The 136,403-nt window shown below is 39.2% G+C and overlaps 12 protein-coding genes and 2 long non-coding RNA genes across 18 annotated transcripts in view; 6 read left to right on the top strand and 8 right to left on the bottom strand.

Moving 5' to 3' along the window:
• The window catches only part of ampd2b (adenosine monophosphate deaminase 2b), a 61,570-nt gene extending 59,575 nt beyond the window's left edge, over positions 1-1,995 (top strand). The window contains exons 23-24 of the mRNA XM_042491248.1: positions 1,269-1,379; positions 1,567-1,995. Of these exons, the coding sequence (XP_042347182.1) occupies positions 1,269-1,379; positions 1,567-1,662 (207 nt within the window). The 3' untranslated portion in view covers positions 1,663-1,995. The remainder of the gene's footprint in view (positions 1-1,268; positions 1,380-1,566) is intronic.
• An 82-nt stretch (positions 1,996-2,077) lies between these two features.
• Positions 2,078-17,781, bottom strand: eps8l3b (EPS8-like 3b). The gene is made up of 19 exons (XM_042491251.1): positions 17,712-17,781; positions 16,909-17,012; positions 16,449-16,564; positions 16,303-16,367; positions 16,060-16,218; positions 14,808-14,957; positions 14,585-14,648; positions 14,449-14,470; positions 14,212-14,345; positions 13,247-13,365; positions 12,971-13,109; positions 12,764-12,840; positions 12,560-12,634; positions 12,271-12,416; positions 9,687-9,927; positions 9,460-9,573; positions 9,292-9,380; positions 5,972-6,104; positions 2,078-2,496 (listed from the first exon to the last, which is right to left on the bottom strand). The coding sequence occupies exons 2-19, from the start codon at positions 16,944-16,946 to the stop codon at positions 2,455-2,457; spliced, it is 1,923 nt and encodes a 640-aa protein (XP_042347185.1). The 5' UTR covers positions 16,947-17,012; positions 17,712-17,781; the 3' UTR covers positions 2,078-2,454.
• Positions 17,782-18,198: 417 nt separating this feature from the next.
• atp5pb (ATP synthase peripheral stalk-membrane subunit b) lies at positions 18,199-24,065 on the bottom strand. The gene is made up of 7 exons (XM_042491474.1): positions 23,981-24,065; positions 23,135-23,171; positions 22,291-22,436; positions 21,381-21,544; positions 21,074-21,199; positions 19,981-20,160; positions 18,199-18,451 (listed from the first exon to the last, which is right to left on the bottom strand). Exons 1-7 carry the CDS (start codon positions 24,006-24,008, stop codon positions 18,374-18,376), a joined length of 759 nt encoding a protein of 252 aa, XP_042347408.1. The 5' UTR covers positions 24,009-24,065; the 3' UTR covers positions 18,199-18,373.
• A 1,731-nt stretch (positions 24,066-25,796) lies between these two features.
• On the top strand, positions 25,797-33,579 carry LOC121946743 (TRAF3-interacting JNK-activating modulator). 2 transcript variants are annotated; one of them, XM_042491469.1, is made up of 14 exons: positions 25,797-25,993; positions 27,062-27,517; positions 27,613-27,757; positions 27,862-27,979; positions 28,062-28,089; positions 28,204-28,233; positions 29,918-30,013; positions 30,715-30,786; positions 31,029-31,169; positions 31,351-31,491; positions 31,572-31,707; positions 31,816-31,961; positions 32,513-32,629; positions 32,892-33,579. In XM_042491469.1, the coding sequence occupies exons 2-14, from the start codon at positions 27,095-27,097 to the stop codon at positions 33,090-33,092; spliced, it is 1,794 nt and encodes a 597-aa protein (XP_042347403.1). In that variant the 5' UTR covers positions 25,797-25,993; positions 27,062-27,094; the 3' UTR covers positions 33,093-33,579. The 2 variants fall into 2 exon arrangements, with proteins under 2 accessions (XP_042347403.1, XP_042347404.1); XM_042491470.1 differs by having other exon boundaries at positions 25,798-25,993; positions 31,354-31,491.
• Positions 28,242-31,343, bottom strand: LOC121946747. Its single transcript, XR_006106040.1, has 3 exons — positions 31,256-31,343; positions 30,982-31,112; positions 28,242-29,238 (listed from the first exon to the last, which is right to left on the bottom strand). It is a non-coding gene; the product is annotated as an uncharacterized LOC121946747 (long non-coding RNA).
• On the bottom strand, positions 32,922-39,934 carry LOC121946748. The gene is made up of 4 exons (XR_006106041.1): positions 39,855-39,934; positions 35,169-35,278; positions 34,979-35,076; positions 32,922-33,005 (listed from the first exon to the last, which is right to left on the bottom strand). It is a non-coding gene; the product is annotated as an uncharacterized LOC121946748 (long non-coding RNA).
• dnase1l1l (deoxyribonuclease I-like 1-like) lies at positions 35,178-50,021 on the top strand. The gene is made up of 15 exons (XM_042491471.1): positions 35,178-35,330; positions 35,425-35,513; positions 35,611-35,697; positions 35,784-35,905; positions 36,934-37,046; positions 37,237-37,394; positions 37,485-37,581; positions 37,666-37,709; positions 44,135-44,286; positions 44,480-44,578; positions 46,301-46,332; positions 47,479-47,504; positions 47,633-47,686; positions 47,775-47,837; positions 47,959-50,021. The coding sequence occupies exons 1-15, from the start codon at positions 35,190-35,192 to the stop codon at positions 48,167-48,169; spliced, it is 1,488 nt and encodes a 495-aa protein (XP_042347405.1). The 5' UTR covers positions 35,178-35,189; the 3' UTR covers positions 48,170-50,021.
• Positions 39,152-42,415, top strand: LOC121946742 (dentin matrix acidic phosphoprotein 1-like). Of its 2 annotated transcripts, none has more exons than XM_042491468.1 (7): positions 39,152-39,297; positions 39,481-39,666; positions 39,759-41,468; positions 41,552-41,618; positions 41,728-41,794; positions 41,891-42,010; positions 42,110-42,415. In XM_042491468.1, exons 2-7 carry the CDS (start codon positions 39,624-39,626, stop codon positions 42,224-42,226), a joined length of 2,124 nt encoding a protein of 707 aa, XP_042347402.1. In that variant the 5' UTR covers positions 39,152-39,297; positions 39,481-39,623; the 3' UTR covers positions 42,227-42,415. The 2 variants fall into 2 exon arrangements, with proteins under 2 accessions (XP_042347402.1, XP_042347401.1); XM_042491467.1 differs by having other exon boundaries at positions 41,725-41,794.
• A 178-nt stretch (positions 50,022-50,199) lies between the features above and the next one.
• si:ch211-150o23.3 lies at positions 50,200-56,703 on the bottom strand. Its single transcript, XM_042491472.1, has 8 exons — positions 56,273-56,703; positions 54,885-54,923; positions 54,490-54,798; positions 53,039-53,347; positions 52,069-52,383; positions 51,814-51,963; positions 51,654-51,726; positions 50,200-50,813 (listed from the first exon to the last, which is right to left on the bottom strand). The coding sequence occupies exons 1-7, from the start codon at positions 56,304-56,306 to the stop codon at positions 51,683-51,685; spliced, it is 1,200 nt and encodes a 399-aa protein (XP_042347406.1). The 5' UTR covers positions 56,307-56,703; the 3' UTR covers positions 50,200-50,813; positions 51,654-51,682.
• A 5,011-nt stretch (positions 56,704-61,714) lies between these two features.
• slc25a33 (solute carrier family 25 member 33) lies at positions 61,715-70,538 on the bottom strand. The gene is made up of 7 exons (XM_042491750.1): positions 70,338-70,538; positions 67,549-67,722; positions 66,072-66,149; positions 64,981-65,081; positions 64,538-64,604; positions 63,162-63,442; positions 61,715-63,043 (listed from the first exon to the last, which is right to left on the bottom strand). The coding sequence occupies exons 1-7, from the start codon at positions 70,376-70,378 to the stop codon at positions 62,844-62,846; spliced, it is 942 nt and encodes a 313-aa protein (XP_042347684.1). The 5' UTR covers positions 70,379-70,538; the 3' UTR covers positions 61,715-62,843.
• An 8,731-nt stretch (positions 70,539-79,269) lies between these two features.
• Positions 79,270-90,218, bottom strand: spsb1 (splA/ryanodine receptor domain and SOCS box containing 1). Of its 2 annotated transcripts, none has more exons than XM_042492196.1 (3): positions 90,034-90,218; positions 84,276-85,174; positions 79,270-80,835 (listed from the first exon to the last, which is right to left on the bottom strand). In XM_042492196.1, exons 2-3 carry the CDS (start codon positions 84,967-84,969, stop codon positions 80,708-80,710), a joined length of 822 nt encoding a protein of 273 aa, XP_042348130.1. In that variant the 5' UTR covers positions 84,970-85,174; positions 90,034-90,218; the 3' UTR covers positions 79,270-80,707. The 2 variants fall into 2 exon arrangements, with proteins under 2 accessions (XP_042348130.1, XP_042348131.1); XM_042492197.1 differs by having other exon boundaries at positions 84,276-85,170.
• Positions 90,219-96,257: 6,039 nt separating this feature from the next.
• LOC121947170 (glycine N-acyltransferase-like protein 2) lies at positions 96,258-109,559 on the bottom strand. Of its 2 annotated transcripts, none has more exons than XM_042492104.1 (5): positions 109,481-109,559; positions 100,289-100,396; positions 100,080-100,212; positions 96,849-96,972; positions 96,258-96,713 (listed from the first exon to the last, which is right to left on the bottom strand). In XM_042492104.1, exons 2-5 carry the CDS (start codon positions 100,343-100,345, stop codon positions 96,299-96,301), a joined length of 729 nt encoding a protein of 242 aa, XP_042348038.1. In that variant the 5' UTR covers positions 100,346-100,396; positions 109,481-109,559; the 3' UTR covers positions 96,258-96,298. The 2 variants fall into 2 exon arrangements, with proteins under 2 accessions (XP_042348038.1, XP_042348039.1); XM_042492105.1 differs by lacking the exon at positions 109,481-109,559 and adding an exon at positions 108,249-108,300.
• A 7,918-nt stretch (positions 109,560-117,477) lies between these two features.
• On the top strand, positions 117,478-125,344 carry gpr157 (G protein-coupled receptor 157). The gene is made up of 4 exons (XM_042491018.1): positions 117,478-118,084; positions 121,206-121,419; positions 122,469-122,663; positions 123,320-125,344. The coding sequence occupies exons 1-4, from the start codon at positions 117,708-117,710 to the stop codon at positions 123,536-123,538; spliced, it is 1,005 nt and encodes a 334-aa protein (XP_042346952.1). The 5' UTR covers positions 117,478-117,707; the 3' UTR covers positions 123,539-125,344.
• A 3,673-nt stretch (positions 125,345-129,017) lies between these two features.
• Positions 129,018-136,097, top strand: slc2a1a (solute carrier family 2 member 1a). Its single transcript, XM_042492352.1, has 11 exons — positions 129,018-129,078; positions 129,230-129,328; positions 129,432-129,592; positions 129,680-129,804; positions 130,865-131,017; positions 131,113-131,426; positions 131,592-131,702; positions 131,784-131,885; positions 133,433-133,508; positions 133,712-133,839; positions 135,557-136,097. The coding sequence occupies exons 1-11, from the start codon at positions 129,034-129,036 to the stop codon at positions 135,779-135,781; spliced, it is 1,539 nt and encodes a 512-aa protein (XP_042348286.1). The 5' UTR covers positions 129,018-129,033; the 3' UTR covers positions 135,782-136,097.
• Positions 136,098-136,403: the final 306 nt, after the last annotated feature.

Raw genomic sequence — 136,403 nt, 5'->3', positions numbered from 1 at the left:
ATAAAATAGCGTGCCAAGACATGCCATAGTATAGAATATTGCAAAAAGGGCCAAAAACACCATAATAATGCATGTTGAAAAAATGACCCCTAAAAGCAAGGCTATAGTATGGCAAAAATGTCAAAATATGACATGTCCCAAATACAGCTGAAAACACCTCCTAGCAGCATAAAATATCGTGCCAAGACATGCCATTGCATAGAATGTCCCTAAAACAACTCAAAACACCTTTATAACACACCAAATAAAACACAGAATGAAGGGCAAAGAAGGTAAGGGTATAGTATGGCAAAAAAGTTGTCAAAATAGGACATGTCTCTAAAACTGTTGAAAACACTTCAAAACAGCATAAAATAGTGTGCCAAGACAAGCCAAAGCATAGAATGTTGCATACAAAGTGGAAATAAAGACCAAAAAGTGGCAAAAACAATCTAATTTAGCATGTTCAAAAAATGGCCAAAAACACCATAGTAAATATGTCGAAACAATGTCAAATTTGTCAAGAAATTTAACCGGCACAGCACATAACACAACAGAAGAAAAGAATGTAAAAATGATGACATTGCAAACAATATCAATAAATAATGATCTGTCTGTGAAGTAACCAAAGCAGGAGCACTGGACAATAAGTATATTATCTAGCGTTCACCTAAAATGATTTACAGACACGTACCTATTTAATTTTAGTACCTCGTGTAACTTGTTCCATTTAAATAGTGCAAAAAACTAAAAGCTAGTTTACCAAGCTCAGTACTGATCTGAGGGATTGATTGATTCCAAGGGATAAAAATTCCTGTGAGCGTGTGTGATGAGATTAAGATGAAATTTTAAAAGAGAGGTTAGGTAAGGGGGTATAAAAAGGAGGCCAGAGCTCATTGCATTTAAACAAACTCAGTAGTATAGTATGTGGTCCAAAATAGCATAAAAAAGACATCGTAAAATATGTCGTCCAAAATGGTAAACACAGGTCATACTATAGTATGTCATTCAAAATGCCATAAAAAGTCCTACTAAAGTATGTCATTAAAAATAGCATTAAAACATCATAGTATACTATGTCGTCCAAAATTACATTTTAAAAAAGTCTCACAGAAGAAAAGGGAGACAAGCAGATTTCAGCGATGCTTTCATTTTGAAAAAGAGTTGCCAGAAGTGATCAAGTCATTTGACTGACTGCTTGGATAAAACAATCGATTAGCGCACCTTCAAGGTCTCGTTTCAGCATTATTTTCCTTTCAACTATATATTGTAACTTTTCTTTACAATAGATCACTTTTGTGGACTTCCTCATGTATGAACTGTTGGATCAACACAGAATGTTTCATCCAACGTGCCTGGATGACTTCAAGAACCTCAAAGATCTTCTAGACCGTTTTGAGGTAAGAACACTCAACTGTTTTTCAAATACAAACCGCAACACTTCATTTACCTCTGAAAGTTACATTCAGGTGTCATAAAGTCCTGCACTCCAGCACCCTTTTATCTTCTCTGTGGTGCTGTAACAGGCGAAAGGTACTGCTGGTCTGGCAGAGTTGTATTTACTGACTTGGTATGATATCATCCTAGGCTCTGCAGAATATTGCTGCCTACATGAAGTCAGACAGATTCATGAAGACTCCCGTCAACAACAAGATGGCCAAGTGGGGACACAAGAAAGAGTAAAAAAAAACGGTGCACTTACACGTAAAAAAAAATGAAAATAACAAAATAAATAATGTTCACAAGTGCAACTGACTCGACAATTTGTAATTCAGGACTAGAAAAAAGCGTAGTATATCATTTTTATAAGCATTTTACCAAGTTTTTGTAGGTTTCATATTCTTAAATCATGCTTCACTTTTGCAAGTTTGAAACGCATTTTGAATTTTGCGTAAAATGAAATCCAACTTTGTAAAGATTATATGAAGACAAATATGGACTTTAATTTCAGTTAAAGCACTTAATTATAACATTTGATGGACTTTTTTGGACAGACTAAAGTACATTTTGCTCTGACTTTGTTTCTGTCTGTCAATACATTACATCCAAGCATTGACTAGAAGACAGTGTAAGTTTTTAAGGTAATGCAGCAGAGAACAATACACTCAGTTTTCAGAGTATACATCTAACAATGACACAAAACTTGGTTAACTGTAATTATCAAGAGGGAATGATGCTAGATTGAACAGAAATCTACATACTTTGAGTTAATCACAGTTGGGAAAAACTATTACACAATGTACTTGAAATAACTAGTGGTACATTATGATTAGAGAAGATGCAATAGGACTGAGTAACATAACCATTACAGCCAGCGATGAATTATACAGAAAAGTTTCATTCAATAGAAGAGTTTCCCTTAAATAACAGAAATTCTGAAAGCAAAGATTTTCTGACAAAAAGATCAAGACATAAAGATTTCAGATGTTGATCTGTGGATGAAAATTCAGGAGACAAACGAAGTGACTCCGGTCCTTAGTAGCGGCCGCTGTACATGCCTGATGGTTCACTGGCCAGCTGTAGGGAAAAGGTTAATACATTACTGATGTGCGGCAGGTGAATGTCATGGGATTGTTTGGATCTTTTTAAGTTGTTTTTTATGAGGTCAAAAGCCATAGTCAGTGCATTTCATACATTATATAGCATGTCTAAAAGTGTAAAGAATCCTAGCGTGAAGAAAAAATGCCATACAATAATGGGTTGAAAAGAAAGTTGTAGTGTAGCATGTAAAAAAAAAATCATGTCAAATAAAGTGATAGTATTTCTTTAAGAAAAAAAGTCAAAGAATTCATAGTATACCATAGCATAGTTGTTCTCAAACTTTTTTCATTAATGTATCCCCTTTGAAATATTTTTTCAGCCAAGTACCCCCTGACCAGCGCAAAACGTTTTTGGCAGAAAAAAAAGAGGTACAACAGAGCGGTGTGCCATCAGTGTCTGATTTGTTAAAAAACACTGTAAATGGAAAACACTTTCAAATTTGGGGTTTGCGATTCATGGACATAAATTAAAACGTCATTTTCTGCCATTTTTGTGACATGGTAAATTATGACATTTTTGGCCTTTGTATCTACTTTGTATAATATGATGCGTCTCTACAAGCTCTGATATGTTGTTTTCAGCCATTTTTATGACATACTGTACTATACTATGACGTTTTTGGCCATTTTTTTGACATGCTAAATTATAACTTTTTTGGGTGTTGTTTCCACTTTGTATACTATGACACATCTCTACAAGCTATAATATGTTGTTTTCATCCATTTTTTTGACATGTCAAAATTTGACGTTTTTCGACATACTATACTATGACGTTTTCAGCCATTTTTTCGACATGCTAAATTACAACATTTTCTGCCTTTTTGGAGGTTTGTTTCCTCTTTGCATACTATGACGTGTTTCAATAAGCTATAATATGTGGTTATCAGCCATTTTTATGACGTCAAAATTTGGTATTTTTCCTCATACTATACTATTACGTTTTTTTGGCCATTTTTTCGTCATGCTAAATTATGACGTTTTTGGCTTTTTTTGGCCTTTGTTTCCCCTTTGTATACTATGAACCGTCTCTACAAGCTAATGTCATTTTTTGGCTTTTTTTTGACATGTCAGATTTGAGACTTTTTGACATACTATGACGTTTTCAGCCATGTTTTCGACATGCTAAATTATAACTTTTTTGGGCATTGTTTTAACTTTGTATACTATGTCGTGTCTCAACAAGCTAGAATATATCATTTTCTGCCATTTTTTTGACATGTCAAATATGACACCTTTTGACATAGTATATTATGACGATTTTGGCCATTCTTTTGACATGCTAAATTATGACGTTTTTTAAATTATGACGGCTTTTTTTGGCTTTTGTTTCCCCTTTGTATACTATGAGCCTTCTCTACAAGCAATAATATGTCATTTTTGGGTTTTTTTTTGACATGTCAAATTTGACACTTTTTGACATACTATACTATGATGTTTTTGGGCTTTTTTCGACATGCTATACTATGAAGTGTGTCTACAAGGTATAATATGCAGTTTTCAGCTATTTTTTCAACATGTCAAAATTTGCGATTTTTTGACATACTATATTTTTATATATAAATACTTGGCGTTTGTGGACATTTTTTCGACACGCTAGATTATAATGTTTTGGCTTTTTTTTTGACATTGTATACTATGATGTGTCTCTACTAGCTATGTTGTTTTCAGCATACATACTATACTATGCCATTTTCTGCCATTTTTTCGACATGCTACATTTTGACATTTTGGCCTTTTTTTCAACATGCTATATTTTGTCTTTTTGGGCCCTAACATGGTATATTCTGAAGTGTCTCGACAAGCTATAATATTTCGTTTTCGTTTTCCATTTTTTTACATGTCAAAATTTGAGATTTTTCCACATGGTATACTGTGTGTGTCTGCATATTGTCGATTTTTCGACGGTTCTGGTTTTATGTTCTTTGTCACTTGTCTCTCCATGTTTTCAGCAGCATTGCTACTACACGAAAAAATCATACTATAGTATGTCGTCCAAAATGGCATAAAAAAATAATTCTCTAGTAAGTCGTCCACATTACCACATAAAAAAGTCACACTACAATATGTCGTCCAAAATTCCATGAAAAGGTCATAGTATAGTATGTCTTCAAAAATAGCTTTAAAAAGGCATACTGTAGTGTGTCTTCCAAAATAGCGTCAAAAAGTCATAGTATTGTATGTTCATCGGTTCTGGTTTTGCATTTTTTGCACTTGTCTCACTGTGTTTTTAGCAGCATTGCTGCTACATGAAAAAGTCATACTATAGTATGTTGTCCAAAGTTGCATAAAAAAGTCATACTATAATATGTCTTCCAAAAACCTAAAAAACTCATAGTAAAGTGTCGTTCAAAATGCCATAAAATACTGTACTAGTTGCCCAAAATGCCAAGAAAGACCCATACTATGATATTTCGTCCAAAATGGCATTTAAAAGTCATTATGTAGTATGTCTTCCAAAATAGCAGAAGAAAAAATGTCATATTATAGTATGTCATCTATAATGAGATTAAAAAAGACATACTATATAAAATTGTCCAAAATGGCATAACAAGTCATAATACAGTATGTCCTCCAACATAGCATAAAAAAGTCATACTATACTATCTCATCCAAGATACCATTAAAAAGTCATACATTAGGACTTCATCCAAAATGCCATATAAAAGTCATAGTATAGTATGTCGTCATAAATAGCACAAAAATGTTACACGTTAGTATTTTGTTGAAAATACCATATAAAAGTCACGCTTGGGTAAATTATCCAAAATGGCATAAAAAAGCCATACTTTACTATGGCTTCCAAAATATCAAAAAAGTCATACTAAAGTATGTTATCCAAAATGCCATAAAAGAGTCATACTATAGTATGTTTATGTGTCAATGTATGTATGAACCAAATCAATAGTATGTCAAAAAAAACTTCTTGGCTTAGTATGGTGATAAAAACAGAAAAAAAACAAAAACAGTCAAACTGTAATATGAGTCAGAGTATAGCATGTAGCCAAAACTGTAAGTCACAGTATAAGATGCCAAAAAAGTCACAGGATAGCATGTCAAAAAAATCATAGTATAGCATGTCAAAAAAACAGGAAATTAAAAAAAAAAAAAAAGCCTTAGTATAATACATCTTTGAATGCATTTAATGACATCACAGACTAATGCCATCCAAAAGACTGTCTCAGTTAATAGGTACGTTATTACAGCCTCCACGGCCGCCTCTATTGTTGTCAGAGACATTTGACTACACCCTCTAGTGTCATGTATTTGCTGTATCTATGCCGTCATAAAGGAATGCTTGGAAGACTGAGGCATGAACAACATCTGAAATGGCCAAATATATTTTCATCCATAAAGGGAGTACAAATTAGCCCCAAGTACATCATAAAACCCCACTTAAAAAGGTCCAAACTCTCCCTCAAAGAGTGTGTGTATCAAATGACTCATTACTTACTGCAATTGCTGACTTAATGGCCTGCAGCTGGAAGAAGACCCTGCCTCCCTCCTCTGGACACACAGTCCTAATCTCATCCTTGGTCATCCCCAGAAGCAGTTTACCAGTCAGCACCCCAAGGCTGGCCACAGTGCTGAAACATAAAACAAAGAACATCTGACTTCATCATGCTTTACAACTCTTATTCATAGTAGAAACATTGGGCCAAATGCAGCAACATTTTCTTAATTTTTCTCACGTTTTCTCTTGGTTTTCTGGTGAGAGAAAAAATAAGAGAATTGAACTCCAGATGCACCAAATGTTTTTAAACATCCAAATCTGCTCTTACCCAAATGTGCTGAATGTTCAATCCCAGTTTATCATAAGTGACTTAATAGCACAGGTAATACATAAGGGCATGTTTTGTGCCATGTGCAAAGACTCAGGCACAAGACTGAAGACATGACGCCAGAAAAGGTTGTAAGAAGGAGGTCTTCTGCAGTAGTGAAATTGATGTAGGCCTGCTGTTTCATAAACTTAAACAAAGTAAATGGAGTCGAGTCGCGGGGCAGCAGCCTAAGCAGGGAAGCCCAGACTTCCCCCTCCTGGCCACTTCGTCCAGCTCTCCCCGGGGGATCTCGAGGCATTCCCAGGCCAGCTGGGAGACATAGTCTCTCCAGCATGTCCTGGGTCTTCCCCGGGGTCTCCTACTGGTGGGACGTGCCCTGAACACCTCACCAGGGAGGCGTCCGGGAGGCATCCTACTTAAATGCCCAAGCTTCCTCATCTGGCTCTTCTCAACGTGGAGGAGCAGCAGCTCTACTCTGAGCTCCTCCCGGATGACCGAGCTTCTCACCCTATCTCTAAGGGAGAGCCCAGCCACCCTACGGAGGAAGCTCATTTCGACCACTTGTACCCGCGATCTTGTTCTTTCGGTCACTACCAAAAGCTCTTGACCATAGCTGAGGGTAGGAACGAAGATCGACCGGTAAATCAAGAGCTTTGCCTTTCGGCTCAGCTCCCTCTTCACCACGACAGATCGGTGCAGAGTCCGGATTACTGCAGACACTACACCGATCTGCCTGTCGATCTCCCGCTCCATCCTTCCCTCACTCATGAACAAGACCCCAAGGTACTTAAACTCCTCCACTTGGGGCAGGATCTCTTCCCCGATGTGGAGAGGGCACTCCAACCTTTTCCGGCTGAGAACCATGGCCTCAGATTCGGAGGTGCTGATTCTCATCCTGGCCGCTTCACACTCAGCTGTGAACCGATCCAGTGAGAGCTGAAGGTCACGGCCTGATGAAGCCAACAAGACTACATCAGCTGCAAAAAGCAGCCACCCAATCCTGAGGTCACCAAACCAGATCCCCTCAACGCCCTGGCTGCACCTAGAAATTCTGTCCATAAAAATTATGAATAGAATCAGTGACAAAGGGCAGCCCTGGCAGAGTCCAACCCTCACTGGAAACAAGTCCGACTTCCTGTGCGACCGGTGCCAGCAATGTGGACCAAGCTCCGGCACCGGTCGCACAGGGAACGGATGGCCTGTATCAGGGGGTCCGATACTCCATACTCCCGGAGAACCCCCCACAGGACTCCCCAAGGGACACGGTCGAATGTCTTCTCCAAGTCCACAAAGCACATGTGGACTGGTTGGGCAAACTCCCATGCACCCTCAAAGATCCTGCCAAGGGTCCAGAGCTGGTCCACAGTTCCATGACCAGGACGAAAACTGCAGTGCTCCTCCTGGATCTGAGGTTCAACTATCCAGCGGACCCTCCACTCCAGTACCCATGAATAGACCTTACCAGGGAGGCTGAGGAGTGTGATCCCCCTATAATTGGAAACACACCCTCCGGTACCCCTTCTTAAAAAAAGGCACCACCACCCCAGTCTGCCAGTCCAGAGGCACTGCCCCCGATGTCCACGCAATGTTGCAGAGTCGTGTCAACAATGACAGCCCCACAACACCCAGGGCCTTAAGGTACTTTGGGCAGATCTCATCCACCCCTGGGGCCCTGCCACCGAAGAGCTTTTTGATCACCACTGCAACCTCAGCCCCAGAGATGGGAGAGCCCACCCCCGAGTCCCCAGGCCCTGCTTCCTCACCAGAAGGCGTGTCGGTGGGATTGAGGAGGTCTTCAAAGTATTCCATCCACCAATACACAACGTCCTGAGTCGAGGTCACCAGCACACCGTCCCCACCATACACAGTGTTGACAGAGCACTGCTTCCCCCTCCTGAAATGCTGGATGGTGGTCCAGAACCTCTTTGAAGCCATCTGGAAGTTGTTCTTCATGGCCTCACCGAACTCCTCCCACACCTGGGTTTTGCCTCGGCGACCGCCGTAGCTGCACTCCGCTTGCCTGCCGGTACCTGTCTGCTGCCTCTGGAGTCCCACAGGCCAAGAAGGCCCAATTGGACTCCTTCTTCAGCTTGATGGCATCCCTCACCGCCAGCATCCACCAACGAGTTCGGGTGTTGCCGCCACGACAGGCACCAACCACCTTACGGCCACAGCACTGATCAGCCGCCTCAACAATGGAGGCCCTGAACATGGCCCACTTGGACTCAATGTCCCCCGCCTCCCCCGGGACATGGTCGAAGCTCCCCCAGAGGTGGGAGTTGAAGCTCCTTCTGACTGGAGACTCTGCTAGACATTCCCAGCAGACCCTCACAATGCGTTTGGGTCTGCCAGGTCTGACCGGCGTCCTCCCCCACCATGGGAACCAACTCACCACCAGGTGGTGATCGGTTGACAGCTCCGCCCCTCTCTTCACCCAAGTGTCCAAGACATGCAGCCGCAAGTCCGACGACACAACTACAAAGTCAATCATTTAACTGCGGCCTAGGGTGTCCTGATGCCAAGTGGACACCTTTATGCCTGAACATGGTGTTTATTATAGACAATCTGTGGCAAGCACAGAAGTCCAATAACAAAACAATACTCAGGTTCAGATCGGGGGGGCCATTCCTCAGGATCATGCCCCTCAAGGTCTCACTGTCGCTGCCAACGTGAGCATTGAATGTGTATAATTTGATATTTGTTATAAATTTGATAAATGCATTTTGAAAATTATTTTTCCTTGTGTTGGAACAATTTGTGGACTGTGAAAGTGAGACGTTTTTCTCTTATCTTGGTAAAAATTTTCTCCCATCTATGAGAAAAGCAACAATAAGAAAACATTGGTGAATCCCAAAAATCAATGGGTACTAACAAAATACAAACAAATTGTGGATACAAGCAAAAATTAGAGACAACTTGTTAGTATATAGTTTCTTGCATGAGGCCCAATGTTTAGCTCCATCCCAGTCCCTCTGTGCATCATTTCACTCACATTTTGGAGAAACCTTTAAACTCCAGCCAGGCTTTGACCTCTGCAGGTGAGGAGTTCATGTCCACAGTCACAGGAGCATGAGAGTCCAACTGTAAGAAAGAGTGAATAAAATGTCTCATGAAATATTCTGAGTGGTTATTCAGCAGAGCTTCGTGTCACTCAGCTCACCTGATCTTCCATCGGGCCGCCGCTCTTCATCGGCTCCAGAACATTCTGAGGAACATTGCCTTCCTCATTGCGGGTGTTACGAACGAGCCACCACTGCTTTGATTTCTGAACCACCTGTGAAAACAGCAAAGAACCGGAACTCAAACACATGGATGTTGTGATGTGATGCTGGCAGTAAGAGACTGTGGTAATTACGCAAACACTTAAATGTTAAAAATTAATCTCACCTGAACAACATCACCCTTCATAATGCTCAGCTCTCGGTTGTTCCTGGCCATGAAGTCATACATGACCCGCATATACAGGGGTGGCTCACGGGGGCCAGGTGGGAGGCGCTGGCTGTTGCTCCTGCTCATTGGACCGTTCTGGTGAGGCAGCGAGGGAGGCATGCGAGGTGGGGGCGGCGGCTGCCAGCCATCGTAGAATTCTGGGATGTAAAGTGGGACCTCATCGTCCGGCCATCTGGACCTACAAGGTCACAAGAGTCAATTTAAAAACAAAAAGGAAAGGCCTGATGCTGAAGTGACCTCTTAACTTGACTTTAAAGAGCGTTCAGACACATCTGTGAGTGATCATTTGAACCACACACAAAACACAACAAAGGAAACACTCAGAAGTCAGGTTATGGCAGCTGTGATCATAAAATGTTATGAAACCACTCTCTAATAAGGCACCCTTCTTAAAGAGTTGAAAGCTCTTGACCATAGTGAAGGCAATGGTGAATTTTAGGGAATACACTTTTTTGCTATCATGCAGAGTCAGGTGAGCTCAATACCACACGTCTGCATGCTAAATATAAGGTGGATGGTTATCTTAGCTTAACATAAAGACAAGAAATGGGGAAAAGAGCTGGCTTGCACAAAGGTGAATAAAAATTATATTCACGTGTTTATCCTCTCCATTATGTAGCAAAAATGTTGATAAGATTAAGGTGGTCAAACAGTTAATGAGAGCATTGTTGTTGATAAGCAACTGATATTAAAAGCCAAAGTAAGTGTCCTGCTGGAGGAAGGTAAAGCTATATTTCACCCACAAAAAGATAATTTTTCAGGCTTTTGCCTTTATTTGTCAGGCCTGTGTAAGTGTGAAAGGGGGAGAGAGACAGGAGGACATGCAGCAAAGGGCCAAGGCTGGAATCGAACCTGCAGCCACTGCAGCAAGGACATAGCCTCTGTGCATGGAGCACCCACTCTACCAACTGAGCTACTGGGCAACCTAAAAAATCTGAGAAAATTCTTGATGATTTGGATAAAAGGGGGGGGGTAGCATCATTAATATCTAGTTGTCTCCTCAATATTTTCCAAACACATGCATTTTCACTAAAACCTTGGTTTAAAACGCATCCACATAAAAGTAGCACATGCATTTGAATTCTGCTCAAGGAAATGTATGAACAGTGTGTCAATGCACATGCTTGCCCTGGTGCTGTATACATCCGTGCATGATACTGACTTCAAGAGGTAGGGTTTTAGCAAAAATGCACATGCTTGGAAAGCACTGATACCACTTGATAAGTAGGACTTGGATTTTACTATTTTACTTTATATTGTGTGAAAATTTGTAAATTAATGTTTTGATAGAGGGGCGGCACGGTGGCGTCATGGTTAGCACTGTTTCCTCACAGCAAGAGGGTCCCTGGTTCAATCCTGGGTTGGAACGGGGCTCAATCCAGGGCAGAGTTTGCATGTTCTCCCTGTGCCCGCGTGGGTTCTCTCCGGGGTCTCCAGCTTCCTCCCACATTCCAGGTTGATTGGTGACTCTAAATTGCCCTTAGGTGTGACTGTGAACGTGAAAGGTTGTCTGTCTACATGTGTCTGCCCTGCGATAGTCTGGTGACCTGTCCAGGGTGTACCCCGCCCTTCCCCTGATGACAGCTGGGATTGGCTTCAGCCCCCCTGCAACCCTTACAAGGACAAGCAGTTACAGACAATGAATGAATTAATGAATGTTTTGATAGAGTTTCGCTGTTGTTTATCACAACCCCTTTTACTTACATCAAGATGTCATGTGTTTGGGATTTACTGAGTGTAGGACTTGATAAATGAGACTTGTATTGTGTAAATGGGTGTTTTGATATAGCTTGCTGTTGTTAAACGTAGCCATCTTTTAGTCTAATTCATCAAGAATTTTCTCTGTTTTTCTCTGTTGTCTTCATTTACTGAGAAGGCATGCGAGGAAAATAACGTTTTCCATAGAGCATGGTAAAGTAATACATTTAATATGTCCTTCACTGTATTTTCCTTGCTCATTGCCAAACTTAAGGTCTAAAGTAGAATTTACCATGTTAAACCTTAAATTAGCAGTAGTTTCCCATTAAAACACTCCTGTTGATCATCTTTTCTATAGTAGTGGTTCTAAACCTTTTTCATGTCAAGGACCCCTAAATCGATAAACATCAGGCCACAGACCCACAGCTGACCTCCACCTGAAAACATTTGGTTGTTAGTTATGATTAAGAGCAGAATTCTATAGTTGTCAACAACAGTTGAGGAGATAACAGCGGAGGAAGTGAAACGTATCACAATGGTCGCTCTAATGACTCTTACTGACATCGGGGTCACTTCTATACTGAATTGAATAGTGACAATAAACTATTCCCCATTTTCTGGGACCTCTGGTTGAGAACCACTGTTCAGCAGGACATGAATGCAGCATGAACTCTGACCTATATATTTACATATCAGCAAACATACACACTACGCCCCTGGTAAAGGTGTGTCAGGGCCGGTATAGGTGCTTACAATCAGAGGGCTGTATATGAGAAATAAAAAGACTTGTGTAAGTTTGTGAGGGTTATAAAGGCCGTCCTACCTGGGGATGTTCCAGCAGTCTCCCAGAGACCTCCACAGGAAGTCTTCTTCCGGGTCAACGACCTGACTGAGCAGTTGCAGGGCCGCCTCTGTCAGCAGGGGTGAGAGTACAGTGGGAGGCAGGTCTGCAGGATACTGAGGCAGTAACTGTGGACATATGGAGAAAGTATTAACTGACGGGGTGATGAAAAATATAAACACATATATTATAGCGGAGTGACAATCACTTTGAATAATTGGTGCCCTGGATGTGATTTTATCGAGTGAAAAACAAGTACACAAGAGCTCACCATGCCTAAAGTAGTGAAGAAGATGTGGACAAAGTCAGCAGCAGTGGGGCTGGTCAGAGTCCCGTCCAGCTGGCCCTGAAATACAAAGAGCTTTTCAGTTACACTCCACTGCTTCCTGCTGCAATCGCACACTCCAGTCATCAACACATCAGAGCGTTCATGCAAAATCTTTCGGTCAATTTATAAACTAAAGATCTGAATTACCAGCAGATTGAATCCATATTTGATTTTCTGAAGACATGAGATGTATTCCTGCCACGGTGGCAGACTGACAGCCGAAGCTGCAGGAGAGAAAAACATATCATACACAAACATCTGCACTACCAGCATGTTTGCACATACAGGAGGTCACTTCTACAGTAATCACTTCCTTAATTATTGTATGTGCCCTGCGAGGAAAAAGGATATTACCAGCTTTCTTTGATTTTTTCTTCCTCAGCCCACTTTTCTTCTTACTCTTGTTGTCTTGTGGTAAAGAAGCTGCATTTGCTGCAGCGGACACTTTGCCCGTGAAGATCTCCAAATCATTTAAAACATGGTTTAAGATGTCCTGTGAAAAGGATCACAAGCAAAACATAAACTGAGCATAAAGGAGCATGTTTTTCCTCGAGATAAGACAGACTATAAGACAACGTCTCAGATCCACAGCCTATGACGCAGATAAACAGTTGAACTGGCAATGCTGACCGTGTTTCTCTCTGTGTCCGTTTGCTGGGCGACCTCTGGGCCGCTCTGTAACTCGTGCACATCAGGATGGTGCATCATTGGTTCTTGTGGGGTGTAGACCAGCGGAGGCGGCATATTTCCTAGAAGGCAACAAAGTAATTGGTTGGAGACAAATATCAGTGTGACAGTGTATAAAACATACTGGAAATAGTTTATTGCTGATCTTGTTTGTACAGAACACATCATTAAACCTTTGAGATTTTTGAGGAAATTAAAAATGTCAGTTGTAGATTAACAGGAGTTTCTCTTCCGTTATAATTTTCTGAGACCCGGCAATTCATATTTTTCCCCTGTGTGGGACATGACTCTAAGGCCTTTATTTCAAACATCATTCATGCAATCTGTTTGTGTCTTAATATAAAGAACATCCTGGGCTTTTAGGTGATGTAACACATGTAACACAGGGGATGTCACCAACAGAACACAACTTTTGTCTTTTAAAAAGAGGGAATTAAAGCAAATGTGTTTAATGGCAGTAAGGGAGAAACAGAGTTCCCAATCATTTTTACTTATTAATTTTAAAAAATCTTCATATAACTTTTCCATAATATTTCCTCCACTTCCATGACTTTAAATAGTGAGGGACAGTGGGAATTGTTTTTTTTTTTTTTTGTTTTTTTTTTTTTTTTAACATTTTCAAAACTTCAGGAAACAAAGCACTGAGTAACACAGAAAAGATTTAGTTAAAACTTATTCAGGAGGAGTCAGGCAGATTATTTATCTTTTACACTCACAAGTTAAAACCATGCACAGTACCTTTAAAACTACATTTCTTATTACATTTAATCACATAATGTTACTGTACTGTAATGTAAATTTTGTGGAAAAGACCGAGCTGATGTTTTAATGTTTTAAAAAATCTTACTAATAAAACACTTTTTCTGGGTCTCAAGCAAAAGTTTTCGGTGGATTCAATCAAGCCATACCAGTTTCTCTGTTCCTCCACTGTGGGGGCTGGTGGTCTGGTGGTGGTGGGGGTGTCTCTTGCTGCATAGGACGAGGCCCAGCCTGCCGAAAACTTCCCGGAACATGTTGACCGAGGATATTTTCAAGATTACTCCTGAGAACATTTACGACAGACAGCAGTTAATGCATTTTACCGCTCAGTTTTCCCCTCATTAATGTGATTTTTGCTTTCATATACAAATAATGTGACACTATACCTGATGTCAGACTGCTCTCGCTCTCGCTCTCGCTCTCGCTCTCGCTCTCGCTCTCGCTCTCGCTCTCGTTCTCGTTCTCGCTCTCGTTCTCGTTCTCGTTCTCGCTCTCGTTCTCGTTCTCTGTCTCTGTCTCTGCGTGGTTCCACAACATCACCTCCTGTTTGGACTGCCTTATCCAGATCACTCTTGACAAGCCCCGCCTGGTAAAACAGACCTGCTATGAGTCATACTCTAACATGACACCAGAAAAGGGATGGTTTCAGAGAGCAGCCTTCATTTTATAGACTGCACATCGCAGCATAACATCCTCCCCTCTTAAAGTTAAGGTCACTCAGGTGCTCTGGTTAAATGTGACTCACCCCGGTCTCCTCGCATTGGAAGATAAAGACCTGGGGGATGCGTTTGTTGCGTTCCTGCACAGTGACTGTCAGCAGAGAGTTGTAGGCACAACTATCCAGCACAGCTTTGGTCTGCAGGATGCAGTTCAAAGGCAGCGACTCCAGCTCTGACTTTAGAATACAATTAACCAGGAGAAACATTATGACCACAGGTTTAGAAATACACAGTAAATATTAATACAACCAATGTTAGTATTAGAGATAGATTATTAATCATTAACCTAACCCTACAACATCATCGGTATCATATTTAATACAAATTTTTTTAGGCCTCATCTTCAACAAGATCAATAACTGACAAACTCATTGTTTGCACAATCTGACATGTTAACCACCTTGCAGTGGATTATTATCAGTTATATTCAGGAAGTAAAGGTCTTTTATTTACCAAATTCAAGACAACTGCCTCCGTGTTGGGGTTGTAGCTCACATGATTTGCAAAAAACAAATTTGTATTACTAATGTAACATGAATCACAATCAGAAATACAGTCAGGAGTAGAATTTCTTCTTACTTCTTCAAAATGAAAATAAAAGCAAAAATATTTGTACACACAAAAATAATAAAAATGAAAACTATCATGACCTGCTTTTGTCATACTTTATCAGTAAAAATGAGCAGGTGAAATTATTTTATGCCTTCTGACAAGCTTTTAATAAATATTTGGAGAAAACAACAGTGTTATGCCATTTGATGATTTTGCTATCAACTGAATATAGGATCCTTTGATTTGGTATTGGGTGTCTAGGTTGGGTGGGTTATGCGTTTTGGTTTTGGTTTTGTTTTATTGTTGATTTTTTTGTTTATTTGTTTCCACTTTTTTTTCCTTATGTCTTACTTTTATTTTAATTTTATTTTTTATAATTTAAAAAAAAAACCTGGAGAAGAGCAGTATCTGTATTAGTTATGTAAATGCACTAATTATATTCATGCTGCATTTGCATTTGTATATTTATCAATACTTTCTATGTTTGTGTATCTTAGTAAAATGCTTTAAATAAGACCTACTTTTGCGAATGTAGTACTTGCTGAACTCATTAGAAATATTCAAATTTTTTCCATCTTTAAGATTTTTTCCCCTCATACACTTTCCTTCTGCACACTAAACATACTTTATTTGTGTTAGCTTGTCATTTCATATATAAACTCAACATAACCTTTGAAATTACACGTTCAATAACTGAGGGAGAATTTGAAGTGTGTAGGCACTGACCTTGGTCTCAATGTCACTGAGCAGCAGATATCCACCCTGAACCTCCATGATCATCTCCTGAGGCCACAGGCGACCTTTGGCATCCAGCCTCTTGAGCTTAGCCAAGCAGTCGTCCATCGTCTTCACGTCCCGGCCGTCCAGCTCACAGGTGAACAGGTGCTGTGGAGTCAAAGTGAAGAGGTCAGTGACTGCAGAGAGCTGTGGATTGTACTGTGTCACCATGCTGGTGCAGATTACATTTACCTCCACTCTGACATGAAAGTTGTCAGGATGTCTGCTCAGCTCCTCAGAGTACTCCTTCCTCTGCACTGGTGGGAAAAAAAAGATTTCAAAAACATTTTTCCCACCAGATATGTTATTAGAAGACGTTTGTTTATGTCTGAACATACTGTATATTGATTTTCCACTGGGTCTGGACATGTTGTTTCTCTGCAGTGGAGAACCCCTGAGGTCGTCTTGTTGGAAAGCTTGTCTCTGCTGAGGAAAGTCGTCCTGTGAGAAACCCCTGAGGTAGAATAAAAAGCAAAGTGATTTAAAGATGAACCGCCAGCTGCACTTTCATTTTCATCAGCACTGCCCAGTTTGACCATAGTTCACGATCAGTGATTCACATGATTCACAGCTGTGTTGTACTCGACTAAAAAGTAAAATATTTGACTTGGAGATTCGGTGGAGGAGAAATATAAAGTTGCATATGAAGTTGCAAAGTAAATATTCTTATTTACTGACCACAACACGTGTTTTACAATGGTAAAAGGTGTGCGTGATGTTGTGAAAAGTCTAATAAGTGCTCAAACCAAATCAGCCCCAGTGACTGCTGAAATTCAAAGTGAAATTAAAAATACTAACCTCGGGGAATACGAGAAAGCTCCAGTGTTTCCAAACATTTTCAAACTGCTTCAGAAAGACAAAAAAACTTCAGACTGGCAAGAAAGTTTTAAAGCCACTCGAACCTGTAAGAAAAGAAGTTTCTCACTGGTTATCTAACACGAGATAAAAAAAAACAGGACAGATGGTTGCATACACTCATTTACATTGAGGACTTGTTTATACAGTTGGGATACTGACAAATATTTTGAAAGTTTACAGCAAAAAAAAAAAAAAACAAATAAATTGCTATGATTATGATAACACAGCATTGTACTATTTACCATTACTTCATGGTTGTCACTTGTGGCTGTTATTTTGCAAAAGTTACATCATTTTACTGAAAAACTAACTTAATTGCACAAAGGTAATAAGTTACTATACGGGAAATTCCCAGTTAGTAGTAAACCATTTACACCATTTATGGCTAACAAAAAAAACAAAAAACAAAGATTTAGTAATCATTAATCTGTGTTAAGAAGATTTCAACTCCTCGAGAATTAACGATCTATCAGTGAAGGGTATTTTGAACTTAAGACAAATTTTACAAACTCCTGCTGCAATTCAGCAACAAGATGTGAAAAATACACAGATTACTGCTGAAATTAAAACTGTCACACACACACCCTGGGTTGAATGTAGGCTGAAAGATGAGTTTCCTGTCAGCAGGGGCAAACACATTCGCATTTCTAAACAGGACGTAATGCCACCATCAGTCAAGATTTATTTAATCTCCCTCCATAATAACCTCTAATCACACCACCTTCACATAATTTATTCATTACCTGTCAGCATCTGCTCTGCTCCGGTGTCATCTTTCCCTTCTTTTCAATAGATTTTCTAACAAGCAGAAAGCATCTGCTCCTCGCACAGACTACCGAGAAAATTTCCTTGACTTCCTGCTTGAAGGCACCAGGATCAAAGTGCAACAATGTGACGGGGAGTGACGGATCAAGAGGCCTGGCCCTGATTTGTCGTTTGAGGATTAGTATTTGAGGCATGGTGAAAGGCTGCGTATCTGTGGCTCATTATGAGTCCAAAGGTTTGAAAATGCTTCGCAGTATCTTCTTCAGAGTGATCAAAGTGCTCCAGAAAAATGCTCACAGGCAATTATCTCGCTCAAGCGTAATCTATTATGGCTATAAAAATGGTGACGGTAATAACGTTTCAGATTCACACCTAACGTCATCGACAAAACACCTAGGCAAAGGTTAAACAAAACACTGAAAAAAGAAAACATTTTTCTTAGAGTGGAAAAAACACAAAAGTCAGTTGAAGTTGAATAAGAGAACCATTTATTTTACCATCTGCTGACGTGTAAATACTGTACACACCCATTACATGTTGACAGAGACAATCTTTGAGGAGGAAATTCTGTAAAGGAAAGTGAACGTCTCGTCTTAGAGCCATGAGTTGGGGACTAGAGATGTCTTCTCTGAAGACTTGTTTAGGCTGTGGCTTTGACCTGAGTTGCCTTCGCCAGAGCCTTCAGGTCTGTGATGCACTTGGCGATGCTCTCTTTCTCCTAAAAAACAGAAAAACATGGACACAGATATAAAGCCCAGCAGTGTCACCTTGTTAACGTATGAACAAAACCAGAAGAACACATAAAAAAATCTAATATATTTTTTTTTTGTTTGTTTCTTCGGAAAGAGATTCATTTTTAAGTTGTTGTCTGATGCTGGAAGTAAATCAATGAAACTAAAAAAGTGCACTCAGTCGAGGGAAGATCTCCCCCAGGTGTGTGGGGACATGTAGGTTGGGGACAGGGAGTGCAGGGCAGGCTGTGTGTCCAGCACGTATGCATGACAGTATTGGAATGAAGAGGAGACAAAATGCAGGTTACATTATCAAGGTGTAACTGGAGTAGACTGATGATATGGAGAAAAACATATGACACAATGTCCAATAAAACCCTCCCTACCTGCCTCTTGCCTCCAAAACATAGATGAGTGGAATCTCACTCAGTTGTCCCTCCCAGCTCCCTAATGTGTTCACTTAACGGGTGACACAGCAACATCGAGGCCAGCTACGTAATCGCAGATTCGACAGCGTTGCTCAAGAGCTCATTTACATGGTTGCGTTGTTACGTGCTGTGTGCCTGCTGCTTGCAGCAAAGCAACTCAGCTGAACGTTATTTAAAGTTTGTCAAAAATATATGTATGCAATCAATGTCTGAGCCCCATTTTAACACCACATTTGATCCCCATTGCATCCCTGTGTGCTGCTAATAGACAGAAAGCTAGCATACTGTCAGCTAATCAAGCGAAATAACATAGAACAAAAGCTAGAAAAAAAAAAAAAGATTGGTTGACTCTTCACGGCGTAATTTGAGCACTAGATACGGTTGACAACAGCTCAACTCTGATTTATAGCATCTGCAGCGACAAGCGTTGGGCATCAGTTCGTAGCTTCATGTGACTGACTTCCATTGAAAATGACTTTTAGCCTGTTGCTGTGTCGCTCATAGTGCGAACACAATATTACAGTAAAGATAGACAAGATAACAAAAATATTTATCTCATATCGTGCTCTACTTTAATGAATCAAAACATATCAGGTATGCAATTGATCTGTAAATGCACCGGTTCAGAGTGAGACCAAACCTTTCTATGGATGCCCGTTTTTGGGCCATGACAAAGACAAAATGTGGCCTGCAACAGACGGTGGGCATGTTTTTTAGGCCTTGCCAATTTCAGGAAAACTTTTTCAACAATTGTGAATCACTGCAACATTTTGAATTTCTTGAGCAGACAGTCATACATGTGCACAAAACACATTAGACTGATTAGCTGCGGACAGACACACACACACTAACCAACGAGATAAAAATGAACAGGGCTGGTAAGTTTCCTGCACTAGTGTTGATACAATCCAAACAATTCTTTGTCTTTTCCCTATTTGTTACCATTTGACAAAAGCCAAAGGTTGTGAGTAACTAATATACAAATAGTCATTTGGGGGTTAATGTACTCCTTTCAACACCACAAACTGAGAATTATCATCAAGCTGGAGGCTACAAAAAAGTTTGACAATTAAAAAAAAATGACTGACCTGCTGAGGAGTGATGCTGCCGACGACACTCTTCTCCACCCAGTTGACCATGTGCTCCTGCTCCATGCGGGTCTGGAGATGCTGCAGGGCGATCTGGTAGTCCAGGCGTCTCTTCACCTCATTGGTCACCATGTGTAGCCTCTCTCTGTAGTTGGTCTCCAACAGCATGGCCACATTGTTCTGGGAGGAAAAGAGGAGTCCAGTCTTTGTAATCACACTGTAGAAATATCTGATATACGCTTTGGTTGCTACAATTGATATTTAATGTATCTTCCATATTCATTTTAAGCAGTTTCAATTCCTTCTTTACGTTCCTGTAAAATCAATGTAGGTGACAAAGAATAGTCATTATAACAAACATTATATCTGATTCTGTTTTTATAGCACCTATGAAGAAATAATTAAAGTTCAAAAGTTTGGAATTTCTTCAACAAAAGCCTGATTGGGTAGTCAGATAGCTGAAGAGACTACTCTATATTTTTGAAATGCTCTTTTCTGCTTTTAGATTGTGGAAAGTCCTCTTTACAAATAGATGTTATTTAGAATTAATTACATTTTTTTCCACATGTAGATCTAAATACTGTACAAAAGTTAAACCAGACTGAGGATTCAAAGGGCAGAAAGAGACATCGTTCACAAGAGTTCATACAACAGTTCATAATATATCCTTCCATCAAATAGTTATGTGATGATAACTGCTGCACCCAAATACGAATTAACTGGTGTCTCCATGTCTCTTTTTGTTAAGCTTGTCTACTTAACAACATGATATAGGATTGGTTACTTCACAGCTGGTTGGTGTGTTGCATAGATCAGTGTTGACTTCAGTGACCTTTATTTATTTATGGATTCTTATTTTACAACATTTTTTTACTTTTTCTCTTTGTGTTGCAGTTCCACACATTGATAGGAGCTGCTGCAGGTTTCTTTTAGCCCCTCTGTGATGTTGTTGCAGTTTCTACTCCTTACCAGCAGAGGTTGATAAATGCCAAAGTTACAATACTGGGTGGTCAAAATGGATTGCTGTGTAGAAATGAAGCAGTGCATCGAAAAAGTGAAAATACATGAACTTGGACAAGTCGGTGCTGCTTACCCTCTTAGCATCGAAGAGCATTGATCTTCCCTCTACTCTCCACTGTTCCTTCTTCTCATCCTCAATAGCATCAGTCAGGTTGGCCATGGATTCATCCTTCACCTTCTGAACCTTGGCCACTTTCTCCTGCAAAAAACAAGCACACACACAGACGCAGGATCACAGGGGTGCTTGCAAAGGTGGTGCACAAAAGAGATGACCAATGGCCAATGACATTACATAAAACAAAACAAATAAACTCTAATCAGGATCCAATTATTAGCCAGAAAAAAAGTAAATACACAAATCCACATGGTAGCCGACGTACATCGTTCACTTTGTCAGCATAAGCTGCAACACTTGGACCAAATTTCTTGACACCATAGATGATGACGCCAAGGATGGAGGCGGCAGCGATAGTCTCATGGTTGATGACATAGATTTCCTTGGAAAGCATATAAACAAGGAGTCCAGTGCCCAGCATGTAGGGACCTTCAAAGAAAAAGAGAAACGTAAAAATTTTTTCTATTTAAAAATACAGGGAGACACAAAGTAAGTAAATCACATAAACAATAACACGAGGGGGGCGCAGACCCAAACCACACATGGCCCTGTCTCATACAGTCTAAAAATATTGTTTATGTAGTTTGGGTCATGTTGTACCAAGGTTGTATAATTAATGTTAGTATTTAAAATTAAATCACATTATTACTACATGACTACATACTACTAGTACATACTAAATGACTGCACACACAATTACTGTAAGTTGATCTTGAGAAAACATGTTAACTTTCAACTGACACGCATGTCTAACGAGAGACCAAACCTGTTTTACATTTTTTACACCACAACTATCAGCCTTGTGTGCAAACTGTCCCTGAGTCAAAACTAAAAATGGATGAGCAGCATCCAGTTTGTATGCACCACATATCCAAACAAATTTGCAGACAACTTGAAGTCTACTCTTAATTCTTTTAAATCGTAGATTAAGACTTTCCTGTTTGCCAATGCCTATTTGGAACAATTTATTCAAAGTTGACATTTTAAATTACAGCCATGATGCTGCATTGTTAATCTAGAAACAAGACTGAAGTTTAATCTGGCTGTATGTTTGCGTTTTGTAGCTAGTCATGTTAAAAAATTGCTGTTCAATACTTTATACTCAGTGCTACCATTATTGCCTTTCATTATACAAATGAAATAGCCAAAATTGAGTCTTGCTTCTGCCTACTGACCTGTAACTCCAGTTTTGGGGTACAGAAACTGGAAAAGCTCCTCTGGGATGATGCCATAACGGACTTTGCCTCCTGTCTCTGGCAGAGGGGGCACTGGGGCCTGACTCTGGGACGATGTGTGTAGGGAGCGAGATGCCTGGACCAGACTGTGGAAGACAACATTATTAATAGATTTTATTTAGGACATAAGCTTTTTATTTGTTATATTGTATTATCATCTTAGTATCAGGATACAATAAGATACAACTGAATTCATCGTGAGGGAAAGTCCTGTCCAGCAGTTGCAATACTAACTTAGAGAAGTGCAGATACAAAGTGTGCAATACACAAGGAGTAAAGTAACATAGCAGAAAAGGCAAATGCATAATAAAAAAATACAACATATACCATATATAAACTGAAACTGAATTTAACACTAGATAGCAGTACAGTCCAAAATACAAGAACTAGCCAACAGTAAGGTGCAAAATATAACCAAAATAGCTAACAGTAAATTGTAAAATATAACAAAAAGTAGCAAACAGCCGGGTGTAAAATAGCTGACAGTAAGGCATTAAATGTAACAAAAAAATAGCAAACAGTAAGATATAGGGTTTAAGATATAACAAAACAGCATACAATAAGGTGTAAAATATATCAGGTGTAAAAGGTGTAAAATGTAAAAAAAAAAAAAAAATAGAGTAAAGTGTTCAATCTAACAAAAAAATCAAACAGTTAAGTCATTAAATATAACAAACAAAAACCCCTACCAGTAAGGTGCAAACAGTAAATTACAAATATATGTAAACCAGTATTTACAATGATTCAAAAAGAGCTCACAAAACAATTTTAAAACACCACATACCCAGCTCCAAGAGGGGTGCTGCTTTTCAGGCCATTGGCTGTAAATAGATAAGATCATAACATAAATCAGAGTATTCATTCATGTTTATCTGTTGATTATTTCCTTTATTAAACAACACCTCTCTAAAGCTGCTTCGACAAAAGCTGACGTATTTATAACCTCCATGAAAGTTGGTGTCAACTGCAGGAGCGTCGTATTAACCAAGTGTGACTCTTAAAGCATGAATGAAGAGAAGACATCTTCACTGTACAACACATTTCAACAGAAACCCTGTTACAAGATGAGACCAGTTCTTCACCCATGACAGCATGATGACAACTACTATAAATGTCCGGTCGCAATTAGACTTTCTTTGAATACTTAAATTGAGAACACGCTTTGTTTGGGCTTGCACTGTAAAGATAGTTTAATTTATCCTCTCTGTACAAACGTGAAAACAGCTAATGCTAGCAGTCAAAAAGGTGACATTTGCAGGCGTGCATAGCTAACGCTAGCTTAAGTCACTTTGGCTTGTTGCCGTTAGCTATCGCCATCTAACCTTACTGTTACCAACTGATGGTGATGTTTGCTAGAAATGCTGAAAACAACACACCGTAAATGGCACAACAAATGACAGCACAAACACACAAACAATAAACTAGCTGCATTTTCAGAGAGTCCACCTTGCTTGTGATCAAGACAGGCAGCTAAAGCTAGCATTAGCATGTCTCTCATTCACTGTGCGGCCTTCACTTTACCCTTCAGCTTCACATTCACTTTACAATTTCTGTTTCTCTAGCTTGACAGCTTGGTTATTCCAGAGTTAAGTGAGTTTTATCTGTCTATAAAAGCAAGATTAATGCATACCCGACAGTAAAACGAGCCTGGACAGCATGTTTGAAGGATGTAGTGCCGACTTCTTGCTACACCGGGCACTTGTTTTCGGCCTCTTCGTGCCCTTCTGCAGAGAGCCACAAGGATGGCGGAAACACGAGATATTGCCCCGAAACATCGCGAGAGTACAGGAGAGCTCCTATTTTTAGAGTTGTTACAGGAAAAGAGCGCTAGATGGTGTTATACCTTATAATACATCCATGTGTTATACGCAAAGACACAATATTTAGTAGGGACTGTTCTTTATTTATCAGAGGAGGGGAGTGGCTGGGTGTGACTCATTTTTTTTAAATTATCATTTTGAGCCTCTCCAGAGCTACAAATATTTTCCCTTGAGCCTCCCCGAGTGACTGAGGAAAATACATGACATTGTTCATACTAGTTACATTGAGATGTAGAATAAAATGATGAACTATCAGCTTTTTCTAAAGTGTTTATTGCACATGAAGTGTCCAAAGAGCTTTGGAAATTTGGAAATTCAACCATAATTTATGTTTTTCACAGTTACTGACTATGACAAATAGTGTAATTTTGGTGATTTTTAACAGTAAAATATGCCATTTAAAAGGCATGTTTTCTTTATAAAAATTGGTGGTGTAAAAGAAATGCAGAAAATAAATACATTTGTATGCTCCTCCCATAAGCTAAAACTAAAAAAAAACCTACCCAGTGATTAAAAATTATTTGACATGCCTCCCTTTTTTGCACCACCCCCTCCCCTCTCATAAATAACGTACAGTCCCTTACACAACCATAATATACTATAACATTACATACATATAGCTTTGCCAATACCAAGGGCATTTATATGTATACAGATAAAAACAAAATGAAAATATAAATATAAATAAGAAAGATAAAAAATAATAATAATATAATGTATTATCTGTTCATATTGAATTAATCAATTAATTAAACTATTCAATAGTTTTTTAATACCTTTTTATTCGTAAGGGCTCTTACTGTGTCAATATTGCTTTCATTCTTTAAGGAAAAGTTTAAACTTTGGTTTAGAGTCCATCCACCTCTTCTTGTGAATGTGTAATGTGTAATTTTTGTGTATTTTCCCAATAATAAAATTGTGGAAAAAATAATATATTTTTCAACCCCTTCACTTACAGGACACATAAAATTTTCTTTATCCTTTCATTGAACTGTTTACTGAATTTTCACTCTTACATGAAGTTCAGCGTCCACCTAAAATATTCTGGTATACATTAATTAATAAAATAAATGGCATATTGTTTCTTTTTCTAATTCATATAAAGTACAAGAATATTCAATATAAAGTCTGAATGTCTTTTTTGCTGGATATTTCCAATGCAAAATTTTAAAGAAAACCTCTTTAACTTTACTATGAAGACAGAATTTGTACAATTTGTCACTGTCCTGACGGTTTATTTATACATGATGCCAAGATCCAATGTTTCAAGTTAAATATTCTTAAAAGTACTCATGACTTTATTCAAAGCTGACAAAGCATTTGGTCACTTAGCTTAATGCAAATAACACACACACACACACACACACACACACACACACACACACACACACACACACACACACACACACACACACACACCAGCCAATGATGAAGCTGATGTCATTCACAGCTCCATCAGATTGAGGCTATCAAAACATTTTTTGAAAAATGACACTGCTAAAATAAGTTTTATTTCCAACCACACACACACACACACTCACAGCTCTCTCTGCCGTGTGGTGTGTTCAGGGGGATTGCCCTGCTCTGTGTGTAATCTTCAGGCCCACCCGTGTGTGGCATCAGTTTGATGCGAGTGGCTGGTGAGATAGAGGAACATATGACGCTGTGGTTCTCTTCACTTCCTGTAAAATTATGCTCAACAGAAACAGCTACATGTGAAACAGACAAAAACCCGGGGAAACTATTTCAGAAGAGTGATAAAATGGATGACTTCTAAACGACCTCATGAAGCCTTGTCCCCACTGAATGAAATGGCGTTGTAGGTAAGCTCTGTCAGGTTTTTCAGCTTCTTAAGCAATATTTTATCTTTGCATTATCTTGCAAAAATTCCTTCCATAACCTCAATCAACACTTGCCGGGCCTAGTCTGTCTTTGATAACTCTGGTGTTAAAGGAGCTCTCTGACATACAATGCATCCGCTGCAACATTTACTACTATATTTACTATCACTGCAATAAAAAGTACAACTATACGAGCTGCTTCCACAACAACTGACCTGCATGGTTCATGAAGAAAATTCAGCTCTGTATACAGAACATCACTAATGTGAAAGATACAGCTATCCCTTTGCATTTTGCTTTATTTTACACACATTGCTGCAAGTTTCATTTTAATATTTGGAGGGACACATGAGCAACGGGGGTCTGAGGGTTTTTTATGCATCACTTTACGCATTTTCTTCTACAATGTACGGTGTAAGTGTCTTTTCTATCGTCTTATTTGTGGGTAATCTACGCCCATGTACTGCTTGCATACTTTAGGAGTACAACCACTTACTTTCTTTTTTTTTTTTTTCTTTTCCTCTGTTTAAGCATGTACGAATCTCTTGAGATTAAAATATCAGGGCAGTGTTTCAGAAATACAAAGTTATACCACGCAAATAAGAAGGTCTATTTCAAACACAGTGTTTTCTATGTATATGAAGAAAGAAAACTGAACTGCATCATATGCACAGCCATCAGTTTGCACGTGCAACACCTAAAAATCATTTTTTTTCAGCTGACTATAACACACTTACTTAATACACATCAGTATTTTTTAAGCATTACAATGTTATAGTGTGTATTACAGTTGTCCTGTGCAACTATCAATCATGGACATACAGTATCTGTATAAATAAGAGCTGTGTATAGCGTATATAGATTTTGTTTTATTTTATTTTTATTTGATCTGATTTGTATTTTGGGAATATTTTTATTTTATTTCACACTCACTTACTTTTTTCCATTTCTTTCTGCCCTACTCTTGAGCTGCTGTAACATGTGAATTTAATGTTTGTGGGAATGTTAAAGTCTTATCTTAGCTTACATCCATTTCCTGATATGTTGTAGGCTCAAGGCACTGTAACAGCCAGAGGAGCTGCCATGGACGCCCTGGCTGTCAGTGAAATACAGCTCTCCCCAGTGAAACCCTTTGACCAAATCGTGGACATCAGAGCACAAAAACGTGAACACCTGCGAGGACGTAACAACGTGACTTCCTGCCGCAGCCCCACGAGAGGGTTTGACACAAGACTGATAAAGAATGAACTGAAGGAAAAGAGGCAGCTTGAATTTCTGAGGAGGAGATCAGTGAGCCCAGAGCCGTGTGGTTTGAAAACTACAAACTATTCTTCAATAAGAAAACCTTCACCAAGGACATTTTCAATGAAACACCACAGTTCAATCAGCAAGTCGCAGACTTTGCATACAAGCACGTACAATACTCCCACCAGCAATAAGAGACATCTAAAGATGACTTTAACACCAAACAGCAGCATAAGTGACGGCCCAAGCACCAGCAACTGGGTAAATGTCCTCTGACGTTATAAGGAATATTTTAATGTTTCATCTTTTCCCGTTCATAGAAAATAACACCTGCGTCTCTGTCCTCACACCCTCAGGCCTCCTTATGGTCAGAACAGGTAACAGTGATGACACAAGAGAAAGATCATGCAAGGAGGCAAGAATTTACCTCCACAGCAGCGGCGAAGGAATCAAACCAGCACCGGACAAAAAACACAGATAAAAGAGAGAATAGTATCAATGGTAAAATTATTTATTTGCATAGCATTTTTTTTCACCAGAGACTGTAAAATTATCTGAAATACCAATAATGCTGTTTTTTTTTCTTTTTTTAATTCGTCTAAAAGCTCAAAAGACATGCATCAAAACTGCCATCCAAACAGAAGCGACTCGTCAAAAGTTCTCAGTCCAAACTGAAAAAATTATCCAAAAAAAGATTGTGCATGAGAGCAGTGCGCAGACAGAGTGAGTTGAATTTAAATCTAAAATTATCATCAGATTGGAGTTTTATGGCTATTTCTATAATGAAATATTTTCTTCTGTGCAGGTCTGGTTTCGTCACTATCAAGGAGTCAGTAAGTTTCAAACTGTTGCTTTATTCACTGTTTTTTTTAATCAAAATTGCAGGTTTACAAAATAAGATTTAATAAAATGTAACTGTGTTTTGTCTCTTATCTCTCACAAAATAGGATCTCCAGCTTTTAACTGATTACTTGCAGGTAAACCAATCTTTTTTTTCCTCGAGTCATTTCTGTGCTGTTTTGTTATGTCACTTTGGACAGATAAAATAACACATTCTTCCTCTTACAAATAAAAACAAAGAAATTAAATACAATTAAACACTTACACAGCGTCTACTTGGTCTGGTATGATTAGGAGCTTATGGTGGCTAATATTAGCCAACGTGAGCTAGATTTTACTGTGTAACTGAGATTACTGGAAAAAAAGTTGGTGACTTTTTTTCTGCTTGTGCTGTTAGACTATCTTAGCATTTAGAACTATCAAATAATTGTATCTTGTGGCTACAGCGGTTCCAAAATTTGAATAGTTTTACAATCCCAAAACCAAACTGTCAGGAAATCTGTGTAAAATAAAATAAAAACAGAATGCTATGATTTGTAAATTCATTTTGACTTATATTCAGTTGAATAGAGTACACAGACAAGATATTCAATATTCAAACCTATAAACCTTGTACTTATACTTTGTAAATATACACTTGTTTTGAATTTGATGCCTTTATGAAAAACTGTGAGGGAAAACAATCCAACAATTTAAGAACAGCATTTCTCAAATCATAATTGCAAAGAATTAATGGAATTCACCATCTACAATCCATAATGTCATAAAAAGATTCAGAGAATCTGGAGAAATCTCAGCAGGTAAGGGGCAAAGCCGAAAAGCAATATCAAATGCAGGTGACCTTTGACGGCTCAGGCTGCGCAGCATTAAAAATCAATATGGTTGCATAAAGGATATTACTACACAGGTATAGGAACACTTTGGAAAAACACTGTCAGTAAACACAGTTTTTTGCTGCATGTGTAAGTTCAAGTTCTGACTCTACCATGCAAAGTTAAAGCCATATATGAACAACATCCAGAAACACCGCCGACTTCTCTGGACTTGAGCTCATCTGAGATGGACCGACACGAAGTGAAAAAGTGTGCTGTGATCTGACGAGTCCACTCTTTAAATTGTTTTTGGTAATCGTGTCCTCCAGGCTAAAAAAGAAAAAGCATCCAGATTGTTACCAGCGAAAAGTTCAAAGCCCTGCCTGCAGCCCAGATCTCACGTTGAAAATTTGTGGCACATTATGAAGCGAAAAATTCCACAATGGAGACCCTGGACTGCTGAGTAAATAAAAATGTATATCAAGCAAGAATGGGGAACATTCACTTTCAAAACTGTGAAAAGGTGATGTCACACAGCAATAATGCTCCTGTCCCAACTTTTTTGAGCTATGTTGCAAGTGTCTAAATAGACACACACACATATATATATATATATATATATATACAGGTAAAAAAAAATGCAAATCATTGCATTCTGTTTTATATATGTTTTACACAGTGTCTCAACTTTTTTGAAATTGGGGTTGTGTTTTTTATATGATCTGAAGCTACTGTATGGCCTGTAGCTTATGGTTGCTTATGTTTGCTAGATTTGTAGCGTTGTAACTGACACAACACATTTATGACTCAATGTCTCTTCTCTGCATTGTTAATATTTTCCACAGCTACTCTAATCCAAAAATACAACATTACAGTTTTATATTCAGCCTGTACATTAGATGATAAATGATGTGGTGAGCATCATTTCTTCTAAATATCTGGTTAGCTACACTTGGTAGTTGCATGCTGTTTTAGCTCACTCTCTCCTCTGCTGTGTGTTTTGTGCCAGGAGGCCCTGTGGAGAGAGGAGGCTGTGGAGAAGAAGCTGGCAGCGCTGCAGGAGAACACGTCAAACCTCATGAACTCCTCCAACAAAATATGGATGGTAAGACTCTCCATCTGTATTGCAGCTATTTACTGACATCAAACACCCCCAGTGTTTAGTAGAGTCAGTTTCCAAATACCAAACACATATCTCTTATTTGATTAGGTCATGTTGTTTCTTAAGTTTCCCGGTTGATGTGACACTCCAAAATGGGTTTGTCGCAGTCGTGCATACAGCAGTGTATGGCAGCTGCTACCTCAGGAAGGCCTATGCAGTCTGTGGTTTGGAGCTTCCTGCTTCCGCTCTAACATATAGCACACAGGGCAAATGCGAGCTGTCATTCTTACAAAGGAAGGGCGTGACAGTCAGCAGCTGTTATAGATGCCATACATCTCATTAGCTCTCTTTTAGTTAAGCTGGCTGTAATTCATGAAGGGGAACTATTGGTGTTTCCCTTTTACTGTTTTTTAATTTAATTTGAGCAGCTGAAAATCTGATTCATGCTTTGTCATTTTCACTCAGGTATGTTATCATCAGGCAACTTATATGCTATTTTCCTCACTAATGACCGAGTAATGCTGCAGCACATGCAAACACTGTGATCTTTCTTGATGCTCACTGATGCGCCATGTTCCCTCTGTGAACCAGTGAGCGCAGACAGTAAAAGAACATACTGTCACAGATTTTGGTAGATGAACTATTAGTTTTCCATCTGCAAGTGACAGCGTGACAGTCAGTCATTTCCTCTCTAACCCACACAGGCTCGCTGCAGTGAGGACCTGCTGAGAAACAAGATCAAGGCTTTGGAGGCGCAGCTGCAAGTCTGCCTGCAGGTAAGAACTGCAGCTGGAGGTACAAAAAACAACCACTGAGTGATTTTAATCTGTTTTTAATATAATGTCTTGCAACAATTTAAACAGTGTCCTTCCTAAAATAGCCAACCTGCTCTGCACTCTCACTCTGTCATGCAGTGACAGTGCAGTGTCTAATAAGCGTGCTTCTATGTGGTTTTTCTGTTAGCATCTTACCCTGTGAGCCTTTGTAGGCTTAACTCAGCAGTGTTGCGTCCTTTTAGAAGTTTCCCAAGGATGGAGTGAAGAAACTGGTGATACAGATGGAGAAGCAGAAGCTGGTGTATGAGGAGAGAGCCCTGGTCGCCCTGCAGAAGATCACACAAGAGAAAACGGAAGCGCTCAGCAAGGCTCAGACAATGCAGGTCAAATATCTAGCTGTTAAATAGAATAGTTAAAAAGCTTGGTGTATCTATTTGACTATGGGGAAAGTCTTTTAAAGGTCACTTACCTATGTAGGGCATCTGGTGATATATGTTGCTGTTGAAATATCAAAAAGTCAGGTTTAATCCATTAATCTTAAAGATATTTTGTGTGTTTTGCCAGCAGGAAGCGTTAATTACAACAAAGGCAGAGGCACTGAGATGGCAGCACCTTTATGAGGAGCTGAAGCTGAACTCTGCACAACTCAGGGAGAACCAACACTTCAGTAATGATCAGCTGCAGCAGCTGCACAGCCAAGTGGAGGTACAGTACAGTTTGTGACCATGTCGATGGCTTGAAGTTTCACTGTAAATTGTTGTTAGAGGCACGTGTGTTCTCTGCAGCTGTCCAAAGCCAGGGAAGCTGAGCTGAGGGACGAGGTAGTGTCAATGAGACAAGAGAAGCAGGAGCTACAGTACAACATTTGTCTGCTGGAAGAGGACAACCAGATTTTAAGAGAGGAAATACAGCACCTCAGAGGCAAGCCACTTACACCTTCTGATCATTTTTTAACACAAACTACTCGTTGTAGCATTTAAAAGACTGCAGAGGCAACATGGGTCATTTTAACTGCTTTCTATTTCTTAGATGGCAGCAATGAGAGCCAGGACTTTATGATGCAGGGGCATCTGACGTCAGAGGAAGCAGAGCCACAACTGACGGTCAGGAGAGACCCTCAGGTGGAGGAGCAGCTCCGTCACACTCAGGAGAAACTCCGACTCAAAGAGAGAGAGGTAAAGTGGAGATGTCACAGCGTACTGCAGCACATCACAAGCTTTTGTTAGATTTCAAGCTGCCTCACAGTTGATAATTACAGCTGAACTTCACAAAATTAGATATTCATGAATAAACAGTATATGATTCAAAGATGTTATCCCCCTCATTTACAGTGTTGTGCAGAGCCGGATGTATAATGAGACTTTATGTTGAAAATGAATTCAAAATATTATAGGAAAAAAAGGACATAAGACTGTTCAGAAAAATCTAATTCTCATTGTTTTGCCAGAAAAAAATCTGAAAAAATTAACTCTTAAAGCTTCCACTTACTAGCTTCACTAACATATTTTAAATGAGTACCTTGTTTTTTTTTAATTAAACAAGATGTTTTTCACATTACATGCCCTCATTTCTGGAAAAGCTTAAGGTACAATTTGTCATATCTAGCTATCCTTTCATCTCTCTAAAGATCACCTGCATTGTAAATTTATTTTAAATAGGTTGCAGGCAGATATGATCTACATACATGCCCCTTCCATATGTCGCGTGTGTGTGTGTGTGTGTGCAGTGCGAGGAGCTGCAGACAGAGCTGCAGGCCATGGAGCAGGAGTGTCAGTCCAGCCAGGCCCGGCTGTCGCAGTGCAGGGACGAGCTCCGACAACTCAGCCACCGCTGCAGGAGACCGGTGAGCTCTGTGTGTGTGTGTGTGTGTGTGTGTGTCAAGTGAATTAGAAACTAAATGTCCTTGCTATACTCAAATGCTTTGATTTGCCCTTACATTGTCATTGTCTTTTTTGCTGCAGTGACCAAAATCAGCTACATACTCATACGTACATTCATATATATACTATTTAACTTTAGACATTTCTTCATATACACATTCATATATATATACATATATATATAAAATTGTATTTAACTTTGGCATTTCTTCCCTCTTTGTTTAGAGTCGATGTGGTTTCTGGTGGAAGTTGTGTGTGTTCTTCCTTCTTCTCCTGGCTGTGGCGGGGGTTGCCATGTTGTGGCTGTGGCATCCTCCTTTCAGAGAGCAAATTGAAGACCTGTACACAGACATAGAGAGACGAATCGAAGACTATCTCATGGACATGGCCTCCCCTCAACACTCAGGCTGTTTTAGACCGATATGAGAATGTTACTGCTCAGGAACATTATTTTTGTTGTTTTGTTGCATGTGTTTTAAGATATTGTTTTCTAGGATGTAGTTGATATTTTTGTATCCCCCTACAGTTTTAGACTTGGAACTCAAAGTGTGTGTGAAAATGTTGTTCTGATGTGTGGGATGTTTGCAGAAAGTTCAGATACAAGTGAACACTTCCAGTGTGACAAATGTTTGTGATGTTTGCAACATTGAAAATTTGTTAAAGCACTATCACGAGATGGCTGATATGAATAATATTTTTAAACTGTGAGTCAATAATAACAATAGCCAGGAGAAGAAATACAGGAAGTATCCTTTGTACTGTAAACAGCTTATTTAGTCAAAACCACCAAGCAATTACAATAAAGACAAAAGGTTAGTCAGTTGTTGGTCTCAATAAAAGAAAGAAGGGATAAGAACTCAATGAAAGAGCCATTAGACTTCGATATTATAAGAAATAAACATTGTTACTACAACAAATACTGTCTGGTGGGTTTTCTTGAAAAACATTTTTAATCTTAGTGAGATTGAGTTGAAATGAAAGCTGCTGTTAGACATGCCATGCAATGAGACAAAACAACCCATATTAAAAATGGCAAGATGTAATAGTAGCATTCTTGCGGGAGTACCTGAAGCACTATGGGTGATAATTTTTGTGCTACTTAAAATCAAAATATTCTCTCAGCTCTAAAACTGAAAATCTTATTGAAATAAAATTTTGACTATGAGCAACACAATACTTAATTGAAGACACTAACATATGATGTTTACAATGGCATTAAAATGTAGGAGCTGTCAGAGGTTAAATACTCCTATCCTGTCTGCATTAGAGCAATTTAAATGACTATTTATATCGATGGAGCCTGTATTTGAAGTTCTCAAGCCAAACACAGGCACATAGTAGTAGAGTCATTGTTCTGCAAGTCACATTTAATTCTAAAATCTTTGCACTCAAGTCCAAGGTCAGGTCTCACATCCTTAAATGTGACTTTTAAGTCCTAAACAAGACATAATCTGCTCTTTGCCAAATTGAATGCCAATTTAAAAGTAACAATGTACTAAATGTTCTAAAATCATGAATGCTTTTTAAACATTTGTATTTATTTGTTAAAACAAGAGTGACTGTCCTCAAAAAAACACAGGGCTGACTTTGCATTTTCATAGCATAATAGCACTATTAACTAGTACCACAACAGCATGAATTTTGTATGTTACTATTATGTCTTATTTATTTGTTGTATTTATTGTTTGTATTCTTTGTATTGAATTTCCTTCTGGGGATCAATAAAGGATTATCTTATCTATCTTATCTTATTTTATCTTAACACATCTTGTATTGGAAAAAGTCTATAACTTTCTCCTCAAAAATTGGCTGGTGGGGAACATATCAAGTATTTTCAAGTCAAAAGGCTCAAGTCCAAGTGAAGTCATGAGTCACTGTTGTTAAAGTCAAAGTTGAGTTGCAAGTATATTTTGAATATTTTGTCAAATCGAGTCAAAAGTCATCAAATTTGTGACTGGAGTCTGACATGAGTCCACAGTCTCTGCAAATATCAGCAGCATGACATCTGTGAGAACCATCCTCGTCACAGTGTTCAGCACTGATTGTGTCAGTGATGTGATGGCACTGTGTGGTAACTACCAGCTGCTCATGTCAGTGCTAAAACGACTGAATGATATGTTGTAAATTCTACACAAATGTTCATGAAACTGACAGACATGACACACGGCACCGTCTATTGTCTGATAACACTCCAACTCAGAGACAAAACACACTATTGTTCATTGTATTCATTGGTTTTAACTGTTCCAGATAAAGCTCCATTCTCACTAGGCACTGACACAGCACATCCACCACACTGATCTTTCTTTTACCTGCATGTTCCCCAAATACAGCGCAGCTCATTGAAGAGATGGATCTCTGCTGGACTGGAGGTCAGTCTCCTGGTCAAACTGACACTGAAGGTAAGAGGCTGAAAAGTATAAGTGCAGATGAGTGAAGAGGTTTTAGTAACATATGTCACAACATCGCTGAGAGGATCTTGCCAAATTCCGTTTTACTTACAGGGTGGTAATCGTCTGCAAGATGAGGGCTGCAGTTCTGCTGTTTGTTGCGGGGTTGTGTGTGTTGAACGTCACATCTTCCCTGAAGATCTGCGCTTTCAACGTTCAGAGCTTTGGTGAATCAAAGGCCAACAACAAGAAGGTTATGGGAATTTTACTACAGGTACTCTACTTTATGTGTACAGTAAATATAGAGCACAACCCACACAAAACTAAATAGATAGTATGTATATATATGTTTTCCTTTTGCTCCCAAGATTCTTTCTCGGTGTGACTTGAGTCTTATTCAGGAGGTCCGAGACTCTAAAGGAGCAGCAATACAAGCTCTGGTTAAAGCTCTTAACGGGTAAGAGCTTTCTTTGGTCCAAAAATTGCTCATTTAAAGGATCTGGTAAAGTCTCTGTCACATCTTCATCTCATAAAATGTATGTTGTTTTCAGCAGATTTGACAAATCAAACTCATATTCCTATGTGGAGAGTGAAAGGCTGGGGAGGAAGACCTACAAGGAGCAGTATGTCTACATTTACAGGTAACACATATGAAACACAGCCTGCTGATGTTGACAGTCAGTTTAATATCCATAATGTCTCATTTTTCTTCTCTTGTGTTCTCCAGAAACAATGTGCTGACAGTCAAAGAGCACTACCAGTATCCTAAACTTGAGGGAGAGGGAACCAATGAAACTGATGTTTTCTCCAGAGAGCCGTTCATCGTCCGCTTTCACTCCCCCACGACATGTATGATAAAAGAAAAGGCATCTTTGGACTTATGAAAGAAAATAAATTAGCACAGACTGCAGCTATGATCTGAGGCCAGTTTCACAAAGACAGAATTGCTTTTCCTGGTTCAGAAAAACCTGGATGCTCGGTGGATCACACCATATCCAGGTTCCTACTAATTCTCTTTCACTACTGATGATCAAATGAAAAGCTAAATACAGCAAAGTGATAAATGCAGCTTCAGCAGCCAGAAACCAAGCTGCTGGGTTCATTAATAAGAGTTATAGTTATAATAGCTCGGAGGAAATAAGACATTTACTGGACTTTGAAGAATAAAAGAGGCGGCTGCACTCTGACAATCAGAATCCTGGATAATATCATAATCATGTACACAGTGGTGGAACTAGTACTCAGATTACTACTTTATTTCAGAAAAAATAGCAACGCTAAAGTGTAAATTTACTCTATTACAAGCTGATGTCCTGCAATAAACATGTTACTTAAGTTAAAGTATAAAAGTATTAGCATCAAAACTTACTTACTAAAATAAGAGCACTAATAAGAGTACCCATTTCAACATCTCACTGCATTATAATTAATGATGCATTCATGTGTTCACCACTTTGATACCACACCTGCTAAAGTCAGGTCTCATACTAACAGCTTTGTAAACTACAAGGTTGATGAACCTATGGTATTACATTAGATTTTATTAGTTGATTCAAAGTCACTTTATTTTGTATTAATAATTAAATCTGCAAAGTAACTATAGCCTTTCAGTCTAAAATGTAGTGGAGTAGAAGCAGAAAGTAGTATAAAATGGAAATACTTAAGTAAAGTACAAGTACCTCAAATATATGTGTAAGTAAATGTATTCGGTTGAATTCCACCACTCTGTACACAGGGATATGTATATAATGAGGTTTGCCTGTGTTCCATGTAAACATTGTATCACAAACATAGTAACCAAGAAATACTGAAGTCTGTATGTGAGCACAGTCAATGAAGATGTGTCATAAATATTTTATCTTTTTTTGTTTTTCTAGTGGTGAAGGATTTTGTCTTGATTGGACAGCACACATGTCCCAGAAATGCCATGAAGGAGATTGACGAACTGTATACTGTCTTCAAAGGAATTCACAAAAAGTGGAAGACTGATGTAGGTTAAACATCATCATTTAGAGAGAATTTGTTTTACTCATTTCGATCAGTTTTTTAATGTATACCTATGTCAGAGTTCCTCAGCTTTGCCTCATATTGGTTTCTCTCTCCCACATATGACGAGATGTATGATATGATTTATCTTCGATGTGTTGAACTTCCCCTTTTGCTTCCTTTCATTTACCCAGAATGTGATGATCTTAGGGGACCTCAATGCTGGCTGCAACTACGTCACCATAAAGGGCTGGAGAACTGTGCGTTTGAGGAGTGACCCCAAATTTTGGTGGTTAATTGGAGATGAGCAGGACACTACTGTCCGTCAGAAGACACACTGTGCTTATGACAGGTCGGTGACTGCTGAGAGCCAAATTACTCAGAGAAACTGATGCAGAACTCAACACTCAAATGCCTTACAATATGTTTGTGACATTTTCAGGATTATTGTCCATGGACGTGAGATGATTTCTAGTATCGTGCCAGGTTCAGCTCAACCATTCAACTTCAAAGAGAGTTTCCATCTCACAGAGGAAGAGGTAAACATGTGAAAAATAAACCTTTTAAGCTCAGTTATTTACTTAAAATGAGCATTAATCTGGTTCTTCTAATGGCACTTTTAGGCTCTTGAGGTGAGTGATCATTTTCCTGTAGAAGTTGAGCTGAAGCCCAACCACCGCTACCTCCTCCGCAATGAGCTGTAAGACAACCATCGACACACCAGGATGAATTGATTTTAACCGCAGTTTTACTTGATTTAATATTTTAAATAAATCAAAGTTCCCAACAGAATATTCGCGGATAATTATTATTATTATTACTATTTTAATAATGTCTGTAACTCATCTTTAAAGAAGCACTGCACCAGGGGCATTTCTAGGATTTTAGAACATTGGGGGCTGCATTTTTTTTTAAAAATCTGAGCCCTCTCAAATGCTGGATCATTTTCAAACAATTCTGCTCTTAAGCTTCAGATTCTGCTGTTTCTCTTTAAGTACGAAGCTCCAACTTTATTGCTTCAGTTTTGCTCTGAAGGGCCTTTTTCTCTGCTCCAATCTGTCTTGCAGGAGCTTAATAATGGAGGTCTGCTGCTCATGTTATTTTGATCTTGAACCCTCTCAACTATGAGGAGGCTCTCTAACTCCAACTCTATGTTGATTCTAGACACTGCAAAAAAAAAAAATTGCATTTGACAAGAGAGCTCAAGCCTCATTGCCTCCAACTTTTTCTCAAGGGCCTGTTTCTCTCCCTCACTCTGCGCCAAACTGAATTGCAGAAGCCTAATATTGTGGGCCTAGTATAATGTATAATGTTTAGCCAAACTTAGCCGGGTTCCAGAAATCACTGACCCTCTGCTCGGGAGCAAATCAAAACAGTTGGTGAGAACGTCTTCTGGATGTCCAGGTGGACTCTCCCTTCAGCAGAATTCTGAGTCTCGCCTCTTCATCATTAAGTTCACAGCAAACCTGTTCCTTCAGTTCACTCAGGTAGACATTTATTGGAGTTTCTATTCTGCCAATTGAATTTGATATCTTCTGCCAGATATCTGTGTTGCGTCCCGTCATTCTGGTCTTCTCTGAGATTGATCTTGATCTTGATGACTAAACTTTTATGTAATAAATTCCTAATTTTGGAAATATTATGGAGGAAATCACTGTGATCGCACGTTAACAACTGAAGTAGTTCATTCTTTGATTACTATTCAATACAGTCCAGCAGAGTACAATCTCTTACATCTTAATACAGTTGCCTCATGCTATATAAATCCCTAATTTTGGGGATTACTGTAGGCTGAATCACTGTGACGTCCCATTAACAACAAAAATCACTTCCAGGGAGACAACTGGCAATCATTTAAATTACAGCGATGTGTAAAGTCAGCAAACTTGTTAATTTCTATTGTCATCTTCAGCCGCAACTCTAATGTTTAAAGATGTACAATTGGTATAACACTGTGGTTCAGCTTATCTAACTTTACATATATCTGAGTGTGCTCTGACTGCAGCGCTAATCTGTGAGGAGTTTGTTTACATGACATGACAGAGTTCTATTTTAACGGATGCAGTGTGGACAGAGAGCATTCGATGTAACACGGTATCTGACGCCTGGTCCACCACACTCATCTCAGTTGAATAAGACAATAAACATGAGTTGTTTCTGCATGGAGGAACTGAGTGTTCAGCTGCTGGAGTTTATATCGTGCATCTGAAACCAAAACCACATCAAAGCTGACATAATTTCATGCACTCATAAAGGTGAGTTCCTGCAGCAACACAAAACATTACTTTTGTGATTTCACCTTTTTAGAGAGACTTTTGAACACATTTTGATTATCTTCGGTGTTACAGTTGGGCTTATATAATGTGATCATTTGCAGTTATATGTATTTAACCAAATACATTAGTTTAATATGTAATTGTGCACTGTCTGTTTGACAGGAAACCACTTGCAGCGACAACAGATGAGAGCAACTTCGCGCTCTCTTCCTTTCTGAGAGGAGAGATTATATGTGGCAGTGCAGTAATGTTTGTCTTGATATAACTTCTACTTTACAAAACTACTGTTTTTGCTATTTGCAAAGATGGAACAAAGTTTTGCTGATGTGCTTAGTGATGCTTTTTCAGGTAAGAAATATGTAATGGTATTTAGTTTTTTTTTTTACTTTTTCTACCTAGTCATTAAAGTATTTAATTTCAAAATTATGATGTTGTTACAGAAACAGCTGTTCTGTCTTTTCCTGATGAAGATTTGGATTTTGAGAATTTGAATTTTGATGAAAAGTTTAGGGAGGACAAAACACAAGAAAACTTACCAACAAAGGAAGACGAGGCTCTGCACCAGGAAGCAACTGTAGTTTTGTCTAATGTTGAAAAAGATGCACAGGCAACAGTTCTGTCCAGCATAGACAATGTTACATTCATGGATGAACAGATTCGTGAAGAGCAATGTGATGATAAAAGCGATGAGGAAGATTCTGAAGGGGTCATGTGCATGGACAAAAAACCAGAGGAGGATTACACAAGCTCTGAACAGGAAGGCTCTGTCTCTGGAGAAGATGAAGAGGATGAGGAAGAGGATTCAGGACCAGGAGAGAAACCAGGGGATTTGCTGAGGTCAGTTTTCTGCGACGACAACATTTGCGATGGTAAGAAAGAAGAGAAGATCTTTGCTGAGGGACAACCTCTGGCCCCGGAGGGTGCTGAAAACCCTCAATTTAGAAATGAGGAGCAAGGTGAGAGTGATGAGGAGGTGTCCTATTTTGAGAGAGTCCCTGAAGGTGGCAGTGAGATGATGATAAGAGGTGACGGGAGTGAAGAGGATAAGCAGCAGAGTGAAGAAGAAAAGGAAGAGGGCTTGTCTGAGTGCGAGGGCATGAAAATCGAACAAGAAGAAAATGTTCTCGCTCCGTGCTTGGAGCCTGACAATCCTTGTAGAGACGACCCAGCGAAAGCCAGTTTGGAGTTTCCAGAAATATCGGTGCAAAGTCTGCAGGATCTTATTGCTGAAGTTGAGAGTGAGGAATGTGGAGAGAAAATGAAGGATTTCTCAGGTGAGGAGCATCAAGATGCAGGTGAGAGCTTTGCAGATTATCCCTCAGACTTTTCTTCATGTGAATATGTAGAAGAAGGGGGAGAAAATCAGGAGAGAAATCATCAGTCCAGTGCATTGGCTTGTGCATTCGACAGCAGTTCAATTGAAAGGCAGGACACCTGCCTGGAAAGAGCTGTGGCGACTGTAACATGGATGGAAGGAGCTGAGGACATTGATGAGGAGGCAGACGGGTATCTGTACAGCAAAGATTTAGAGGACGTTGGTAAGTTCGGAAGCCTTGATGTTGCAACCGAAGAAAAAGAGATTATTGAGAACGTGTCAGAAGATGAAGCTGCAGTAGGGTGTGATGATGGAGGTGAGACAGGTGAGAGCGACTCCTACAGCTCCAGTGACGACGATGACGTCCAAGAAAAGAGGAGCAGTGAGGAACTCTCTAACAGTATGTGTGTACAAGAAAGCAACAAGCGAGAAGAGGAGACTCTCAGTGGGAGCACTGCAGCGTTTTCTGAAGACTACAACAGCACGTATCCAGCTGGTTTCAACATAAACTGGAATCTGGACGTGTTAACAACTGAGACCTTTCTGTCTGAAGACCTGTTAACCACAGACGAAGCGGAAACACCATTTTTAGATGTGACTCAGCCGCCTGCAGAAGTTGTCAGCAGCTACTCAGAAAGAAGAACAACAAACCCCTCTAATCAGGGATCCCTGGATGACAGCTTCTTCTTTAACACTGAACACGAAGCCGCCGAGATCACCGAGCTGGGACAGCTGGGAGACGACGAGTACGAAGAGGAGAGGAACTGGGAACAAGAGCAGGAGAGAATAAAGGCTTTCTACGAGTTTTATGATGACAGCGACGGGGAGAATGAAGGTGAGTGAAAATCATGATTACTATCTCTATGTGGAATAAAAGTTTTAAATAATTCATCAGTGTCCATTTGTGGATTTTTACAGGGAGACAGATAAAAGTTCAGTTTTGTGCAGATCCGTTGTCTCAAGTCATTCACTATGAAACTAACAGGTGAGCATCAATCCTAGTATTCATTAAAAGTTGTTTTTTTATTGAACTATATCAATATCCTGACCGGTGACAGACCAAAACAAACAACTATGTGCTTGTTTCCCAGCAGTGACGTACACTCGCTTAGCAGTTCCACAGAGGGAGAGGAGGACCAGAGCTCTACAGAGACATCTGAGGTTTGCATGTCGACACATATGAGCGCACATGAAAACATATATATAAAGATATATATGAGATAAAGCTGACTTTTTATGTGATTTGCCATTGACCAGGAACTGAAGGAGCCTGACGACACCATGCAAATAACACCAGCTTGTGATCCGCCGGACGTTCAGCTACCAGAGACTGTGCCAGATATCAGCGACACACACGTCTGTACCAGGAAACACAAAGTGTGTACTCACCAGCCTTTACTGAACATCCACTTTGTTCATTTGTTCCCGAATGGTTTGGCAGCTTTTACCTCTTCATGCTGTCTTTTGTCCCCGCAGTGTTTCAACATGCTGAAGCTGACACTGAAGATGGGTGTGGTGGTACTGACGGGGCTGCTGATGTTCTGGTGGGCCACAGACCAAGAGGGCTGGTTCAGCCACCTGCCATTCATTTAGGGCAAAAAAAATATACATTTTTGTCCATAAATTTTGTTAACATGCCTATAGATGATAAAAAAGAAAAATCCAAATTGACAACATTTTCCTGCAAAAATGCAATGTAAAGTGCAAACATTCAAACTTGTGTTCTATTATCTGTAATATGCAATTTTGTGCTTAATAAAAATCTATCTTTGTTTACAATGATGCTGATGTATTTTTATGAACTGCATATAAATTATGCTTCTTCCTTTTTTGTAAGATATGTAGGTTATATCCGAGATAAACATGTCCAAATCTATTGCATTTAAACATAATGTGGTGGACAATAAATCAGATCATTTGCTCTTTTTTTAACTTAAGAAGTAGTTTTAAGATACTTGTGCCACTTGGTGGTTTTCTGCATTTTTGCCACATCACCAAAGAGGAAAATATTGAAATTTTTATATATTACCTGACAGTTATATTTACTTATCATTTTACAGATTTTTTTATTTACAAACCTGAACTTTAAATATTCAGATCATTATTACATAATGAGTTGTTTCAAATAATAGTTTTTGTGATCATACTGATGTACTTTTACTTTTATATAACTTTTACTTGTAATTAAGTATTTTTATGTTGTACTACTTACATACTTGCTTTTTTGTTTTGTTATATATATACAGTATGTAGATGTGTGTGTGTGTGTGTGTGTGTATATCACGACCCTCCAGTAATAATAATAAGTGAGTGGGAGAAAATGCATGACCCTTCCCACACCATAAATAACCATTTATTACAATTTCTGAGGATAAATGGTGTGATTTTGGAGAAAGAAAACATGCCTTTGAAACCATCATGCAGGTTTTGGGTTTCTGAGGGTATTAAAAATTAATACAAAATACGACCATTGGAAGCTGAATGTCTCTCCCCTAAGCCAAATAAAAGACATACCTCCCTTCCCAGAATTATTTGAAAAGCCTCCCCCATCTTGCACCACCTCCTTCCCTCTGATAAATAATGAACAGTCCTTAAGTAAATGATGTAAATAATTCTTCAGCCACTGCTAGTGAGGTTAGTATTAAGAATTAGCTTACCACTATAATGTGCATAAGCTTTAGCATTAATAATTAGCAATATCATTTGTTTGTTTTTTGTTTTGTTTTGGGTTTTTTTTTGCTTGCACTTTACAGATGAAAGTCTTTATACAGAATATAAAAAAACTGAGCTTCAAATATGCAGATCATTATTACAGATTCCGCATAACGAGTTGTTTTATGTAATACTTTACTGATGTGCTTCTGCTTAACTGGCATAACTTTTACTTGTAATTGAGAATTTTTCATATTGTGGAACTTTATTTAGCAGAATTGGGGGGTGGCTGGTGTGGGATAGCTTCCACTTCTAAAGAAATGTTTATTAATTATTAGCTCACCACTATCATTAGCATAAGCGTTTGTATTAGTAAATCTAAATATTATTAACCAGCTGATGACGTTGCTTTTGTTCTGAAACTAAACCAGTGTAGAAATAAGAAACTACCATTAACATATTATTTCGGATTTGTTTCATCTTAATATATATGTTTCTCCTTTTTTCCTTTCTCTTTATTAACTTTGAATACGTACCCCTGATATAGACAGTTCTGCATGTACAAACTGTAAATGCATTTTTGGTCTTTAAATAAAAAAGAAAAAGAAAAGAAAGAATGCGCTAAAAGGAAACGGAAATGATGTACGTTTAACGGAAGACGCGCTTATTTTTTAACACCCGGGTCAACACAGGAGGGCGGTGTTTACTCTCTGTGCTTCCAAACCATGTTCCAAACAGACTCCACAGAGGATCGTCTCTTCCGCCCGCGCAACGAAACGAGCTCCCGGGCATTAACGGTGGGAGGAGTTACGATTGTTTGCTGTTTTTATCAACCGAAACTACCACCAGGACCGAAACAAGAACCCGCCAAAGTAACACAACACAGAAATCTAACCGAGTCAATCAAGTCCCGACAACAATGTCCTCGCTAAGCGGCAAATCAGCGCAGGAGATCAGCGAGCTGCTGGATGAGTACGGGATAAAGCACGGGCCTGTGGTCGGTGAGTGGCTCACGGTCAACCGTCACCGTTTTTGAATCACCGGCCGCCACAGATAAACTTCACGGGCCTGTCCTCTGTCCGTGCTGCTGACGGTGCCCCTGTGGTAGTGGTTGGACATCTCTGTTTTTCTGTGTACATTTGATCAGTATGTCTCAAATATGCGTTATGTGGGACTGTTTTTTTCTGTCGTCAGACTCCACCAGAAGTCTGTATGAGAGAAAGCTGAAAGAGGCCATGGCCAAAGGGAAAAGAGCCAAGCCGTCATCTGACAAAACCTACTACAGAGAAGAGGGTAACTTTTATCTGTTTACACTCTGAACAGCTTTGAATATGAAAGCTATACTGTGATAAACACGTGTACAGTACAGACACAGGGCCACAAGTGTGGTGTGAAACTTCAAGAATGAGCTCAATTAGGCTACACATTTAGACAAATAAAGGCAATTAAAGGCTCGATTTGGTTACCGTGCAGTTCATTTTTATAAAAGTTCTTTGGATGTATAAAAGCCACTTGTTGGCTGCCCACTGGTACTAACCATACTACTCATGATGTAGCAAGTAGTGATACTGAGATTGTTAAGTAGTGATACTGAGATTGTTGAATCTCAGATGCTGAGATCACCACTGGTTATTACTTTGGTTTCCAAAAAATAAAGGGGGGGGCTGTGCGGCACTTCTTCTGCCACTAGACGGCAATACCTGTGACCAATCACACCTGAGGCACTTTTTGCACTTACTAAGGGTTTTTTCCTTAAGTCTAAATTCTTGCTTGTGTTGTACGTCGCTTTGGATAAAAGCGTCTGCTAAATGAAATTGTAGAATTGTAGCTTGGTAAGATTCTCAGCAATCAAAAAAATCATTCAGATAATGTTATCGACACCATGAGCACCAAAGAAGACAGTATTACTGGCTTAGTATGCAAGAGGGATGGAAAAAAGAGAGATTAGTAGGCGTAGAAGACTATTTTTTCTAGGCGCTAGGGAAAAATGTCCAGACTCTGTATTCAGAATGATCATAATTTTGTATTTAAAATTATTCTATATATATAATTATTATACATTATTATACCCTTTCTGTTTCGTAGTTATGGTGTAAAATAAAGGCCAGAAAAGTGTTTTTGCAGAACATTATGATGTTTCAGTGAAGTCGACCTTTGACCTTTTGGATATAAAATGTCAGCACATCATCATTTTATTCTATTAGACATTTGTGTAAAATGTTGTCATAATTAGCACTTAAATTTTTGAGTTATGACCAAAAACATGTTTTGTGATGTCACCGTGACCTTTGACCTTTAACCACCAAATTCTAATCAGTTCCTTCTTGAGTCCAAGTGGAGATTTTTACCACATTTGAGAAAATTCCCTCAAGGCCTTTTTTAATATATTGCATTGCTAAGAATGGGACTTAGATCATAGTGACTTTGACCACCAATATGCAGTCAGTTCACTGTTGAGTCCAAGTGGACGTTTGTGCCAAATTTGAAGAAATTCCCTTGAGGCATCCTTGAGAAGATATCACGGACAGATAACCAAAAAAACATAACGTCTTCGGCCACAGCTGTCTCTGGTGCAGAGGAATAAAAATAGTAATAAAACCATTGCATATTACACTTCCCATAATGTAGCTTTCACCTTGAACCCAAAATATATTGCCCCCCTTTAAATGCAGGAGAAATGCAGAAAGACTTTACAAATCTACAATTGTAACTGTGATATTTAGCCATTTATAACTGTATTGTTACAAACCAATTTTTAAGTTTTATCATTGTATGATAATATCAGATAAATAAAGCCCAGGAAAACAACTGGAATCCTCTGTGTTGCTCCTGTGTTTAAACTGAACGTTAATCAGGTGGTTCACCGCTAAATGGATGGATTCTTAACTGTATTAATGAACCTCTGCATTTGTTAAAGGGCTACAAAACATAACTGTGCAGCAGATACTGTTCTTGTGTAGGCCACAAGGGAAATGGAAACTGACACTAAGCTTCATATTTGTGTTTTCATTTCAGAAGAGGAAATCACCTATGTTTACAGGACACCTGTAAGTATCTGTCCAGCTGTTTTGTTTTATTTTGTCATTACTTGCCTATTAAATAAATACTAATAAATAAAGATAAATATATGATGAATAATGACAATTTGTGTACAAAAACTGTAGTGATAGTTGGAAAATCAACAGGTCAGTCATTATGACAAATGCTGCTACGGGCTCCTAACCTTATGGCTCAAATGTCCAGTCAGTGTCTGAGAGATTTTGTTGCTTGTTTAAACAACAAAATAATCAAGCTGATTATATTTATTTAAAATATCTTTGTTGAATACTCAGTTCTGATTGGTCAATATGGTTTGTTATTTCTGAATAGCAGACTACTGCTATGGAAGCATATCGATCATAGATGCTTAGCAGAAACAATTAAATACATTTTAAATCAGTATTTTGTGTCAAATAATTGATTCTTAATTAAGTATTATAAGCAGATAATGTACAGCAAGCGACTCATTGTGAAATAACCACAGACAGGGTGATGCTACTCGTTGGGTTATGTATCACCCTGTTGGGGTTTATTTTTCAATAATGACCTGCTCACTGTACATTATCCCTCACATAGCCCAAATGTGCATGTCTGCATGTCAGTCGAATCAGATTCGGCCATTAAATACAAGGATTCTTTTTCTTCCCCAAATAAAGTTTTCAGTTTGAACAGGCTCTGTAGGAGCGAGATCACAAATGCGAACACTAGATATCAACACAAGCCAGAGACTTAATCATGATAAGCTGCTGAAAATTCACCACTAGTAAGCAGACGAGAGAAGACAATATTATTTCTGTGCCTTACAGTGCTGTCTCTCTTCCTCTGTGCTGCTGCACCCTCTATCAAAGAAGAGCGTGACGGTCAAGAGCACTTCGTCTCCACAGCAAAGTCTGGGGACCAAAAACGTCCCCTGAAGCACACTGCACAGCAAACTGACTAGAATAAAAAACAGCAACAAAATATGACTGTTTGACTTGAAGCAACTTTAGTTGACTGAGGGGTCTCAGATTAATGATTTGATGGCAGCACTTACTAATTGCAATGTTAATTAAATGCAGCAACAGTCAAAGCAGTTGGGCAGATATGCATGCATTGTTTATATCAGCAGTGTTGTAAAACGTCTCTACTTATTATCATTGCTTCTTATTTTGCAGCCCAGGAGTGATGGTGCAGGAGACAGGTCTGTTTTTTTGAACAAATCCTCTATAATCATTTTCAAATACTTATTATATTTCTTCTATTTCAGTGTAATCAAGAAATACAACTAAGTCTAATATACTGATTACTTTTTTTCTTTTGTCTGTTTAGTGGGTCTTACCTGAGGTCTAGACCAGAGTGGAGTGAGAGGGACTTTGAACATGAGTAAGTTCTAAAATAAATCTTTGCAGTATTAACTGATGTCTCGGTTGGTGAGAAGGCGTGAAATTATATTTTATGTCGCTCTCTACAGGACAGCCTACTCAGGCTACGCAAGGTCAAAGCCTGAATACAGAGGACGGGAATTTGTTGACAAGTAAGCGTTTTTATGCAAAGTCATATTCCATGGAGACAGAGCGCAAAAAGCAGGTCACATTGAAGGCTAGTTTGTGATGGAGAATTTTAATCATGTACTAAAGCTCTGAATTTCCTTTCAGGCCTTACATGTACGACACGCCGTCCACTTACAGAAGTTCCTATTTGAATTCGCCACCCATGAAAACTAAAGAAGCTCCAAAGACAGCGCCAGAGTCGTCTCGCCTCATCCCTCTCTGGGTTCAGTTTGTGTTCTTCCTGGCAGTGGCCGTCTTCCTCTACTTAGTTTTTTCAAACATGGAGACAAATGAATCCATCAAAGTAATAGAATGATGGTTTTATAATTTGTGTTCAGTTTATGGGGATATTATACTTTGTGCTTTTTAATTGGATGAATGTATTTTGGTCAATGCCTTTACTTTAGACATTGCTGAAATTGGGATTTATGCAATATTTTTATGCTTTATAATTGCAGTTTGATGGTTTGCTTATGTTAATAGGTAAAATTGTCACCCAGCCTTACTACAACATTGCTCTTACAATAGATGAAGAGGGAATTTTAAGAGGGCGTTTAGCTCAAAAATACAAACTAATCCTTCTTCCTCTCACCTCGACATTTGCAGTGTGATCCGTTGAAGTTTTCATCATCCTCAGCTCCTCCACAGCTCAGTGAATCCACAGGTGTCTGGCCTACAGTGATGCACGTGTCAAGAAATTACATTTGAAAAACTTGCTCCAAATATTACACCACAGTTGTACATTAAAGAACCACAGATCTTGGTTTCAGCAATTTAAAGGCATAGTTCAAATTTTTTGAAGTGGGGTTGTATGAGGTATATATTACATACAGTAGATGTCAGTTGGCATGCCCCACATTGCTGAAGCAGAGTGGGGTCGGACAAGGAGGCAAAGCGATTTACGGCTTGGATGAGTCAGCAACAAAATGCATTTTAGCCACCTTTAAAAAAAAAACAAAAACAAAAACAAAACCTTTCCGTCAGACAGCCTGTTCCAACGGGAAAGCTGTAACAGCTTTAGCTCTCCGTCTATGCTCTCGTCAAAGCCACAGTGGTAGACCAGCAGCTCCTGTGATCAGCAATGTTAAATCACGGTTTTTCTCAGTTGAGTTTGACTTTGAAGAGAGCAGTATAACAGCTGCATTGTCTTTACATAGTGTACAGACTTTGTTTTTAGGTGGCTAAAATAAGGCTCCACAGCAGGGTGTTTCTTAGCCTCCAGCACAGGCACCAGCCAGCTTCTCTAAACTGGTGGCATGCTGACTGACATCCACTGTGGATAACGCACCTTATACAACCCTGTTTTGTTTTGTTTTTATAAAAGAGCTATCCCTTTGAGGTCTGTGGATTATGATAAAATGTCTCGTTTAAGAAGGGGCATTCTTATGTTGACTGTGATTTTGTTAAGCACATAACGCATTACAAAATGCTTCTGTTTTGAGGTATCTACTCTAAGCTTCAGTTATTCACAGTGACTGTCCGCCTGGGAAGATGACTTTTTTAATCAACATCATACAATTATTAATGAGCAATATCCTTTAATTTCACACCCAAATTAGACAACACAAATCTCTTATTAGACTTAATAGACATTGTTTATATTTTAGATTTCGAGGCAAAATTTTCATTTCACCAGATTTTATGAAATATTTTCTTATTTTTCTTTGCACTAAAACACATAGACCAGAATGTGTCTAACACCTGGACAAATTTTTCCTTTTTTCAGTGTTGATTGTAAGGGTGTCTTTGGTTCTGTGTATATTGTTGATATGAGGATTGAGTAAATCCATGCATTTGATAGAACCTTGGGGTACAACAATGCTTCCTTTTGTCAGTTATCAGAAATCATTAAAATGAAGTACAGTTGGGACTGTTTGCAGACCAGCTGTAATGCAAGTGCCTCAGTGGTTTTGTAGGAATAATCGGGATTTTATTATTGATGTTGTGTTTCAGTGTTTAATAAGTAGTTAGAGAGACATTTTATCTCGGCTGAAAATTTAAAAATTGAACAATTTATATGAGCTGTATTGCCATGTTTGTGCTTTGTTTCAATAGATATCACTCATTTGTACGACACAAAACAAACTTTACATCCTGTAGAGTTTGATGTGATGTGTTTTATATTGCTGTTACATAATTCAAACTATTAAAAAGCTTGTATATGTAAACACTTGACGCACAGAGTAATTTATTCAAGAGCAACAAATTCATTTTAGCTGTTTAAATAATAGAGGTTAAAAAAATCTATTGAATTTTACATTATGTTAAAAGCATATGTAGTTTGATCTAATGCTATAAATCAACCTATTTGTAGACTGCCAAACAAAACTCATTGAACCAAGAAGCTCCAACAACAGCAGCATTTTAATCAACTACAGCTTCTATTTACCAACTTTAAGTGCAATTATGTACATATTTTAAATGACATAAGATGCATAATAGGGTTAGACTTAAATACAAAAACATCTAATCCTTTAAGGATCATTGATCTGTAGAAGCACGTACATCTTAAGCTAGTGGAGCCTATCATTAGTGTTACCTGGTAATAAATACAAAATGTTTTTAAACTGCATTTATACAGACCAGAGGGGCCCACATAACAGTCCCCCCCCCCCCACATTTCATACATCTGGTGTCATGGCAGTAGCCAAGTCTGAGTCTAGCTAGAACCACTACAGACTTTGAACTGGAAATACATACTACTGTCGGTCTTCTGTGGCTGATAGATCACGTCTCACCATTATATCCATTATTTCCCAGCAGTGACACTAGCCTGAAGTTCAGTGTGATGGAGATCTATTAGAGTTCAGTCAAAATTGTGCCTCATCTAAACTGTACTGAACTGGGTCCAGGTGGTGCCTTTTGCCAAAGATGTGGTGGATGACCGACCAAGCAGTCCTGCAGACTGAATTCACGATGGACGCAGTGAGAGCCCTCTAACTGTCCACCCAATTGTGATTCTGCGAAAAACATGAAACAAAATGCTTCACTTGACTTCATTAATGTGGCACAAGTAAGAAAATGGACACAGGAGATGAAAAATCAAATATTACAGTGCCTATGAAAAGTATTCACCCCTCCTTGAAAGTATTACAGATACATTTGTTCACAATATTAAATCACGGTGAATTCTGTGGCGTGCTTCCTTTTCTCAACTCAACCCACAGTATTGATCTTCACTTTAAGAACGAAACTTTGCGTTAAGTATGTAACATAATAACAAGGGGTACTACTTTATTAGATATATGAACAATTGTATGTGCATTTTTGTAAAATATCATGGTAACTATTTTATGAGGATATGCTTTAAAATTTTTTATACATAATTTTATTTTTGGCTGGCCACTAAATTAAAAAACCTGGCGGCACAAGATATTTTTGGAGCTGGATGGGAATATATATATACTGTTTAGTTATTTTCAGCACCACACTGTCGTCACTGAGCATACTCTGGGAAGAGGCGGAGCACTAGATATTTAGGCCTATTGAAAGTGAAACCTTTCATTCTGCTGGGTCTAAAAGTTTGCTTTCACTCACAAACAGCTGCTCCTCTCATCCATTGTTCTGATCAGATCAGTTGTAAACATATATTACATAACACAATATCAAACTATCTTTATATAATAAATATCGTTTCATCCTATATTAATAACGCCCAGCCCTACCTCCAAAGATACAAGAAAAAAATCAAATCTCCTTTGATTAATTTTCATAAAAGAATAAAACACGAAACCTCCAAGGAGGGTAAATACTATTTTATAGGCACCAAATGTGCAAGTATTATGTATGACCTTCAATACCTTTAGTGATCTTTTGCCTGCATACTCCGTCATAGCTTGTTGATTGATAAGGCAACATAAGTGTTGTCCACACCTGAGGACAGACACACATCTATTATTCTGGGTCCACATACAGGATATTTTCTGAGCTCAAAAGCTTCTGTTGGAAAGAGGAACTTACAGGTTCTGGTCTCTCGCTCCAGTTCAGTGGGCTTCTTCTCTTTGTTACACAGCACCTTGGCCACAATGATTATAATGATGACAGCCACAACAAATGTCAGGCCGGACACAAGCCAGCTGATCACCATTGGACTCAGTACTGGATCTGGGTCTGAGGGGGAGTGGAGCAATGTATAAGTTACATGCAACCAGTAAAAAGCTGTACACTTTAGGAATATCTACATAGAATCTCACGGATTATTATTATGAGTGTCACCTCTGATGGCTATAGGCAGGGGCTGGCTCTCTCTGGAGACAAAGGTGCGTCCACCCAGCTGGACCCGATACAGGCAGTAGTAGTAGCCCTCGTTGGAGCTCTGGGCGTTGGGAAAGGTGAAAGTGACGGACGGGGTGAGGGCAGGCAGGGACTGGCGCACTGTGCCATTGGAGCGGATCAGACGCAGCTGGAAGGAACCTCCAGGGTACTGCTGTGGGGTGGAGCAGGTGATGTTGAAATTGTGGCCTTTAATGACGGAACCAGCCGGGGCCTCGGTGGACGTGTTGTACCAGTGTTGGGGAGTCAAGAGTTCCACTGTGGGATCAGTCAAAAAAGAATTAAAAAGGTTATTTAGGGTAATACAGAGGTTTCATCAGGTTAAAGATGTGGATTTTGTTCAAAACCAAATTGGGCCTTAACTGTAAAATTAGAATTTTACTTATAACCATTTCTTTATAAAATATTCTAAAATAAAAAAGCCTTTTCGGTAGGGTTATACTCCAGATTTATACTAATTAATAATCTGTGAGAGTCATATAAAAAAAAGTCAAAAATCAGAACATCAGATTAAAAAATACCATTACGTGCAGAATGTAATTGCCAATACCACAATGAATATGGAAAATTAAATAAATCAAAATTAGTTGATGATAATTACAGTATATGTAACACTACTACAATGAATGAAAGAATGACAATACAGAGTGCCATATAAATAAAAATATGTAATAACATTAAACAGATATATATGTACTGGAAATGTGCATTCAATCAATTTCTTAACCTGACGAAGATCAAGGATTCAAACACTGTCTAATTAAACTTAAGTGGCATGGCATTGACACACACCCATTATGTCGACTTGGGCAGAGAAACAATTGTCTAAGATAGATTTCACAACAAAACAAAGTGCCATGAGAGTGGGCACTAACAGAGCTGATATGGATTAGACAACGCAGTTACAACTTACCAACAGTGATGTTGATGGAGTTGCTGGGTGGAGATTCGAGCAACTGAGAAGGGAAACCACTCTTGATCCTGTACCGACAACTGTAGCTGCCCTGGTGGAACGTCTCTATGTCGGACAGTGTGAGCTCTACTCTGGTCAGGGTCTGGTCCGCCCTCTGTGTAACCAGTGGCGTGGAAACTCCATGCTTGTACAGGTGGAAGTCACTGAGGTGGTGACCCAGCAGTACACTGCAGCCAAAGCGGACAGCCTCGCCGGGAGAGAACACAGTGTGAGGTGACAGCAGGGTGAGGGTGGGCATTAAAAGGGTACCTGTGAGCAAAAAAAAACAATCCCAAAATGTGAATAAGGCAGTGGCAGTTATACTGGCACTGACAAAATTTCAAAATTTTTCAATGACTTTTCAAAGACACATGATAAAATTTCCATTTTGGAACAGCATGCATTTCACTGTGCATTCAGCACTTGCCGGCTAAGTCTAACTTCCCATAATGTCACAGACACATAACCTGAAAGGCTTGTCTGATATTGGTCACAATGAGAACGGTGCAACTTTTCCATTTGTATGAAGCAGCAAATTATTTGTTTAAGCTAATTTGCCTTATTTGACAATGCACCCTAGGGATGCACAATAATATTGGTATGTCATCAGTATCAGCAGATTTTGGCTTTAAAATGAAATATCGGAATCCGCCAACATGCCGATATCTGCCAGTATCACAAACCAATTAAAATTTTTGTTTTATCGAAAAGTAAAACGTACAAAAATCAACCCGTAGTCACAGTTTTTTTTTTTTTAATTTTGCACAATGAATGAATATTACATCCATTAAAAAGCATTGCATTTAATGTCTCCATCTGCTGGTGAGCCATCACAACAAAGCGTATGCATATGCATATAATTCCACAACAGAAGAGACTTGATGATCACTAAAATTAGGTGGGAAAAAAGTGTATACATCGATATAGGTATCAGTTACCAGCAAAATGAGTTGTTATATATCAGCATATCGGATATCTGCAAAAAATCCAATATTGTGCATCCCTGTTTGATGTCCATTGATGCAACCATTACGCATCGCAATATCTGTGCAGAAAAGACACATCATGTTGTCCTAAGTCAACACATATTAGAGCTACATTATGTTAACAGCTAACTTAAAGAAGATACATTTGCTGTTATAACATTACGTTGAGGCCCCAAATCATTGTAACAATTATTTTTTTTAAACACAACAATTCCATGTTTTTTCCAAACATTCAATGCTTTTTACTAATTTCATGACTATTTCAGGCCTTAAAAATGAGTTAAATTCCGTGACATTTCCAGGTTTGTGGGAACCCTGTCAATAACCAGAATAGCCTCTATGAATCCAACCAGCAGAAATCACTCACGTCAACCATGTGGCTCTGCTCCACAGCAGATAAAATACCTCGACAGAGCTGAGTCTCACCTGAGCATTTCACCCCTGCATCATTCTCATGGGTGCAGTGTTCATTACTGTGGAGGACGACAGCACAGCGTGTCAAACTGGACTCGTGTCCTGTGCACTGGACATGCCTCAGCCAGATCTCTCCACTGCCTGCACCAAATACTGCACCATGTACAGGTGACACAGCTAAGCCACAGCCCAGCTCCAGGCACACCACATCAGCTTCTCGGAGGTCCCACCCGTGGTCACAAACTGTCCCCCACTGGTCATGGCGGCGTACTTCAACTCTGCCAGAACACTTGTTCTCCCCATCCACTAATCTCACTCCACCTGTAGACCACAGAAAAATTACTGAGAAACCAAAAGTGTTATGAACAGCTATGGATGCAGCAGGTTTATATCGATCCAAATCTTACCAAAAGCCGTAACTCCATCCCAGAGAACTCCTAACAGGCCTGAGAGAAAATTACAAACATGGAATTATTATGAGACAAACACAGATTCAAACATACTTCAAATTTCAACAATAGCAGCTATTTACACTCAGTTGCTCGTTTATTAGGTACATCTATTAACATTAACATCAATTATTTGTTATCACACCGTGTACATTTATTTATCTATGGTTTTGGAAAAATACAACTGGACAGAGAATCAAATCTGTAGTTATTTTCAAAAGGAATTTTTAAAATTCAATTTTTAAAATTTGTTTTAAAAATCTTTTTTTTAAAATTCCTTTAAGGGTAAGCGTAACTGATAATAATAATAATTTTGTAATACCATGAAACCACAGTGTTTTCTGGGATGGATATCTTACAGAGAAATTCCCATACTGAAGGTATGTTATCTTTAAAATTCAACAAAATGACACCATTTATCATAGCCAAAAACTGTGAAAACAGAAATTATTGTTGGATTTTCAAATTTGCAACAGTCCTTGAACACTTTATGAGATGAAAACTCACCATTAGAAAACACATAACCAAATCTAAGCTTAGAATGGTGATATTTCATCAAAATGACTTTACATGTCTCACATAAAAATAAACAAAATAATGCAAAAATAAACCATTGTACAAACTGCCCAGCATGCTCAACTGAAATAATTTTTTAAGTCTCCTCCCTTCATTTATTTCTCTTTTGAATACAGAGTAGGGGAAGAGTCACATTAAGTAGAGGCTAATCTCTTGGCAAGTTGTTATTTTTGGTATGTTTATGTGATGATTGATGGTGATGTTGATGATAATGACTATGGATGCTTCTGTTGATTACGTTATATATAAATATGACACCTAGGGTGTTTTTATATTGTTTCTTGTCTTTTATGTTGACAACAACGTCATGATGGAGAGATGTTTATCTCTTAATCTATCCTGCTCATTTTACAGGATCACCATGCACTTTATTTACCTTTGTGCACTTCAGATGCTACAAATTTTTCAATTTGCACAGTATTTTTTATATTGCAATGGCTGTATTCCAGTGTCTACTGTAATTTCAGCTCACTGTATTTGCCGACTGATCAGTCTCTTACTTTAATTAACGTTGTAAGACAATTCAGCTGCAGGGTGCTAGCATTAGGTCATCTTTTTGAGACAAAGTTTTAGACGGTACAAACACGAGAAAACACTTTTATATTTTCCTTTGTTGAATATAATGTAGTCGCCTATATGTAACAGCGCAAACTAAAGTGAATTGCCAGGTAAATTATCCCGTTGCATAACCACACAAACCATAAGCTACCTAGCTGGTGCTGCTTCAGAGTTAGCTTGCTAATCAGCGTAGCTAGCCATTTTTAGCTCACCTGTTAAAATGATACGGAGGAAGCTCAGCATCATTCCCGTCACCCTTCCATCAGACGGCCGGGTATGAAAGATACCCGTGGTCCCAATGATGATGCTGACAGCCGCTTAAAGCTGGTGACCACACAAGACATTAGCTAGCTTGTGTGCTACAAACGCTTGAATATGCTAACTAAACAGAAAGCTAACGGCTACACAACTTTAACCAACTGACACTAACGACGCGCGTGCAAAGACATTCTCGAGAGCTGGGCGACGCTCACGCAGTGAGTGAACTATTAAAAGTTGCCAGAGCGAGGCTGCTGATGAGTCCAGCCCAGGCGGCTGTCACCACAACATGATGTCCATGAGACTGTCAGGAAAACGCTGGGAATGCAGGATGCCTTCGGGCCGCCACGGTCAGGGTGTTTGTCCCGGTGCGGAGCTGTTCTCTCTGCGGCAGGCAGAGGTCACCACAAGCCGCAGAGCCGCTTTAAACCCATTACCTCACTATTTACGGAAGGTCGCAAGGCCGGAGCTACAAATACCTTCAATGTCACTGCATGCAGCATATCTGAAAATCATACACTCTATGGACCCAACAAAACAATTTCTATAAAAATAAAAATATACCGTAAAACTTTGATGAATAGCGCGGGCTATTATTTTCTTAAATCGTTGAACTCAGCAGGCTTATATTCGGGATAGGCATCTATATGGGACGGGCTTTTATTTTCTTTTTACACAAAACTGTTGCTCAGCAAAGATGGAAACACAATTAAATCATTTATTTAACCTTTTGAGACTTGATCAAATTGGCCTTTTTTATGAAGAAGGTAACTGAGCAACAAAAGAAGAAATGACCCAGAAGTTAGTATGAAATCTGTGGAATGTAAAAGATATTAACCTGAAAAATTTCCAAAAATAGTGTAAAAAAAAAAAAAAAGGAAAAAAACGAGAAAGTAAAAAAGTAATTACAAAGCCAGAAATGAAATGGAAGATATATGCTTTTTTAAACTCTGTAAAATAATTTGAAATACATAATTTTGCTGATTACAAATGCAGTTCATTGGACATTTTTCCTTAGCATTTTTTTTTAAATAGTCCTCTACTAATCTCCCTCACTTTTTTTTGTGATGCTGTCTTCTTTGGTGCTCATGGTGTCAGTAAAATTAACTGAATGATTGAATTGTGGAGAACCTTACCAAGCTAACATTATAAGCAGTATGTCCATATTGAAAAAAAGTTCAAACATATATACCAGTATTTGTATGCATGATCTAAGCTGACTAAGGTCAGCTCCAACAACCCAATTTTATACATCCCAATCAACAATGGACAGGCAGGTTAAAATAACCGATTTCAGACAAATCATTGTCACTATGCAACACATCTGTGCACAACCCTAGTGGTAGAAGCTCTGCCTCCTGGGAATTGTAGTTTTTTGGGTACTGACTAAAGTACTGTGAAGCATACAAATGAAAGCCATTCTAGTTGGAACACAGTGATTACAGAACATAATATCAGAAGCACCTTATAATAGTACCAAACAATTCAGCGTGTTGCATACTGTGAATGATTTGACTGAGATGGGTTATTTTTACCTTCCTGTCCATAGTTGATTCATGTATGTTCTTAGTAAGGTCTGATAGATGGAAAGCTCGAGTATTAAGTGAAACACTGCACAGATGTATGTGTGTGTGGAAATATTTTCTACCAGTTTGGATTTTTTGTGAACTTAGACAGGTGGCCAGTACTGAGTGGGTTTTGACTGTGTCTCTATTTTACATCGACACCCTGAGGAAGGCTTTGGGCTGACACACATTGACAATGATGCAACCATGGCGCTATCCAATGAACCAGCCCGCATTTAGACACTTTGCAATCAATGATGTGTCATAAAGGGAGGGCGTTGCACTTTGCACAACAGACGTAAACAAAGCAGCTAAATCATGGATCTTATTGATTACTTCCAGTCTTTTTTCTGTTACACATATTTGACTGTACCCCAAAAACAAGCACATACCAGCTATTAATGAGACCACTGCACGCTCTTTTTTGCCTGACAATTTCTTACTTAATGTCTCTGTTGTTGTCTTCTCTGTCCACTCTTATCGGTCTGCAGAATAGGAGACACCCAATTATGTTGTCACAGTTTGCACTTCAGGTCAGGGAAAATCTGCTATTTTTTGGTTCCAGTAAAGAAATGCCCTGAGCGGTTTAAAATTAGGTGCAGGAACTGGATTGGAACCAGTCATATGCTGGTAAAAGGAGTAGTTTCGGTCATGTTGAGTCTTTCCTGGTTTGTACAGGTTAAGTAATTTGAGTGACACTTTGCAGATGAATCAGCCACATCAGGTGGGTGTCTTCTTTGTGGAACATTAGGGTTTTTTTTATGTTAGTCAGGGTTAAAAAGGACTTATTACTATCCAAATTCCTCTTTATTATTGTTATCCCTGTGCTATGGCTCAACAAGGACACACTGTGGAGGCACAAAGAGAGAATTTCTAACTAATAAGACAGATTGATGTAATCATATTGTATTAAGGACTTTTCTCCCCCTAACATTTGTATTTAAAGAATTGATGACGTCTTTCTAAATTTAGACCCATGAACCCTTACTAAGAAGGAGCAGAAACAACAGCAGAAGGGATTTTATACAACCTGGCAGCCCAATTGTTGTAACCCTGTTGTGTTCATTTCAGAGTATCAATAGGAGACCAGCAGCTCAGAGATGACCTTCACCTCAGTTGCTATTGTAGACAAATATCCACACATTCAGTGAGGATAGTCCACATCAACACACTTCTCCTGCAATCCGCCCACCCAAAAGCATTTTGTTTATGAGCCAGTTCTTCCCGGTTGGGGAGAATAATGTGGATGAATCAACCCAAAACCACATTTAGCAGAGGACATTCTTGTTGATTCATGTATGAGTTGTGAAATTATATCACACACCGAGTGACAAACCCAATAGATGCCTCGAAGCCTTTTTTCCCCATTTATATTTCCTGATAGAGATGACTAAGCTTTCCTGTGGATGAGGTTGCTTTCCTGCCTTTTATGTATCGTGTATCGTGCATTTTAAGTACTTCATTTGTGTCTGTGATTGACTGTGAGTCATCATGAGCAGATACTTCCTTTAAGGCAAACCTTGGCCCAGAGAGGCAGTAAGGGCAGAGGGTAAAAATTAAACCTGTAAAAAACAAAGATATCCTTGAACTTGCTTCAGACTGAAAGAGAACTGTGACTTGGGAGACAAAGGCTTCAAAGCAACGATGTCAGAGTCCTAAAAATGACCAAATTCTCAGGCTCTGTTTAGGCCTGGACATGTTGGACCACATATCTTTTGTAATGTAAACTTCAGTGTGTCATAATGTGTCCCCAACAAGGACAGCGTCATCAGTTCAGGACATGCTGGTTGTTTTGGTGACAGTTTGTTAATGATCTATAACTTACCCATTGTATGTGGAGTCGGAGAAAGTGTTGCATGACTCGAGGCCGTGGCCACTGAGTCATTGTTAAGGGGGACCAAATCCGCCGAGTCCCCCATCTGAAAAAAAAAAAAAAATTAGACAACTAAGTCCATTTTATATCATATTATTTATCCTAAGTAACAACAGATATACAGTATACCACATAATTATGCCATACACTTGTACACTGTAATACTAGAACCAGTAGTAATAATTATGGCGATTTGTCACATTTATTTATGATTACATTTGCTAATTATTTTACATGGCAGTGCCTAGTTACTTGTTATAGCCAGGCAGTTTTTATGGTTTTTATCAATACACTGGGGGTGGGGTCATGGCGTGAGTGTCCATTGTTTTGCCCTATTGTAGGAGACGTGTTTAATTCTGCTGACTGATATCTCCAGTTGTAAAGATACATCCATTAACATAACACATGATATTTTTTTGTCCTGTAAAAACTTTAGATAATCTATACTAAAAAAAATCCCTTTTAAGAGTGGAAGACATGGAAGACAATGAACATATTATAATAATTATTTAGTTTACAAACCGAAGTTGGAAATATCTGCCATTTGTTGGCTGGTTTTCTTGGCGATTTTGTTTATTCCACTCTACATGTGAGATACCACTGCCTGGATCCCATCATGATGAGCTTAAGAAGAGATTTTTGGTAAATGATTTAACAACAAATGAATGTTACCAATTATTATGAAAAATTACAATGCAACATCAGAAAAAAACAATTTATAAAATCCTACTTCTCATGTCACCCAATTTTTTAAGACTTTTGAAAGATTGATTTAAGGCATAACATTCATATTCACATTCACATTCATAACAATTAATGGCTTACATTCAGATTAATTAAATGCCCTTTAAGACTTTTTAAAGATCTGAGGGAACCCTGTAATAACTGTAAGGCAGGGCACTAACAAAGTCTAAATACAAGTGGTCAGCTAGAGAGACATGATAGACACAGGTCTGAACAGCAATGTGCCATCGCTGTCCAGTTGTGTTCGGATCTAAAACTCATGTTATTACCAGGTACAAACAGGCTCAGAGTCCGGAGCTCAGTCCGATCCAGAATTTGTGGAATCTGTGCAGCCTGACAGGCCATGATCAGGTATACAAAGAGCGGGGACAAATATTAAACTAGATGTGCAAAACAAGAACAGACCTATTATCTAGCCTGGTTTAGGACTGTATATTTTGTACTTAAAGGGACAGTGTGTCATATTTCCGTAGATCTGTGGCATCTAGAAGTGAGGATTGCAGACTGCAACCAGGTGAAACTTCTCCTGGTTAGATTTCCTTCAGCATTCATTGTTCAAGAAGATTTTCCGGTGTCAAATTATCCATTAAAGTATCCTCCTCAGCAACACATATGCACCGAATTGATTAAAACCCCATAAAAACAGTGAGTGAAGTGTTCACGTTAAAAATCAGTGATTCTAAGACACTGTTTGGCCTGTCGGTGCAAGCGTCTCGTCCACCTGCTAATGTGTGCTCATATCTTCTTCTCTGATGGCTTAAGATTCAGACATTTGGGAGGATTTTACTGGGAGGCAAATTACAGTGCCTCCAAAATTACAAATTAAATGACACTGCTCATTGCAGATGAGCTTCTAACTGCGGTGGCAAATGTGAGATGCTAAAAACATGATTTGTCCAATCTGGGCTACTGTAGAGACATGGAGCTATAGCATGCCGGAAAAATGAGTACAGCTCATTCTTAGGTAATTAAAATGTAATTACTCTTATTTTCAGGTGATAATACACTAAAGAAAACATACTTAGATTTAATTTCCGCCAATATATCCCCCTAAATCCTAAGCAGGGGACCTTTACGGTCAATATGTACACATTTCCTTCAGCAGGTGGCAAAAAAATAATCTATTAAATTTTTTTCTTTATGTTGCTTAAGGTCAGAGAAGCTGAGCTCTACTGTTACTCAATTGTAAAACAATAAAGCATAGAACAAGTTCATGGGGCTGAATAACTTTTATAGGCATGATTTGAGGAAGACTTGTTTCCAGATCCGTGCCTGTGCGTGAAGCAGGAATCACTGAGAAAAAAAAAAAACACATTCTTTGCAACTAACAGCACGTGGACAAGAACGCTCAGAAAACACATCCTGATATTGAATCAAAGCATCAACAGACTACCTTGTGTTTCAAGTGGAGAGCAAAGGAAAGTCTTAATTGTGCATTTCAGGCTGGATGAACGTGAATTTCTTATTAGCCAGGTCGTAATGGTAGCACCAGGTAGAAACTTCTAATTAAATTAATCCAAAAGAACCAGCCAACTGGTCCCTCATATACTCTGATTTTTCCATCTTTACAGTGCAGCAACCCTGCTTTGCCTTTGTGCTCATATTACAGTAAATGTATATTTTTTTGCATTAACAGAATCGTCAGTATTGAGGTGAATCACCAAATGATGAAGTTTCTTGGAGCATTTTATTGAGCCACTGGTCAAATAAGCATCCAAGTTCTCATTATATTGTAAAAGGTGATCTTTTTTCCCCACAAAGAAAACATACAGATAAACCTGTACATAATATATGAATATATATTAATGAAAAATAACAAATTTCTCTGTAATTCCAACTTCAAACCCAGCACGTTGTGAAACAGAAATGTCAAAATGATCCGTGTGGTCATGAATATTAAGGAAAAGCACTATTAGTAGCACTTTATCTGAATTATTTCCCTTCATTAACTAAAAGAGTCAACCGTGCAGTCATTGTGCTGGTACATTTACCACTGATAATAGGAAACAAACACTGTCATAAAATAACAAAAAACATAAAATAATTTATTTAACTTAACACTAGTCCTCTAAGAAGATGACCTTTTTTCACAGGTTTGGAGTTTAAATAAGTACCAAGTATTCTTCAGATATTTTTGATAAACTCCTAAATGACAAGCTTTCAATAAAATAATGCGTTTAGCTCTTTGGATAACAGTTCAACCTGCTTCGGTTCCCCCGTAAAAGTCTCTGTAGCACCACAACCCAAAAATTGTGTGTGCTGCGTTTTCAACAGTCTCTTGCCCAGTGATATTTGGGTTTTTTGTGCCATCCATCGCTTGTCGAGAACTTTCAAGTGTTTTCTTCACTTGGAGTCTCCCAGCAGATGGACAATGAGTTCATACGTGGAGAGCACAATGGCTGTGTTGGGGATTTGTCTAATTAGCTGTGGAATGAGTCCTCTATAAAAAGCAGCGTAGCCTTCCTCCACCGCTATTAACCTCCCCGTCTGGAAGAAATACTTGTACTTGCTGCCTTCTTCACGCAGCCTTGTCCGAATTACCTCTGTGGAGACCAAAAAAAAACAGAAAACAAAACAGTATTAGTCATTTAAAAAAAAATACTCCACCCTGATAATAGGTTGTTGTGTTGCAAGAGACCAACACTGAATCTAAATGTTTACCGTGTGGATATGCTATGCAGGACGCACAGCCCTTTGAAACAGCAGCTGCCATCATCAGACCCAGGAAGTCCGACGCTCCTTTCTCCTTTTCACTGTTCGGGGAGGAGAGCTGGCTCTCGGCGAGGTGTTTCTTCAGTGTCTCATAGATCAGGAAGCAGATCATGGTCTCTGAGATGCCAGCGTAAGATGCAGTCAGGCCTCGGTAGAAGCCCCGAATCCCCTCCGTTTTGTAAACATAGCGGGCACACTGCAGTGCGTTCATCTTCTTCTCTCCTTTGGCTCTAAAAAGTCACACAGGTCAGGCGCATTAGTGCCAAAATCACATTTGGTTGGGGGGATTGAAACTAACAACAAATCTAACTGCTGATGATCATCTCTCTACTTTTAATCACAGGGTTCCCATTCATTTTCACTGACATTTAAAAACTTTTCCATGACTTTTCAAGGACCCATAATAAAATTCCAAATTTCAACAGCTACAAAAAATTAATTTGCCGTTATGTCACATTGTTATGTGGTTGTCAACAGAATAATATTCTTTAACAATTTCTTTATGCAAAAAAAGTTCCATGATTTTTTTCAAAACCTGCAAAAATTGCAAATGTGACTTTTTCAGTCCTCAAAAAACAAAATTGCGGAATTAAATGACTTTTCCAGGTTTTCCATAGCGGTGGGAACCCTGTGTTTATCAATTAATCCTCATCAACAAAAAGCCAAAAATAACCAATGTCCATCCCGTGTTACAGGTGCATGACAAGTCCGACAAACGGCTCAAGTCATGACATTTTTTTAAACTCTATTTTTTTAGAAAAGTAAGCAGTGTTCAGCATTTTTTCAAGATGTATTATATCAAATCAGGAATCTTCTTTTTTTCTGATTAATACTTTAGTGATCGGTTATCTTTCAACCCTGTAAGAGTTTGCTTACTGGGTTGAATGATTGACTAGTACAAACGTAACTGAATTTTGTTTGAAGTTACTCATTCTTTTTCCTCCGTCATTCATAAAGCCTCCATTTTGTGCTGCAGGACAGGTGTTCTTCAAATAAGAGTGGACAGACTCGTTTCTGTCCCCACATGATACTACTGCCCTGTACTCAGTAAGGTAAATATAGACTCCTCTTCTGCGTGCAGGACAGCGCGTCAGCACTGAGTATTTATGGAGCTGGGTCACACGCTCAGTGTCACAAACTGCACAACCCCAAAGACACTGAAGACGGCTCCGTTAAAGGTCACATTATACAGAGTACCTTTTCACTCGCAATGTCTCCCAAACAAGTCAGATTGTTTTACAAATATCTAACACAGAATGTCACAGTCATACCAGAGCTAAAAATATAAGTACACAGAGGACAGGTGAAATTAAGATGGTACACACTTTTTCTCTAGCTGCATCCTGGTCTTGACCATCCAGATGGGGTTCATCAGAGAGTTCGTAACGAAAGCTGAGGACGGGGGACAGAAGAAGCATGTTCAGTTTTTACACTGCAGTAAAACACAAGATTAATTTCATCCCCTTAATGCAACTCATAACAAAGTTGTAAGTATATTGTCGTTGTTGCACTTTAATTAACTTAGGGGAATTACAGAGGATATATAACGCAACATAACATCTGTATTCTGAAGTCAGATATACTTGTCTTATAATAACTATGGCCTTTTTCCATCCTATAATGTTTCTTCTATACTACTGACTTGAAAAAGATTCATGTTGGCATTCTATGATTTTACTGACGTGGTATGCAAACACATAAAAGCTTTAGAAATGATATTTCTGTGGAACACATTTTGCAGCTGCTTTGCATGTATATAACAGCTCACCTGCAACACCAGCTGAGGACATGTGCACCACTCCGCTGTTAGGGACGAACAGCCCATTGAACATCTCTTTAGATTTTGAATATGCAGCAAAGTAAATGGCTCTGAAACACCAGAGAACAAACTAGTGAGAACTCCACACTGAAGCAGGTGCACAGATGAACACAAAGTGATACAAATATGACAGCATTTTCAAAATGTGAATTTGGTTTCATAACAGCTGGACAATTATGCAATTGATTGCATTTAGACTTGTGCTGGCCTTTGACAGCGTGTATCCAGAGCAGTCTGTTCCCCAGTGCCCACTCTCTCTGCTAGGCTTCTGGAACAAACTGTCACTGCACCAGAATGGGCTGAATAAGCACTGGGCACCACTGATGCCCACAGAGCTGCTCTGAATGTGAGCGCATCCAAGTTGGCCAGTAGAAAGGAGGGCCGGTCGAATTACTGGGAAAAGGATTGCGGAGCGGCTACTCATTAACGATGGGGAAAGTATATGTAACCCGTGACCTTTTTCAGTCGAACGAGAGTCTCAAAGTCTAAATCAACATTTCTTGGCAAATGTTTCTAGACTGTTCATTTTAATCACCATGTCACTGTCGTTTAGAAGACTTTGAAGATAGTAAAGTAAAAGCAAATGTGAGAATGAAACTTTACAAGGTGTACCTACACACCACTGAACTTTTTTGACTTAAACAAGACCATTTATTATCCAGCCAGCCTTATCACTGTGTCTGTTAAACTCCGTGACACTGAAACTACAAACATACTTCCTTATTCCTTTATCTTATGTGTCATGTGTTAAGAATCAATTACAAGCTTCATGTTGACTGACTCTGTGGCCTTCACAAACCAAATATGATGACTCAAAAAACTCTAAGGCTTGCGGGGAAACTAGGAAGATGTTGCGATGGTAACAGCTTCCTGTTTACATGGCCTGTTAATGCTTTCAGCCATTTAAGTTCAAAAAATGTAAACACAGCCTCCTCCTCTTTTGTTTTCTTTGCTGAGCAGGCATGTGTTCTGACACATGAAAACAACAGACTCTACTGCGAAACCACCACTTTGATTCACTCGGTGACATTTCACTGTACCTTGAAGGGGCCACACCAACAAGGTTCGGCCCCAGGCCACGGAAGAGTGATCTTGGTCCCTCTTTTTCTAGGATTGATCTGAAACAAAAGTAAAAACAACTATGAAAAACACTGATATATTAGAAACTTTTATTCATGTGCATATTTAACCATCTGTATGTTACAGCAAAGGTCTTTTTAGGACAACACCCCGGGCTCTGAGTATAACATCTCATGCAATCATTCCAGGTGTTAGACCGCTCCTGTTCACTTGAGCTGGTTTTGCTTAGGTTTATAAATGAAAGCCAGTTCCATTTGCGTTGCTTGCCTTGTCACGTCCGCCACATTCCCACTTTTCTTTTCTTTTTTTTTCTTTTTTTTAACTCTTTACAAGTAGTGAACTTCAGTCTCCAGATGACAGTCTGGTCTGCCTGGGGCAACGAAGGGGGAGGAGTGCAACTGCAATTGGTGTTGGTGTCTGCAAACCACATCTCTCAGACACTGCTCACACATTCCACCCCTCTCTCCCGAATACCCCACGCCCCTTCTCAACGAGGAGTTTTAAAACACAATCATAGCCTTTTTTCAGGTCACAGGGTTTATGGTCCATAGTTAGTTTTCGTAAATATAAGCCTGTAAATGCAAAGAGAACTCACTGACAGCTCTGAAAAACAAATTTGCATCAGCTAAAGTAAGTTGAGAAACAAGTATAAAATCCAATCTGACGAGAAAATGTGTGTTCTTCAAAGACAATAAATTGTCTTTAGACATATGTAACTTTAACAGCCACTGCTGACCAGTCTAGACCAGTTCAGTTGGTGGCCCTGGCCCTGTGAGTGTAATATAACACTAACCTAGCACACTGGTGAAAACCCTCCCTCCTCCCCCTTGGCCCCGAACAGTTTGTGGTTTTGTTACATAATGTGTTGTTTCAGGGCTGCCTGTAGTTCCTCCCAAATTAAGAGGAGTCATATTTCAAAGACTCCGAAAAAGAAAAAAGAAACCTTGTTTTGTGCATCTCTAAAGCCCTGTAGGAAAAGATTGTTTTATGTTGCCACAGACAGCTGGTTTAAGACACTAAATATGAACAGGACACTATGTACTTAATCCTCAGTTTATGTGGGACAGGATTTGAGGCCTGAATGTTAAGACTGTGAAAGCAGAAACCAAATGACAGGCTGTCTGCAGTATGGACTGAATCACGAAAACCACACAGAAAAATTGTTCCAAACAAAAATGGTTATTTTGATAAGTATGTCTTATGACGTCAACACTTAAGACATGCCTTAAACACTGAGGTCTTCACAGGGTAAAACTCAGTAACAATCACACCAGTCCCTATAGAGACATGCTAAATAACAGCAAAGTGCTCCAGCTGTGCGGAGGGAACACTTTGTCCCTCTGCCTGCAGGATGAAAACCCCAATTATCTCAAGGGACAGCCCACACAGCATGCAGCTGCACTGTTTGCCTGACAACAACACAAACAGATATCTTACCGTAGGACCTGCAGCAGTCCCGGTGTAACAGTTCCTGGTCGAATAATACCGGTGCCACTTAGGGTGCCCAGGTGGACCTGGAAGACTGGTCGGAGGGTGAGGCCAGAGGACTGCAACCGTGTCTTCAACACCTCCAGGGGACATGTCACGATGGCTCCCACCGTACCACTACATCTGTAAATTGAACAGGCAGAAATAAGTATTATGGGCCTTAAGAAGTTTTAAATCCTACAAACGAGCAACGGCAATATCCCCATACAATATATATGTTCTGAGAACTGTAATACAGTGGCCAACCTGCTTAAAGCAGAGTGGTTCTATTATTTGCAAGGTTGGTTATATCAGCTTTGACTAAGAAGCGTGTTTCCCATCATAACAAAGCTGAGGAACTACTGACCAAGTGCAATGAACAATTATGGTCATAAACCAGTCTCGGGCTCTGCGGTGGAAACACTTAGAGTTAACCCAAAACACCTGCCTCACAGGGATTTTATGGCTCAGATGCTCTAATTGCACTTATACAGCATTATTTGCCCGTTGAAAGACTATTTTTAGAGTACACTCTTCCTATGTTGGCACAAACTTTCATTTATTTTATTCTTTACCGTTCACATCCTGTATAAACGTTGTCTGTAACCTTGTCTGTGACAAGCTTAGAAGTCTAGAACAGATTAGACTAAGCCTCTGTACTGCTTGTGTCAGAGAGAGTCAAACGTCTTAGCAAAAGTAACACCTGTCCTAATTCTCCATTAACTGGATGATTAATCAACTATCCATTGTTATCCCAGTGCTTGACTGGTTAATTATAGAGAGAATTAATGATATTCCTTATACTTTTTCCGTGTTGCACAACTTAATCTGACAAAAAAAACGCACGTAACAATGTTGAATTAATGTGTTGTGGAGTTGTTCTGGCCGTGACCTCTGACCCCAAAGATAAGAAATTTGGGGAAAGGGTGCAGGAGTTTTGGCCCTCTGAAAGCCCACCAATAATGTAACATTGTGTGCATTAAATATCGGTGTCGCTTGGAATTGTTTTCAAAGGCTGCTGTACAAGTTCTGCTGGTTTTCTGAGTCAATGTTAAGAGGTAAACATACGTGTTTTCTCTGCATGTTTGGCATGTTTAAGCATGTCACTTTAATGCGATGCAGAAGGGTACTATTAATCTTACAACAAAATGTTCATTCAATCTCCGTTAGATACAGTTTTTCCCTTAATAGAAGTATTGACTCCAGAAAAAGGGCTTTGTTTCATGAGGATGTGTTTTGTAATCTTGCTGCAACATTTACTTTGGTCACCATATTGAATGGAAAAAAGTTTGGTCTTTAAGTACAAAAGTTCCTGCGAAAAAAAAACGATAAAGTTTTATTTAAATTGATCCACAGAACAAAATACTTGTGTAACATTTGTGTTACACATGTGCTGTGCAAAGATATAACTAAATTTATAGTTGACAATATTCTTTCAGATTTTACTACAGAATTATTATGTTTGGATGCTATGATTACTGTGCCAAAGATACTATTGCATTTTTCCTTATCAATGTAATTTTACTTTTTGTTAAATTTTACAGTCACAAATGTAAATATACACACAAAAAACTCCATTCTTTGTATATAAGGGAAATTTAGTCTAATTACACAAAGCTTTCTTCATCACAAAATTCTTCAAATTCTTCAAAAATTCCAAGTGAACATTTTGTCACAAGTGACTGGTGTCTTTATCTTTTAGTTGTGGTTAGGTTTTTTTTGTGTATGTGTCCTTTTCTGTCTGTCTTGCTCCCTCAATATTCTATTAAGAGTGATTTTGTTTACATACTGTTTCTCCTCACATCTTATACGTTTGAAATAAAGATTATTTTTTCAATAGAAAGACCACAATTGGTGAACATCCTCATCAGATCATTGCATATTTTTTTGATTACACATTTTGAAATCGTGGTGTCAGAGGGGGAGCTCACGTGAACCTAAAGACTCATCATAATACTTCAAGGGTAAAATGGCGTCATATTTAATAAGCCAGTGTTGTCCAAATGTGACCTTAACACCAATTGAATGCCACGTGGCTCGTCGTTATATCACAGTGCTACATAATATTATTCGGGGTTAACATTAAAAATAGCCGTTTTGGCTCAGGTGGTGTGGTGATGATCTGCTCGCGCTGTGGCTGCTGGCACACTATTACATAACACCAAGGACAGCCAAGACCGCGACGAGACAACCAAGAACCGCTATCTAAGAGTCATTGGGTACAACACAGTGTCAGTTCTGACATCATGTATTATCTAATACATCAATTGCTACGCGAATGCGAAGTCCATGACCAAAATAAAAACAACAAACATTAGCGCTATTGTGCTAGCTAACGGTAGCTAGCAGGTGGACTTCCGCACGGCTGTAGCGCTAGCTGGTCAATAGAAAGACATACGTATGGTTCATTGTCCAAGACAACAACGTCATATTACGGTTTGGTTTGAGATATAAAAACAAATACAAACTGCTGTAATAAATTTCACATATCATGAGCCATTTTACCCGATAATGAAGTCAGCTAGGTAAGGACATAGAGATAGATGCATATCGTGCTATGCTAACACACGCTAGCATGCTGGCTAACGGCTCTATGATGCCGAATATTCGTGAAATTCATCTATATCTGGTTTCAGATAGGATTTAAAGTAAGCACTTATGTAGAAAAGATACGTGTTACCCAAGGTAACCTCTTGGTGTTACATTAACCTTGGAGTTATTAATAACTACTCCAGTTGTAAGGCATTCAAGTGACTCACCCCCCGGCGAAGAGATTCAGCAACGTGTCTTTCTGTGCCATCCTTTTCTTTTTTTCAAGCAGCCACCATACTCGAATTATATGGGCTTTTTTAAAAAATGCGTTTGTATGTAAAGATAAAGACTGGAGCTCCGGTTTTATGGTCCCGGTGTTGAGCCGTGCTCTCTGTCTGCGTGCCGGTGTCTTGTCGGAGCTCTCAGCGGAGGGCGGAGCGGCGCTGAACTCAAGAGCTGCTCAACATTGACGTCAGAGGGCCGGACGGGGGTGTTGTCCGTGACGTAGGAACATGTGCTCGCGCTAAACGCTATTGGTCTGTTCTTCACCTTTGTTGCACAATTATATATATACCAGCAGCAAAGCTCCAAAAACAAGCAAACAAGACAGCGACACTGAACCTCGGAGGCCCTCTTGACCTTCATTGGTTTTAGTGTAAAATAAACACTTTTCTGTCTGCATCACACAACATTTTTTATTTAATGGAAATTGTCTGTTACAGGCTACAGAACCTGCACACCTACTGTATTACTCTCCAACTATAACACACAAACCATGCAAGAAATAAACACCACAATATACTTTTCTGAAATAGAAATAATCACAAAATTGCTTTATAAATTTATACTGTTCGAATTTGCACTGTACTGTTTTATTTGCACTGTTCTTTCTACTTCTATTGTAAATTTCTAAATTTCTTCTATTGTAAATTTTTAAATTTCTATTTCATATTTCTTTTATATTTGCTAAACGTTAGGCATTCTGTGGACAGCAAAGTAAGAATTTCATTGTACAGGGAAACATGTTTCCATACTGTGCATATGACAATAAACACTTTGAATCTTAAATCTTGAATCTACAAAATATCCTTTGTTTACCAGAATTATCAAGTATAACAGTTAATTTAAGAAGCCTGTACCACATCCTCTGGAAACTCATTCCCTACTTTACTGCACAAAGTGTGAAGAAGTTTTATTCTCATTTCAGAGAAACATCTCAGTGGATATAATTTTAAGGAGTTCCCTCTTAAATCATGCCTATTATTCCAAAAGTGGATGACAGGCACAGTCGATATATAATATTTTGTGAAAAAGCTCAATCATTTCACCTCTGTGTCTCCTCTGTGCTTGAGTTGGTAAATGTAATTTACTTAACCTTTCCTTATATGACACCTCTTTCAGACATGGAATTTTAATAGCCTTTCTCTGAATTTTCTTCTTTTTTTTCTACATATTTTAATTTATAAGGAAACCAGACCAAACTTACTTAGGTCAAGATGAGATTTCAGGAATTCATATAATGGTTAAAATATTTCTGTTTAATTTGTTTAATTGACTATATTAATATAATTAACTTATTACACAAAGACCCTGGAGTATCTGCATAAACATTTTCCCTTTTGTGAAGTAGATATGAATCACTAAGGGTCCGTTCTCTGTTTTACAGTGGAGGTGGGGTGTGACATTCTTTTTCTTTTTTAATTATACTTTGACCCTGCCCAAAATTACAAATATTATTCGCTGAGCCTCCCTGAGTGACTGGGTGATAATGCATGACCTCCCCTACACCATAAATATTCACATTTGTCAGTAACCTTACATGTCATGCATGTGCATAATTTAATATTTTAAGAGGTTCTGGCTTGTGCAAATGTTTGTATTTTTGTTGTGTTTTTTTTTGGTGAAACTTTAAATGAGACGCGTTGAATAAAATGATATTGGTCAAATACCACTATTCTATGCTTCTGGTTGATTTTTTTAAATAAATACAATTACTTAAAGTCATATGTCCCTCCTCAAAGACAAATAAAAAGTACAAATCTCTTCCCTGTGCAAAAGTATTATTTGTTATGCCTCTCTTTTTTTCACCTCTCATTACATAACAAACAGTCCCTAACACAGAATGTGAGATGGGGGCAAAAATAACAAATGGAAAATTACTTTGTCAGGGTTGTTAATCAAAGTCTGGAGAGGTGTGTCAGAACTAACATGTTTTTGCAAATCACTGTCACATTAGTACACTGAGATCTGTTCTGAAGCCAGTTATCTTCTATTTACACCTCTTGCTGTTATAGCTGCAACCTACCTTTACAGAGACTTTTCCTACTCTGATAAGAAACTGGACACAGTAAGATAAAAACAATCCAGATAAGAGACCTCATCTTTTTCAGCAGAACAACAGAGACCTTGAATTTAATTGGAAAGGAAATATGACTCCTCCACTGTTAACTGTACTGAAATGGCCATGTGATGTTATGTTAGGCTGGCGTCCACCAATGAGACATGAGCAATAAAAGTAGGTTATGTAACTTCTGCTGTCACCCTGAAGATATCTGGATTTTAAAGCTACAGGAGGATAAATTAGGCTATCAGCTCCATGTTTGTCAGCACAGTAACGTCTATGTCATTGTATCACAACAGTCCCCTAAAACCAGCTGAACTTGCTTTTAGTCTTGTTTTGCAATCATTCATAATAACATGTTTTTCATCCTGTGTGGGCATTCTTCATTAATTCTGTGGTTCACATGCAAACAAACAAAGTGAGAGGCAAAGAGGAGCATATATTTCACATATTGCATAACAAGGTTTGGATCTCCTTTGTATGATTCCTGCCAACATGAACAAGTCTTTACATGAACTGAGAACTGATAAAAAGATCTGACTATTGGCAGCGGTTGGTAAAAATGACATTCATTATAGGTGAACGTCAGTCTTTAACACCTGGATCAACATCAGTTTTCTTGTGCAGCATTCAGATGCCTTTTATTAGCTTTTGAAACAGAGAAATGTGAGAAAATTGGTTTGATTTATTTCAGAAATGTGATGAGCAACTTGTCAAGATATTATCCCGAACAACTAAAAATAGTAAAAGGTGATAAGGAAGTCATCTGAAAATTAGTTGGGGGGATCGGCAGATATTATCCAAAAAAAAAAATAAGAGGGAAAAATGTAATTATATATTTAAAACTATGTTACAGAAAAAAGTATTTTAATTTTTAGCACTTTTTTTGAGATTTTTACCCTATTATTATTATTATTACTATTAATTTCAGGTAATTTCCTTTTTTTTACCAAGTTTTTGTTTATTCTTTGGGATATTTCTTGTTAAAGTGTTCATCGCTTTCTTTTCTTCTTTTTTTTTTTTAAAGAAATCAAGCCAATTTGCATAGGTTTCAGAGGGTTAAGTACAATCTTGAGGTAGTTGTATTTTAATTGAGTACTACAATATTTGCATTTTATTCTACTCCATACTCGTTCTCCATAACATTTTATAAGGAAATATTGTACTTGTATTTTTATTGTACTTGTATATTGTTTTTTTTTTTTTACAACTAAATGTTTGCATAAAAAAAATATGGGTGTGCTTATAAAATATAATATACAGTTAAAGACTAAAACAATGGTGCCAAACATTTGGGATCCTGAGACCTTAAATTAATTTTTTTTTTAAAAAAAACGTCTGTTGGAGTTCATTGTCACAACTCAGACGTTGGCCGTTCTATCAAGGAGACATTGTCCCTCTAAACATTTATGATAGTTTCATTTAAAAAGGCTAACTTGAGGTCCAAAGTCTTACAAATGAATACAAATGTGTCTAAAAGCAGGACTTTGTTTTTTCCTCGTCCCTGCTCCATTAATCATCTCATGACCCTCTGGCTGCCTCCAACTGTTGAATGCTGCTTACACATCAACGCCTCAGCATTAACAGTCAAATGATATTATTTATAATAATAAAATCCCTCACATGGGCGGCTTTTCTGCAGAGGGAGTACTGGTGCTTTGATACTTTAAGTACATTTTGCTAATACAACTTCTAAAGTACAATTTTGAATTAAGGACTTGTAACAGAGTATTTATACATTGTTGTATTAGTACTTTTCTGGATTCTGGATCTAAATATGCACCTCTGATAGTCACACTGGGATTCCTGATGTGTTCGACCATGAGACTGGGTGATTTTGACTGTCATGGTTATGTAGAGGTTGGAAATGCTGACACCAAGTGACCAAATATGAAACACGCAGCTACAGGACAGCTTTGCTTTTTGTTTTATTTTTAATCATTATTGTTTTTGACTCGCTAGCCTTGTTAAATTGAAGTTGCGATTTAGATCCCATTGGGGTTGCTGGGCGCTTTCAGAAATCTCTTGTACGTGTGTGTGTGTGTGTGTGTGTGTGTGTGTGTGTGTGTGTGCAAATAAATGTAGCTAAACCTAATCCTGTGCCTCACATAAAAAGATAAACCATCACAGGGATTAAAGTGTCTCAGTTTCTGTATCAGTAAACCTGTCACAGTAGCTGGAGATGGATGCATCAGTAAGAGACTCAAATCCCCCCAAGAGACTCCCATCACTCCCTGCCCCCTTTAATATTAAATTCAATCAGTGTTTGACTCACGTAGCCTACATTTAAAACCATACAGCTTGTTTGCCTTACCTTCAGTAACATTTTAAACTGACTCGTTGAATAAAATCTTGACGTGCCCATGACTCGCCCCTCCTTACAATCAATGCAGGCCTACCCCTTCACATTAAAGCTGTATATTTGTCTTTTTAAGCCTTTGAAACTTGGATCAACATCCGTTTTTTGCTGTGTTCAGTTTCAAAAGCTGTTTAACCCTTTGAAACCTTAGCATTGGTTTATATCTTTCAAAAACACGAGGGGAAAGGCAATGAGCAACTTGGCAAGACGTGTTTCATAAAGTTTTATAACAATTATCATAACTATATATTTAAAATTATTTTACAGAATTACTGTTATTATCAGAGTTTTTCTCCTCCAGGTATTTTACTTTTTTCTTTGTTGTTTTTGTTTCTTTGTTTTAAATAAAAAAAAAAAAGAAAAAAGATTGCCTTTATTATAGTGCAGTCATAGAGTGATAGGAAAGGGGGAGAGAGAATGGGGATGACACGCAGCAAAGGGCCATGAGCCAGAAAGGACTCAGCCTACATGGGACGGCCTCCTACTCACTGAGCTAGAGGCCACCTCTTCTTTGCCTTTTTTTTTTAAATTAAATTTTGAGGATGTTTTTTTTTTTTGTTTTGTTTTGTTTTTGTTTGTTTGTTGTTTTTTTTTACATTTTGCTTATTACCTTTTTTTCCAATGTTTTTGACAGAACACAAGTCGATTTCTATCTATCTGAGCACCAATGAACCTCCTGACATGTGTGCGCATATATTAAAACAGGATGTTAAATGTTAAGAGATAAGATGTGATAAGATAAGATAGAACTTTATTAATCCCAAAGGAAATTCTTGTGCCAGATTGCTCCAGAAATACAGTAGCAAAAAGAATACAACAGAGCACCAAACAGTGAAAATGTTGTCTAGCAATAATAATGTAATAATGTTAAGTAAATAGTAAATAATAATGTTTAAAAGTAAAAGTAAAAACAAAAATAAATTGCACATGGAGTTTAAAGTCGTACGCTCATCGGGGCAACGAGCAAGAAATGTCACACAAGTTGCAAGAAATTAGTAAAAGAAAATGACCTGAAGAAAATTCAAACTAAAATTGAAAAAGGAACTAAAATAAGAAGCCCGGAGAATAATGTTCAGAAAACTACATTTATAATTAGAATTGTCATAATTATATTTTTAAATCCACATTACAGACAAAAAGGATACATAAAGGCTATATCTCAATTTTCAGCACTTTTATTTATTTTTTTTAACTTTTTTGGCTTATTTCCAGGTAGATTTCTTGCTGATCTTTGAGCCATGTCTTATTAATTTACTCATTAACTTCTACCCAGGTTTTTCTAAGGAAATTAAATCAATTTGCTCAGGTTTAAATTGCAATTTAGCGTAATCCAGTGTGCCATAATATCTCTGCTTTTTGATTATCTTATAACCTTCAAGTGTTGATTAATCTTTAAAGTGTGTGACATTTAATTTTCAAGCACTATATTATATTTGTTCCGTGTAGCTTGCTGCTTGGTAAATTTCTCTTAAGTCTTTCCTTCCTTCATACACAAAAGAAGATAGATAATTAGAAATAAGTTAAATTTATGCATAAAAACTGTGTTCCTGTTTTCAGCCCCTCTCACTCACCAGGACTGTGTCATATATGAAGTCTCTTCCCAGCCTATTGTTTGTGCAATAATTCAAAGTGTGTATTTTTAATTGTATATAATTTGACTGTTAATTTTTATATAACATGTAGTGTATACCTCTTATGGTTAATAATGTGCTTCTGTGTATATGCTGCTCTTTAAACCTGCCTTTCTTTGCCTTTTTTCTAACAAGCTTATTTGAGAGACACACACACAAATTCCAGTGTGCCTGTACAGTCCACTTACACATTTTGGAAAATTAACAGTTTTAAACGTGTTGGTTATTGAACAGGGTCTCTACTTTACATTTTGTTCAGAATCACATCGTGTACTCACAGGACCAGCTGTAGAGCAGAGGACATTTTCCGACAGCTTTATGTTGTTGCTCCATCTCTCTCTGACAGGAAGGAGTTACCTTATGATTCTTTTTATTTGTTTCTAAAGCTTTATATGACCTCGCTCCCCCATGCTTTTGAGACTTTCTGTCATTTTTTTATTCCAGCCAGATCACTAAGGTCCTTCATCGCTTTTCTTTTAGATGTTTTTTATGCATCCCATAAGAGTACCAGAGAGAGTGCTTTCTATTTTTATGTCCCTTAACTGTGGAACTCACCGCCTCTGGATATCAGAACGGCAAAGCTCTCTCTGTGTTATTATAAGGAAATGAAAAACCTCTCTTTTTAATCTGGCGTTTAATTTGGACTAATGTTATTTCCCTTATTTTTAAAGGTTTTTATAACTGTAACTTCTAACTATAACTTATTTCTTTCCATGTTTGTTTTTAACATTTTATGGTTTTGATGGTGTAAAATTTAGTCTTGTAATATCATGTTGTTTGTATTTTATTTTATTTCATTTGATATTGTTTGGATTATGTTTGTATAAAAGGTGCTATATATAAAAAAAAAATATTTGGAATTGTACTATGTATGAATTGAAAGTCAAGCAGTGAAAGGATTCGGCTTCGGTGTGCTGTGGTGTGACTAAAAAAGGACAGTGTGATTGTTTTTGTTCTGCTCAAGAGTGGCTGAAGACTTTTGCATGGTAAATACTGTGTGCAGCCTGTGTGTGTGTGTGTGTGTGTGTGTGTGTGTGTGTGTGTGTGTGTGTAAATTCACTGCCTGCCTGTTTCTGTATGCACTGAAACTATAGCTATCCATAAAATAAGAAAAAATATAATGTCCATTACATTACATGAAATGGAAAATTGGCACTCTGGCAGCACAGCATAAAAACAGAAAGTAAAGCTTAAAATACATAAAATACATCAGTAAGTGTCTAACAGCAGTGGTCCTTATGGACGGGGTGGGGGGGTTATTTTATTATGCCTCCGCTGAGAGTAGCTGGATTTTTATTTTACTCTTTGTTTAATATCTTGTATTAATGCCTTTTATTTCTTATGTAGAAAGGCACTATACAAACAAAAACTTGCCTTATCTCCAGAGGGTAAAGACCCTGCACATCCACATCGGTGTTTTCCATCATTCTGGCTGATTACACCTCTGCTCAGGTTGAGTGAGGTCACGAAACTCCATGTACTGATTTTCAGGGTGCAAGCTGTCCTGGACTACTTATTCGTATTTCCCAGTTTTTGGTAAAACTGTGCGGTCAGGAACATTTACATACAAGAAGCCTATGTCTAAATGAATTAAATCCACTTCTTTAAATTGCAGTCAGTTTTAAGAAGGATGCATGTCTGAAAGAAGTTTTGGTTTCTTTAGAAATGGCTTTAACCCCTTGAAACCTGAGCAAACAGGCTTTATTGCTTTTTCAAAATCATGGGAAGAAGGCAATGAGCAACGAAAGAAGAAATGACCCAAAACTTTGCCAAAAGAAATTTTGAAAAAGTACAAGAAATTACCTAAAAAAATGCTGAAAAATAAAAGAGAGACTTTTAAAAAACAGAAATGACCTTAAAAAAGTTTTTTAAAAATGAAAATAATTTTGTAACATAATGTTAAATATGTCATTATGATAATTTCCCCCTTGCTTTTTTCTTTTTCTTTTACTTGGCATTTTTCCATAGGTTTTTAAATCTAACATTTTTAAAATCTACAAAGTTTTTCGCAATTTGTTAGTCATTTCTCACCAAGTTGCCAATTGCCTTTTTTCGCATGTTTTTGAATGAAATCGCACCAATTTGCTTTACTTTTAAAGGTTTATATAATTTGAAAGGCAACTGGAAGAATCACAAGAAAAGTGATGTTGCTCCAGGTTTCAGAAAATTAAATATTTGTTTCTAAGGATAGCAGCAAGGTACCTCAAAATTGGTCATATGTATTGTTGCAAGGTCTGTCACAATAACTACGTTTGTTGGATAAACAATGCGATAAAGAACATAATTATCCTTTTAACACCATTTTAAGCCGCTTATTTAATATTATCGCATAACAACAGAAATACAATGCAAGTATGTGTCTCAGCATAGTTTTCCTTATTCATTCCAGTCAGGCACTGTGAAAAGACATTTAGATGCTGCGTCCAAGTTTTACAATGTTGGAAAACCCTGTTTATTCATGCATCATGGTGGATAAAATTTTGGTGACATTCTTATAAACAAACACATGGGCAGTATTGAACGTTATATAGACATTACCTCAATCATTGCATTATTATAACAGTGCTAATTGTTCTTGACTTAAGATGGTTAAACAAAATTAGGAACAGATGAGACACCGACCGGCCTTAAGTAATCTGATCTATCAAGTTCACATAATGTAATTTCACTACCTATTAAGGAAGTTAGAAACTTCCTTAATAGGTTTCAGGTTTTTATTCTCCTCTTTAGTACCTTTTGAAGCCATCATTTGCAATATTTTGTCCATCCCCTGTAGCTTGTTGAAATGTTCAATGTAGATTCCCGTACGATACACAATACACAAAAAATACTTTGAAATAAACTTTAATAGATACTTGCAAACAAAATCTACAACAAGGAATACAAAATAAAATGGAAGCTGCAAGCAAGGAGAATAAGGTGTGGCACAGTGTGTCCACATCCAGCTGAGTGCTGAACACAGACCACATCTGCACATTTAAAAATACTAGTCAACAGGTCTACGATATGGCATTTGACAATGTGTTGGCAATCTGATCTTTTATTACATTTGTGCAGCACTTTGTGGATTGTCTTTTTCTGTAGTTGTGTTCCCCTAAATCTGAACTTTGCAGATTCAGGCACAACATTGTTCAACTACTGTTCCCCGAACCCCCTTTTCTTCCCTTAACATGTCAAAAAACACAAACACTACATCAATGGTTCTCAGCTATGTGCCAGTGAGACCCAAGAGTAGCAGGTTGATGTGAATATTTCATTGGTTAGTTTCCATTCTCTGGCTGAATATGTGCAAACCAGTGAAATCAACTGATGAAAAAAACAACAAAAAAAACAGCACTCTTGGGCCCCTACAGCATGTGGTTGAAAACTACTGTTCTACAAAAAGCAGGAGTGACAGAGTAGATTTTTTTTTTTTTTTAAAAAAAGACGTGACTGTATTGAGAAAGATTTCCTGCAGATGCATGCTACAAATAATCACAGTGACATTAGCCTTCCGTTAAAATTTCTGCTGATGTTGTTCCTGTCGGATGCCTTGATGGTAAGCAATGGGGCACACTTCCATATCGCAGAGAAACCTGATAGTGCAGTGGGTGGTCGGAGCTGCTCTTCAGCTGCCTCACAGTGCATTTATCCACACTGCACTACAGACTAACGGTGGAGTGGTCAGCATCTTTCTGTGTGGTGTGAACTGAAGTGTTATTTAGTGTCCATTTAAAAACCACAATTTCTAAAAGCAACTAGGATTTCATGTTTGTAATTTGAGAGGTTGATGTGTGTCTTCTGCCACCTTGTGGTCAGGCACTGGCAGTGCACTTCTGCACCAACTTTCAAAGTGTCATTTCCACCACACTATTTTGTTTTAGCACAACCAATAACATTTTAAAAAAAAGGCTACAGTATAGAAATTCATTATCATACAGTCTTGAGGTCACACAGCAGAGATACTGACCACATATGCCACATTCACCTACAAACTGGAGGAGGTACACCAACATGGTGACTGTCAGGGCATCGTCTGGATCAGCATGTGCATAGTGTTCAGTGATTCCTGATTTTATAAAGTTAGAGAATACAATTGCAAAGAGTCATAAAAACATGATAAGAAACTCATAAGGGTGCCCAGCTGCTGACACAGAAGCATACTTGTTGAAGGCTGAGTCAGTCCTGGAGCAATGTTGTCAAACGGGTTAAACCCAAGAAGGATCCCAGAGAAACACGAGAGAGAGAGACAGGGGTGTGCCGAGTATGTTGCAACCATCAGCGCCGTCATTGGTAGAGCAGGTAGTTCTTGAGAGAGGCTGGCAGGGGCAGTCTATGGATTTCGCTCAGACGGTCTCGTCCTAATGCCACCCTCACAGAACGCCTACACAGGTCCATCAGAGAGAGGGGTTCAGCTGTGGGGGAGACAAGGAGGGAGGAGGTGTGAGGAGGAGCATGTTTCATGTGTTAGCAGTGACTGAATCTCATTTCAGGAGTGTGTCTGATCTGAGAGGCACAGCGTATGATGTGTCAGACACATAAAGCGAACACAGCGTATGAGTGACCTGTTACAAAAGAGGATGTAACAGCATTACAACCTTTATCCTCTCTATTGCCACGGAGAGCTCAATACGAGCTTCTGTGGGCCATAAAGTCGCTGTTGTATTGTGATAAAAATTAGCCAAAATCTTCTGAAAGGATTTGCATGAAATTTTGTTGTCGCCACCAGTCGATTTGATGCGCAACATTTGATCTGTTTTGTGCTTTAAAATTTAGCAAATAATTGCGAAAATTGTCATTTTAAATGGCCTCAGTGCATGCAGCCTCCATGAAAGGAAGGATGTTCAGGGAGAGAATTCACACTGATGTGATATATATATATATATATATATATATATATACTTCTTATCAGGGCTGCAAATAATAATTATTTCCATTATCTATTAATCATAATCAATAATGTCAGTAATTTTCTCAATTAATTGATTAGTTGTTGGTCCATAAAATGTCAGAATGATTAATGTTGATTGTTGAATTGTTTCCCAAAGCCCGAGATGACATCCTAAAATGTATTGATTTGTCCATAACCCAAGACATTCAGTTAACTGTCAAAGTCGATTAAAGAAAGCAGAAAAAAAAGAATTTTATAGATTTTTATTTCTTTAAAAAATACTCAAACTAATTAATCGATCATCAAATTAATTGGTAATTAACTTAATAGTCTATAACTCATTGATTAATTGCTGCAGCTCTAATAATGATAGACACCTAGTTAGACGCCTAAAAAATTTCAAATGCATTTCCAATACAATCTCTAAGTTTCACTATTTTCACCAAAACAATACTTTTTGGAAACCTGACAAATCCCTTTTAATTTCATAAATTAACCAAAAATCTTAAATACAGTTGCTTATTTTTAAGCAGCCATATATTAATTGCAAATACTGTCTAAAATTAATCAAATGTGTTTAAATAAGGAAATATATGATCAGAGAATAAACAAACAAGATGTTCAGCAGCATATTTTAGTATTTGACGTTTTGTGCTATAGAGAGATTTTGTTGTGCCTTTAAAGAGTATTGATGTTCACTATCCAGCCCTGTGAGGTATTTTCCCATTATTTTTTGGCTTTAGATCTAAAAACTGAGCCAGAAAAAAGAAATCTGTATTCTTTAGCTGCAATGCCAACACTGCTTTTTGGACCCAAACAGCCACAGATTAACTACATTTTGCAACACAAACGGTTTATAACATCAACATATAAGATCAGGGATTTCCCCGCTCTACATCCAACAGCAAGAGGAATGTCGTACAGTTGAAGCTGGCTGTTGTGCATATCACTGCATCTGTACTGCTTCTTTTCCACAGGCCCAAACTAGGTCAAGGGATCTGAGCTGAACATAAAAATCTAATGAGCACACAGCACTTGGGACGTGTGGGTAGTGCAGCATGTTGTGATGAGCACCTATGTTTCCTCATTTAAAACTCATGACCCTTTCACCATGAAATAGATGGGATTAATCCAATTAAAAATCAATTTATATTTGTCTGGGGGAAAAACAAGCAGCTTGTTTTTTGTGCATAAATATTTAAGAGGTTTTTCACTGCTGCAAAGATGGCCCGTTATAAAACTAGGCCGTCTATGCAGCAGAGAGAGGTAAATACTTTTTACACTGGTGCTATGTGACCAGAGAAAACAGAGAAAGGGAAATGTGGCATTTGCTTTTGCTTAAGAGGCAGAAAACCTACAACTACCACAATGCACTGCGCCACAACGTACCAATAAACACTCCCGCCGGTGGTTGATGTTATAGGAGCTCATGCATTTCACACAATGGCAGCTGGCTGGTAACACACAATGTCGTATTACAGTTAAACGGTAAATTGAAACATATTTCTAAAAACAATAGGGGCGAGAAATATGCGGTGCAGTTGGTTTACATTTGATCAGTTTTGCTGTCTAATATTAGTTTTTTTTTAAACGTTTACACAATACAGAAAACAGGCACCCACTTCCTTTTCACAAACATTTGCTGTTACAGCCAATCACAGCACTGGAATTTGTTTCTGAAAACATTTAGGGGAGAAATTGGCAGTGCAGTAATTTAATCTTGGTTTACATGTTGTCAGTACAGCCTGCTTTTACCATCTGATCTGAGTTTGGTCCAAGTTTGAGAGAGAGAGAGGATCAGGAAGGTCTCTTGATCTGCAGTGGCAGCATGGGTGGTGGCCACAAAAAGCATAAGTAGTACACCATGTATACTTCCTATACAAAAATCCCTCCACTGGCGAGCTGTTGAGTATTGAATCCAGTTCAGAGTTCTCATTCTCACTTACAGAGCACTACTCAGTCGCCCCCCCCCCCCCCATGTGGCTGAATTTCTTCACAGCATATTCTACAGCTCGCCTCTCTTCAATCAAATGTGCAAAATTTGTTGTCTGTCCCTCTCCTTAAACATGTGGTCATCGAGGTTTTTTAGGCTGTTGCACCTAAATTTTGGAATGCTCTCCCTGCACCGTTACAGTCTGCTGACTGTGGTTTCTTTTAAAAGTCAGCTTAAAACATACCCGTTGAGTAAAATAGCTAACTTGTGCACTAGCTCCGTATTCTGTTGTGTTTTTAGTGTGTTCTTGTTGTTGTATTATATTTTTATGAACTGTGCAAAACAGTTTTGTATTTTTAAATGCGTAGCTCGGGTTGTCACCTATTTCTCTGTGCTTGCTTGATGCGTGTTGCATATTGCACTTGTGAAGCACTTTGTAACCCATGTCTGTGAAAAGCGCTGTGTGAATACAATTTATTAACTTACTTATATGGAGAGGGGAGGATCTGGGCACTGGTTAGATGGAGGGAAGATGACCAGAGTTGACTGACACATACTACCCACACTGCTATAATACAAAGCTGGTTGAAAATCAGCAGTAGTATCCCTTTAAGGACCACTGGATGTTTTTAAGGCCATAAACACTAACATCTATAACGAAGGCGCCATAGCTCAGTTTAAAACAAAAAGCAAAGATCCTTAGTTAGATCAGGGCACTGTGACATCGTTATAATGAAAGGTGAATCATGGATTCAGTTAAATATTAATTTATATGAATGTGCTGTGTAACTGCTTTACATAATAGGTGGGGAGCCAGCAACGCTGATGTAAGTCTGCTCTACAGTAACCTCTGCAGTAATACGTCCCGCTTGGGCAGTGTGACAAACCCTTAACTGTCTCACCTTTGTTTATTGCATTAATAAATACTGCCACTGCTTATGTAAGAGCCGAACACAAGACATCATACATGGCAAAACACTGTCGCTCCTGAGAGAAAAGAAAAACAGAGTATTATTAAAGTTTGTACTTACGATCAAGTCCGTTTATGTACCGGATTCTTATTTCACAGTGTCCCCACACGGCGCTCACCACTGGGTACAGCTTCCTGCCCTTTAGTCCTCTGAATGCTACCCCTAGATAATGTCCGTCCACTATGTAACCAAGAGTCCCCTCATCCATGTCCAAGACTACTAAGAGCGAGTCTGGTATTATGAAGGTGTCGTCTGGCTCGAGGAAGGCCGGGTAGGTTATTCCTGGGTGATTCTTGCCGTCGTGGAAGAGTTTACTCCTGCACAGGTCCCAGCCCCAGGACTCTGCATTGCTTCCCACCAAAGCTGTGTAGCCCACCGAGTGTAGCGGGGCGTCACTTGTAGCCACTCCGACCACAGCGTGCGTGCCCCTCTGACGCATAGCCCAGCTGATTTCCCACACATGCAGTCCCCTCGTGTAGCCAACACGGCCCCGGATGGCGTCCGTGCTCTGCGCCACGGGGTGCCTGTGAAACACCAACTTGTTGTCGTCCTTGACGAAGATGTTGAGGGAGCGGTCGTCGTTGTTCCACGAGTGCTGGACCTGGACGTCCACACTGGCGGGTGGCATGTCCAGCAGCAGATCCAGTCGAGACGGCTTGGTGTGACTCAGGGCCTGTAGCTCCAGCTTCAGGGGGCTGAACGCCGGATCCCGCATATCAATGGTTTTAATGCCACCTGGGACTTTCTGCCCCATGCTCTGGGTGGTTATAGCAGCTCCCTCTTCCTCCTCCTCCTCCTCCTCCTCCTCCTCCTCCCCCCTCCACAGAGACTAATGGGGGGAGTAAACAGCCTCAGACCCTCTCCTCCACTGTGCTCCTGCAACCCCAAGAAGGAGGTTTGTTGCTCCCCCTTATCACTGCAGACAGCGAAGGTCGCACCAGATGTTTTTTGGAGCCTACCTGGACAGATTAAAGGAGATAAAGCAGATAAGAAACCAGTTCAGCATTAACTAATCTAATCAGCATTCTTTCTGTTTGGATCCAAGGAAACTAAAAAGAAGGAGCAGCCATGAGTCAGTCAGTGGGTTTCCATTAAAAATGATTTGCGCAAATTGAAATTGTGACTATAAAATACACCTAATGGAAACGCATCAATTTCGAAAAAACTCTTGAAACCCACTTATCGCAAAAAAGTTTGTACTTTCGAGATGTAATGTTTGAGATGATTTGAAAAAAAAAAACATATTTCGCAATGAAGTCACGTAACATCCCGAGAGAAGTCGCATAACATCATTCAGTGGAAACGCTGTCATCCTGCAATTGCGTTGTATTGATATTTCAAAAATAAAGCTTAATTTTTGTGCATATCTGTAATGGAATGAAATGGGGCAAGCGCTGAAAATGACATTATAACCCATCATATTCTTGTATTTGCAACTTCTTTTAAGATTACTTTTTGGCATTTTTGCCTTTATTACATAGGACAGACTAAGTGTGAGAGCAGGAACAACATGCAGCAAAGGCCCACAGACTGGCAGGCTGGCAGGCTGGAGTCGAACAGGCGGCTGCTGAGGCCTCTGTATATGGGGCGCTCGCTCTACCAAGTGAGCTAATAGGCACCTCTTGTTGCAGCTTTGACAGAAAAACCCTTCCACTGGATTAAAAAGCACACAGTACGTGATGTTTCCTGGCATTTTTATCTAAATATGTGCATTTGTTTACCTGAATAATAATAAATAAAAAATATATATGATGGGTTATGGTGTACTTTGCCGTGTTTGATTCCTCAAATGCTGGCACTTGCTCATGACCTTTCCTTTTTTTTTTTTTAGTTTCCTTGGTTCAGACCAGAAAACCTTAGCATCAAATCCTACAAAAACAGCAACCTGAACACAAGGTGCATTCTGAGTCTGTCTTTAAAAATGCTCTATAATGGCCACAAAATGGTACATCTGCCGTAATTACATCATACTGCATTTATTGGAAATGTTACAGTGCATGTTTACATCTAATGGTAAATTTCCTCAATGGTTTAACTAGCCTCATTTGATTATCAGCAGACAACAACTAATATTAGCTGCAGGGCTGTTAAGCATCCTCAAAAGTGTCTTTGTACTCATGTGATGTTTAGTGTATAAAACATAAAGGCGGCAGTGTCCCATGGCCTCAAAAATCTGAGATGTACTGATTGAATACCGAATTACACGGATAACATTATCATTACACATCAGCAAGAAAACACGTATCTGCTGACTGGGTCAGAGACGCACGACTGGTGTGAGATACTTTTTAAAAAAACCATCTGAAGTGAATATAAAGTCTGAATCAGTCACACTGTATGGCCTCGTTTTCACTCCCTACTAGTTCAACTATAACATCAAGTCGACCAAGACAAACAAGACCATCCAGTTTCTGCCACTCAGTCAAAAACGTATTTGCCATTGATTGAAAAGATTATGTATAATGGATTGGGCTATTTACAGACAATGGTGTGGCCTATATACAGTGTCCCATTGAAAGGCAACAGTTCAACATGTAAAATGATTCATGTTAGCGGCTGTTTACCCACAGGCTTTCTTAACACACGGGTAACTGTGCTTGTATGACAATATATACTATAAGACAATATGAATGTGTTAACCATCATACCACACTGTTTATGTTACCAATCAATGAGGCATTTTTGCATACACGCAGAACTTGAAAATAATAGTAAATCATAGTAAGTCTGGAATTGAATTTTCTGGATAAAACCAAAAAACAGTCTGTCTGATTATTTGACCTTTTCCCAAATCTATTTTTCTTTAAAATATTGCGACATCAAATTACGTATACCTCGATAAGCATTGTATTCATACAGCACTCATTCATATGCTTAACAATATCAGCATGAAAAATTAGTAAGGTTCCTGCTAAAAAATACGTAAATGTATCAACTGAAGAGGACTGTGCTTATTTGATTTTTTTGTTTACCCACAGTTAAAACAAAAATACATTATCCAACAGTGGTCCAATTTTGGCATAAATATTTGAAATTGCGCTTTAAAGCATTATGTTTGCTTCATTGTACTTTAATTCTGTTTTTGAGTTATCCAACTATAATTGTAACAATAAAAGAAAACATCTGATTCGATTGCTGAGCTGTACTTACTGTGGGGGAAAATTCAATTTTCATCATTAGAATTCCACAGATGTGCACTTGTAGACATAAGACATGTTGGATAATCAACTAAAAATAGTTATGAGCAAGTTTTCCTATTTAGGGACAACTGCAGACCCACATAAGACCATGAAACATGTCAACATTTTCATATGAATTTAAATGTACCTCATCCACAGATCAAAGAGCTGTACAAAACAAGGATCCATTAATTATAACACAACCAACTGAAAGAAGAGTAACATCATACCTTGAGCCAATATTCTGATCATCGGCTCCTCCCAGTTTATGTTACCGTTACATATGTAACCATTACACACCCATGTTATTATATTGCTTGGTGACTCATTTTGAATGAGGGATGACAAATAACATGAAAAACAAACAAACATTCAAACCTGATTTGATTAGCTGTCCTCAGTTTCAGGCATTTTTTGATCAAGCAGAGTCAATTCTAGAAATCGTGATAACACGAGGTTGCCAATTTGGACCAGTTATCAAACAGCCACAACAGAAAAAAAGAGGGGAAAAACTCCAGCCATTTCTCATTATATGGTTGTCTAGTCAGAAGGCAACAGGAAGAGCAGTAATAAAACGTCTGGCTTAAAGAAATAAAAAAGTTCTGACGTGTTTGAGGGAAACACTGAGGGACTCAGCTCTTTTGAAGCCGGAGCAGTTTCAGGAACGCAGAAACTTGACAATAAAAGCCTAAAGAAATAACCTGCCGCGCTTGACTTCACTGTCTCAATTACAATAGACTGCAGCTGTGACAGGCACTTTTTGTAGAGCCTAAATCTAGCTGTTGAACGACAGCTAATTTTTACATTTCATTTGAGAGTTGAAATGAATGCCAATTGGACTGACTCAGTTCAACAAGCAGGGCATTCTTTTATCGTAAAAACTGAGCTTAGTCAGAAACCCCACCCTCAGAATAAAGTATCAATATCTCAGAGACATATAATGTGACTTTTTGTGGCCGCAGGTGTGACTACTGCTGCTCTTTGGTCTTGGTGCTACTGCCTGTGTTGCAGCTAGGCTGAAGAGAGCATTGTGTAATGTGGAAAACGGTGCTGCTGGGAAGGCCACTCTAATTGAATTGTAGACAAGAGTTCATTGAGAAGTGCTTTGGCTCTTCTTCTAATACAAGTAAACAACCATTTAAATGGGTCATGTCTCCTCAGTGATTGGAAAACAGGAGGGAAGAAAAAGCAAGCAGCGGGTGGCCAGCATCTGAATGTAAACAATCTCTTTTTCAATGCCTGTCCAACATTCAGGGCAGAGTGAAACATGTTAATTTGCACACTCTTTGAGGCAGGAGTTTACCACTCCTCTCCCCGTGGCAAAGGGCCCACCTTCCAACACAACAGTAAATCAAAACTAACAGAACAATAAGAGGTCTTCCCACATTTACCTTGGACTTCAAAACAAACATGCCCATTAGTAGCTTAAAAGGTGGCTTGTAGAGGGATATATTTGGGCTGGGATCCTGGCCCAGCATGGTTGGGGTTCCTGGGCCCCTGGGATGGTTTGGAGCTTATTAAAATGCAAGAGGAAGGGCTCGCTGGATTTGCTGAGCCAAGGAAACACTTGTCTCTATTGTAAGGCCTAATTTAGACCGAGCCCACCTGAACTTAAGCTCAAGCTTGTTTGTTGACCTGTTGAGTACATAAAGCTCAAGATTTACCAAAGATAAAGTCATCCATTGTATGGGTGCAAAGCTTTCAAGTGTTACACAGAAAACTGTTGCCAAACACAGTCATTTCTGTGTCCTATCATAAAATTAAAACCATATTTGAGGCTTGAAAGGGGCCAACACATTTTGTGTTGCAAGTTTTCTGTTTATTCCTACAGGTAATTTTGGAGGGTGTAATCTATGGCGATTTTACAGTAACACATTAGCCTAAAGTGAGACTTGTTTTCTAATATTTGCTCTATACTCGCTGATATCAGTTCTTAGGACAGAAAATACTATATCAAGACACCTTTGAGTATAATGCAAGCAATACATGTCAACAGTAGCATTAACTTCAAAAATACTATAACATCAAACCAACACCTCTTTTAAAAATACACTTAAAGTGACCATAATAAAGTAAAATATATAGCGTGTTGTTTTCATTATTAAAAGATAAATGTATCGCAAAAAACGGCTAACTGAGTGTATAGGCCCTCTAGACAAGTTACCCCATATAATAGCTTGTCATGCTAGCTAATGTAAAAGTAGCCTAATCTTCAAATAAGCTCTCGTGGGCCAGGTAGCCGTGTGCTTCAGGCTCGTGGTACGTCCACGCGCGACCACCGACAGGAGCAGCGCGTGAATCGAACGTTACCAAAGGTTGATTTGGAACGTTGTTTCTGTTAAACCTGAAGCTCGAGCGCGTTCGAAACGTTTGTTATACAACAAGCAGCAGAAACCGTGTTAGCATAAACAGCAACACAACATAGCTAATGTCAATGAGGAGCCAAGACAAAAACAACTCGTCGCTCTTTCAAAACTGGACGATTTTAAAGAGACAACCCATTAAAGGTGTTGTTGTCGATATCGAGTGTGTAAATATGATGCGCAGAGAAACACAGAAACCGAAATAAGCGCTTCGGCAGCCACCATATGAGCAGAAAACAGGGGGAGAAGGAGGTGAAAAGCACACGGCAAACAGACCTTGTTGAGTTGGGGGACAACGGGGTGGACGAGACCGGGAGAGGCGTCAGAGGCTTCACCTACTCCATCGTAGTTTTCTGTTTCCTTGTCGTCTTAATTACCTTTTACCATTTCAGGCTGGACATGAATTAGGTGAAATGATGATGGCTGCTCTCTAACATCTCTCGCATCACGTGGTAAAATGCTCCCAGCTGCTATGCTAGATTAGGACCTCCCTACTGACGGTCTAAGAAAAGTTCGCTTCATGTTGGCATTGCAGTTAATGCAGATGTTATGTTTCTTTGTGTGTGTCGTTGTTTTATTTATTAAACTATGCACATATTTCATTTTCACAGTTGGCATGTAAACTTTGATTTGGAATCTATAAATCTGAAAAATGTAATCTTTCTCATTGATTTAGCCTAAGTCACATTCACTAATACTTTCTATGCAAGGGGCCTTACACTCATATATTTTTTTTATCATTTATTACCTTTTGCAATGTTTTCTCTCAAAACTTTCAACATATATTTTTCTTAAGTGTTTTTTATCATCTGAAAAGCCCTTTTGGCAGCGTAGTTGTTATAATAATAATAATGATGATGATAATAATAATAATAATAATAATAATGCACGTTTATGTTTATGTAAAGAGAAAAAAGGAAACATACCGAGAGAGAGAGAACAAAATGGTTCACAGCTTCAACTCATCGGAAAAGTAAGACTTGTTATTAAATTTAGAATATGTGGTGGTAGCTACTTCATACCCAAAGTATTAACATGGCTACAATAAAAACATACAATAAATGTCGTTTTTCATTTTTCCCATCGCAGTGAAATATATGCTGATTGTCATTTGTTTATCCATGACTTCAGTTGTTTAGTGAAAAGCTCTTCCCAATATAAAACTAACTTCAGTGCAGTGCATCACCAGCACAGGACCCTTTTAATGAGTAACCGAGCAGCACTGGGCTCACACGCTGTCAGGTAGGAAATCAAACACTGTCTATTTACATCTTTGAGAGTTCGACAGAGAGGCAAGAAAATTTACATTAATTTATAACCAAGGAGGCGTTATCAATGGTATTGATGTTAGATTCCCCAACAAATGTGTGTTTTTGTTGGGTTTTTTTTTTTGGTTTTTTTTTTTTTAAAGATTCTTAAAGGGGAACACCCCCAAATTTAAGAATTCCAACATCATATTTCAACATCCTAGGAAATCTCGATCAAAATTTGTTAAGATGGGTTACTCTCTCTCAAAGCAGAAACCAAACTAAGTCTCAACTTGTGACATCATCAAGTGTAAAGTCTGGAGCTGCTCCATAGACAATGAATGGTAGCCTGATTTTGAGGACCCACAGAGTGTTTTATTTACCTAAATGAGCTTTATTCTATCGTGGCATTATCAGTTCTGAACAGAAAATGTACGCCTGTACAACAAATCATCTGGGATGTTGTGTTAATAACAACAATCACTTCCAGGTAGATTGCTGGAAGTTTATTTGATATGCGGGGATATATGACATTTTGGTTGTTTATGAAAATGTCTCAACTGCAATCAGTCATTGTATCAAATCTAGCCCATATTAGACAACAGTTGGGACTGGCCCAAAGCGGGCAAGGTGACCTGGAATCTGTTTAAACAGGATAATAGGTCTTTTTGGTGCACTGAATCACTCAAATTTGTTTATTAGAAAGAATTGTTCAAGAGATTTTTTCACCAAACCGGCCACCTATACATATTACTGACCCGCAAGCTGAAGTTCTACCCTATTACGTGTAACATGTACATTTTCATGACACGTAATTATGTAAACATGTTTATTTCTGCTCTTAAATTGGGCATTTTAACCTGTAGGTCTCATGGGATTGACACTGTTTTGGAGCCAGCCTCAAGCGTCCAGTCGATGAATTGCAGTTTTTGGTACATCCACATTGGTTTTGGAGGTCGTCACTTAGTTCGCTCACCCAAAAGACCTGTTCTTTTAAATAAAATGTAAGCAAACGGCACAACTCTAGAGTGGGACAATACACATCTGCAAGATTAAATAAAACATAAGCTGCGGATACTTTCGCTTCCCTGGTTGATGAAAAGCTGCTTTAGGCTGCTTTAGGCTTAAACCTAAAGTGGTGACGGGTTTAAGTTCATTGTATGTTCGTGGTATCTACTGTGTAGCTATGCAAAATATATATTTCTGTTTTGTGGCGTGCTTGTGTCCTACTAAAATGCTTTGTTGGACAGTATTATGGTCTGTGCTGAGGGTATGCGTTTGATGTGTGATGGCGAAAAAAAAACATAATTGCTAATTCACACTCCAGCCTCTCTCCCTCTCTCTCTCTCACACACACACACACACACACACACACACACACACACACACACATCACATGACCAACTCCAGCAGGGGCATGACATTATCGACAGCACCAGTGAACCATGATTGCTCACACACTGACACACTGGGGCACTTTTTTGTTTGACTTGACCTTCAGGCCATTCAGTCCCTCGCTGACACAGTTTAAAAAAAACAGAATAACGTTAAGACGAGTGGAGATCCTAAACGTCCGTCACTGCTGATCAGTAAGTCAGGATCATACTCCCCTGACTGACACACTGACCCCCAGGGGAATGTCAAGTATGGTGACTGACGGCCGATTTGGACTGACAAGGATGATGCAAGCTGCATGCATGACCTTCATGCGCAGGACAACTGATGCAGTCACTCCTAATCTTTCAAGCAAATATCTCCAGTAACACGAGCTTCTTTATAAAAAACAAAGTCCATTCATAAAAGGGAATGGAAACAAGCACAGTCATTTTTCCCATAATAGCGACCAAGCAAAAAATTGTCAACTCGTTTTTAGTGTTATTTTGTGTAGCCTGCTCAGAATTTCCCCTAAATCTGCAGCCTGGTGTGACTCACAGCGAACACATGCACCAAATTTCACCTGAGTATTGGGAAATATCAGGACACTGTTGCCATCTAGTGGTTTCTCTGGATTAGACACCTCCTGCTTGAGCTTAGAGCCTCACATTAGGTTATTAACTCAGTCTGCATAACGCAGATTCATTCATCACTCATTCAGAGTAACATTGCTTTGCTTGAATCATAATACAAGTGGCACATGTGCTCATCCTGAACAAGTGCTAAAAGCTGGAAAGATGAATGGTTGACTGCTGAATTAACATCCTTCTCCTCCTCACTTCCTTCTTAACTTAAGCACTCATGCAGATTTTTCTCCCATTCAGCATCTGATTTTTCTGTGACAAGGACCGGAATTAATAGGACATTTAAAATGACCTTATTTGTCCACTGTGCGAGGCATCTGAAGGTAATATGGCTCGTTTTACATCCTCAGTGGGGAACATAGCTCGGCGGTTTGAATTACTTTCCCCTCAGCTCGTCTCCCAGTGAAAATCCCATTTTCCCATGCGGTGATGGTGCAATGTGCTGAGCTTGGTGATATCTCAGGGCCCCTCCACAGTGGAGGGGGGAAGCGCAGACATGCTTACTGCCTCCCTTTTAGAAACCATCATTTCAGCAGGATCGATAGTACGTCCCACTCCACGGCTGGCAGAGTGCACTGCCTCTATAGGGGGGTTGGTGGGGGTTATGTGTGGACAGCTGCACCAAGGCAAGTCCGAGCAGCACTCGCAGCCAAGGTGAATGATCGCATGCTGCGTCAGACACTCGGCTCCTCACTTGATCCGAGATGCAGTTTCTGAGGAGGACCAGTGGGTGGATGCTGTCCTCAAGTGATGGTTGCAGTTGCAGGCAACATACTGATGAAGCAGAACTAGTTCAGCTGCCAGGTACCTTATGTTCAGTTTTTTTTGCCTCTACGCTGACTCACAATTCTGCATTGAGAAGAGTGAAGATCTGCAACCAATGCAGCTTGCATAAACCCCTCCTGATGCCTTTTTTTTCTCCCCGAATCGTCCTACACCTCTTTGACTGTATTGGAGGTTGGGCACTCAAATAGATTCATGCTGTAGGTGAGGAGACTTCTCCTATTTCAGTAGATGGCTTGCAATATAAGACCTGTGCAGTCTAGCTTTGTAAAGCAGAAATCTTTGGACAGCTATATAAATAATCCACAGTTCTTAGAGTGGTGGACATTGGAGAGTGCGGTGTAGAAAATCATTCACTCCCACTTATATTTTTGATAATCCCACTTATATTTTTGACTGTTCACTAAATTTAAAAATGCTGCTGCAACTAACAACTTTTTTAAAAATGGTGAGTTAATCGCATTACATTTTTTAACATTTAATCGATTAATCATTTTAACCCACTGGTTCCCAGCCTGGGGGTCCCAACCCCTCTGCGGATAACCAAAGCTGTTGCCTGTAGGAAGATCTGCCTCTGCAGGAAGCCTGTATCTCAGCATTTTATTCATTTCTTTGAATAAAATTATTTTTAACTTTTAGATATTATTAAAGATATACACATAAAAGGAAACTCACAGGGTAAGGGCACAGTGAAGACTTTAACATAAACTATATTCACAGAGCCCTCCCTCTCTGCTAAACATCCTCATCCTGCATTAAAGAAGTATGTAGAGTCAGAGAGAGAAAAAAACACTGAATTTGTCCCCATGTGCAGAGGCTGTGTCCTCGCCACAGCAGCCGTGGGTTTGTTTCCGGCCTTGGCCCTTTGCTGCATGTCATTCTGTCTCTCTCTATCTCCCCTTTTCAAACTTAAACTGTCCTGTCTGAATAAAGGCAAAAAAAGCCTAAAAAATAATCTAAAAATACCCCAAAACATAATACAGAGTTGTATAAAAATGTCCAATATAGGAAATATTCCGCTCAAAATTCACCCAGATGGCATGCTTTACACAAACTTCCCTGCAGTTATTACATATACTATATGGGTTAATTGTACAGTTTATCAGCTGTCCTGTACTATTATTGTTATGCACTAAATAGAATAAATTCATAAAATTTGTTACTAATCCAGTGGTCATCGTTTTACTCAATGATAGAAAAGGGAGCCCTTACTTTTCTCTAAAATGTCAGAAAATAATAATAATTTAAAAAGCCTTTCACAGTTTCCCAGAACCAAAAGTGACAAACTTAGATATTTTGTTTTGCCAAACAAAATATATTCAATTTACAGTGGAAAGCTGGAAAAAGCAAGTGTTTGTAAAAAAAAATATTTATTTTCTTTAGAAGTGACATAAAAGATTGATATAAAAAAATTGCAAATTCAATTAATCAACTAATTGTCTTTATTTGCTTTTTTTCAAATTAATTTTTGCTGTTTTTGTGTTATAATTTTATCAAGATATTGTACTGTTTTTTATAAATTTACTTATTCTCTTATTTATGGCTGTTTTTATTTGATCATGCCTGTTTTATTGCACCTCTTTGTAAAGCACCTTGGTGTGCATTTGTTTTTACATGTGCTGTGTAAATAAGCCTGACTTGACTTGTTTCAGCTCTGTTTTCAAGTACCAACATGCAGTTATGATAATTTTTAATATTCTAAAAGATGCAACATAAACGCTCACTAATTATTTTAAGTATTAAAAGGATGCAGTTCGATAACAGATCAACATTTCTATAAAGAAGCCACATTAGAAATACACAGGCTTAGCAGTGTATTTGGATGCACGCGCGTCAGCAAGCATGTATTTAGTGTATTGTACTTGTGTGACATTGAGAAGACGAGCACTTCAGAGAAAGGAAAGGGTGTCAGTTAAAAGAAGTGCACCACTGCGGGACGGGGGGATGTGGATGGGACTTGAGTGTGTGGTGCAGTACGAGCATCCCCTCTGCTCAGATCGCTGCTCATTTGTCAAGTTGCCTGCAGACTTGAATGGTGCATTGCTGCTAAAACACAGAGAGGCAATCAGCAGTGGATCAGCACACCTCCAGGGAGGGGTCCCAGGTGGACGAGAGCCTCTGTGGGTGATCTGCAGATTACAGGGTCTTGTCCTCATTTGACGTGCGAGAGAGTCAAACTGAAGTTTTGTTTCATCCGCACAGAAAGATTTTAAATTGAGGGATTTTTTCACATTGTTTTAAAGGAGCAGCATGACTGGCATATTCATCAATTCCACCCTTAAGCCACAGAAAACCTTATTTCTGAGTTTGCTCTACTTGCAGTTCACTGTCAGAAATGGACTAAACTCTCTGCATTCCCGGAGTACTGCAGGGAAACAGAATTCACAGAACAAGAAGAGCAGTTATTGCATTTTCAGCTTTTATATTAAAACATTGCTTTTCCGGCGTGGTTTCAATCATCCAGCCAACTTTATTGTCATTAGTTTGACTCACTCACACTCTGTCCTTGCATATTAGCAGCACTGACATCTCCTCCATACTGGGACAAGCGGAGAAGCCGAGTGAGGTCACGGCATTAATGGTGGCCTGGTTCTGCTGGTTGATGTGACAGTAGATGGGCAAACCCGCAGAGCCCATCCTGCGCATCAGAGCCAGAGACAGAGCCAGGAGGTGACCGGCCCGTCTGTACTCTGGTAGGGTGTAAGCCATCCTCAGCTCACACAGCTCGTCAGACAGCATCCAGGACACGGGCCGGCCTGTCTCATCCGTCACACAGTGGTTTGGCAGATGGCGGATACAGGCTCTCACGTGGCTGAGGCTCTCCTGGTTGCCTCCGTAAGGCAAGTGTGTGTCAACGAGCTCCGCGTGGGATTCATCCAGAGTGGATATTGGCAGTGGCAACACCTTCCTGGACGGCAGAGAAGGAAAATGTGACTGGAAATTCATAAATCAAGGAAATGTATATTATATTCTCTAATCATCAGTTTTAAAAGATAATGGAGCAGCCTTGCGCTGAGGTCATGAAGACATTTCAGAGACTTACTCTTGACGGTCCATATTCTGCTGGTTGTGGTAGATAAAGGTGTTATAACCCCCATATTCTGTGATATCAAGCCCTCTGAGAACGGCGAGATCTTTGATGAGATGACAATGTGATCTGGGTATACCTTTCAGAGACACAGAAGTAAAGTTTGTTTTAATTTACCTTCATCACCGTGGCTGTACCAGTATTACAAACTCCGGGTATCTACCTGTACAGAATACCAGTCTGATACCTGAGCTCTTTTTCCCATATTTAAAATCTGCGTACCACACTGCACGAAAGCTGCAATTATTAAACTATGAAATTAACTGCCAACTTCTTTTATAATCTCATGATTGGTTTGAGTATATTTTTAATTAAAAAAATTTAAATTCTCTGATTCCAGCTTTTTAAATGTGAATGTTTTCTGGTTTCTTTACTCCTCTTTGATAGCAAACTGAATATCTGGGTTGTGAATGAAAAAAATTTTTGCACGATTTTGCCCCCAGTTACATTTCTGTTATCCTTGTTCTACTACTATTCCTTATTCTACTTCTTGACTACTCCCATCCTCAAATCTTGGCCTTTTATTGATCCTCCACTCGCTCCAACTGCAAAACAAAAGTCAACATGCATCTGCCGTTTTAGCCCTAACTGTCTGGAGCAATCTTAACCAATCTATCAGATTTGCTGAATCTTTGGCTCATCAGAACACACTTGAATGAGCAAGCCTTTTTATAAATGATCTACAGTTATGTCTTTGTTTTAGTTTGGTCTGTCCCTCATTGTGCTGTGTTTTAGATTGTAATGTATTTTTCTTTGTTCATGTACATTTTTCATGTGTGTGTATGTGCGTGTGTATGTGTGAAGCACCTTGTAACTGTTTTTAAGAAGTGCAACATAAACAGAGCTTTACGTACACGTGAGGACGTCATCTTGCACTTTGAAAAACACTGACTGACTTAATTTTCTGACATTTTATAGACTAAACAACTAATCTGTTAATTGAAAAAGATAAATGAAAGATTAATCTACAATGAAAATAATAATTTGTTGCACACCTACGCTGTACTGAACTCACTGGAATCATTTTTATATAAGGAAACATGAGTCGGTGCCTCTCCGTGACAGAAAGAGTGTGACTCACAGCAGAAACACAGAATTGTTATAGACACTGTATTTAGTGTAGATCAATTGTGATATCTGATCCCTTTAATAAGGTCAGTGTCTGCGCCAATATTATTCCAGCATATCCCATCAGTGCATCCCTAATCATGCTCAACAAAATTACATGTTACAGAACATCTGATTAAGAAAAATATTACATAATGTTGGTGTTGTTTTTAAATGTATTGTATTTGCACTGATATTAAAACTGCCCGGTCTGCTGCATTATAATGACTAAGTTAAGACTTTAATTGACAGACTGCTGTGAGGCAGATAAAAATGTCTCAATAAGTGATAACATTTACTACAAAATATATTTGCACAAACAAATGTTTAAAAATACAAGGCTGAATAGCGAAACATATCGGTGCGTTCCACATTTAGGTTAACCAGAATAAGTCAAGCAATTTTTTTTATATATTTCTTCTTGTCAAAAATAATTCCACAAGAAGACGAAAACCAGAAACGAATTGATCCTGCTAAACTAAATGTCACCAAAGCTACAGGGGTCGGGTAGTTGCCTTATTGTCTTGGATTTTGGATATTGTAATATGGTAAGTGTTGTATTTTCCTGGATTTAAAGGCTGCATCACTGGAGGTTCATGATGATTTAATTCTACCTTAGGGACATTTTTCTTGGACATAAAGGCTGCCACATAAAGATGAACAGAATTGTAGTGCAGTAGCAGAACAGGGCAGTGCAGTAGCAGATCAGTGCAGTAACAGAGCAGAGCAGTGCAGTAACAGAGTAGTGCAGTAGCAGAGCAGTGCAGTAACAGAGCAGTGCAGTGCAGTAACAGAGTAGTGCAGTAGCAGAGCAGTGCAGTAACAGAGCAGTGCAGTGCAGTAACAGAGCAGTGCAGTTCAGTAACAGAGCAGTGCAGTGCAGTAACAGAGCAGTGCAGTAGCAGAGCAGTGCAGTGCAGTAACAGAGCAGTGCAGTGCAGTAACAGAGCAGTGCAGTGCAGTGCATTAGCAGAGCAGTGCAGTAGCAGAGCAGTGCAATAACAAATGTAAAGTGCATTTAAATACAACACTGCTCCTCATTTCACACCCTCCCCATGTCCTGAGTTTAGGAGATTCCCTGAGAGAGGAATGAAAGAGTTTCTATACCTATTCAGGCATCTCCTGCTGTATGTATTTGGAACCCAATAGCATCTCCCTGATGCGAACAGTTTGTATTTTTAATAGAGGACATGGAAGAGGTCTGCAATAATTTTCCTAGCATCACTCTGAAAAGAGAAAAATCTTTATTAAACTTTGTACAGTAAAAGCGAGGAAAGAGCTTCCAGAGGACATAGTGTCGGCTCCTTCAGTTAACTCTTTTAAAAAAAGATTGGATAAATTCTGGCCAAAAAATGGGTAATTCTTGTAAGTATATTGTGATGTGTGTTTTTTTTTTGTATAATTTGTTTGTTGTAGTATGTGAGTCTGGTGTGGAGGATTTACACCCTGTACCAGAAAAAATTCATTAAATATCATCACTTCACAATTAAGTAATGTAACTTTCTTAACTTACCAAACTGCTCTGTTTTATTATTTACCTGTACCCACATAATCATTATATCCACCTTACTGATGATTATCAGAAAAAATCTCACTGTGTAAATATTTTGTAAAAGCACCAATAGTCACACTACAATATTTTTTGCAATATTGATATTGAGGTGTTTGGTAAAAAATTTGATTTTCCCCATATTCCCCTCTTCCAAACACAACAATGAGCTGCTGCTGAGTGACATGTCCTTTCATTACAGTGAATACAGCTATTCTAATTTATTTTGAGTTAGTCCTACATACAGCGTCCTGCAGCTGGAAATGTTCACTACCAAAACGAATGTGGTTCCCAGCAAAAGCACGATTCACTTCTGTGTGTGTAACATTTAATTAAAAAATGACAAAAAAAAACCAAAAAACTTAAAATATACAGTATGTTTGTGTACTATCTATAAAAAATTGCCTTTGCTAGCAACTAATGAGGTTGGGGCTGAGTGCTAGAGAAGAAAAGTACAAAGAACAGATTCATGACCACTGCATTGTTGGTTCCTGCCTTTCACTGGAAATGCCTTCATTCTGCCACACTACCTCTGAATATGAGTCCGCTCCTCCACTTTACGACTCTCTCATTAAGCAGCAGACTTCTCAGAGTTTCTGGGTTTTTGGTGAAGACTGTGCAGATGTCAGGAATCACCCCAGAGATGCTGCTGCTCCTGAAATGCTTCACAGGCAGATATAGACGTCAACAGGCCACTCTGCAGGAGCCTTTAAGTTGCCTTTGTCCCTGTGTGCCATACCTGTTTTTGACGGTAACAAATGGCAGTAGTGAATGTAGGCCAGGAGTCAACACACATCTCCAGATGACACGGATTGTTGTGGAGGATATGCAACACTCCTCCAAGAACCTGAAACACAGAACACAATGCAGCAGGGAAAAAGACCAAAATAACAAGCTGCTAGCCATCTCTGCAGACAAAAATGACAAACATAACAGTGGAAACTATATTCAGTACTGCCCCATTTTCTTTTAAACACACAAATGTTATTTCATTAAAAACAGAGAAGCATTACAGTGATGGACTGTGGCAGTTCCCTGTAAAGGATTTTTTTCATCAAAGTGAGGTCCTTGAGTGCTTTCAAGATCATCATTTTGGTATTTTTTTTCCTCTGCCTTGAATTTGTTCAGCTTAAAGAAGTGCAACTCTGCTGTGACACTGAATATCTACAGGTATAATTTACAGCTTACTGGCATCTACATACTACTGCCACAGATAAGATGAACACAAAGTCCAAAGTCTTTATTCTCTATTCAGAGAAGTATTTACTTTACCTGCAATACATACTACATACTTTACCTGAACATTTAAACAGTCATTTTAAAGGGACTGTTCACCCCAAAATCAAATTACACATTTTTCCTCTTGCCTGTAGTGCTATTTATCCATCTAGATTGTTTTGGTGTGAGTTGCCAAGTGTTGGACATATCTGCCGAGATGATGTTGGCCTTCTCTCCAGTATAATGGAGCTAGATGGCACTCTGCTTGTGGTGCTCAAAGTGCAAAATAAACAATAACAACAAAAAAAAAAAAAAAACAACCCTCACACACATACAAACAAGGAGCACCACACCTTTATACTACACTGCAAACAGCAGCTGTGTGATGAGGTGCTGAGATGAGATGCTAACTGCTGTAGGTGCAGTGTTTTTATCTGAGCACTGAAAGTTAAAATATGTTGGTGAAACACTGCACTCGTCACTGTAACTTTTTATTCTGCTGTCCAGGGGTAGCTGTGGCTCAGGAGATAGAGCAGGTCAGAAGATTGGCGGTTCGATCCCCCGCTTCTTCACTTAACATGTCAACTTACCCTTGGGCAAGATACTAAACCCCAAATTACCCCAGATGGCTGTAGAGTTTGAATGTGTATGAATGTTTATTAAAAAACTTAGTGGCACCTTGTGTGGTAGTTTCAGCCACCAGTGTGAGAGTGAGTGTGTGTGTGTGTGTGTGTGTAAAAAGGTGAATGCGACTCGCAGTGAGAAAGCACTTCCGTGAATATTCCGCATCATAACCTGTGAATATTCTGTATCATAGCAATCAGATGCAACTAAAGGGTCTCAGCTGAAAAAACACTGCCCCTCCAAAGCGCTCCAAAGCGCTCCCAGCTGGGCGCTTCATGAGGAGCACCTGGCATTTTCAGCCCGTAAAAAAATGCTTTGGTTGACACAGTGCCTAATGGCGTCCTCCTAGGCTGAGCTCTAAATTCCCTCCACCTTCAGTCCCTTAGTGGGGTGTATTGTGGAAGACCAGTGTCGTGATTTGGGTGGTGGGTGTAGTTTATTAAAAAGAAAATAGTTCCTACATGACACTGCTCACAACAAGGTCTGCGGATTATTTTGAGTAATCAGGTCATGATTTCTGGAAAGAGACATTGCTGTTGAGTTTTTCAAATGTATATTTTTGGCACTCTGAGCACTGCAAGCTGAGTGCCATCTAGTATCATCATACCGGAGAGAAGACAGACATCTCTACAGCTGATATCTCCAGCAATCAGCAACTCAAACCTTAAGAATCTAGATAAATAGCACTACAGGTAAAAGGAAAAATATGTATTTTTGATTCTGGGATGAACTGTCTCTTTAAACACACACAATGCTGAAGTGGATTCCAAAAGAAAATTACATAAACAGTTTTTTTTCCTGAAATAGGGATGCTTGAAATTGATATTATAAGTGTGTAAAGTACTAATCAAGGCTGCAGTCTCTCTGAGTTGAAGCTGATCTGCGCGTTATGCTTTGTTACAACACCTCTGTAGAAAGCAGACTGCCTGCAGCTGACACCGACAGCTGATGGAGCCACTGCTCATTCGCCACAACTCAGCAGCCAGCTGTCAGAAGTTCAGCCATTCACCATAATGCCAATCCATCATAGAACTTTTACTACAATCTCTCATAACAAGGGAGAAACTGATAACTCCTCGCACTTTATTTATCTCACATATCGAACTCTGCCTTTCAAAACAGGATGTTTAATATTATGGTGAGTGATGTTGTGAGTGATTCTTTGTTCAAATAAAAAAAGAGTGCTCTCTTGTCTGTGAGATAAATGATATCAGGAATAATTAACTCACAATTCTGAATACTGAACAGTTTGTGTCCTTACAGTCTTTCTTAACAACCACTTTGGCCTTTATTGTTTGACAGAGTGTCTTTTTCACTCGACGTGGCCTTGCAAGGAATCTGCTCAGCTTTACAAAATGAGGTCAACAAAGAAGCATTGGCGCAGTGAAACATACCACACACCTTCTACAAAATCAGGATGCCATCAGTCAGACTATCTCTGCACCAGACTGACCGAAATGAGCAGGGAGAGAAAGTTTTTTGTGAATTTAATTCATTGCTGGTTTCTATTTGCAAGGTCAGGTTTCCCCTGAGAATATCCTTTGGTCCTTTGGATACCTTGAAATCATGTTTTATTTTACATCATATCAGATTTTTAGACATACATTTTGCTATGCTGTACACCCAAAAGAGACGGAAATTCTTCACAGCACAGCTTTTTAATCTACGGTTTCAAAAGACTCAGGAGTCAGTCGTCAGTCAAGGCAATTCTCCTCCTTGACTGAGGACTACTGAGAATTAGTCTGAATTGATGTGTAAACCAAGCAAGCTGCTGAGCTTGTGAATCAATGTGTCTATTATCTTTTCCGGACAGATCAATGGAGCCGAGGAATGGGCTGTGAATGAGAAAAAAAAAAGACGCAAACTCACCAGCCGAGGGTTAGACTTGACTCCATTATCTGCTCATGTCAAGACTGTCCATACTTGATAGATAACACTTTTTCTTTCATTTGAGCATAACGTCAGGTTTGATACCAAGCACAAAAAAATAAAAATCAATCACCTATTTATGCAAACATTTCCTATCAACTGAAAGATATGGTAATCGTCGGGCAGTTTTCCCAGACCTTAAAGCAAATCATAAACATGAGCGAGAGCCGAGTATGTACACATTCAATGAACTGCATAAGATGACTCAACTCCAAATCTTTCATATGATCTATGAGCCTTAACACACATTTACACACTCTGCCCTTGGCTGGGCTAACCACAGAGAATATTAAGAAGAGTGCAGAGCCAGAGGCGATGAGGTGACAGTAGCCAGGTAAAGCATAGGAAGGTAATCTAATAGGACATGTAAAAGGGCCCCTCCTCATGGCTTATTCATCACAGGGGATGCCATTACTGAGAATGGCGTTGGCTATGTGAGGGATATGCTGGCAGGAGCATTTTCCCCTGGTGTCATAGAGTACAGAGGAGAGGACAGATGCTGTGAGGCTCAGCAGACTGATGCAGTAGCAGCACTGCATGCAGATCGCACATGCAGGGGAAGATGTTTCACTCTCAGCTGATGGATAATTTACACGATGCATACCTGTGATTCATACTGACACTGAGTGATATGGACAGCCTCGTGTAGCTGATCCCCAGCAGTCAGAGATGTTCCATTATATGAGTTTTTGCTGATTCAGCAATGTGTACCGTCAGTGGCGTATTTTAAAAGGGCAGAGATACAAGCTAATAAAAAGCTTGATATAATACATGTGCTCTAATGTACTCCAAACAGGTGAGCACACACCTTGACTTGATGGATTCAGGGTTAATACGAGAACCATGCAGCTCCTAATTTTGCAGCAGAGGACGAAAAATCGCAGGGTTCATCTGGGGGAATAAAGTCATAGAGAAAAAAAAAAAAAAAGCCTTGCTCCTGCAGTGAGAAGCAGAGAGCGGTGCGCTGCTGCAGAGAAAAGCCAAGACGCTGATGCTTAAAACGCACAGAATTTATAATGGAGCCACCATCACCCATCCAAAGCCCATGCAACGCAAACATCATCAGAGAAAGCTGGGACGCATACTGTCAAGTGCGTTTTATGTGTGAAGTAAAGAGATTGCAGAAAGAGAAGTTCAACCTCATTGGCAAACTAAATGATGGATGATCTCACTCTCACAGAGTTGTGCAACGCGCAAAAGACAAATTCGGTTGGTAAAGACATTTCTATATTTTAGCGCAATGCAGAATAGCACCTGTAGGGAAGTGCAGCTTGGGTAATGAAAGGCAGGTAATAAGGGATTGCAGATTAAGGTCGTTTCACTTTACTGAAGGTGATTTTGTACCTTTGGGAATTTGAAACTTTGAGTGTTGAGAAAGCAGCTTTTAAATAGCGACATTTACTCACTGGTTACATGATTACTGTGTATTTGTTAAAAATATGTGGTGATCTGTGTGCAGTAATTCTGGGGTGTGCTCCACTTTTGTTGGCATACATGTTTGTAATATAATTCTTAACAATTGCTTTCGGGTAAAATAAATTAGCCACTTTTTTTTATGATATCACCAGGTGAGAAAAGCTTATTTTGATTGAAAAACGGTGACTAAGCCTGTGATTTTCTAAATTTAGTCTGACGCAGTGTGACATTTTCTGATCTTGCATGTGCCCTTTTTTTTTTTTTTTTTTTTAAATTAAATGGTCTTAAATACATCTTTTTGAAACTCATACCTGGAGAAATTCTTCCAGGCAATTTCTGAGGAAATTAGCTTTCAGAGATATTGTGACAAGTTTCAAAGCACACCAGAGGAGATGGCCTCGCAAACTGTTCTTCAATGAGGTTTGAGCACACTCATATCTCAAAGCAGCTTTTGCTGTAGTGTGAAAATGAATAAAGGCGGATGGAGAGTTATGTGTGCATGGAGGGGGTCTCTCTTGTGAGGAGTCCTTTACATTGATGATTCTTGTGGGGGTTGGGGGTTGGGGTGTTGCAGAGGAGGACAGAGAGGAGGAGCGGAGGGCAGACTGAGGATGTGCACACACACTGACCCTGGAGGTTGCGTTCCCCTTTAAAAGTCCCATCCCACTCAGATACGCAGAGCTCATGCAGGATCTGCTGCGGCAGTGGGGGAACACTGCTGAGCTGTGCAGTTTATGCTGCCAGCAAGCGTGCAAAGAAGAGGAGGGGGAGCGAGCGCGTACAGGAGGAGGAGGAGGAGAGAGGGAGAGAGAGAGTGCAAACAATGTCATTCTGTTCAGGAGGCAATGCTGCAGTCAACTTTGCCGCGCCATGAAAGCACATCACCAGCAACCAAGAGGCTCAGAGTGAGTGCAGAGAAGTTTTCTTCCTCTACGCCCCGTGTGTGATGCCGTCCGAGACTCATCTGTAGGTAAACATTTATTTCCTCTCTAGTCTTATTTACCTTTTATGTCGCCTCTGTATGTCTTTGCATAGGATGGTGTACTTCTTAAATCAGCCTTATAGGACTGTTGGTGTGCATGCCTGCAGTGTGGAAGCTCCCGGCTGCTTCTGTCTCATCAGTGTCAGCCTCCTCTGCACCAGTAATAACCAGGCAGCAGCCAGCCAGACAGCCAGTCAGTTAGCAGTCAGGCTCCACTGCTCCCTCATCCATGTTTAACACATGGTACAGGCTGGAAATAGCAGCCGGCGTGTCAGATAGCGGCTGGTCGAGAAGACTCTGCATTTGACACAAGGACAAAAAGACTAACCAGGATGCAAAGAGTTCCCTCCACCAGAGGGGACTTTCATCTTTGCTGATTTAGCTTTTAGGAGACAGGCTACTTTTCTCTGGTAGTTGTGGGTTTATATCTAGCAGCATGTGCTAGTTGTGAATATGATGCTGGATACCGGTGAGAAGAATCTATTGTACCAGTGTTCCTGGGCTGTCGGTGAGTGCTGAAAATGGAAGGGATGAGAATGAGGCTACAGTGGCCTGCATGGGACAGGGGAGCTGTGGTGCAGTCATGAAGTTGTGCTCTAGCTAGTGGGACTTTTCTGCTGTCCTAAAAGTGGATACCAGGGCAGAGTCCAGCTTTTTATGATTCTTTTTGGCAGTTTTGCACAAAGTGTGTGAGAGAAAGTAATGAGATGTTTGTGCATGCATTTAGATACGTTTTTGTTTGTATTTCGGATAAACACAAAAATGAAAAGATCTCGTGTAAGAGCAGAAATACTCGTATACTTATAATATCTCTGCAACAGCAGTCTCTCAGCAGTTCTCGTTCTAAAAGTCGATGTTGCTACTTCTGTCTTTTATGCCATATTGCACTGTCTACGCTCAACTACCAGTCTTTTCAAAGGCCATGTAAAAATAGTTTGTGGGCGAAAAAGCTTCATATAAAAGTGAGTCAGTGTTCAAACTGTGCTCTCAAACCTGTCTGGGAGGTCTGGATGATGGATCCAGCCAGGTCAGTTCGCCTGCATGCAGGCACGGTCAGCTCTGAGTTCACCTCAGGTAACTGTGCTAAGACCTTGAAAAAGACGGCCCTGCATCGTCAGCTTTGTGAGGCAGAAGTCCAAAGCATCTTTAAGGCCTTTGGTTTTCTCCCCACTGCAGGGAGGCAGGCGAGCGCGAGGGAACAGAGTGATAGCAAACTGTACATCAGGTCCGTGCCACATCCGGAGCCTGACATCATCTTGGAACATCTGCAGTTCTCCTGCTCACACTTTCACTGAGGGTGGGTGCTGCACTGCCAGCAAAGGAAATTGCCGCACTCACCTGATGTTCCTTGCACCTCACTCCTGCCCTCCCCCCACCTCACACCAGCTCTCCTCCTCTTCCCTCCTCCTTACTCGTCTCCAATTTCTCTACTGTAGTCTCCCTCAGAGGTACAGTTGCCCAGCACAGCACCTCACCGGCATGCTTTGCACCTCTGTGATTCTGCCTCCCCCCCTCCCTTCTCCTCCACTCATCCCCCCCCTCCCCCTCTCCCCTGCTGAAAAAGTATGCAGCACATGCTCTCACCATCCTCCTTGAGCAATTTGCCTGAGTGAATAGAGAGAGGAGAGAGATAGAGAAAAAAAAGCAAGAGCCAGTGAGCCAGCAGCAGAACAGCAATCCTGCAGTGTCCTGCAGCAGCTGAGTTCCTGCAGTGCTGGCCTCTAATAGCACACATGCACACACCAATCTCTCTCTCTCTCTCTCTATCTATCTCTCTCTGTCTCACACACACACACACACACACACACACACACACACACACACAGGGATGAACATCATTCTCTCTCAGACACAGGCAGTCCTTCAGTCACATGACACAGTGGTGGTAAATGTGAGGGAGAGCAGGCCGTCTCACTCTGGACCGGACTAAGCTGAATTTAGAGACAGAGGAGCGAGAGATAGATAGACACACACACACACACACACACACACACACACACACACACACACACACACACACACACACACACACACACACACACACTCACTCTGCTCATGGCTCCACGGGGAGGCAATGGTGAGATTAGCCGGTTGCCCCCCCCCCTCCCCAACCCCCCCCCCCCCGATGGTGCATTGTCCCGTTCCAGCACTCCAGTTCCGATGATGTAATCAATGCAGCAAGCTTTGAACTTGCTGGGCTGGGGGCTCCTTCCTCCCCCCGACTAACACAGATGCAAGTGTGAGGCCTGAGCTGCAGACTGTGTCCCAGGTAGGAAGAAGAATAAATTACACTTTTATGTGATGATTTAGCTATTAAAGTGCGGAGAAATAATTTCCTGTGAGTGGGCAGCTGGACGTCTGTCTATATTTCACTCTTGTGCAAACAGACGATCAGCTCGTGTTTCCATAAATTAAGAACCAACTCAGTTGGTGAAACTACTGCTGGCACTTTGTCAAGACGCTGCTGTGCAGTGCAGTGCCGCATCACCACTTCCAATAAATTAAAGCAACTATCTGCGGGCAAATATACCTCCTCTGCTTTTTTACAAAGTTGTGCAGCTTCTTCAGTTGCTGTCAGCGGGGAAAAGACAAACTCCAAGCTGCAGCGAAGTGCTTTGAGTTCTTTCTGGGCGTAACATCATAGTGACTTTGCTCTTTCATTGATAAGGTCATCAGTCAGTTGACAGGCTGCAGTGGAGAGCAGCACCAGTGATGTACAGTACAGTGCTTTCGAGATGCTAAGGCAGCCAGATTGAGACCATATTGTAGCAGGTGAGTTTTGCTGAGCTGGTTCCTGCCGCTGCACCCAGAATCTGCCTAGTGATCAACTTCCACTACAGCAGTGATGAACTGGCATCACCCCTCCTCTAGTAAAAAAAAAAAAAAAAAAAAAACAGCTTTCATCAGAGCAGCTCTGAATAATTAGCACTCATGGATGGTGATGATTCTGCACATTTGATTCAGTTAAATGTGTCAGTAACAAAAAAGACTGACATTTATATTTGTATATATCTCTCTGATGGATCACATAAAGGACTCTTTCTCTGCTGCATTAAAAAGGTCGCTTTAAATCCATAGCTGTTATTAAACATCACAGATATGGGAAAATATTAATATTTAACAGGTTTTCCGTTGCTTTGCTAATGCATTCCCTCAGATTTTCACAGTCATGTAATTCATACTGATGGGCTTCATCTGTAATTGATGTGACCTACTGTGGGCTACTGTGTAAGATGATTTAATGAATCAGCAGCTTTCATTAGCATGCTGTGCTGGTGCTGGTTACAGCTTCTGTAAACTACTCATTCTGCTGTGGTAAAGAGAAACAGGACTACTTGCCTATAAAAGTAAGGATGAAAAAAATATTGTAGCTGATTTAAAGATATTAATTTAACTTGCTTCCATTCAACTTCTAACCAGTGTAGACTGAGGTTTTCGCATTTGCCTGGAAAGACAGTCAACATTGTGGAGTGCTTCCCCCCGCTGGGTGGAGAGGGTGTAGAGAGAGAGAAGTCACTGTCTGCAGAGAAACCGTACTTCTTTATGATCTATGGCACAGCAAAGATGATCTGACAAGCCAGTCCAATTCAAAAGTGCTCCTCTCTTTAAAACTTTTTCAGTCGGTTGCCTCAAATCATTTCTGCTTTTGTAAAAAAAAAAAAATCAACTTTGTGTCACACTGAGAATCAACCTTAATGTACCTTCAAACAATAACTCCTTCATGCATTAAAAGTGCTAAAAGTAAAAGCTGTGTGTGCTCACCAATTGAAGCAGCAGGCTGAGTCATGCTTGGGTTTTTTTTTCTGGGTTTCCCCCCTCTCTGATCCTTTGCTCCTCCCCCTCTGGTCTAGGAGCAGGCTCATACACCCGGTCTGGCTGTTGGTGGCGTGTTGGAACATGCCTTGACTTGTTGTGTGCAGCCTGAGTGAAGCAGAGAGGCAGAGAGAGAGAAGAGGCTTGTGGTCAACAGTTTGCCAGTGTGAAGTGACCCACACAGTGAGCTGCTGCAGCCGTGGACAGGCTCCTGGAGATGTCAACACCAGAGTGCACTCCCTGAGGACAAGCGCAGATGAAGGAGCTCCACTGCTGCCGTCGCTGCTTGTGGGTGAGTGTCAGAACTGTGTGTGAATAAAGACCTCTGAAATATAATATTGCAACTGAGCACTTCTGTGAGGTTAATTGTTATTGCAGAGAGGAGCATAGCGTGCCTTTACTTTGGGTAAAACTTCAGAAACACTAATTAGTGTGGGGAAATCAAAATATGCTGAAATGAGGCCTTCAGATCTGCTTAATAAGGCCTGTAAAGTGATTGAAGTATAAATGAGAAAATGTTAATTTGAAGTGCACAGCTTTAAGTGCTGAAGGCGTCCAAAGCTGAGTCCTGATGCTAACATGATGCCACGGAAACTGCCACGGAAGCGATACACCCAAACACCAATCACACAGTGGCACACTAACCTCTGCCCACACAGAGCAACACCAGTGACCCTCCGACAAATCCTCAGGGACACGGCCATCATTGTCCAGCCACAGCTTCATCCTCACAGAGAAGGACAGCTGTTTTTGTTGTTGTTTTCTCCATCAGGTGACTCAGCAGGCGGCTTCTCCTTCCTAAAAAGCAGAAACCAGAGATAAAGAGTTTTTCAATTTCTGATTTTTATCTGGTTGAATACAAGTGGGACAATCAGTGATTGAGTAAGGATGATAACTGTACGTAGAAAAGCAGATAAAGACAACCTTATTCTCCACGCTGTCACACTGATTAGCACTATGGTAAAAACTCATATGTGCCTGTCAAATGTCAAATACATTCATCACCCAAGTGACTCAAATGATAGCCATTTAGTGTCTTGTGTACTATGATTTGTGTGTTTTACTTGTGTGCCTGCAGATAGTTACTGGGGCAACTGTGTTTTCTAGTAACCAGGGGTAGTGAGCACAGTGGGTAAGACTCAAAACCATTGAATTAATAACACACTGCAGTTTGCATACACTACTGATAAGTGTATACTTATGAAGCCAATTCTCACCCCAAACAATCAAAAAACTAAACAACAAAAGGTAGAGAATTAACATTGTGACTAAGCCTTTATAGTTGCTAATCATGTTTTACCGCTGTAAAATGCCTCCAGCAGCGGTTTTGAATTTTTAAATTGCAATTAAAACATCTAAAAAGCTCGATCGATACTTATTTCTAAATAAACCTCAGGGGAGGCTAAGCTCTGGCACCAGGCGTGCCATCAGGGTGCGTGTCATGTGTAGCATTGTTCAGAAACATGGCTCTACAGTAAATACTGGTGTCATTGTTAGCCATGAGATTATTATGTTCATGGAATGAGACTGGAGCAAGGAAGCATGACTGTTTGAGCGTCGTTAGTTGACACTGGAACAACCGAGAAATGCACAGCGGAGAGAGGGGAGGAGGTGAAGTATAGTGCACGAGGATGGTGGTGTTGGGTAGCTGGGACAGTGTGTTTTTCAATATCTGAGGCCTGACAGCAGAGGAACGCAGCATTTTCAGGATGTGTAGGTGGGTCTGGGATGTGTAATAGATGTGCGTATGTGAGTCTTTTCTGGTAATGTGATGGGAAACGTACCGTACTACTGAGGAGTATTGTTGCCTGGAGGTTAAACATGTCATGAACTATTAAGGAGCATACCATGTCAGAGTCACATGGTTGCCTAAACAAATGCCAGTCTAAAACAAACACTGCGATTTGTTTACTATTACATGTGACACTGTAGATGCAACATCACTAATATTACATAAATTGGCAAATTTAAACTCTAAAGAATGAGGAATATAAAAAATTAAACCTTCCAGTTTCTGTGCACGGGTGCAACTGTTTGTTAAATCAGAACAATTAACAAAGCACTATTTTTTTAGAAACCATTTTTTGGTCTCTAACCGATCATCTCTACAAAATTACTGTAACGCTGCAGTCGTGTTTTTCAGGGATTCTAAAAGCTGTAGTTGGGAACTTTTATCAATAAATAACATTTGTTACATTTGCTGAAGTTGTCATTATATCCATGCAGTAGATAATTAGATGGATGATCTGTAAAAAAAAAAAAATCATAATCCTCTGGCTCTTGGTATTTCCATGAATGAATTTAACACGTGCAAATGAAAGCAACCAGAGCTGAGAACTGCAGTCAAACTGTTAAATCAGGCAGCACCGATCAAATTTGTATTAAGACTCAGTTACTGCGTTGCCTATTTGTCACTTCAAATGTTTTTAAAAACATGTTTTGTAAAATGAGAAAGTTGTCTGGTGGCAGAATCTTGGTGCATGACTCGAATATTTCCAACATGGTGGCCAGGTCACAAACTTTCTGATAATTTCACTGCAGTTCACAAGCTGTGATTGACATCACGGAGAGCTGCATTAGAGACTCCTCAGCTCTGATTGGTTGTTTTCAGCACCCCGCAGTAGATTCTAGAGAATTCCATCAGAGGAGGAGGAATATGATTTTTTATAATACTTTGCCAACGTAAAAGTTTCGGCAAAAATAACAAATGTTATTTTTATAAAAGTAACCAACTGCAAGAATGCAAGAATTATTATTTTTTAAATTTCAAATATATTATTTATTTTATATATTTTTATTTATAAATACTATTAAATTACTTAAACATGACTAGTTAAAAATTATGACTCAAAGCAAGGAAAAGGAAATATCTAAAGTAGGTTAAGGAGTTTACGAATTTGAATATTATTTTTTAGCATCTGTTAAATTTAATGTCAATATCAAGTTTATTTAACTTTTATCAATTTAAAAGCTGATACGATTCCTTAATTAACAGAAATCAATCTGTAATTTTTCAAGTAAGAGAAAAATCAATCCTTGCTTATGCTTCTTTTTTTGTGCAGATTTTCCTTCATTCTATTTGACAGTAAACTGAAAATCTTTGGGTTTTTGACTGCTGGTTGGACAAAATACAACATTTGACCTTGGATTTAAGAAAAGGTGATCAATCAATTACTTGAGAAAATTATTGGCCTATTAATCACTAATAAAATGAATTATTAGTCACAGCCATGATCGTGTTGTTTCACCTGAATAACTCCCGAACTTTCCATCATATCTGCGCCAGTATCCGGCTCCTGCATCAGCACACTAACTTAGTGATGAATATTGCATATTTTAGGACACATAAGTAATTGATTGCAAACTACGGGTATATTCATGTCTTTAATTTAAGCTCACACCAAGGTCATAGTGTAGCCAAGAATAGTCTCGATAAGGGTGTATTTATTTATCATAACTTTAAATCCGGCAAACCCTGAAAAGCTGAATTAATTCATTCAATATTCATCAACACCTCACAATAATATTTGTAAACAATTTCCCACTGCCTTTTTTCATTTGTTTGTCCGATGGTACAAAAATAGGAAGACAACATCCTTGCTGTGAAGCTGAAGCCAGCCTGAGGCCTGAAGCATATTTGTGGACAGGTTTGTGAGTCAAGGCGCGTTGCTGCTCCTGCTGCTGCTGTTTGCTGTGTGATGCAGTGAGGCAGCCAGTCATTCATTTAGCAAGCAGGGTGTTGTTTTCACTGGCATTCCTCAATCCTGTATTAGGGATTACATCAAGCCCTGAGCAGGAAGGAATTCCTGTCATCATGTGTTCAGTGAATGCAGCATTTGGCTCGCCACAAAGGGACACTGATGCAGCCGTTTGGCAAACTGAAAACAGGTCAAGAAGAGGTGTTTCTGTGTTTCATATCACTTATGTCTGCGCGTGTAAGACAGGGGCCGACAAATAAATATTTACTGTTTGTATCAGCGTCAGAGAATAACAAACTGTTTTCTTAGAAGTCTCTTAATTCTGTCTTTGGCATCAGATAAGGTCAAGATGTTCCAACCAGCCAATGGGCGAGGAATTTCCAGTTATACAACCAAAAATGCGTCATAAAATGCAGCAAAAGCAGACATGGAGAGCTACAAATAGCCTTGCTGCAGATTTCAGCAGCGAAGACTCACTAGACAGAGGACGTTCCTCATACTGCACGTCATCCGAACATTCCTCTTGACACCTCTCTATCTCTCTCATAATTCCCTCTGTTCCTTCATTTGTTAGTGACTGCAGATCGCTCTCTGGTATCCATGTTGTCCTGTCAGCAAAGCAGAGTCCACAGGGAGACGACAGTATGGAGTGGTCAGCCGGCCCAAAATAGCACTGCAGCGAGCAAATGCAACTGATAGCAAGGGGATTTTAGTCCCTAACGTCCATAAACACGCAAACAAATGCATTACTAGTGTGAACAGATAGCAACATGCAAATAGATGTCAGTTAAATCAAATGGAGCTTTTTGTTGCAAAATCATGAGTCATGGCAAGTCTATTCTTAGTTCGGGGGTGTTTGTGTTTGCCCAAGTTGTGTGCACTTGAAGTGATGCTGCGTAAAAGGCTAAAGGAGTATCAAGAATCTGTTTGGGAACAAGCTTTGGGTCACTTTGGGCATCTGAGCGTAGACTCATCTTTGTATCGCAGTAATAAAAAACTGAGTTTGGCTGGAGAGAGTGCTGCTTTAAATTGTACTCCAACACTCCGAAAAAGAAACATTTATTTTAATTTTACAATTTATTTTTTTTACAATTTATTGAGCCAAATACATTTTTTTCAATGGACCAATTGTTACTCAATAATAATTTCCTACTTCTCTTATAGAGCTTCCGGCTGTTGGCATTGGACCGCACCACCCCCAGGGGCTTTTAGTGAGAGACTGTTGCCTTCCATCAAACACCACCACCACCACCAGGAAGCTTGGCACGAAAAGTGTGGGCAACCCTGTAGTGCCAGACTCACAGGTGAAGTGTGCGGCAAACACCAGCCAGTAAACCTGCTGGGGAGAGGCGAGCGGAGGGGCAGACGGTTGGACGCGGCTGCTGTGGGTGTTTCTCTGGCAGTGTCTTAGCTGGTTGTTGTGAGGAGTGAGAACGAAGCAATCAGCAAGTATACTGCCGCAGAAATTCTTCGCAATAAGAGGCCCTGGGATCACAGCCGTCACGAGAGGAGGGGAAAAAGCACCGAATCAGCACTGTAGCAAACATGGATCCTGCTGCTACTGTAAGTTTTTACACGTGTGCTGACACTGTAGAACTTACCAAGAGCTGAGGACCTGATGCAGAATTAACTGAAGATAGATCACCTGAGCGCATAGCCTTTTTCTTGTTAACAGCCTCTACAGTGTTTACAATTGGATCAAAGCATCAAACTTCAACACTGTCTTGTTCTTTTACGGTCCTCTGCTGCCATCTTGTGACTGAACGCAACCTCCCAGCATGCTTTTGTCTATTTAACACTGCAGCAAATTTTTACTGCCTATACTTTTCCCCCTCACTGAGACAATTTAAAATCCCTTTTGGCTCACCATTACTTCAGATTCTTTATTTTTCAGTGCAAAAGCATGTTTTTGTCACCAAATTTAATTTTGCTTCATGAGATATAAGGAACTACCCCCAGTACTTCACTGCATGCATCTTTTCACCATCAGTTTCTGGCTATGATAATGGTGGGATTTTGGAGAAATTTAAAGAAAACATGCCTTTACATTACAACCCACTTGCAGGTTTTGGGGTTCTGAGGGTATTTAAAATAAATACAAAATTCAACCATTTAAATCTTAATGTCTTAACCCTAAGTTAAATCAAAAATCATAACTCCCTCCCCATAGCTTGAAAAATTATCTGAAGTGCCTCCCACATTGTGCACCACCGCCGCAACTCTCATAAGTAACAAACAGTCCCTAAGTACATTTTCTAAGATTCACTCCTAATTTTTCAGTTGCAGCCTAATTTCTTAAGTATGTCTGTAAAGAGGGTTAATAAAAGTTACATAAAGACTGATTTATTCATTTGTGTTGTTTGTTTTCACAGTGTACACGCATTTTGTAATTATGGAAAAGTTGTTTTATAAACCACTTTGCACTGTGCAAAAGCAGCACTTTCAGACCCTTGAAAAAATAACGTTTCCACACAAACACAGTAGACCTAATGAGTGCAGATGAGGCAGTAAGGCCTAGATACCAGGTGCACACTAATTTAGGCTTTCACAGACGCACAGAGCAAACGCAGCTGGCTGTAAAGTGTGCTCCTGATTTAAGATGCAAAATGCTTTGTCTTCAGAATCACAAAATCTTTAGCTGCTTCATTGTTAACACTTGATGGAGAATGCTCTGTATTTTGGTCATTTGTGAATCTGATGATAATGCAGATGTGTTTGCTGCAGACTGCAGGGAAAAGCCACTGCATTGCTGCAAACACAAAAAGGGGTTGCAGTTTGTACAGGGCTGCAGCAGTGCAGTAGCAGTAAAATCCTGCTCTCACACAAGGTCGCTGCTTTATGGCTTTCAATCTTCCTAAACTTTAAATCTTAAACTACAATTACAAGGCCACCAAAGAATTAACAGCTGCTCAACACAAAGCGCAGCAGACATAATTCATTACTCAAAAACGTCTCAAATGTGTACCTTATTATGTGATCCTTATGAACTGCTTAAGAAGTAGGACATCTATTTTGAGGTAAAAGGTGAGCGCCAGCAGCACATTTTAATTAAATTTGTATTATGATTTCATTTAAAAAAGTCTTTTATTACCCAGAATGCAGACATGTCTCCGTTCACTGAGGGTGTCAGTCTCAGGTTTTCTACAATAGAGAGCTTGCATTTTTGATGCTATGTGTTATTTATTATTTATTTATTTTTGGCCTTTTTAAAAATGAAGTATGTGCTTCATCTACATTGTTTAATTGTGTTTCAGTATGAATTCAGATCAGTTAGCAATAAATTACAGAGTAAGGGAATATTGACATTTGACATTGACATTTACTTATCAAAAATCACTCACTGTCTCCAGGTCCTAAAAGTGGGGGATTTGCTCTTTTCACTGTGGTACGCAACTTTAAATTAAAACCTTTAGATGTTGCAGTATTCGTTGGACAAAACAATTTACCTCAGAATCTCAAAAACTGTGACTGCATTTTTTATTTATCAATTTATCTTAATGAGTATACAATTAATCTAGCTAACACAAAAGGTAATTGAAAGATTTATTTATAATGAAAATTTGCTAGTTGCAGTCCTAAATATATTTTTGGGATGACTATTGGTGCTTTTATATATTTAAACACAGGAACACACATGACATTAGCAAAAGAAAATCTCTCTACAGCTCAGTCTGCTCATAGGCTTTCACTACACAAAATAACACTGATACCTTTTAAAATGTATTAATAAATCAAAGCCTTGCGCAAATGTGATTTTTCAATACTCTTATCATTTTACTGTCTTAGCTTGTCTCATTTTATGTTTTTATTTACTCTTTTCTATTTTTACTGTTGTAAGTTATTTGTTTTTATATGACTGTTTTATTATCTTGTGCTTTGTAAAACACTTTTACTGTTTTGACAGGCTTTATGTGCAACAGGACAGAGATCTAAAGGTTAATGGGCACTTTTTGTCCATTTTCCTTGTTAAAATAAATGAATAAATCAGGAGGCAATATTCTATACGTGCCTGCTAAATGTTGCTGGTGCTTTGTGTTCGGCATGCATGAATTGAAAGTCTTTTGCTTTTTATTATCATGCCAGGAATGGAAAAATATACAAGATGTACTCTGTGTTTATGGGATAAACTTGTCATAGCTTTACAAGGATTACACGTTAAGACCACTGAAGCTACAAATAGCCATCTATGAGTCTGCCCATAAGCTGACTTCTGCTTTGGGTTCCGGTTGGCGCAAGAGGATAAAGCGGAGAGGGAGGGGTGAAACACGGGGAGAAAAGTTTGTTTGGCTGCCTCAAAAGCAATGGACGGAGTTTGTTAAATCATATAGCTCGACTCGCCTGGTTTACTAAGAAAAAAAATGCGGAAAGACTACATACTAGTAATGACTAAAACGTACAACACGATAGCCTAGTCTGCTCGGGGGAGGAGTGTTTACAAATGTTGCTAGACGTTTAACGGCATCTAATCACACTGAGCGATGGCAGATGGAAATCGGACGGTTGTGTACTTGTCTGAGCAGGTGATAGTGTTGTGTTCGTGTGCGCTGTCGTTTCTGGGCTCTTCGCTTATCATCCTCACCTTCGTTATTTGGTCAGACTTGAGGACGACTCCGAGGAGACTGCTGGTGTACCTCTCGGTGTCCGACTGGCTGTCCGCCGTCTCCTACGCCTTCGGGGTCTGGAGAGTTTTCCACACCGACTCGCTGGAGTGCGTCGCTCAAGGAGCCATATCTACTTTCGCCAACACCAGCTCCTTTTTCTGGACCGTGGCCATCGCTGTTTACCTGTATGTTTTTATCGTGAGGTCCAGCCAGAGGGTCGCTGACAGCTTGGTGGTGTTTTTCCATCTTATTAGGTAAGTAAGTACGTTTGTTACCTGTACCTGTCTTTTCAGCTGCCACGCTAACTGTTTCTGAATTTTCTGGGCTAACGGTCACATAAGTTTGTATCGATGAAGTGGGATGCCGCCAAATTGTATCCTGATGCATTTTGGGAAATTAACCTGGTGAAGACTAGAGCTCGCCCAATTTTGGACGGTATTTTGTTTGAAGTAGTTTTCTGTGTTATACTGGTTTAGTTAACTCAGAAGAAAATGAAGACTGAATTTAAAACGACAAAGTTAGTCTAGCTACTCCAAGCAGCGCTTCGAGCTATGTTTCCATGGTAACACGTTATAGTCCACCACAAAGGGGCTCCGCGTGCAACTAATTGGCGAATTATTGGACCTGTCTTCACATCCTGGATTTATTGTCCTGGTTTTACGACTAAAACCCTAGGCACTAATTGTAATGTATATGTACAATATATTGTTTATTGCATATAATATAAAGGCCTGTACAATATATATTCAGAATATATTCAAATATGCTCAAAATGTGCTCCTAATATAGTCTAAAAAGCCAAAGAACCGCCTAAATGATCATTAGGAAATGTAACCATAATCATAAATAAACTCAACAAATTGCTTTCATTATTATCACTAACTGTTCTAGTCTTGTATTGTGGTGTGCTGCATTTCTACATATGGTTTGTCCAAGTTGTGAATAGATCCAATCAATGTAAAGAATCATTTTATTACATTCATAATGTAGAGTTAATCACTGTTGATTTTTATACTTTTTGTAAAGATGTATGTTACATAAAATGGCATAGAGTATGCACTTTTTCTGCGCAGCCCAATCACATGCTGTCTTCCTTAAAAATGCATTAATTCATCAAATCTTTGTGAGAAGACTTTTGTTTCAAAGTCCTCTGAAATGGGTAGTTCGGGTGTTAGGTTCCAAAAAAATTCCTCTGGGGGGGAGGGACCCCCAGATATGAGGGTTTGGTTGCAGAAGCTGTCTCTACCACCATTGCCACCAATTGTTAAAGAAGTGATTCTGGCCCTGCTTCAAATCTAATCTGAACATCAGTACGTGCTCATAATGATGCACAAACTAATTTGGTGCTTGGCAGTTTAATTTAGCAGTATTTAACCTCAATCTCTTAGCAGGACAATAAAAACCTGACTCTCAAAAGATTTCCCCCAGTTGTTTATCTTCTATGGTAATAAGTCAGACAACCAATGTAAAGGGTGTTTAAATTGTATTTCTACTGTAGTCTGCCATGATTGAATAATCTAATATACTTGATATACTTAATTACTTAATATACTTTAAACTAGACTTGATTAAGAGTGTTAGCTCTGAGTTACCTTTGTAAAATGGTCTAAACCTGATGTCTCATTACACAAGGCCAGGTCATACAGCACCTTTCAACAACAAGGCAAATTGGAGCTTTCTTTAAGACATAAAAATACATTAAGACGAGAGATAAATGGACACACGACAATACAGAAAGACAAATAATAGGCTCTGGTAGTTGAAAAGAGTGAAATGAAACAGAAGACAAAGACATAAGATAAATTTGATTAAAACAGAACAAAAAAGAGAATTAAAATTGTGGATGCACAGAAACTTCCTGCTATTTCTGAAGAAAAATTTAAAAGAAGTAAAGGCCATGAAGTCAGTGACAGCATTCAAAGAGCCTCACTTTGGTGTCAGTTCTATTGAAGTCAATGGAGTGGGCATGTTAAATCACACTATCGGCCATCATATCTTATTTGTTTTGACTTTGACTGTAAAATCCCTCCACCAGAATAAAAAAAAAACACATTAAATGACGCTTACTGACATTTATTTTATCTAAATATGCACATTCTTTTCCTTATTATTGGTCTCCAAACATTATGGGTCTGCAACAGGGACATGAGATGCAGCTGCCAGACAGTGTTGTCCCTAGCATCACGACTTTTCTTTCTCTTATAGTTTTCTTTCTGTGCTTTTCTACTTTCAGGATAATGCACCAAATATATGAATTAAGAAATTACATTTTCATCATATTTGCTCTTGTATTTGTTCTACAGCAGGTGGATTCTTGAGAGCGTCACATTCAGATGCCTTAGCAGTTATCGCGTGAAGGGAAAACTTCAACAAAGTTTTCAAATAACAAAATGGGAAAAATTGACTCCCTTAAATTATCATGAATGTATTTAAAGGCACAGAAATGTAAACATTAACAGTAGTCATTTTTAGTTTATTTGTGTCTCTCTTAAACAGATTAGATTCCAAAAATGATTAGATTTAAAGTGAAATCATGATTTATGATATTGACGTGGGACAGAATTTTGACGTATTTCATTGTTTTCATGCATAATTATCACGTATGAGCCGACCAGCTAAAAACATCATCATACGAGGTCCTGTTGTTTCTAAGCATCTATTTGAAGGTTGTTAACAGGTTCAGCTGAACACTTGTTTTATCGTTCCTGTGTGTGCTCTTGATCGGCATATGTGTTTCATCCTTTGTGCCCGTTTTCCTTCTGCACATTAACGAGCTGTCCATGTTTATTGTGAAGATGTAAGGAGGGAGCTGATTCACTGTGGTGTAGCGTTGTATAATTGATCTATTTTTGGACACAAGAACATTTTCCCCCCTGGGTGCGCCTCAACAGTGTCTGCGGTTGTCATTCTAATTTTGTTTCTGTGAATGTTCAAATGCTCCATTGAACTGAAGATTACACAACAGAGCCATTCACCGAGGTTTGTATATATAACACACACATACAAGGCCCAAAGCACTGTGGTATTTATAGTGATCAGCCATGTGCTGCTATAAAAGTATAGTATTCTTTTAAATTGGTGTTTTTAGGGAAGGGATAATGCTTCAGGGGGAAGCATTGCATGCAAAAGTGCTGAAATCATTTTGTGGTTTCATACTAAGACAAAGCAACACAACTGGTATGACTCTGCTCTGTGCACCGTTACACAAACAGGCCTTAAGCACAAGATAATCTATCACATGGTGTCACATGTCTTTTCCACATTTGTGGATGCTGAATCCACCAAACATCTATGTACAAACTTTATAAAGATAGGAAGCTGACCTTTGAGGAAGTTATGTCTAATCCTCTCTAAACCCTCTGTGTTGTGTTGTAGCTGGGGCGTACCTCTAGCCATCACTGTTGCAGCCGTTTGCCTGAACAAGATTGGCTATGACGCGTCAGAGGTGTCGGTGGGCTGGTGCTGGGTCAGTATCCACGCTCCCGACCGGGTCCTGTGGATGCTGCTGACAGGAAAGATCTGGGAGTTCCTGGCGTACCTCACCCTGCCGGTCCTCTACATCCTGATCAAGAGGCACATCCACGTAGCGGTAAGGTTAACCAGCTAGTAGCTGTATTGTTTCTGTGTAGCTTAAATAAATTGGTGGTTATAGTAATAATTGGTGGTAATAAAGTAGCCCCGATGAAATAGTTTTTCAGTAGAGTACCTCCCGACCAGCACAAAACATTTTAGGTAGAAGCACACAGCGAATAAATGTAAATGTGATTGCGTTTGTTGCAGCAGGTGACAGTTTTTACAGCTATGAATGATTGCAATAGGAATGCCTGAGATTAAATGTGATTATTTTTCTTAAATCTCATGTACCCCTTGCAGTACTCCAGAGCATCCCTACTGGTACCTGCACCCCGATTTGAAAGTCACCGAAATAAACAATCGAAAATATATTTTCTAATATATTATTATTATATAATATAGTAGTAGTAGTAGTAGTAGTAGTAGTAGTAGTGGAGTTTACATTTATATTATCATATTATACAGTTGAAAAAAGAAAGCACATATTTTAAATTGTTTAAAGAAACAGATATGGACATAAAAAATGTTCAGAATTTTTAAATCTGCATCTGGGTTTGGATCACCATCAAAATACACATAGTGATAGATAATAATAATAATAAAAACATTGACATACTAATTTTCTTTCTCCAATGTTAAGAATTAATTTAAAAAAGACCAAAAAAAAAAAAAACAAAGTTGTTAGCTAGCCCTTCCCCCCATTGTTGTTTTTCATGATACTTGATTTTTTGCATTTGTCTAATTTTTATTTCTTCTGTTCATGGCAAAGCACAACAGTCAGAATCACAATCAAACCGACTGTAATACACATTCCATGGCCAAAAAAGAAGCAGGGAAAAGAAAAAAAAATCTAATTTGCCTGCCTCTTTACACAAATACCCAATTTACAGCAAATATTTGTTCTTTGGTCATATCTGCCTCAAGCAGGTGTCATATTGTAAGAAAATCATCTGCTACCATTCTCCACATTCTAAACATCAATTTATTTATGCTTCATGTTTTGAAATAATACATTTTTTGCAATTATGAAATCTGGTGTCACACTGTGTACTTTCTCTGACGCAGCATGCTGCCCTGTCCGAGTACCGTCCCATCTTGGCCAACAGGCCGCTGTCACACTCCTTCTCCTCCATGGCTGATATGAAGCTAACACTCATTCCCATCATCTTTATTGTCCTCCGCATTTTGAGCACAGTGCGCTTTATTCTGCTGCTAGCCGGCTCTTCGGCCAGACAGAACCCAGTGCTGGTCACTCTACATGTGAGTTTCTTTTAAGCCATTAATGTCCTGTGAAGAAGATGTCTACTAAGCTCCATTAATCTCTATTTTGAATCTCAAATTTATCATATTTGATATGTTCTTCTGTTGATACTGTTATAAATTGTGTGTGTGTGTGTGTGTGTGTGTGTGTGTGTGTGTGTGTGTGTGTGTGTGTGTGTGTGTGTGTTTGTGTGTGATGTTTGTGTGATGTCGTGATTGCATTCTGTTAAGTCTGTGAATCATTACACATTCATTATGAAAAGTTCCTTTTAAACTGGTATTTTGGACATCTGAAAGTACCATAATAACTTAAATGGGTTAGAAATGGAATGAAGCCTTAATAATGTAATACTTTCCTGGACATTTTCATTACATCGTATTGTTTCCATGTGTTTTATTTGATACAATTAAATAGTTTGTTAAAAAATGTGCTTTTTTTTTTTAAACCAATCAATTCAAACAAATATTATAGTAATATAAAAAACGTTATCATATGACAGAGTAGCTGAACTCATAACATGATGTTATCTCTTTGTCATTTAATAACATGAAGATGTTTCGTAACATTTTACATCCATTAAGGGACACTATTCCAATGTGATAATTTATTTCTGCTACACTCTCTCCTATAACAGTCTTTTGTTTGGACCCAACAGGGAATTGGCAACACCTCACAGGGAGCAGCCAACTGCATCATGTTTGTGTTACTTACAAGGCCAATCCGCACTCGCCTCTGCACCGCGCTCTGCTGCTGCTCCAAGCGTCAAGCAGATGTGCAGCGCTCGCATGACACCCCCCACAGGCTGCTGCCGGGACAGGACACCACCACACAGAGAGAGGCAGACAGCACCGGTCGATCCGGGGCTGATAGATGATATCCTGTTGACGAGAGGACGAACTAAGGTTGACGTGAAGGTAGCAGTGGAGGTCTCTGCCTTACATTGAGCCTTATTACAGCAAGTGCCTGTTATGAGGGTTGGAGATTCTGCAGGTGCATGCACATCTGTTTCACAGAAACAGTCACATGTGTGCACTTTGGGTGATGAGCAGATGCAGCCAAACTATGCACCAGCATTTGATGAAGCATTTGAAGTGTTGCATTCTGAATATGTTGCACATGGATACGGTAGTTTTACAGGTGTGCTGTAGTTTAAAGTGCCGTCTCACTTTAAGTTGGTTTTTTTTATACATGTTTTCTGAATTTTGACAGGCTGGTCACTCATTTAAAAGACAGTTTTCAGCTTTATTTATCACGTACTGTGTAGATTCACTTACATTCTGAGTTAATGTTCCGTTTTTATTTTTTTCCGTTGAGTATCCAGGTACTATATTTATGGGAAAAAATTACCCACATTTCAGTGCCGGTACAAGATTCTTCCTTTAAGTGATGAACTGATACTGAACTTTCACAGAAAGCTTTGAATGATGATCCAACCAAAAGCTGATCTTTCAACTATCGAACAGTCTGTTGGCTTGGAAGATGGGTGTGAAACATTTGTGGTACGGCTGCAAACAACAATTATCTTCATTGTTGAATAATCTGATAAAAAAAAAAGTCAATCAGTGTTTCAGTGTTTACCAAAGCCCAGAGTAAAGAAGTAAATATACATTATATAAATACTGATATTTGAGAAGCTAGAATCAGAGAATTTTTGGTTATTTTCATGTTGAAGAAAGATTAAACCCATTTACTGATTATCACATTTATTGGAGATTAATTTAATAGTTGACAACTAATTGATTAATCCATCTGTTGTTGTGGCTCCAGTTTTTGGTCAGTTTTAGTTTATCTCAGAGTCAGTACAATACTTCTCTACTCATTGTTATGCTAAAATATGGCTCAGTAGTCTGCTTATTACAGAGTTTTAGTCATATTTTGGTGAATCAGAGTTATACAAAGTTGTGGATTAATAATGTAGAAGAAAATAATGCCGCTGGTGTGATCATCATTTGTATAAAATAATGAGCAAAGCCACTGTGACCCACCCATAGGTTTGTGGAGTTTAAATTTCTGCTGTCACCATCTTGGATTTTTGGAGCTAGAAGTGATTATATTTTGACAAGAGGATGGAGTTAACCCTAACATTTCCTGCTAGTTTGGATAGCGCAGTGAATTTACATAGATGGATAGCCTAACCGTAATAATGCCAATGCTAATTTTCACTGGCAGAAAACAGGCTTAATACCTTTCAGACAAATTGTAGCTACCTGAAAAACCGAACATCCAAGTCCTTAAAGGTACTTTTAGTGCAACCAAACACTGAACAAGACCATTTAAGGGGAAAATGTTACAATGAACTTTTATTTCCAAAGTGAAAACCTGTCCCCATTACTATCCTTCATAACTGGCATGAATTAAAGTTGCCCGCAGCTGTTCTTCTGTTATTGGGCAAACTGCAAACTTTTTACAGCCATCTTTTAAGCAAGATATAAAAAAGAGTGTTTTTTCTTTGTGTTTGTTTACATTTTGGGTAGTATTCCCTGTAATATGTTGTGCAATGTAACTTACATATCAAATTCCAACTTATGTCCCATTTAACTTTGTTGTGTGAAAGGTTTTTGTGCAAGAAACTTGATAACATTTGATTGTCTCTTTAAAGAAAAGTGACATTATATGGGTCAGTTTTCTGTCAGAGGTCAATTTACTTAAAATGCATTAAAAGTTACATTGAAATCTTAAACTATAATGCTCATGTCCAGTATTAATTCCCTTGATGTCTTTGTCTTTACCTGTTGCCTAACTTCATAGTTTCAACATTTTTCTGACAGCAGTTGCAAAACCCCATCAGTGTTTGACATGACACCAAAATTAACTCAAAATCATCTCTGTCATCGTGGTAAGGTTGCGTGACGTGTCATCACATGCTATCCTTCCTCCTTGAAACCCGAGCCTTCTCTGTGAGCCTCACTTCTCCTTTGACCCCTGCTGTTGTTGGCTCCCGTTTCCTCGTCTGAGCTACTGACCGGGCGCATACCAACGAAGAGTGTGAACCCTCTGAACTCCACGAGGGCTCATGGAACCAACCTGGCTTACAAAAACAACGCCACTTCCCATAGTTCCTTCAGCTTGTCTGAGATCCATTGAGTTTTAATGAGCCTGCCACGGTGATGATGAGCTACATTAAAATAAGATTCATTACTGCGGTGTATGTTTGGAAAGGCGAGGACAGAGAAATTCCACCTTGTTGAAAGCCAATTTTCTCTTATCCTCAAGTGATTATTGTTTGCTTGGCTCTCACAGAGGGCATGCACCTGTTTGGGTTGTGAAGGTGGCATTATAGTAAGTGGATTTATGGCACTTGTGTGGTCTGTTTGATGAATTAGGCAGTGCAGAAGTGGGTAATATTGTTGTATTAAGCCTTTATATCAGGTCAGGCAGAGTTTTCATTACACTGTAATGTTATGAGGGCAGTTAGTTCTCATGCATCATATAAGAACATGGAGACTTTATACTGTTTACACTAAAAATATTAAAAACATAAATACACAGTTTTTATAAGATAAAGATTTTTCCGTGAGTCTAATTTTATCTGCAGTCCAAAGTAATGTGACACAGTGCAGAGGTCACTCTCAGACAGCACTGGATACAACATCTGGGAAAAGAGAGGAAGTGAATGCTGTTTATGCTGATGACATCCAAAACTGCCAGTGAGCAGTTTTTCGTCCTTGAGGACAGCAGAGGCCGCACAGACGACTGACACTGTGCTGTATTTCCTGCAGGAATTAATCCATTGTGCAGGTTCTGAGATTTGGCTGACTTTGAAGTAACAGAAGCCCGGGGAAACATTTAAGGAGGGGGTTTCTGCTCTCTCCTCCGCTGGCTCTCTGCCCACTTAATTTATTAAGTTAAAGAGTACCAGCGAGCCGTACCACGCTGCACGGGGTGACTATTCACCAGTCAAGATAATGGAAGTCATTTTTTCACAACGCGGGCTGTTCATTTGGCTGCGTCAGTGTTTCTCAGAGCCAATTCTCAAACACACACTGTCCAACAAAAGCTAATGGGCGATAGTTCAGAGCTGCAGCAGTCTATTTAAGTTAGAGGTGAAAGAACATTTAATACATGCAGAAAACATCAGATACACAAAGACAGAGGCTGCTGCTACAGATTCTGTGTGTGTGAATAATTAATATATTAAAATGACACAGTGGAGCTGCACTTTGCCTCTTACATACTGACACGTCTTTTTTCTTCTCCTTCTTTTTGAATTTTCAGATGCTACCGACCACAGCATCAGCTTCAACGACTGTTAACTGCTAACACTGCAACTGCTGCACATATACTAATAAAAGGTATACCATGCAGAATTTTCCTTAGTATGTATTCCCCCTTAATCATCACTTATGACCCACTAGAAGTGTGTGACGGTGTATATATCTGCAGAGACTCTGCCCCTCTGCCTGTATTCTCTTATTTTCTTCTTATTTTGCTGTGTTTGGGTTTGGGTTGTGTTTTGGGGCACAGTTCATAGGTGAGGTGGGTCTTTATGAAAAGGTAGCACCCTGCAGGTGCCTTTTTGGAATCAACATTCTTCACGAGGGAGCTAAGAAAAACATGAACACAGAGCTGAAAAACTGCAAATATAGCGCACAAGAGCAAATTTTGCATTGGCACTCACTTTCAGTCTTGGTGGTGATAGCGCTCACAAAAACCAGGCCAGCACTGTGAACAGAAACTATTTGTTTTAACCTAAAAAAGTTAGTTTTACACATAGGTTTTAAAAAAAGAAATACTTTTCATATTTATTCATTATTTTTGTTTGTTTTAACAAGTAATTGTGAAAATTTTAGTTCAAAAATAAAATTAGGTTGTCATTGCTTATATTTAGGATGAACATGATTATTGCTGGCCTCCATGGTCTCCCCTTGCAGCTGGGCCTCAGAAATCCTTCCCCTTTTTTCCCCTCCTCCATATTGAAAATTATTATCATAACTCACAGTTCCTGTCTAGTATACATTTAAAAGTCTCATATCATAAACACACAATGAGAATGCATGAAAAAACTGAATCTCATGAGCTGATTGTGATGTTTTTTCTAAAGTCCACAGTAAAGCTACCAGACCTCTAAGGCTTACAGCTCGGAGCTACATTTGCTGCATAACCTACCCCAGTCTCTGGCTGAACTGTGTGCAGTCCAGTTGCATTATGGGAAACTATAGGTGCCTTATTTTGACAAGGAAGAATGTGTGTAATAAAAGAATATGATATCTCCGGTCCACTGTGAGTGTGGCAATATTATGGAAGATAGATGACAAATTCGGTGGAGAATTTAATGTTCCCCATAGGATGGATCCTTAACTTTTCTTCAGTGCAATCATCAAGACAACATTTTATTTGTCTAATTATGTGGTTTAGAAGTGTTGGATATAAAGTATTTTATTTTTGTTGATGAAAAAATGTATCTGTTAACAAGCTGTTTGGCAGTATATATAAGCACAACTTGTATTTTAAAAAGTCTGTTGATTCTTATAATTTTTTGTAAAAAACTAAATAAATAAATAATTAACTGTATAAATACTGTATTTAAATGAGGGGCCTAACAAAAAAGAAAGTTGACTTGTGTTTCAGTTAAATTCTCACAGCTCATCTTGCTTTACTTAAAACTATATCTTTTGTGACACACATAATTTTGACTTCTAATAATTGCTGTTTCCCACCAGCATTATCCCCTCACAGACACATACTGAGTATCAGCCTTGTTTTTGCAGCGAGGCATGCCTGAAGCACATAACATCCAGCTTTAAGAGCAAACAGCCTCGAGGCCTTTGTATTGACAAGCGGACTCTGCTTCAGAGATAAAAGGCAGTGCAGCACGTGACAAATCCCAGACAAAATAAACATAGAAGAGATTCACAGCTGTGGTGTTTGTGCCGAAAATTAATCCGTTCAGTAATCAGTGTGAGATGAAGTGTCTTCAGCTAAATCCTTCAAATTGTACAAGGATCAACAGTGAAGTCTTTGCCCACTGTCTGTGATTTCAGCATTGTGTCCCCACTCTGCACTAACACCTCCTCTGTAATCCAGTCTGCAGGTGAATGAGCAATAAAGACGCTCATGTGGCGTTATCATTTTTGTGATTACATAACTTCATAATGACAGCTTTAGATTTCATCAATTTAACAAATTTAGTTGAAGGTGCAATAAAAACATCAGATATGAACATCTAGCATGAGGCAGTGTTTAATATATTGAGTGTGTTGCATACAAAACTTCCTGTACCTGAGGGCACAGTCAGCAACATTAAAACAAGCCGAGCCGTAAACCACTGCAGTGCTCTCTGATCTCGTGTCCAAAGGGCAGAATCCGGTGGTGCAGCAATAATAACCAAGTGTGCTGCTATTATTGCTGAAAGAGAGTCTAAACACAGCCATGGCAAAGAATGAGGAATGGGGAAAGCCTGAGGAGAGGAGAGGGGTGAGTTAAACATCAGGTGTGATTATCACCACCATCACATCGGTGTTTGTTTTGTCTGCTCCCTGACAGTGTGCAAATGTGGCGTAATCATGATGGATGGTGTTTGTGTTGCACAAAGAGGCTTCACACAGTGTGCTGATGTCCCCGACAGAGATTAACTGTGGTGCTGGCTTTGGCAACGCTCATATCTGCATTTGGTTCATCCTTCCAGTATGGTTACAATGTGGCTGTGGTCAACTCTCCATCACCGGTAACACAAGCAAAGACACAAAAGCTTTAACACACAGTGATTTAGCAGCCAGTGTCACATACATGATGATGTGTTTCTATCAGTCTTGTCCTGCTCTCTTCAGTTCATGCAGCAGTTCTATAACACCACCTACATGGAGCGTTACAACAGAGCGATGGAGGAGAACTTCCTAACTCTGCTGTGGTCCCTCTCTGTGTCCATGTACCCTCTGGGAGGCTTCTTTGGGTCTCTGATGGTGGCCCCTCTGGTCAACAAACTAGGGAGGTAATATGTCCTTTTTATCGTCATGCACATTAAAAACTGTACACTTGTTTGTCTAACATGACTTTAAATGCACTCTCCCTGTGAAAGGAAGGGCACCCTCCTCTTCAACAATATCTTCTCCATCGTCCCCGCTGTGATGATGGGTGTCAGTGAGATCGCCAAATCTTATGAGATCATCATTGTGGCGAGGTTTATAGTGGGCATCTGTGCAGGTCAGATATGTTTGACTGTTCTAACAACTGTTTGGCATTTGGACTTCATACATCTATCTACAATTAAAATTCCATATTTTATTTATTATACTTCAAATGTGCAAAAAGGCTTTTAATAGAATTAAATAGAATAGAAAGACTAGAAAGTCTTTATTGTCATTATACAAGTACAATGAAATTTAAAGAGCTGCTCCCGAGTTGCACCAGCAATATACACTATAAAACATTCAAGACATATATTATAAGACTTTTTACAACCCTATAAAATCACTATAAAACATGATTTAAAAAACAATTGCCATAGCAGAGTGGTAGTTGGGTATTGCACAGAGTGAGGTTGAGTTTATACGCATAGAAGTGACACTGCAGGTTGCATTCACAGTTTCAGTGCAGGTTTAAGTTGAGTATGGTGACAGCTTTGGGGAAGAAGCTGTTCCTGAGTCTATTCATTCTGGACCGTATGGACCTGTAGCGCCTGCTAGAGGGCAACAGGTCAAAGAGGCGAAACCAGGATGAGTGCTATCCTTTGTAATATTTATTGAAGGGCAATGATTCTTTATATCACTGTCTTGACACTGTGCAATTATTTAAATTTTCTTCTAACTCTTTAATGAAGGCCATATTAAATATGTTACACATTGTACATATTTTATATATTCTTATTGTTATTCTTGCTTATGTCTTGTTATTCATTGTTGTAGCTTTGCATATATATTGATATTTTTATATTTTTACCTTACGTACTAGTTTTATATATTGCATTGTAGCATAAGGCACATTTGTATAATTTACACACTTTACTCACTCTGCACATTATCCATATTATAATTTAAATATTCACATATTAGTGCTAATTGTTCTTACATTATTACATTTATATTTTTACACACTTGCATACTAACCATATTATACATTCTTTATTTTAAATATTTAAATACTTACATACTGTGCTAATTGTTTACTCTTACTGTATTTCTATTATTTCTATTAATAGAAATAATATTTCTATTTGCATATACTTGTGTTGGTGCTTGATTGTATATACGTTTACTATCTGAAGGTCTCTCATCCAATGTGGTGCCCATGTATCTGGGAGAACTCGCTCCCAAAAACCTGAGGGGAGCCCTCGGCATCATACCACAGCTCTTCATCACCATTGGCATCCTCAGTGCACAAGTGCTGGGCATCAGAAATATACTGGGCAACAGCACAGGTAAATGTTAGACATCTTCATTCCTTAGATGTTGAATCCTTGACAGCTGACTCTAAGGAGAGATCTTTTAATGTGTCTTTTCTCCTTGTGTCCAGGTTGGCCCCTCATGCTGGGTCTGACCGGCATCCCTGCCCTGATGGAGCTCCTGCTGCTGCCTTTCTTCCCAGAGAGCCCCAGGTACATGCTCATCCAGAGAGGAGATGAGAAGACAGCAAAGAAAGCTCTGCAGCGCCTGCGTGGCTGGGACGACGTGGATGCAGAGCTGTCAGAGATGCATCTGGAGGACCGGTCGGAGAGAGCTGAGGGCCACCTGTCTGTGCTCAACCTGCTGTCCCAACGCTCTCTGCGCTGGCAGCTGGTCTCCATTATTGTCATGAACATGGGCCAGCAGCTGTCAGGGGTCAACGCGGTGAGCTGGGCCTGTTCTCCTCCACTCTGACCCACTGATGACTCAGATATAATGCTGCTTTAACTCTATTCAAGCACTGTTGCATCTGCCTTCTCATGTTTTAACTCTGTCCTTTAACTCCTAGCGTATAATTTAACCATAATGCATTTCTCTCTCCCTCCTCAGATTTACTACTATGCAGATAGCATATATGCCACTGCAGGAGTCAAGCAGAATGACATCCAGTACGTCACAGTGGGAACAGGCACAGTCAATGTCTTCATGACCATAGCCGCTGTAGGTACCCTGCTAATATATCTACTTGCTTGATCGTATTGGCCGGAGAAATTGTTCTGAACAGTTAATTTGTTTCACCAGGTCTTTATTGTGGAAGCTTTGGGACGACGGCTGCTCCTCCTCTGTGGTTTTGGGATCTGCTGTGGAGCTTGTGTGCTGCTCACTGTCGCTCTCAACCTCCAGGTACCATGCGAAAGCGTTAGTGTTTCTCACATCCTCAACATGTTACTCTGCTGTCCTCTAGTGGTTTAGCAGACCAAACCAACTACAGTTTCTCAACTTTGAGGTCAGGAGATTTGTTATGGAGACTGTCATGGGAGATTTTTAAAACATGTGACACATAATAACATTGTATTTGAAACAATGAGATGAAAGTCCTGACATTTAGCTTTAATTCGAGGAGGATTACATCCATATCTCGTGAACTGTGTTCGGGATTTTCCTCTTTGGTGTGCATGAGTCATATTTTTAGGAGACAAAATTTGTAGTGGAAATTGAGATGCATTTATTTTAAATCATCATAACTGATTGCAAATCTCCAACCCACAGATCAGCAAACACTTTATATTTTTCCTGAGATAAAATGAGTGGATGACAGATTACAAAAGAGCCCAAAAGGTGCCAAAAAAGGTTCTACTACACTAATGTTTATGTTTCTTGTAATGCCTGGCCTGGCCAAAAACACCATAGAAGCAGATATTGTTGTATGTTTCACAACCACTAGCACTGTGTCAGTCACTGCCACTTACAAACCAACAAGCAATCAAATAACATAAACATATAAAAGATACGTAATACACTTTACTATTCTGATACGTCTGCTAGTCGCCAAATTGATACACAGTAGACTCCTCATCTGAGTTTGACTGAGACTCAAGCATGTATGGCTCTTTGGTTTCTTTAACATAAGACATCTTGAGGCGCACTGCTCTTTCAGCCGTTCTTATTCTGAAGTCATCAAATGCTGCAGCTTTGTGATTTCGACACATGATCCGGACGCCAGAAGTTACCTTTTGTGTCTGCGTGGCCAGTTCCAGAAATTCTCAATGAGGGAAAAAGAGTTGATCTGCATCTGGCCCCTCTTCAGATTTTTTTTTTTAAACTTTTTATATGGAAAAACCATGTTAAACTAAATATTAATCATAGCAGACTATTTTCACATACTTTAAAACGCGCCTGGAGGGGAACTTTAATGAATTAGCTGTCGTCCTGAGGGAGAGAACCATTGCTGTAAAGCTGAAAGTCAGCGCCATACAACTAAAATGACCTGAAACATAAACACATTCATTTCCATGGTCAGCACTTTAACCTCGTGTGCCAGTGTGCTGGAATACAAAGCCAAAACAACAGGAAATGCGTCACCGTGCTGCATTTTTACTGGGCTATAATTTAAATATATCATATATTGAAGCACCATCTGGAAAATAAATGTGATGACTTGACGTCTGCATTTGCCGGGGTCATGAGAATATGGCGACATGAAAACAGAGTCGCCCACCACTGAAGTATGAGAAAGCACTGGCATTCAGACAACCACAAAACTAGCTGTGCCCTCCCGTAACCCTGTAATCTCACCTGGACCCAACATTTTCAGACAGGCATCGCTTTCAACATCACAGGGGGTTTAAATCTTCCCACACAGAGCAGCCATTTGTTACGTTTTTGTCCATGTTTGGAAACATCAACATGACTAATTAATGATAACAGCAGCTGTTTCTCTGTGTTGACAGGAGACCGTGACGTGGATGCCCTACGTCAGCATCACCTGTGTCATCATCTATGTCATAGGGCACGCCATAGGACCCAGTGAGTCTGACCCCACCGGTGGTTATTTACACACATACTGATTACAACAGGGTGCTCCATTAGCTGAAGTGTTGTTTGGATGTGTTCAGACATGTAATGATGTATGTCGTAAATCTGCACTGAGACATCCTCAGTGTGACCCTTAAGAGTGATGATGTGTCTCGGGTGTTTTGGTTGTGGTTAACCACATCTGTGCTCTCTAGGTCCCATTCCTTATGTGGTGACCACCGAGATGTTCAGGCAGTCGGCCAGGCCCGCCGCCTTCATGGTCGCAGGCTCCGTCCACTGGCTCTCCAACTTCACTGTTGGCCTCATTTTCCCCTTCCTAGAGGTCAGTTACACAACTTCTAAGAACTCTTTCATTGGGGGAATGATTGATTATTATTTTGAAATTAGTAATTAGTTACAGATGTTTTTTAAAGTGTAAACAGCAGAGCAATCTCGCTCACATCCTGACTGTGATATGATAACTTAAACTTTATTTTGAATTACTTTACTTCAGTATGTACGGTATGTCTGTTTTAAAATTGGCATAAAAGCTTTAATATAATCCAGTAAAAATGAATATGAATTCCTCAACACTTTTTGTGCCAAGTGGACTAAAAATACAACTTTTCAGTCATGGATCGTCGTCAAGCATCAAACTCACTGTATAAAACAACGAGTGCAATTACATGGACATGAATATCTCACTTCTGATTGGTTTAGCGTTCATGTGTTTCAATAGTATTTCGTTATTGAGAAACCTAAAGATGGAGTACTCTGAAGGAAACTGGGATGTATACAGAGAATATGAATAGCCTTTTTTCAATATGCTCACGTAAAGACCATACCCCGAATATGATCATAACCAGGATAAACCTCATTAACATCATGTACATACTGTATCTATATGTTAGGATCATGCACACCTGAGACAAAAATATTATCACTTATTGACAATAAACATATTCATAATGAGATTAAATATATTTTAAAGCAACAGTTTGGGAACTTATCTGATTTTTGTTTGTTTTTTTACTTATTGGCAACCATCTTCTACTTCACTCTCTCTACTCACTCTTCGAAATAAGGCATTTATAAAGCACATTTCATACACAGAGAGATTAAAACAATCTGATTAAAAATGAAAGAGAGAGCGATATAACAATAAAAAAATAAGCAAAAATAACAATAAAAGTAATTACTTAATATATATATATATAGATACAGATATATAATGATGTGTTTGTACTTTTTTTCTATTTGCAATAATTCTCTATACTGTCATCAGAGTGACTGTAACAAACCAAAACTTCCCCCCTGGGGTTCAATGAAGTATTTCTGATTCTGATAATAAGACCTAAGGTTTTAAAAATGTTTAGTTAAAAGCACTTGTGAATAATGTCTTCATTTTTTTTATTTAATAATAAGGTTTCCAGAGTTCCAGAGTTCTTCCTGAAGGGCCAAGGTTCTGCCCAGAACTATTTGCCTCTGAAGTACCTTTTTTGAAGAAAAGGTTCTTCAATGATGATGTGGTTCTCTTAGCCCCAAGTTAGCCTACCACCTGTCATACTGTTATACTGTCATAACAAAGGCATATCTTAAAGATGCTGATATGTTTCAGTGTTAACACTTTGCATTGATAATATCGGACTGTGGATAACTGATCCATTCAGACTGATGTATCATTTCACCTGTAGAAACTAATCATGGTCCACTATGTTACTAAAACAAGTGTGATGCTCTAGCACAGGTGGCATTAGTCCCGGTTTATGACGAACACTTTGGTTGGTGTGTTTTTTCCGATGGACTGAGTGGTGTAATCTAAAGAGATAAACACAACCATTACCCAGTGTCATGTTTATTTCCTCTCGAGATCAGATCTTCAAACCACAAAGCAAACAATGGAGGAATTTAGTTTGAATAAGAGAAACCCAAAAAAGAGCATTCTAATAAAATAAGCCACCTTGGCTGCTGTTTAAGCCCAACCATTTTAACATATTTACAGCATAGTTTCATCTTGAGGACTCACTCATCACATTTCCTCTCCCTCCTCCTCCCTCCAGAGAGGTCTGGGCTCCTTCAGCTTTGTCATCTTTTCCGGCATCTGTCTGGTCACACTGATCTACATATGGCTGGTGGTCCCGGAGACCAAGAACAAAACCTTCCTGGAGATCAGCCAGATGTTTGCCAAGAGGAACAAAGCTGAGATTAAACTGGGTGATGGGGATCTGCCACTGAAAGAGAGCAGAGAAAGCCTAGAGGACGCAGTGAGGGTCACAGCCTTCTGAGGAAAAATGAGATCATTCAGAGGACAGGAAGTCTTCACTCTGGGGACAACTGTAACAGACTGGAAATGTTTTAATTTCGCCTCTATTTTCTAAGGGATCTTTACATAATCTGTTTTTGTATTGTTTGTGGCTACAAAGCATCCCATTTCTTATTTTTAAAGTACAACCTCAGGACAGAGTTAGAAGTGGCTGCGTTTGAAGTCTTCCCCTGTGAAATGGGACAATCCCTCAAGACCCCGATATGTCATCAGAAATCGTAGTTGCTGATGTTTACGCAGATGCATGTGCGTTGCCTGATGTCAATATGCCGTCTTCTGCTGTGGCGATGCCTCTTGTGCAGGCTTTAGGCTTCCTTTTGCGACTGTCAGGAAGCTTGCGAGAGAGTTGTGCAGGGATGAAGTTATTAGCAGGCTAGCCCTGGAATCAGAATTGCACTGGTTAACTCAACAAAAATAACAATGAGATTTTTGCGTTTGAGTGGTGTTGATTGCATAACACAAGCCCTGTGGCAAACTGAAGTTTATGATTCATTTTGTTTAGCAAGACAATTTTCACAAATAATTTCCGAAGAAAATGAAAGTAAAAAGCTAAGCTACAAATGAACTACACCATGGCTGCATGA

Source organism: Plectropomus leopardus, chromosome 8, assembly GCF_008729295.1.
Source record: "Plectropomus leopardus isolate mb chromosome 8, YSFRI_Pleo_2.0, whole genome shotgun sequence".
Lineage (NCBI taxonomy): Eukaryota > Metazoa > Chordata > Actinopteri > Perciformes > Serranidae > Plectropomus > Plectropomus leopardus.
This window is presented reverse-complemented; position numbering and strand designations above follow the sequence as displayed.

Coding starts and splice junctions, on each gene's coding strand:
- LOC121947170 (XM_042492104.1), bottom strand. CDS start 100,345: ATGTGTGTTGACTCCTGGCCTACATTCACTACTGCCATTTGTTACCGT. Junction 96,973..100,079: donor GAGCGGACTCATATTCAGAG/GTAGTGTGGCAG, acceptor TGTCTCTGAAAG/GTATACCCAGATCACATTGT. Junction 96,714..96,848: donor CAGAATATGGACCGTCAAGA/GTAAGTCTCTGA, acceptor TCTGCCGTCCAG/GAAGGTGTTGCCACTGCCAA.
- eps8l3b (XM_042491251.1), bottom strand. CDS start 16,946: ATGTTTGGAAACACTGGAGCTTTCTCGTATTCCCCGAG. Junction 16,368..16,448: donor CAGTGGAAAATCAATATACA/GTATGTTCAGAC, acceptor TTTTCCCACCAG/TGCAGAGGAAGGAGTACTCT. Junction 12,841..12,970: donor GAAAAAATCAAAGAAAGCTG/GTAATATCCTTT, acceptor TCTCTCCTGCAG/CTTCGGCTGTCAGTCTGCCA.
- si:ch211-150o23.3 (XM_042491472.1), bottom strand. CDS start 56,306: ATGATGCTGAGCTTCCTCCGTATCATTTTAACAG. Junction 54,924..56,272: donor CCTCCGTATCATTTTAACAG/GTGAGCTAAAAA, acceptor ATTTTCTCTCAG/GCCTGTTAGGAGTTCTCTGG. Junction 54,799..54,884: donor GGATGGAGTTACGGCTTTTG/GTAAGATTTGGA, acceptor TGTGGTCTACAG/GTGGAGTGAGATTAGTGGAT.
- gpr157 (XM_042491018.1), top strand. CDS start 117,708: ATGGCAGATGGAAATCGGACGGTTGTGTACTTGTCTGAGCAGGTGATA. Junction 121,420..122,468: donor AGAGGCACATCCACGTAGCG/GTAAGGTTAACC, acceptor TCTCTGACGCAG/CATGCTGCCCTGTCCGAGTA. Junction 122,664..123,319: donor CAGTGCTGGTCACTCTACAT/GTGAGTTTCTTT, acceptor TGGACCCAACAG/GGAATTGGCAACACCTCACA.
- slc25a33 (XM_042491750.1), bottom strand. CDS start 70,378: ATGGCACAGAAAGACACGTTGCTGAATCTCTTCGCCGGGGG. Junction 63,443..64,537: donor AGGATGCAGCTAGAGAAAAA/GTGTGTACCATC, acceptor GTGACTTTTTAG/AGCCAAAGGAGAGAAGAAGA. Junction 63,044..63,161: donor CTGCATAGCATATCCACACG/GTAAACATTTAG, acceptor TGGTCTCCACAG/AGGTAATTCGGACAAGGCTG.
- atp5pb (XM_042491474.1), bottom strand. CDS start 24,008: ATGCTGTCCAGGCTCGTTTTACTGTCGG. Junction 21,200..21,380: donor ATGCTGACAAAGTGAACGAT/GTACGTCGGCTA, acceptor TGTTTTTTGCAG/GAGAAAGTGGCCAAGGTTCA. Junction 18,452..19,980: donor GCAGCATCACTCCTCAGCAG/GTCAGTCATTTT, acceptor TCTGTTTTTTAG/GAGAAAGAGAGCATCGCCAA.
- slc2a1a (XM_042492352.1), top strand. CDS start 129,034: ATGGCAAAGAATGAGGAATGGGGAAAGCCTGAGGAGAGGAGAGGG. Junction 129,079..129,229: donor AGCCTGAGGAGAGGAGAGGG/GTGAGTTAAACA, acceptor TGTCCCCGACAG/AGATTAACTGTGGTGCTGGC. Junction 131,886..133,432: donor CTGTCGCTCTCAACCTCCAG/GTACCATGCGAA, acceptor CTGTGTTGACAG/GAGACCGTGACGTGGATGCC.
- spsb1 (XM_042492196.1), bottom strand. CDS start 84,969: ATGGGGCAGAAAGTCCCAGGTGGCATTAAAACCATTGATATGCGGGAT. Junction 80,836..84,275: donor GTACATAAACGGACTTGATC/GTAAGTACAAAC, acceptor TCTCCCCCACAG/CTGAACCCCTCTCTCTGATG.
- LOC121946742 (XM_042491467.1), top strand. CDS start 39,624: ATGGAACAAAGTTTTGCTGATGTGCTTAGTGATGCTTTTTCAG. Junction 41,469..41,551: donor CAGCGACGGGGAGAATGAAG/GTGAGTGAAAAT, acceptor GGATTTTTACAG/GGAGACAGATAAAAGTTCAG. Junction 41,795..41,890: donor GCTCTACAGAGACATCTGAG/GTTTGCATGTCG, acceptor GCCATTGACCAG/GAACTGAAGGAGCCTGACGA.
- dnase1l1l (XM_042491471.1), top strand. CDS start 35,190: ATGAGGGCTGCAGTTCTGCTGTTTGTTGCGGGGTTGTGTGTGTTGAAC. Junction 35,331..35,424: donor TTATGGGAATTTTACTACAG/GTACTCTACTTT, acceptor TTTGCTCCCAAG/ATTCTTTCTCGGTGTGACTT. Junction 47,505..47,632: donor AGTGATGGTGCAGGAGACAG/GTCTGTTTTTTT, acceptor TTGTCTGTTTAG/TGGGTCTTACCTGAGGTCTA.
- LOC121946743 (XM_042491469.1), top strand. CDS start 27,095: ATGGACGCCCTGGCTGTCAGTGAAATACAGCTCTCCCCAGTGAAACCC. Junction 27,980..28,061: donor GAGAGCAGTGCGCAGACAGA/GTGAGTTGAATT, acceptor TCTTCTGTGCAG/GTCTGGTTTCGTCACTATCA. Junction 30,014..30,714: donor CCTCCAACAAAATATGGATG/GTAAGACTCTCC, acceptor TAACCCACACAG/GCTCGCTGCAGTGAGGACCT.